Here is a 144,179-nt window from a genome sequence, read left to right on the forward strand (position 1 = left end):
AAGGAAGACTCAAATGCAGCTGAACCTTCTCTGGCACAGCTCTCCATGTCTCCTGTGCAGGACTCCTCCTAAGCCTGTAATTCCTGGGAGCTGGGACACTTTGCCATATGTGGTCTTTAACCCTGGTGGCTGTTCTGCTGTTCCCCGTGGTTCACCTGTGCTATGACAAGCTAAGGAAGTCTCCTGGCATGCAGGTAGCTGTTAAGAAGAGCATGCACAAAGTCTCAAGAGTCTATGAAAGAAAGACACCAGGAATCTCATTTTTTTTGCCAAACCACCCCAGCTGTTCACTGCTATCATGCCATTTCTGGCAACTCTGGCTATCGATAGGACTGTCAATGCTGGGAGCAGATCAAACATGCTGACCAGAAATACTTTCAGGTGGAAGCTGCTAACTGGGCTGCCTTCCTTCTCTAACACCAAAGATTCGCAGACAACCCAGAAAAGATGTAAAAAGGACAAAAAAACAAGAGTATGGAAAGCCACGTCTATGTGGATTGTAAAAGATCATGTGAACCTTTAGAAATAAGCAATGTCTCACCCACTCTTTTTTTTTTTTTTTTTTTTTTTTTTTTGGTTTATAGATCCTGAATCCTGTGTCATGCTGCCCTGCCTCCTCTCAGCAAGCCTGTTGTCCCTGGCATGTTTCCCACCTCATGTAGTACCTTTGGCTCCCTCACCACCACTTCCCTTACAGATACCTCCTGGTAGCCTGGACCCTTCCATAATGCAGGGGTTCATTCCCTAAGCCCCTCCATCGGACTCTCGGCTTTGTCTCATTTCTCCAGCATTCCTGCTGTTTCCCCTCCCGGCATGGGAAGATGACGCACACGCGTTTGTCATGCAGCAGGAATGTCAGTCAGCCTGTGAAGGTAGCCGAGAGGGCAAACTTGGCATTTTTTCCCCTGCAACCGGCTGACCCTTCCCCTCACTGATTTGTCATGCTTTCTTCTGACTCTGAAAAATCCCGCTGGAGTATCACAGTGACTCTATACACCAGTCTGAGATGCCTCTTCCTGGCCTTGCAGAATCTTCTCCGATTTTTGTCTTTATTGGCATGCCTGGAAAATGATCCAGTAACCTAAGCTTAAAATTAAAGCCTTGGTAAGTTATCATCCAAACCCTACGATATGGGCAGCCAACTTTGCTGTATGCTTTAAAATAAATATAAAAAAAACATGGTACAGAGTGCAGTAATGTTTACAGATGTCTTTTTACTAAATTTACACCTACAGTTTTTGCGCAGCTGATCTTGCAAACGACAAGCACAGGCATACTAAAAATAAGCTGGAAACTGCACAGAGGAACAAGGATGGAAAAGGTTTTGTTGTTGTTAAGGACTGCATGAAAGAGGGGAGGCGATGAATGCACTGTCTTTCATTGCCTCAGCAGGACAAGAGCTGTGAAGGGGCCTAAGCGTGCTTAGTGCAACAGAAGAGAAAGCGAGAGAGCTGCAGATGACATCCTCCCCAGTACGCAAAAGAGGAACAGAGACTATGAGAAGATGCAACAAAGCAGGGAAAAGGAAACATGGAGACAGTCGGAGAGTCCCTGGAGCAGCGGAGGAGTGGAGAGGAGTGAGACTGGGAACTCTGAATCCTCTGTGCAGCTGCCCTGGTCACAGCTCTGCCTCTCTTCTGCCTAGGGTGGACAGCAGGAAGCTGGGTTATGCTCCCACAACTTCGAGCTGCAAATGCACCTGCCTGGGGAGAGACTGCAGCTAGACCAGGCAGGGAACACATGGGACCATGCCGCATGGATAAATGGGAGTTTTACCCAGCTCAAACTGTTAGGACAGGAGACAAGGTATGGGCATGTAGAGTGGTTAGATGTACTCCTGACTATATACCATATGTGTGTGCCTTACTCTGAAGAATGTAGCATTCCTAAAGCATGCTATAATGTGGGAGTCAGAGCAGCTATTATCCCTCATCCTTTCAAACGGGCAGACCTTTTCAGCAAAGTCCCTCCCTCAGCAAGAGGGGCCAGGAGGACATGAAAAACTAAAGGTCCAGGGCAGCTGGAGTGAAGAAAGGGAAACCAAAGAGAGAAAAGGGATCCCCCCAGTGAACCACATGTGGTGGAGGCAGAAGGGGGCAAGGGATGGGCAGCGGGGAGAAAGGGAGATAAAGTTATGATGAATGGCGTGGGAGATGCAATTGTGTTGCTGAAGATTGGAAAAGAAAAGGGCAAATGCAAAAAGAAGCCAGCAGAACTAGAGGAGGGAGAGAACGTGCGAGAAGAATTGAGTGATGGAAAACCTTGGAAGGGAAAGGAGTATTGGGGTTTGCAGCCCTAGCTGTAAGAAAGCTTGATCTCCAGCTCTATGGCTTGCACTTGCATCCAGTGGTTGAAACTTGCTTAGAAGTACAAACCCACGTCTCCCAAGTAGTGATCATTTCTTCTGGGCAATAAAGAAGCTCAGAAGTTGGTAATGCTCACGCTGAGGAATTTGGCACTGGCAGTATTCGTTATCGGGTGCATTTACAAAGGTCCCCATCACCAACAGTACCTGAGCACACAAGGAAGTTGACAGAGTCAGGGCAGCCAGGTACAAACCTCCCCGCAGCATGTCATGTTCATTGCTAACAATTCTGCAGCTCATTTGAGACAGCCTCTACCAACATTACTGTACATTATAGATTTAAAAGAAACTTTTCGACACATACATTTAATTTGTGTTCATAACAGGAGATGATGATTTGAAAATATTTGTGAAGAATTACCTAGATCTATGCCAGATTTATATATATATACAAATATATATATGTTATTTTTTTTACATCAAAAGCATTTATAAAGTAGGGGAGGCTGATGAAAAAAAAGCTGATTTTTAGATTGCAAATACTGTGGTATCATGACAGCTTTTAACTGAGAGTTGTAGCCTGTGTGTTAGCACTTTTATTACAAATCCTTGCTCAGCAGCCGAAGGAGCTAAACCAATTCTTAGGTTCTCTAAAAGATCTTTTTAATTCTCCGCTCTCCCTGTGGGAGACTGGAGGCCAGGTATTCTTTCCACTTGAAGAGTAGGTACCTAGAATTTTTGACAAGTAAAGTTCTTTGCAAGCAGGCAGATGTAGACTACAATCAAACACACTTGTTAGGAGTTATTTCATTAAATACAGAAATTAAAAGTAGTTGCTTTTTATCCTATGTCACTCAATTTCTCACACATGTTAAAACAGTTATTCTTGAAGAAAAGAGCTTTTTCTTAAAAAAAAAAAAAAAAAAAAACATATTTCCATGCTCACAATGGAGTAAAGAAACATATTACTGATAATATTACTGTAACAAAACCAAGTAACGTGTTTAAGTACACACCTACCAAAATTTAAAATATTCACTCAGTTTATGTATTGGTGGATGAAAAATAATTCTTCTAAAACTCAGTCTATAGCAATCTTTTCCTGTTTTTGTGCAGAGTGTTCTCAGATGTGCTCTGGATTTGGATAGTAAATGCAACAGGCAGCATGATTCTAACTGAAAAGGGAAACCTTCATCTACAAGATTTTAGCCAAAGAGAAGTCACACAATTGCAGGCAATGTCAAAGGAGAGTTGGAAGGACCTCCTAAGAAGCCTGTAGCTTACCTCAGCCAATGTTTCAGTGGTAGGATTCCTACAATGACTTCCAAAATATCCACCCTCCCTACAGAATTAGGAAGAAAAAAAAAAGAAAAAAAAAAGAAAAAAAAAAAAAAAAGAAGCAGAAAATAATCATTCTTAATCCTTAATATAAGCATTATTAAACATTTAAATTTCCCTTTTAAATATTTCTGTTTTTGCTTTTGTAGCCAGTGCATGTTTCCTAATTTTATCTCAGGAGACAGTTGTCTAAATCAATATTTACTGCAATGATTCAGTATAACCACTAAATCAGACATATCTCTAGAATCATAGCATCTTAATATTTTATTTTAAAAGACATCAATTCTAAGAACTGGGATACAAGAAATATAACCCTGAAATTGTCCGCCCTCATTTATGCGCACTGTACAAAGTTCACTGCCACAAATGAGCTTCTGTAAAGCAACACCATCACCTGATTTTTATCATCCCTTTTAATCACATTAGATTAACAGCAGCGTAGAAACCATTCACCACTTGTCATCTAATAATAAGAAGACGAAAAATACCACCAGTGGTATCCACATGATGTATTCCTTATGCCACCAGCTCTCCATTATCTAGGACAGCCTGGGCCTGAGATACACCATGGATGTGAAAACACAGGGGCAGTGCTGTTGCAGACCCAAGAGTCACTCTGGCATCTCTGTACCGCATTCCAATTTCTGCAAGAGCTTGTTAGCCAAGCCGGCTCCTCACAGATAAGATACAGAAATAAGACCATACCACTGACACAGTCTGCTCACGGCCTGGGTAATCTTCCCACAGGCTACAGAGCAGGAATGATCTGAGCAGTGAGACTCTCAGAAATTTAAATCTGAAGTCTTAGTGATCTTGAGAAGGTATCCTCCTTGTTGACTTGTTCTTTTCTTTTCTTTTCTTTTCTTTTCTTTTCTTTTCTTTTCTTTTCTTTTCTTTTCTTTTCTTTTCTTTTCTTTTCTTTTCTTTTCTTTTCTTTTCTTTTCTTTTTCCTTTCCTTTCCTTTCCTTTCCTTTCCTTTCCTTTCCTTTCCTTTCCTTTCCTTTCCTTTCCTTTCCTTTCCTTTCCTTTCCTTTCCTTTCCTTTCCTTTCCTTTCCTTTCCTTTCCTTTCCTTTCCTTTCCTTTCCTTTCCTTTCCTTTCCTTTCCTTTCCTTTCCTTTCCTTTCCTTTCCTTTCCTTTTCTTTTCTTTTTCTCCCTTCCTTCCTTCCTTCCTTCCTTCCTTCCTTCCTTCCTTCCTTCCTTCCTTCCTTCCTTCCTTCCTTCCTTCCTTCCTTCCTTCCTTCCTTCCTTCCTTCCTTCCTTCCTTTGCCACCAATCACTCATGGTACCAGCAGGAACAAGATAGCTTCATCACCTCTTTGGTCAAGGGGTTTTGGTGGGTTTCAGATATATCTTAGAGAGGCAGAGAACAGAGCAATTGCATGTATCTAATATCCTAGACGAAACAAAACAAAACAAAAAACAGAAGACCCCAACCATCTGGAAGTGTCCCATCTCACAAAATAAAAATTCTTAGTGATAATAACTCAGGATTTTCTTTCTTTTAGCTTTTCCTGTGTTAGTGAGAGTTGAGGAGGTTTTAGATCAAATTACTCCTTTTTTTTTTGTGTGTGTGTTTGTTTGTTGTTCAGTTCCTTCCTATTGCCCTACATTTTGAGCTTTTACTTTCTAAAACCTCAGAACGTGGTTTTGCCATCTGGAAGTTCCTCACATTAGTGCTTCCATTAATAAAAAGGAAAAACCTGATGTATTTCCTCTTCTGTTTTTGGAGTGAATCCTCCAGGACAGAACACCCTCTTGCTGGTTGCATTAGCAATATCTACCCTTTGCATTTGTCATTTGTTGTAACCTTTTCTCCTTCATTATCTCATTTCCTATTAGAAATGAACACTTTTTAAATGTTAGATACTGCTTCTATCAGTGTGTGTTACCACTGGCAAAAATACAACAGGAGTGCAGCTGGTGGAATTGTGCTATTCTGGAGACACATTTAGAGTTTTTAAATCAAACCGTTTGTTTTTCTTTCATCCTTATGCAGAAATAGCTCCTTAATATAATAGGCATTATTTTGAAGAGACACTCAAGCACTAGGTGAGGATTTCCCTTTTGTTATACACTCCTGACTGTCACGTACCGTTTTGCCTTGAAATCTATGTAGGGAGAAAAAAAAAAAGTCATTAAGAACTTGTATCCTGTACAGGAGAAGATTTTACTCAGAGATGTCCATCCTAGTCTTCGGGCCATTCTCCAGTCCTACCAAGCATGGAATCAGAAGCTCCTCATAGCCCAAGGCATACCAATTAGATCTAGGCTGCATCTAATCAGATAATGTAAAACTCAACACTTGAAAAGGAGAAGAAATAGCATCTTCAGCAAAATCACTGGTGTCCCTGGATCCTGTCCCTATGTGTCCAGGAATGTAAAATACTTCATCCAGTGCATGATAGCAAGCAAAGAAAACAAAAAAGAAAACCCTTGGGTTTCAGAAAGAATTCATTAAAAATACCTGCAGAGGGAGAAACACCTCCATGCTGGTTGGGGAACGTTTCTCACAAAATAGTCCTTCTGTCCTAATCCTTCCATCCTGTTCTTCAGGAGGAGCCTCCTAAAGATGAGCCTGGGAACTATGGACTCACTTATAACTCTGCCCAGTCCCAGAAACCAGAGACCTAACATGAAGATATTTCAGACATTTTGTAATCTCTCTTCCCCACAGTTAACCTCTCCATTTCCTACAGGGAGTAAAATACAAGTCTCTCTTTTTCCCTCAGGAGGTAGAAAACCTGAAATTTCTCTGTCTCATGCATTTTCCTCTCTCCATCAGTTTGCCCCATACTTCCCAGGTACCAGTCACCTTTATTTTTAAGCAATGATGTAAGTGGTACATAATCAGCTAAACTCTGAGCAATCATTCCCGACTCACATTAATCTTTGACATTATTTGCTTTTATTTCAGTTCTGAAGAATGGCTTTGTATATCAAAGTTTGTCTAAATTTCTCCGCTATGACAGTTGGCATTAAAAAAAAAAATCCTCTTCCTACAAGCCTCATAGCCACAGAAAAATAGTCTATCATTTTTATCTGATCTTTCTTAATCAATATATCAATGCTAGAAAAGACACAGTACACTTTATAATTATTTTTATTTTATAATTAAGCATGCACAGTATGTAATCACTTAACAATACACTATGTACACATGTATGACAGGGAAGGACTTAGCCTGTGCATTATCCTTTCACATTTTCTCATGTGTGAGCAGCTCTGTAGTTGTAACCCTTCATTATGCAGTTGTAAATATTTATCTTTGTTTCATACTCCTACGAAAATTGACACAACTCATGTTTTGATTATGATAGATTTGTTAACTAAAATTTACCTCTGTTAAACACATCATCCATTTTTACTGTACAAAATAACAGAATTGACAGATTAGATGGTCATCTTACAGTGCTGGTGATATCTACGAAGTCAAAGTTTTCTGTGTACACAGAAGGAATAGTAGGTCAAAGCTACTTAGTATGGTGAGAATATGGGAGGGAATTTTCTGACTGCAATAAATGCTTTCTGACAATCTGCAAGGGTGATTATACACTTTTGTATTTGTTTTAAATAATATTTCCATGTTTATATGCAGGAATTTCTTAAGTGAATACATAGTGCTTACTTATGTAAAAATAATACTTTTTTTCTTTTCTATCTTAAAAAACAGTTGGTTTTAAAATTTTGTGTTCACAGAAGCTGAGTAACACACTGAATGTTTCCTAATTTTTTGCCTCTTAACCCAACAGTAGATTGCAGTTGGAGAAACTTCCTTATGTGTTATATACCAAGAGAAAAAAATGCGCTGCTGCACTTCAGCTCTGTGGGAAATAGTTAAATAGATAACTGTAATATTTACTAAGATTAAGCTTTTATAAAAACTAAAACTTCTACCTTGTATTTTTCTTCAATGAGAAAGAGAAATATGGGATTTAGAAAAAATAACGGGGTTTTCTAGCATGTTCAAAATATAGCATGCTGTGCTCTGCTGCATGAAATTGGAAATGAGAGAATTGCATGAAAATGCATGAAATGAGAGAATCCAAACAATATTCATTGAAAGTAGGCAACTTACTCTCCCTTTATATTTTTTTTATCCAGCCAAAGTGAGAGTGAATATCGCCAATCACAAATTTAGATGGTCTTTCATAAACTCTCAAAAGAAAGATGAGAAAGGCAACAAGACATTTTCTGTTCTCTGCTGCTGCTGCTTTCTCTGTATAATATGAAGACAAGATGCAGTCTCTGCATGTGTTCCAAGACAACGTCAAGTGTTACAACAGTAATCCTCAGTGTCTGAGGTACCATTTTTGTTATTGACTGGGAGATTATAGGGTTAGAAAACAATATTGTTTACAGAAAATTAAGAAATAAAGTTTAAGATAAGTTTATTATTATTATTATTTATTTATTTATTTTCAATTTGGAATGGTTTTGAATGAATTAGGTATTTCTCCCAGGTAATAAGATGTGCTAATGCGACTTAAAATACTTGATACTGAATTTTGCCATTGAGGAAATGGCTTTCATGGTCGACCTTTGACAGCTGTTAAAAGTAAGTGAACAAAAAAGCATCAGCCACACATAGGAGAAAAAAAAAAAAAAAAAAAAAGGAAAATTTTGGTGATTTCTTCACATGTATGAGACTGAGCTAGCATGTCACATAGTAATTCATGTAAGCACCATTGACATCTAAATTTAGCACCCTTAAGACAACTACAAGAGGCTACATCTGAAAAATGTTTGCAATGTGATGAACCCCACATTCCCTAAGTCCAGTTTACATTTTGTAAATTAATTTTAAAACAATTATTTTATATATATATATATATACGCAGTTTCCAAGAACAACTTGGACCCCAAACCTTCAAACTGCACATAAACAATGGTCATCTTGTAATTTCTACTGTCTGATACAATGAATTAGGCCTTTGAAGCAGTAAAACGAGGAATAATGCTTGACTGAAGTCAAACAGTGAGTATCTTCATGTGCAGGACAGATACTCTCTGAGAAGACCAGCCATTTCCTGAACAGCTGACCAAGATTCGAGTCATACAAATGTCCATGAACGCTCAGCGAAGGGCATGTATCGAACAGCTGTTTGCTGTTAGGATGAGTGTTCTCAAGTACTGTGTAGGTAATATTTGGACAGTGCGTCCCATTGTGTAGGATAAGCTAGAGAAACTGTTCTCTGGACATAATTCTTTCTGCTCAGACTCCCAGTATCACTTCTATTTTCTCACCCTATCTTTCTCCCCCATTAGCTGCGGTGGCACCTCGTCTGTGTCTGGTGGAACAGATAAGTGGTTGTCATCAACCCCACTACATGAATTACTCATTATATCTGCTCTCTGAATCCTTCAGAAGCCCTGGACAGTACATTTCTCTTCCTGTGGACTGAGCTGTTTGTAATACACTTGCTGTCCAATTGCTGACTAAGGGAAAAGTGAATGCCAGGCTTCCTCCGGGCCCGACCACAGGCACTTGCTTGCTGGCGCACTCCTTGGTCAGCCTGCTTACAGCTGCAAAACTCAGTTTTGTCCAGACATCCGACTTTCTGAGAACCCCAATTTCACAGCACCGAATGCTCGCAGAGACTGAAAGCTACGCTTATGCTCTCCCTGCAGTCAGTGGAGGGCAATGGTTGTGTGGGGTGGTGCTGGGGGGATGTCCACCTTTCCCCATAGACTGCTGCAGGATGCCAGGCGGCACCAGGGGATGGGGTGCCTGATTTGTACGTGGTTACAACTGGGTGAGATGTACTCAGCTGAAACGACTATTGTTCAACATGTTACGAGCCTAATTCTCCTTTGAAACATAGAGAGACTTACGAGGGGTTTAGCCCATTACGTAGGGGTTAGATCTGTGCTAAACTGCAATCAGCTGCAGTCTTTCGGCCATATGTTTTTGATGCTTCTAACATTCCTTGAAAAGAGGTTCAAGGAAAACTTTGAAGTCTACTATTCCTCAGTGAAATAAATACTGCTAATGGCATTAACCCATGCACATCAGTCAGACTCTCCACCTGAGAATGATAAGGAATTAGTCTGTCATAATGATGTATAGTCACAAATTAAAATCCCTAAGAACTGCTGGTACTTTATCATTCACCTACTACAAATCTTATTTAGAGGAGGAGAAAAAAAGCAACAACAAAACAACAACACAAAACATCGGTGATTTAAGACTTTTCTGTTATTTCAGAAAATAAAGAAGTAACTACTTTGTCTCCAGGGAGTTAAAACTACAAATCTGGGGGCTTGTTTTAATTTGGTTTTGTTTTTTCAGTTACAGATTTTTAGAAAACAAACAAGCAGCCAAGCAAACAACAACAACAACAACAACAAACAAAAAAACAGAAGTACAGAAGTACCCCTAAAGGTGTATTACTACATGTGCATGTAAAAGTATAAACACAGGAGTAGACAAACAAATAAAGATTATGATCTGAAATCTGACTCTCATTTTACCTTCGGAAATAACCAACAGTGAGTTTAAAAGCAGAAGAAATGCAGAATTCCAGCAGTTAAGATTTCCAAAGGAAAATTAACTTGTTGGTATCAGATTTGTCCATTTGGTCTCAATTTGTAATTGTGAGCAGTGCAAGAGAGAGACGTAATGACAAATCAATTGGAATTTTAAAGTGTGTTAATACTCAAAAAGGCAATATGCAGAAATAAACTATTCTTTACAACATAAACTCTGGCTTTTCACGTGAGGTTATTTCCATACATATACATACCTTCCCAAAATAGAATGTTAAAAAAAAAAAAAAAAAAAAGGAAAAGAATTATTGCTCTGAGAAAAAACAGACTGCCTGTGGATGATAAAGGATCTACTTATGTTTTGTTTCAATAGGCCAACTGATACGTCTAGTAAAAACAGACAAGCTTTGATGCATACAAGGCTGTTTTCAGATCTAATAAAAGATACTGCCCCTCCTCGCAGGTTTTGGCTTGCTTATAGCCTTATACCATTTTGGCTACAAGGCCAGTGTTATTGCTCAAACAACACGATCGCTGCCACTCACCTCCCAGGTAAAACAACACTACGGAAGTCCTAGTCAGAGCCCCTTCATATTTATCACACATTTTAAACGTATGTAAGCTCTCAGAAATGCTATAGGGCTACATGAAATACAATATGGCATAAAGCTAATCTGCATTGTGTTCTGAAACGACCTGTCACAGTGAGATAGTGGAATACCAATACAGTTGCAGTCACCAAAACTCTTTAAAAATCAGCAATGTAAACTGAAATTTCCTTACTTTTATTGTTTCATGGAAAGACAAATAATGCTGTTTTAGAGAAGCTTTTGATGATGGGAATTATTTTTGTGGCTAACTGACAAAAAGATAGGGACAGAGGAGAAAAAACTTCTGACAAAGAAGAAAAGAGTGGAGGGACAAACATGTAACTAAAGGTTCCAAAACCCTATCACTCTGCACGCTGGACTGTTAAATTCCTCTTTAGACTGAAACAACAACAACAAAACTTTAATTCCAGGAACGGAAAAGAAAACTGATTTTACAACATTACGAACTTCCTTAATGTACATATTTGGGGGTTTAAACTTTTCTGACAAACTATTTCATAAAGCTCGGATAGAACTGTTGATCGAAGATGTGAGACAATGGGGCCGTGCTTTGGTTTGAATAATGTTAGTGTGTTTGTTTCAGATTTTGTGGTTTACTCTTGAATAAGCTTTTTCTATTGTTTCTTTCTCACTGATAAAGGTCACACCTCTGCCTTGTTTTTCCCTTCCAAAACTGCAGTAGCAAGCTTTGTCCTATCAGACTGGCCTGTTTTGAAACTTTTAATGGTTTCTTAATGACACTGGGTTCACATGATCCGGTTGTTTCTCTGTACCCCTGCCTATCAGTTCCCCTTGAGCCTTTCGGCCAGTCCCAATAAACTTTGAACGAGGGACAAAAGCTTTCAAGGAGAAGTTAATTCCTACAAATTTTAGGAAGATGGTTAGCAAGGGAAGGGAGAAACACAAAAGAAGCATGCACTAGTGGAAAGGCAAGTAGGATTTAGCTATTATACACCCTGCTTGCTATGAGCCAATTAAGCTACCAAGTAGCCCAGCATATTTAACATGAAGCAGACACTTTTAGCATGGTAGGGATGTAATTCAAGGCTGGAAGGAGCTCAGGGCTGGAAGGGTGTAAGACGCCCTTGCAGGAGAACAAACTTCCTTAGTTCTGCTCCTCATGTGGCAACCCTTGTGCTTAGAAACTCTGTGTAAGTGAAAATGAGCCTGATGTGCAAGGGATGTCATTTTGCGGACAGCAGTCCCCCTCGAGTTCATGCTGGTGCAATGACAAACACTGTGCAGAGACGCATTCAGAAAAAGTGAGGAAGTTGCAGTAGTTCAGGAATCTCCGAAATTCCTAGCGGTTTGTAGACAGTGTTCTCGTCTAGAAAACTTAGGAGTGACATTGACAAGCTTTAAGAACCATTCCTGTCTTCCCTCACTCTACTCATCAGGCTGGAAGGAAGTCAGACTTTGTTCAAGGTTCATGTGGATGAAGAGGACCATATGGTTGTCAAATCAATTTGCTGAACTCTGTCCAAATCCTATGAGACTGATACTTTTCACATGGACACCACATGGTTTATCCGAGGACAGTTCGGCTAGGAACCAGCTAGGCAGGAACAATCAAGTACACTGAATTGCTTCCTCTCCAAAACATGGACAAGATGAAGTTTGGGGTCTGCAAATCAAAGTTTTCACAGCCAGTCTCTGTGATATCTTCTCAGAGTCTCTGTTTATGCCATTCATTTAACCCTTATTTGAACAACTAAACAATTAACAGAAAAATATTGTGGCGTGTTTTTCTTATTATAAGAACGATTCATAATCAGGGACCATTCTTCCTTCAACTGAAGGGACCAAGGCTCCCTACTGAATCTTTTTCTTATCAAATTTCTATGATTTTTACCTAAGTGTGCATTCTTTTCTAACTGTAAGTATGGAGCAGAAGCTGTGTTTAACAGCTTCAGCAGTGACATTATGGGCTCCCTGCAACATGACTGTTAACATCTCATGCAACCATAAATCAAAAGCAGAAAGATGGAAAGTTATGAGTATGAAAAGAAGTCATGTATTGATGCGAGGAACAGCAGTTACAGCAGCCATCTCAGTAGAAAATGAAAGAAAATGTCCATACTTGATCTTTATTCGTAAAAGAAAAGAGATACAGCTTCACTCCAGAATGGTTTTTACAACTTCTTGATATATCACTCCTATTGGATTTTATTTTATTTTTCTAATTTTGAGTGTTAATCTGTATGTGCACTGTCTGATACCTCAGGGTGACCCTCCAGACCCCAAGTTTATTAAACACAGAGCAGTATGGAGGGCACAGATTCCAGAGGAGGCCTGGAATATGTAAACAATAGCTAAATTTCTAAATTTACTGCTTTTCGAGTCCAGCTTTTTTCCATACTGAAAAGCCTAAATATATAGTGTCTAGATACATTAATTATATGTTAAACACTTTAAACTCATCCTAAATTTTATTATTAGGATAACTTTATCAGTGTTTGCTTGCCAACATATTGGCTACAGAAGGCAAAGTTCTCACTAAGGTGCACGGCATTTTCCTGTCCAACACACCGATCACCTCCCGCTGTTGGCTGGGAAATGCAAATGGGCCCAGGCCCTGAGGGCATCATGGGCCCCTTGGCAGCCCCACAGCCCTACTTGCGACCCCATTTCATCCCATCCCAGCCAGTGTGTGGGGCTGCCCCCCAGCTGCCCTGCCGGTGGTGCACAACACTGAGCACCTAGAGCGTGAGTGTGAAAACATCAAACACCGCCTGCCCTTACTGTGCTGCACGCGGGCTCCGCTGTTTTACCCAAGCTGAAAATATCCCTTAATTGTCTACGTAGTGTTCTCTTCACCTCTGTGATATGATAATGTTTTTGCACGGGAAATGGTACTTGTGAAAAATAGAAGTTCTTTTCTGAAAGGGGAGATATCCTACAATTCTCTGTCCTACCAAACGACACACATCCACACGTCATTAGTGCCAAAATGCTATATAAAATATATGTTGCATAAACCAAAGACTTGGGCAAGCACGAGCTATTATTTTCCTTACTGGTGCTTTCATGCAGGCTTAAATAAGTCAATGAAAAAATTATGTAAACCAACAGCGCTACTCATGTGCTTAAGTGATTTGTTGGATTGGGCCCAAAAATACCGAAAATGTTGCAAAGATTGATCCTTGATGCGATCCCCTAAAACAGATCTTAATGTCCAGGCAGTGACTTGTTTGGTTTTCAAGCGGCATTTTATTTCCTTGTCTGCTGCACTGCCTACTTTGTTTTCTGAACGTCAGTGGATATTACATAGTACAGTGCCTAGGGGGCTGAACCGGAAGAAAAAAAATGATCTTTTATTGGTCCGTGGTAACAATCTGCTTTCTCTTATAGGTTTTTATTCTTTTATGCTCCTGGGTTGCAAAGCTCCTTAGCATTACTCTGGGTGAGCAACTTTACTTCCATATATTTAGATCCTGAATTTTATTTTTGGCGCAGTATTAAGAAATGGGGATAAAGGCACCTATTAAGAGAGACATTTTCTAAATTCTGACTCATTCCTTCTCTGTTTCCTTCTACATTTCTTTTGGTTTAGTCAATGATGAACACAATCAGCCTGCCTGCGACCGGTTTCACTTTTTATTTGATAAGGCTGATTGCAATGCCTGAGCTGGAAAGCCTGCAGGGAAATGCTTCAATTCCCCACGTTCACCCACTGAACTAAAAATGTTGCAAAAGCATTTCTAACCATACCAAAGGTTGTGTACACAGGGAAAGTAACCAGAGTGACTACTGAGGGATGCATTTTTCTGGCATAGTTCTCTGCGTGGACACCTCTTTGAGAACAATCAGTGAGTTTTGCACGTGCCTACTGACTTCTGCCTTCATGCCATGGATTCTCTAATCAGCAATTTCCTCTAACGTGTAGCTTTTTGTTTCCATATCTGCTGCAGAGATAAAATTGTGACATGGATTTGCAGTTCCAGGAGGAAAAGAAAAAAATAAAAAAGAGAGAGAGAGAAAAAGTGAGATTTTTTTCCAGAGGCCAAACAGTGTCATACAAGCCGAGCCAAGGCGATCCCCTCAGAGAGCCCTGGGAGCCAACATGAGCAGGGACAGGCACAAGTTTTGGTTCAGGAGAACGGAGAGGGTTCCCCAGCCAGAGGTCTGGTGCAGGCTTTGCTTGTTTAGCAACCACAAAGTGCCATTGCTGTCCCAATATCTTCTTTTATTTGGTGCCATAAATAGCTGTCTACTTCAGCCTATCGTGACCTTTGATTAGCACGGCTACAAGCAACTGCTGCTCTGTCAAAGCACTTTAGAACGTACTTTTAAAACAGGAAGGAGGTCAAATATAAAAGTTAAGAGAATAAACATGGCATAATGCATGTCTTATTTTTCTGCACACAAACACAACATTTCTCTTATATCTCATTACAGGACAGTAATGCTGTTCTGCAAACTGTACATAAAGTAGAATCTAAAATAAGAAAAATACCACCAAAGGTCCCAGAAAGCTGAAAAGGAATCAATTCTTAAGTTTGTTCCAGACCTAAGGTTTCAATTAAATTAAACAAAGCTTCTACTCTTCCTCTTGGCTGAAAAAACAAACAAACAAACAAAAACTTCTTTACAAGAGGGAATACTTGCTACAAGTTGCACCAGTATTGTTTCTAGAAGTGTTGTTCATCTCCCTCCCCCTTTTTGTTGACTTTTATGCGAACCGACAGTCAATTTCTTGGTGGACAATTGCCCACATTATAAAGCCCCACTGATGTGTCACTATTTGGCTCTGCCAAAAAAGCCATAATAGTGAGAAGGCACATAATATTTGGCATGCCATTAAAAAACGGGGTCTAACTAACAATAAAAAGAAAGGAACATCAATAAACAGAGCGGTTTATTTTTTAAGGACCAAGAACCGTCAAACGATATACAACCAAAATTGTCTGAGGTGCGCTCGTGCCCCTGTAAGTCATCAGAAAGAGTCAAGGGCTCCAGGGAGAGAGAACTGAGGCAAGAAAGTTATATGCATTATGGCTGCAGGAACTTTAAACGCTTCCTAGGAGGATAAACTGGATAAATTGGAAATAGGAGGGAAAGCCTAACCGGTAAGGCACAAAAAAGGAGCGAGGAGGCCAGGCTAACGCAACCATAGGCATGAAAATTAGTGAGATAAAAGGGCTGCTGTTTCCATGATTAAACGTATTTCTGAAACGAACGGGCGTACACAGACTTTCACCACGGTTATGGCTTTATTATTGGTGAGGAAAGACGTGCTGCAGGCTCCCTCCCCGAATAATCCCCGTGACCAACAAGCAGCCTGACTGAGCGTAACTTTATTGGAACGGGGAGTAACGGCAGGCACCACCGCCTGCTTCCGAGTCACACTTTTTTTTTTTTTTTTTTTTTTAACGTGAAAACAGAGAAGGGCCAAAAGATGACGAAAAAGGACAAAAACAAGGCGTGAGGCGCCGCTTGAGGTGAGGCGAGACCGTGTGGGACGGAGCGCGTCGCCGCGAGGCTGCCCGGCGGCCATTTCCTCACGCCCCGCTGCCGGGCGGGGGGCGGCCCCTGAGGCGGAGCGGGAGGCGGGGGCGCGGCCGCGTGACGTCACTCGGCGGCCGGCCCGGCGGGTCACAATGGAGCCCGCGCGGGCCCAACCGGCGTGAAACGGCGGCGCGCGTGACACGCCCCCAACAACCCCCCCCCCCAAAAAAAAATAAATAAAATAATAAATAAAAATCACAAAAAAAAACACAAAATCGGTGTCTCTGCCTCGCGTGTGCGTGTGTAAAAGTGTGTGAGGAGCGCGTGTGAGGGCCGCCGCTCACCGGGGCCGCCATCTTGTGCAGGGCCCCGCGAGACTGAGGAGCCGCCGCCGCCTCCCTCCCTCCTTCCCCCCCCTGCCCCCGTCCCTCCCTCCCCATCTCCTCCTCGGAGCCGTCAGCGCCCGGCGCTCCCCTCCGCCGCCGCCGCCGCCTTCCTTCCTGCCCGCCCCCGCCCAGCCCAGCCGAGCCCCGGGCCCCCGAGGCGAGCGGCGCGGCGCGGCTGCCTCCTCCTCCTCCTCCTCCTCCTCCTCCTCCTCCTCCTCCTCCTCCTCCTCCTGCTGCTGCTGCTCCATCCCCCCCCGTGGCCGCGGTGCCCGGACGGGGCGGAGCGGAGCGCGCAGGCCCCGGCCGAGCCCCGTCGGCAGCCGGAGCGCAGCGCAGGGCGGCCGGGCAGCAGCTGGTGACGCAGGAAAAACGCCCGAGCCCAGCCGAGCCGCGGGGACGGAGCGCAGCCGGGAGCCGCAGCGGCTTGGCCCCCTTCCTCCTCCTCCTCCTCCTCCTTCCTTCTCTTTCTCCTCGCCTTTCTCTCCCGGCGGAGCGGAGCCGCCCCCCTCGTCGCCCGAGCCGGCAGCGCGGGGCCTGCCATGAGCCCCGGCGGCCGCCGGGGATGAGGCAGGCGCCGGCCGCGCTCCGCCAGCAGCAGCAGCAGCAGCGGGCGGCGGGGCTCCGGGCTGTGGCAGCGGCAGCCGCGGGACGAGCAGGGGACGACGCCGTGCGGGGGTGAGTGGCGGCGGCCAGACCGGGGCCGGGACCGGGGCTGGGACCGGGGCCGGGTGGGGCCGGGAGGGCGACGCGTGTGGGGAGCTCCCCGGGGACGGGGTGCAGCGAGGAGGAGGAGGAGGAAGGAGGGAGGAAGGAGGAGGAGGGGGCGATGCCGGGCGGCAGGCCCCGCGCCGCCGGTGTTTTGGAGGGCAAGGGAAAATGGCTGACGGCTGCTCAGCCTCGGCCTCAGCCTCCAACGGCGGCGCCCCCCGCCCCGTTCCTCCTCCTCCTCCTCCTCCTCCTCCTCCTTTTTTCCCCCCCCTCCTCCCTCTCTCTCCTCCTCACCGGCCGAGCCCCCCAGAGGCAGCCGCTGGAGGGCCGGGGGCTGCCCGGCCGCCCCGCTGGGCAGCCCCCGGGTCTGGCTGGGCTCCGCAGCGAACGCCATTACTGAGGTGGAGTGATTGGAGCCGCCTAGGCCCGGGCGACGCCTGGAGAGCAGGCCCTGCCGAGCCGCCCGGGCTCTGCCCTCAATGAAAAACCCCACCAGCAGCACCAGCTCCTCGCTCACACCCGCTGTAAACATTATTAACGCGGAGGCCACTCCTCTAGCCTCGGCTTCCAGCTTAGCCCGGTGTCGATGCACGACAAAAAAATACCCCCTCCGTGGCTGTCCAAAATAAAGGGGCTCCCTCGGGTTATTCTGGGGGACGCCAGCCTCTCCCCACCAAGTCCGAGGGGCCACAACCGTTCGCTGTTATTGTCCTCGAGGAAAGCGAGGGTTTTGCCGGTAGGATGGATCGCCGGTGTCTGCCTGTGTTGGTAATCGCCCCGCTAACGTGTGCCGACCCGCTTCGTGCACCGTTGTTTGGCTGCCGAGGGAACAGTCTCCCAAAATCGTTCGTTTCAGTCTGGTTTTCTTTGTAAAAGAGTCGAGGTGGACTTCAAGATGCCATATTTGATTTTCAGCTTGCTCCTTCAGAAGTTCGCTAGAGTGTTTTGGAGACGTGCGGCGATACGCAACGTGCACAACTGTGCAGGAGGAAAAAAAAAATCTTTTGAAAAATAATTCTTCTAATTAAATATTCAAGGGACTCCCAGGCTCAGCTGCCCTCATGTTGTCTGTACAACCTGCTTTACATTCACAGCTCTGCAGTTGTATTCGTATTGGACGTTTGTATCGGCCCAAAGACCTCTCTGAAGTCACAGGATCAAAGCTAGCACAAGGCCCACTTTTGCTGACCTAGTTACAGAACTGGGGCCTGTTTTTTTGTTGTTTTTTTTGTTGTTTTTTTTTTGAAAAGCTTTTGAATTTAGATATTAAGATGGTTTCTTCAGTATACAAGTAGCAATACTTGTTATGACAGCTGGACCAGGTAATCTGCATTTTCCAGCAGGCTTCTCAAATGCCCAACAAATGGATGTTGAAGTCGTTATGTTTAGGAAGGGCCCAGTGATGGATTTTTGGACATTTGACCTGTATCAATTATGGAATTCAAGTGACAGTAAGGAGTATTAGGGGTGACTGAAATCTGTAGCCAGCTAACTTTTTCTTGATCTTTTAAGGTTCTACTTTGAGAAATTGCCTGGACTCGCCAACATAAATGCTCCTGTTCAAGTAACACACTTATTTCAGCAAAATCTAAGTCGTGTATGAGTGGGGGTTCATTTGTTTTTCTTTTCTTTTTTTTTTTTTTTTTTTTTTTTTTTTAAAAAAAAAGCAATGCCTTTGATTCTGAGTCGAAGTAACATTGTTTTCTGGAACCAACAGAGTACAATAGCTAATATCAAGAATTTTGGAGAAGCACGTCGAGTACATGCATTGATTGTTCTGTTGCAATACCCTGGACCACAGGGATGCCTAATGATAGATTTGAACAAAAACGTAAACATAATCATAAAGCTGCGGTGGAAGAAACTCACAGATCAGCATGATTGTTTTGGAGGGGGGAAATACAGCTAAAAATAAACATGTAAGATTGTAGCATAGTCACTTTCCTCTCTTCAGTATCTTCCATACCTTTCTTCTTGCCCTTCGTGTAGATTATCTTCATGGTATTTCTTTTGGGTAGTCCCTGTTTTAATCTTTCCAGGCTGCTGTTTCATGTCTTGCAGAATTTGCCCTTGTGGTGATACTTCTGCCCATTGAATTGACAGGAAGACTACATCTGGAGGTGGTAATCAATGAGGATAGCGGTCCCAAAGCTGTTTACTATTTCTATATCTGTAGAACACCATCACCCTTATGTAAACATTTTCTTTCCCACATTGTGGTGCATTTGTATTCAGAAGTAGGCCAGTGCAACTTCTCTCTGTTCAAATGCACACTTTAAGGTTTATCTGTTTTGTGTAGCGTGCTGGAATTCTTACGAGTGAGACTCGGGACAAATGAAAACATTGGATTGGTGCACAGATATTTAAGAAAGTAAAGGTACCTTTCTTCCAAGACAAATTTAGACGTCTTTCAATTTAAAATTGAAATTGGGACTTTGCAGCATGAATACAACTTTGAATAAAAATAAGGAGTTCAGTTACTTGTTAGTTGGAACAACTTATTTTTAAATGGCCATAAAGTTACATTTCTGTCAGGTATGTAATGGTATTTTTATTTTTTTTTAAGTTCCTTTGGGAAATATTTCTGGTCTTCCCTCTCCAGTTTAGAAGTAAGTTTTGAACTTGCTTCAGGTATTTGACAAGTGAGTGCTATTGTGTTTGGTAGGATGTTGTAGGTTTCGTTTTGTTTCAGAGACGCTCTTTTATATATCCTAATAGATCTAAAGACACTGGATATATTTTGAAAACATCCTGAGCAGGTTATCCCTATCTGTAAGGTAATTGAATCAAAGCTGTCCCTTACTGTTTTTCGTTAAAGCAAGGTTAAAACAGCACAGAAACCCAAACCCCCACCCCCAGCACAAACTATTACATTTACCTTAATTCATTTCCTTGTCAGCACAAACATTGCTTAATCAAACCAGTAGTCTTGCTTACCCAGCACTTGCGGAGACCAGTGTTAGGTGGTCATCTGAAGATACAGGAAACCTCACCGGGCTTCTGATCACTTGGGAAGTTGTACGTGTGAAGGCTTTTGTGCCCTTTAGAAAATTATTTCCTGGACGTTAGTGTTTGTATTCATTTGAACATGTGGGCATGGTTTCTCTTGGTCAGGAATCCATATTTTTCTTACACTATTGGTGCATCTCTGCTTGAAGCTCTGTGTAGGTCCATCCGTTTTTATTATCCACATTATCTTCATTTAAAAATGGAGTTCAGCATCTTATTCAGAACACTTGAGGGTATGTTACGGGAACGTAACTTGATGATATCCCCTTTTTGCTGTAGTACCTTGCCTTTTGCAAAACTGGCAGTGCTGTGTGCATTGCTGTGGACTTCCCTTATTTCATACATAACATTTGTGGTATATACATACGCAACATCATCTCTTTTTTTTTTTTTTCTTTCTAACTAAACTTTCTTATGCGTGCTTTCACCCTGACACAAACTAATGAGAAAAAAGATAAAAATTAAGCTACAGTGTTGTACCTGCCCTGTCCCACCAGTGTAGAACATTCATCACGGTTGTTATTCTGCTCTGTTTTGAACACTTCAGTGGTTGCTTTTCTGCAATATCCAGTAGTGGCAAATGTCCATTGGTTAGCAGGCTGGTTGGGTAGTTAGTTATGTTTAGGAAGGGGAATTTGGTAAACCTTTGCATTGCAGAATGGTAGTTACAAGAAGTGCTTTTTTTCATAGAGCAGCAGGGGATGGGAAGAGGGTCTTTTCATAAACCTATGCTTGCATGCAACAAGACTCAAGTTTTTGTACAAATGACCTGGGAAGTTTGAGCTACTTTGAGTTATAAAAATGCAGTAACATCTTTCATATATTAAATCTCGTTTTTGTTCTCTTATTCCTGGAGGGCCATCTTGAAGTTCTTACGCTGTTATAAGGAATTACAGTTTGATAATGAGTCGAGCTGTCATTTTAAAACTCTTCTTTTATATTGGATGTCTCAAAGTTCTGCTGTGTTCAAGGCTGGAGCTTGACTTGGGAATAGGCTTAACAAAGATTCCCTCTGCACCTCCTGACAAGACTGTTTTGACTGAGGTCCTCTTGTTTAGAGTCGTGGAGAGATAGTGGCAGAAAGCCCTTCCATTGTGACTTTACTCCTGCAGAGTGTCAAATGTTGCGTTTCCTAGACATGCCAGTGTCCCTTGGGCCCCACTCTGCGTGTCCAGCACTTTCTGTGCAGTAGGTCTTGTTTGGTATAAATCGTTAAAAACATAATTATCGGTGAGTTGACAGGAGAGCTGTTAGTAGCTTTCCCCACAACAGAAGAGGGGAGGAAGGTAAATAAGATGTTAAAGTAGACAGTTGTGACTTAGTGTAATTTTTTTTTGATAGAGAGAGAGCTTAACAGCACAGACAGTTCCTTTTGCATTTTCTGTTGTGAACTTTCTGGTATTTTCTCTTTATATGAGCCCATTAGTCTCGTTTTATTTGAGAGTTGAAGTCAGTCGGCTTGGTATCAAAGCTTTTTGGCTACCAGCTGTCTTCGATGTGTTTTCAAATAAAAATTGGAATGCTGGGAATTAAATATACGTGTGTGTGTTTGTGCCTTGCTTGCTGCAGGAAACATCACCGCGCCGTGGTTTGCTTTAAGGATAAGTTATTATTAATTGTGAGACTGATTAATTGCTTTGTTTTACTTCTTCGTTATTACACCTCTAAAAGAGATCTGTGAGATATCTTTCATTTTAAAATCTAGTCATGTTTTCAATGCTAGTATTTCTAACTTTTTTCATGCAGTTAAAATGTAAACTGCTTACCAGTAATGCATAGCTATCAGGAATGTTGCAGTGGAATACTTTTGTTTGTGGCATCCTTGGTCTGTTTACAAAACAGTCAGTAAGCCTGTTTTGTGATTTCGTTTTCCTAACACGTGTAACTGCCAGGAGAAAAATGTGGGCTTCTTGCATGTAAAAAAGAAAAAATAATAAATTAAATTTAACCTTACTTGACATCTTAGCAAATAATATTGTCTGGTAGCTAGCATTTAGCCATGAATTTACTCATAGGAGGGGAATTCCACATTACATCACTTCTTAAAGATGTACGTCTATGAATGGAGAGCTCTCAACTTTTTTTTTCTAAAATTTTTTTAAGCTGATACTCAAAAATATGTTGAAGGCAAGACACAAACATACGACTCCTTAATATTTGCTCGACTTCTCTTACTCTCTGCTGTATCCTCTAAAATACTTCCTGGATAAAAACTCTGCTATAAACTAACAAGTTTTTGTTGTTTGTTTTGTTTGTTTTTAAAGATGGACACTTCAAGATAATGAAAAGTCTATGGTGGCAATTTCATGGCCAACTTTTCATTAGGCTTCGATGTAAATATCCCAAACTTAAATACTAGAAAATATTCCCTAGAAGAGGCTTTCTTTTACGGAAGTAACACTTTGTAACAGCTGAATGCCAACACGGAAAGGCATGGAAACGTACATTATTAATTCTGTAGGCCTCAATCCTTAAGACACTTAGATGCTGCTCAATTTTTTGCCTAACTTCAATGGGATTAGACGTGGGATGAGGTAAAGGTGTTATTTTGTGGAAGAGTGGTCTTAGCTATAGCACTCTGAAATGACAAAGGAGTGTTAAGATGTGTTCCCTAAAGAGCAAAGTCGTGGTGTGTGTGCCAGGTAGGATCCCTCAGATCAGGAGGAGGGGTAGGATCCCAGCCAGCCGGGCTTTTTTGGTTGGAGGGGAACACCTTTGCCAGCACTGTGGTGTAGGACAGTAGTGACAGATGTGTATTGGTTGTGAGTGGAAGTTTGCTTTTTGCCCACTTTCGCTAGAAATGAACATTTATGGTGAAGGGGGGAAGTCTGTCATTTTTCTAACTCAATACGAGAGTGAACGCTATTGTCAAAATGTTCTGGCATCTCAGCAGATGAGCCTTTTGTCTTTTGGTGTTTAATTTTTCTGCTGTTGTAGCAATGAAATACTTCAATTTTTAATACATTTCAGCAGAACAAGACCGTGAATTTGAATCTTAAATAAGGAGCGTGGATCTGCTTGGCCTATTATTAGGTGACTAAAGCGATGAGAGACCACAATTCCAATCAGCTAAAAGAGCTTAAACTACAGTTTTATTTGCTAGAAGGCTTCGTATATTTCTAATTTAGAAATAGAATGTTAATTGGTTGCTGATTGCTGACCTTTCTGTTTTGTGCATGTTCCTGAATCCTCTGACTGTGACGATCTCCACAATATTTCTGTTTATTTATTTTACAAATTATGACACAAACTCCCTGCAGCTTGAAGGTGAAAACTCCGGTGATTTATTCGATAGTTTCAGGCTCCACTTTTGCACAGCCCTCCATATGCCCGCACCCGTCTTCCAGACAGTGCTTTATTAATCACAGTGGGACCTTAAACTCCCAGGTGTTTTCCCTTGCTGCGTGTAGCTGTTTATACAGACGTACACACGTATACCATCAGATATTTCTGAGGTGATGCACAGGCTTCTTTCTCCAGGTAAGGTGGGAGCGTCAGATTTCTTCAGTGCTTTAGAGCTCTCTTTGAGTTTCTTCATGATAGTTCTGGTACTTAGAGAGGAAGATAACCTCCAGATTGTCTGAAAGCGCTCTCTGTTTTTATTCCTACTGCAGTTTAGCCAGATTGCTGTGGTTGACAGTTTGTAACGTGTCTAGTGAAGATGTAACTCGAAACATGGATTCCCCTTATGGCATTTGAGAAGCCGTTAATTCCTTTACCTTTCCTCCCTAGTCTAGGATTGGGAAAACACCTAGATTTCTTTTCATACAATTAAAAGGTCAGAAGTAAAAATGAAAAGCTTCGTTTTCCTCAGTGGCAGTAGATGCAGGAAGGCCAGCAAAGTGGGAAGGAAACCTTGCTGTGGTAAGGAAAGTTACTATGACTCGTGTTTTCAGCCATGGGGAAAAATGTGCTCGGTATCAACCTCTGCTTAGCAGGTATGCCACTGAAGTTTTTTAGTTATCTGCCCATCCCAAGATTTTTGACTGGATGAAGTAGATTTTGGTAATGCACCCTGTCATGATTTTTCCTTTTTCATCATATTTTCCCGATAATGCAACATTTAGAGAACTGGTAGCAGCTTCTGGATACAGTGCCTGGAAGCAGCTGAATAGCACTAGCGGATGGCCAACCTGTTAGTTTGGTTTTGTTGCTGGCAAGCAGTAGCCAAAATCAGTTTGATTTGCAGATTTGTCTGTACTTCTGAAAGATGTCTTTGAAACTGTGCTGCTGTAGAAAATTCAGTGTAAATAAGGCTGATGTCTTCAGGTTTCTGAAGACTTTTTGCGGTAGTTGGGCACAAAGGAAGGAGATAGAAGATGAGGTAAAACACATCTAAAATTGAAATTGTACTCAGTACCTGTTGTGCTGTTTGTGTAAATGCTAGGTGTTTGCTTACGTGTGTGTATCACTGGGGAAGACTGAGATGTTGCAGAAGTTGTGTACATTATTGAGTCCAGCAGCAAGTAGCTAACAGCTGGGAGCAGAGAAGTAAAGTCTCTGCTGTCAGAGTTGCTTCAAACTTCTAAGTATGTTCTTACACTGCCCTACACGTAAAACAATTTGAGGGTTTTAATGTTGATAAGCCCACGTGGTTCCTCATGAGCCTGAAAATACAATATAGAGTAGTCATTCACGCTTACAATGAAAACTGTCTCTTCTATTTTCTGTTGTTCTAAGTTTAATTTTTTGCTTTAAGTATGATTATCATATATTTTTTAATTTCTAAATGACAGTTGTACAGTAGGATTCTTTATGGTCTCTTATCTACTTAAGCTTCTCTAGTGTATTTGCTACATGTAATTTTTCTTCTCAGAACTTCTGCACTTGAAGTAGGAAAGAAAGCCTTACCAACCACCTTAAACAGTTCAGTTGCAAGTTTTTCCATCGATCTGAAGGAATTATGAAGAACTTATTTTGGGGGCACATTTCTGTAGACTGGTACAGTAGATATAAAAAAGGACTTAAGTGTTTGTTTCACAACCTCTGAAAATTTTTCTTTTAAGGTATCTTAAACATCATGAAAAAGAGTTTTAATAAGAAATGGACTTTTTTTTAACTTTGTTTACATTTTTGGAGTTTGGTCTTATTCACCTGCATGGTCTAGTGTTGCTTAACTGCTCCGTGGTGAGATTTTATTTATCTTGTAAAACTCCTAGCTATGCCTTTACCTTTTTCTTTTCCTTCCTGAATATCTTCTGTTTAGCCCATTGTATGCTTCTCATGCCATTTTTTTCCTTGGCAATGTTACTTGTGAATTTGGAGTGCCTAACTATTTAAATGCCCATCTTTCTTTGGAGTTTTTTTTATCTTTCTCCCTGTCATGCCTGCATACTGCTTGGTAGCTAATACTTTATTTTCCTCAGATTGGTAGGGCTGGGTGCATACTTTGGGCAGACTTCCTTGCTTGGAAGTAAGTGTCTTATTTACAGACGACAACAACTTGTCACAGGTATATATAGCTGGTGGCTGCTTTGTCACTGCTAAGCTTGTAAGTATGAGGTACTGTATTTTTGGCCAGATACTTGATAAATGCAAGTGAAAAGTTTAATTTCTCCCACGGCCTACTCCCATATTAAGACTTAAATAGAATTCAGATAGGAGTATTACTCTTTTTTTGACCCATCTATTGTGTGTATTGTTTCATCAGGGCTTGTGGTTTGTAGTACTTCGGTAAAATCCAAAGCTTGATTTAAAAAGCTTCCATCGTGCCTTTTCGGTTGAGTTATCAGGTGGCTCAGGGAAGTCTCTTGAAAATTGTGTGCTATGTAAAGCAAATGAAGCAGAGAGCCTTGCAAAAGTGCAAAGGTCATGAATGATGTAAGCATTTTATGATTTAAGGGTGAAATTTTCACTTAGCTGCAGGTGAACTAAGAAGATTTCTCTAAGTGAAGGTGGAAAATTCAGCAACCCAAGAATTACATTTTTCATTAACTGCTGTTTCCCCCGCTTAATTATGAACTCTTCTTCCCATTGAATCCCTGACTCCATCAGTTTGGAAGATTGATTGAATGGTGTTGTCATTCAGTACTTTATCTTTTGACTTAATTCTGCAAATGCATGTCTTACATCGGTCTAACTCCCATACTGATTAGATTTATTAATCTATTAATAACCTTTAGAGGAGCTTTTCATTCTCAACCTTTAAATTTCCCAAACATTACTGTATTACTTCTCACCTCACCCTGTAAATTAAAAGGCTTGTGTTGTCTTCTGTTTTATTGATGAGGAATTATAACAGTGCTTCAAAAGTGCCTCCTATTGTAATGTTTCTGCAGATTTTTCTTAGACGTTCTTTCGTTACAGACACAGCTTATGTTGGCTTAAGTTGCTGTTCTGCTTCTTCGCTCTTCGTCAGTTTTGCCCATGTGGCTCAATACCCAGAAAAATGGGAAGAAGATGAAGAGATTAATCTGAAAAAAACAGTTCCTCCAGCAAGGTGTATGAACAAGACAGGCAGAATTCGGTTCTCAGGAGTTCTGTATAGCTGCCTTAAAACTTTGAGGCTTTTCTTTGGCTCTGAAGTTCTGTTTCTTTTCCTGTGAACACCATTTCTGCAAAAAATAAGGTATGGGCAATTGTTCTTTCTTGTCCCTCAGTTGATAACCGTCCGTGCAGGGGACTTGCTGATGGAAGCAAACTATTCTGAATAAAATTAAATTACGATGGAAACTAGTGCACTCTGAAAATCCCGAATTGTGGAGGAGAAAAATGACACGTTGAGCCTTTGACCAGTTTAGAGAGCATTTGTCTGTCTGTCTGTCTGTCTGTATCTCGCACACAGGGTTGTTAGATGGAAATTCCTTTCGCTGAAAGGTGCTGAGACTTTGGCTGTCATGGTGGGTACAGCTGCTGTGCTCAGTTACTCACACTCTCAACTCCAATTCCAGTTTTTTTAACCTGTCTGCAGACAATAATTAGATTATGCAGTCTTGTTTACAGGTTTGCAACTGGCCATTTTCTTTGTCAACAGAAATAAAACTTTTGCCTGCTTCTGAGTGATACATCTTGTACCTTCCCTCCTGCTTTGTCACAGTTTTATGAGGTAGTGGTGAGGCTATTCAAAGTGTTGCTGCTAAATCAATTTTCCTGACTGCGTGTCGTTTGCTATTGTTCATTCCAGTGGTGTTTCCATAATGTCCAGGGCAAAGAGGATTTTTTGCCTTTACCTTCGTAATCTTCTCACCCTTTGCCCTATTTGCTCCGGCTAGTTAATGTGACTTTCATGACTGAACTTGTGCTATTTATGAATTGACATTCCTGGCATTTGTTGTGTACTAATCAGCTTTCTCTCTGCGCTTTTTCCTGTGTACTCATTATGCTTGAGAAGAGTATCGGTCTTCGTGATGCTTCTGCATTGTCAAGACCCAGCTCTTGCCCTGGTGTTTGTGAGCTTTGGTTGCTATCGTCACTAAATAGTTACCCATGTAGGGTTTCCTTTCTCCTCCTCTCTCAGATCTATTTCATGATGGATTTGCACCCATGCTAAAAGAATCGGTTCTATCTGTGGATATATATATGTATATATTCTGCCTGCTTCTTGTGCCATTGTTAGTGCTCACATGGCGTGTGATCCAGACGAAATCTAAAATAATTTTCATTCCTTTCCCCCAGTTACCTTTCAGCCAGAAGGGTTTCTTGATGTGGCTGACTATGCGATGATGCAAGGGCTAATGCTAGCAGTGAGGAGGTGGCTGGGATGCAAGCAAACAACATGGCTCTCCTGCTCTTCTCCTGACAGTTGAGACTTACCTGATTTCAAGCAGACTGTGAGACCGTACCTGCAGCTAAGGCTTGTCCACGTGCCGAAATACAGTGAAATTCCTGTTGGAAAATCTACCAGGGTATAACACTGTTATTGGGGAATAAGCTGGCCTTTTCTCACTGAGAGTCCAACAATACACGCTGAGGAGTTTCACTTATGCACTGTGACGGTACAGCTCTGTCACTGTCACGTTGTGCCACTGTGGGAAGTGAACAGTTGGATGCTCTTGTTCTCTCCTGGCCCGTTCATGGATCCAGCTGAAAACTGGTGTCTTTATTAGTCTGGTTTGTGTACTGGAGGGAGGTGGTGCTCGTTAGCAAAGGGGCTTATGTGACTTAGTGTTTAACCATTTTCTGTGCAGGGAGAGGAGTAGTTGTGTGGGTTTGTTTTGGTTTTGTGTGTTTGGGAGGGGGGTTGGTTTGTGTTTTGTTTGGGTTTTGGTGTGTTGTTTTTTTTAGTAGAATAAGTTTTTGGGTTTTAGTCTTAACTGCAATGGAATTTTAAAAAAAAAAAAAAAAAAAAAAAAAAACAGCTCAGTCCTTGGGATATAGTAGTACTAGTAGATGGTTATCTTCTGCATTTCCCAAGAAGGGAGGTTATGGCATGCTTTCTGATAGGTTTTACAGCTACAGGAATATTAAGTTTCTGGGACAGAGGAGCCACTGGGCTGTGGGTATGAAAATAACTCTCCTGTTTTCAGCCCTATGCTATCTTCATATGCTTTCGGGGGGCTTTCTTACTTGTCTGTATCCGGCTTTCTCTGCTGCTACCCTTTTGGCATTTAAATCCAACAACCACCTTCGTTGTACTGGCAGAAGGAGCACGAAGACAAAACTGTTGCTCCTGCTGCCACTTCTTATTTCCCTTCAGAGAGGCCAGGATTTTAAAGGGGATTTGTTATACAAGTCCTCTGGAGCAGATAGATCATTTTCAGTGTTTCCTGGAGCATTCAGCCTGCTTGGGCAGATGGCTTGTATGAGTTTAATTGGAATAGAGCATGTTTCAGGCAGGCAGGCTTCAAAAAAAATTCTCTCTGCAAAATCTCCAGGCTGAGGTAGGCAGTTGGCACGTTGAAAACTAGTTGGAAGTTTGGCTAAGCTTGTTGAGCAATTAGGAGCAAGCAGCATATAACCAAAAGATCAATTTTAATGCTGGTAACACTTTCATCTGAATCTGAGGTATTTTAATTTATTCTTGATGATGCTGATGGTAATGTCTGAGTGCCTGTGCTTAGTTTGTGCTTTCTAATTTAGTATTACATGAAAAGCAGAGTTAGAAAATGCAGTGAAATGAAGGCTGGTACAATACTGGGAATTCTCCAAGTGTTTGAACACAGGGATTTTTAAATGTCTACGTATTTCATAAAGTTAAATTTGTCATGATTCAAGAGTATAAAATGCTTCCAGCTTAACATCTGGCTTAGGTGCTGTACCATGCTTTAACTCTTTGCATTAAACCAAGCAGTAGGTTTTCTGAATTCTGTTGTTTAAGGGAGAGCTTGTATAAGGTATTGATAATGGCACGGGACGTTATGAATATAGACTTTGAATAATTCTCTTTAATGCAATGTTTAAAGTAGTTTGGTGAAGCCCTTGAGTTCTGCATAGAACATGAAACACAAAGGGAGTCAGAAGGGTCTAGTCTGATTTGGCAGGCTAACTTCAAACTTCACTTTTCTAACAGAATCCTTACCGTGTAATTTATGCTGTTGAGTTGCTTGGGAGTCTTAAGTGCGCTATACTATAAATACTTTCATGTTCTAAAGCCGTAGTTGAAATGAACCTGAAAGATGCCATTAAGCTTCCCTTCCACTGCTTGAGGAAGAATGAAGGTCGGAGAGGCCGTGCAGCGTCTACCCATAGCCTGGTAGGACACAGAAACCACAGCAGAAATAAGAGCAGCCATGATGTATTAATGTCCTTCTGGCAGAAACCAAGCACAGGGATGGCAGAGAGCATGGGGAATCGTAACGTGAACATTTGTACAGCTCTGCGTTGAGCAGGATCTCCCAAGGGTGGAATGCTGGAGTGCTGCTACCTTTTTCATTCTATCCCGCAGCAAGAAGTTGTGAAATGTATGAAACTGCTCTGGTATAGCAGATCAAAGGGAGTACTTTCGATTTAAACTCTTTTTTTTTTTTTTTTTTTCCATCAACTTTTCTTCTATTTTTGTCTGCAGTTGCAGATGTGTGAATTACCTCTCTTTCCTTGGAGGAGGAGCTTCTTGGTTTCAGCTTCATTCCCCTTGCTTACAAAAAGCCGCTAAAAACCCTAGGATTTCTTTGTGGGCCCTGCAGCAAAGGAAGAACACAGTTTTCAAGGAAGTTCTGAAGGTCACTGGAGCTGGAGGGTAAAGGGCCTTAACAGTTATTAAGGGCTTGAGCCCAGTTCCATAATAATTTTATATTATTTTGTGGACACTTCTTGGAATTCACAAAACGCATGCTGTTCTCTGGTTAACAGTAGGACCTGATTTAGAAGGAAACTATAGAACTTAATGCAACCTGAAATAACAAGAAAAGCTGCCTCCAGAAGTTGCAGAACTAAAGTTATGGATAACGATATAATGTTCAAAGAAAACAAGATCAAGTTAGGCTTAAGCTACTCAAGTTAGGCTTAAGCTACTGAAAAATGTAGTGCTGACATTCATCTCTCAAAGGCAAAACAAAAGTGAGACTGGCAGTTCTTTCACAAACAGAAACTTTGGCCGCCTGTTTCTTGAGCACTTGCTTTAATGCTTTAAGAATGGAAATTCCTCCACGCAGAAGAATGCAAAGGCAACAAACCGTTTTCTTTTTAGTTGAGTTGCTTAGGAGGAGGTTACATGTTAACAAAAGCAATTTTTCTTTGTTTTAACATTACCTTGTAGTTTATTGCTGAGTACTTGCTTAAGAAAAAACACCACCTCCCCCAATAAAACCAACCAGCCATCTAGATTTTGGGGGTAAAAATAAAAAAAAAAAATAAGGCTTTACCGCACCTTTTCTTGCGTGATTTGACTCCTTTTAAGAGCTTTGTTCTGAGGTGCTTTTTTGGTTTTGTTTTTCAACAATGAAGGCTTACCGATATTCTTTCCTGTTTATAGCTGGTAGTAATTTTTTTACACCCCGTTATTACTCATTTTGTTTCAAGCATACTAAGCCTGGCCATTCATCCCTGTTTAACTGGTATTTTGCTAAAATTTCCAATGTAAAATCATGACAGTGTCACAGTACTTAGTTCCTCCTGTGTCAGAAGCTACAATTCCTGACCCCTTCCAGTGTGTTATCCCTGGGAGAGTGGCACTGGATGGAGTTACCCAGTGCTCTGGGCAGGCATTCTGTATCCTCCTTTCTCACCTGGTATGAAGAACAGCGTTACTGAATTTATTATTCTTCATCATTTACAGTTTCAGAGTTATGTTTAAAGATGGTTTCTGCATCTGGGCATTAGTTTTCAATTGAAAATGTATCTTAAAGCTGGGAGGGGTATCAGCTGGTCTTCTTAGCTTTGTGTACTTTTTCAAACATCCAAGAAATGTTTGAGTGCATAACTAGCCGAACTTTTGCAAAACACCCATTTCAGGTGTTGGTTCTGTTCTTGCAGTCTGCTGCTTGAAATCTCTTAGCATGAAATAATACCTGACTGTATTTATAGCTTGGGGTTTCCACACTGTAAAGGACTTATGTTGTGTGGAAAGCTACGCCTTTCCTCCAAAGTTGTAGGGTGGCAGCAGGTCCTCTCTGTTCTTTATGACTTTGTTTACGTGCCTGATTGGCAATGAGTTTTTTCTTTGAAAAGAAAACGTCAGTAATAAATGCAGCTCATATAGGACTTGCCTGCTGAATTCTCAGTTCTTTTTCTCCTCTGATAGGTTCAAAAGTTGAGCGAGAGAGTAGAAATGACAGCCTGAAAAGGACATCTTTATTCCCTTACTGTAAGGGGGTGAGATAAACAGCGGTTCAAAACCCCAGAACAAGTAGGCTGTCTCAGAAGTGGCTGCTGTGTCCTGTGGCCAGTCTTGTAATCGCTTCAGATATTTAATTCAGCATGTGACGCTTTCTTCTCACCGGGCAACTAATTCATGTGGAGGGTATCTGTGTTGTTACTTGTTTTTTTTTCTAGATGTAAAAGGCTGCAATTCACAAGTTTCTTACCAGTTCTGCAACCAAAATGATACGCTTCTTTTAAAAAGATAACGATCCAGAGATTTATACTTGCTAAAAACATGCAATTGTGGTGTTCATATTTGGTTGCTTTTCTAGAATAAGTATTCTTCTAGTCATGTTTCCCAATGTACACAAAAATTTTTATACCCTTTCTTTTTTTTCCTAGTCAAATGACCTGTCACTTGGCTATGTTAGTGCACATTTTATTGTGCCAGGCTTATCAGATGATAATGAGAACTCATCACAGGGTAATCTGTGTATATCACCCTGTTAGTTTGTATACCATATGTAGAATTTATGACAGATTTTATAGCTTTTTTTCCGAGTTATCAGTAATAATGAGTAATACAGGATTGAGAATGGATAACCTGTAAGGTTTGGCTACGAGCATTTGTCCATGTTTGTTAAAGCCCTGTTAGTAGCTTCACATTTAATCACTGGATATAGGTTTTTCATTTTATTTAGGAAAAGCTGTTTTGTTTACTGTAAACATATTCAAAAAAGCATATAAAAATGCAGGTAACTTTTAACACCTTTCACGTTCATGATAAGATATTAGCCTGATCTTTCTTACTAGACTGTAGGAAGTTGCATTAGTGGCAACAGGTTCATGTCCAGAGATGGTAATTTGATTTCCTCTCTCTATTCCCCCCACTTCTCCCCCTCTTCCGTTCTGTGCTATTTTGGACGATATCCTGTTTTCAAAGATCTAGTAGAAGTCACATCTATAGATTTCTTAGGGTTCTTGATTATCTCATACTAAACGTATAAATACTAAATACTCAGATCAGCTTCACACAAGAGTTTTTGTAAGATGTTTTAATGTATTACATGAAAAATATTGGAAACAGTTTTTCGTCTTGTGTTCAATCTCAGAACAAAATGCATCAGATTCAGAGCAGAAATATTACTTAATATGGCAGAAAAGCTTGAATTGTTTAATGATTTCTATAATGATTGCCAGAACATTTTAAATATATTTCTTAATTATGTATGATGATAATATGCTGGGAAATCCATAAGTGCGGATAAGGATTAAAAATTAAAATAAATTTGTGGACTGTACACTAAATGAATTGGTTGGGGAGGGGGAGTGATTTAGGAACACCTCATTCTATTTTGATAGTATTTTGTAATATATTTACCTAAAAACTAATCGTATTTAGAAGTGCAGCAAAAATGAGGTGTTATTTACTGCCTGCATTGGTATACAAAGCTTTGTATTCCACTGAAAGTTTTAAAGACTCAATATGCCAAAAAATTACCTCTGTTACCATTGCTGTCCAGGTATTGTTTCCTGATCCGCTGCTAGATGTTGTCCCAATGAAGAACAAGAACAAAACTTCCAGTGCCATTACAGACTTACATAGTTTGTGTTTGCTCTTAAAAAAGTGTATTAATTGGCAAGAATTGGAGGCTGTGTCGTGCGCATGCTCATGCAGGGAAGACACGAAGATGAGTACTGCTGTGTAAACATACATGTCTGGTCTGCTGTCTCTTTCAGACTCCGTAATGCATCCCATTCCCCAAACCTTTAATTCGCCTTTTGTAGTGTGCTTGGGCAGCTCATAGGAGGTCACTGATACCTCAGTGTTAGGAATTTTTAAAATTTCCTCTGTTCCCTAGTGCATTGCTGTAGGAATTCATGCCTTGCTGAGAAAAGCTTTCATTTTTAAGTGGAATTAAGTCTTTATTTTTTGCTACCCATAATAATGAGAATGTATTTTGATGTTTCACATTGACTATTGAGCATCCAGTAATAATGCTCTTTGTAGCAAAAAGGCAGAGCAGTCAAGTAGAATGTGAAATAACGTTAAAAGTTAATTACACCTTTTCAAAATCAAGCAAAATGAAATCTTTTCAAAAAGTCTAGTAGCGTAGCATCTTGTAATTATTAACATTTGGATTAATTTTTTAAGGAGCAAACGGGGTTCTTAAGGTATTGGGGACTATAAACTTCACTATATCACTTTGAGAGTTGTAACTACCACATCCATTTTAAAACTGGATAAACAATGTGAAGTACTTAATATGGCCATGACTGAGCAACAAATATAATAAGGAACTGAGAGCATTTTATCCATCCTTGTTGCAAACATTAGACACATTCTTTACTTCCTTGCTCCAGCAGTAAGTAGACATAATATAGTGTCTCTGTAGATGGGAGAGTATCAATTGCAAATGTGTATATTCCTTTTAATAAATCCAGAGCACTGTCTAAATATAAACATGAAACCACGATTTGTCCTTGCTTACAGTGTTCCACTGCGGCCTGTAAGGGACTAAGATTGCAGTTGGATCCACGATATCAACTCGATCCTAATTGGCTCTATTGCCAGGAATACATTTTTGGAATGCAGAAGGGCAGCTTCCTAAGTAAATAAACTGTAGCATAATTGGAAAAAAAAAAAAGTACAGCATTGTGTTGCTCAGCTGGGAAAGATTGAATCTGACTCTGAAGCAAACGTACGTAGTAGAATTCTTAGAACTGGTTTTTAATTATTTTTTTAGTTTTGAGGTTGTTTCCTGTTGAAGCTTGTTCTTTTAATATAAAGGTGGAAGGAAATCTTACCCACTTCTTTTGCATATTCATTGTGAATTCAAGGTCTGTGTAGTAAATGGAAGTCATAGCTCAAAACATTTAAACAGTTTTTAAAACAGATGGTAGCATTTTCCAGATAGAAATGACTCCGGGTTACTAAGTGTGGTATTCTTAGGCTGTAGTGCATGCATTTACTGGTGTTTTGTTTTATTTACATGACTTCTTGATGTGCTTGCAAAGTCTGGTTTGTTTTTACTATTGTGACCAAAATCATCCTCTCCCAGCGTAAAACACACGTCATCTCGCTACTTACCAGTGGCTTGAATGTAGTTTCTTGATCACCTGGAAGCATTTAAGTACTTAAGAAACAGAATTGCAGGGTCTGTAAATTGTACATCCCTCCTTCATCCGTCATTCAGCTGCAGTAAGTGTCGCTGAGGACACAGTTTGATAGCAGTTGAGCCAGGGGAGCTTGCACAGAGAGCTCCTGTGAACAAAGGAACAGTCTGCTCAGTGAGAGGCCGTCCCACTCCAGGCTCTGTCTAGGGCAGAGTCCTGACCATGTACATGCAGAAGAGCACAGCAAGGCCGTGGCTGAAGGGAGCCTGGTTAGTTGCCATAAAATTTGCTGGGTTTGTGTGTACGGCATTGACTGTGTTATTTCTTGATGCTGTGTCTTTGGCATTCTACTTGATCTACCGTCACATTAGCAAAACACTTTTTCTTCTTCAGAATGGGAACTAAAATTGACTTTTCTGTTCAGTAGCCAGAGGAATGATGTGCATGATCTGAACACTTGACCTCTTGCTGATACGCTCTCTGGGGAAAAAGCATCCTGTACCTTAAGTACCCACTGGTATACTGGGACTGAACCTCATTGATTCTTGCCTTTAAGTTAGACAATCCTTCTGATGTTCTAAAGGATATCCTTGTTTGTCTGTGCGTGTGGTGGTTTTTGTTGTTGTTTTTTCTTTCTTCAAGTCCTTTGGGAAGTTACTCCATGTGGAGACAAGATGTCAGTTTTACTGTCCTGATGTGCAGGGCCAAACTGAGTTCTCAGCCTTCACTTGAACACAGTTTGCTTTGATTAAAATTTCTTGGGCTTTAACCTTGGCATTTAAATGAGATCAAGACTCATGGGGCAACTTCAGCCATGGGAATGTGAGAAGAGGCTTTACTTCTGATCACCTGATGAGCCTGTCCATGTGAACCACAAGCTGAGGCTTCTTGTTGTAGCTGGAAGAGTGAAACGTAGCTGGATTCTGCTCTTCATCACTATGTCTCGAGTCCATTTACAGAGGAAACCCGAACAGCAAATGGGATGGAAAACTTCTCAAAAGGTGAAATAATCCACATTGTTTTTGCAGTAACAGAGCTATCAAAAAATTTTGCTTTTCGCATTGTCAGTACTAGTAGGCCCAGTTGTGTTTAAGTGACTGAAAAATCCTGATTTCTATATCCCTGTTCTTGAATTACACAACACAATCAGTATCACAGTTCTCATAACACGTGAATTAGATGCTTTCATTTCTCTCACATTATTGAACTTCATTTTCTCCGGATCTTGATTCACATTAAGGCTTCAGTCTTTGAATGTCCCTAGAACTTCAAATTTTCCACGAGACTCCTGCATAAAGTCCAGAGTTACCTAAAGCACAGGTGGAAGACAGTAGGATCAGGCTGTCACATCTCTATTTGTGTAACGCAAATTGTGTTTGTTGATCAAGCAGCATGACGCATCATTGCTTAAAACCAGCATTTTCTGCAGCATTCCTGTGCAGTCTCTTCAGCACAGAATGCTGCATAGCTGGTACTGGACAAGCTGAATGCATTGAGGCAACTCCTCCTTTGAGAATGCGTTTAGGCAACTCCTTTTTTGAGACTATACTTAACGCAGTTGAGAGCTGTGGTCCCTTTGCTTTCCCCTTGACCTGGCAGCAGAAGGTGATGCTTTGTTACGGAAGCTCGTTCTCTGTGCTTTTACAGTTTGCTCAATTCATCTGAATGGTACATGTAGGAGCTCCGGGCAAGCGAAGCTGCATACCAAGAAGTAGATATAGGTTAGTTTACACCTGTCTCAACGGTATTTTATTATTATTTTGACATAATGTATTGTTACCTGCTATAGTTGTCTAAGTTCCATAATGCACTTCTTTACTGGGAGAATGAATGAATTGTCTTTGTAATATAAATTATTTAAAATAAATAACAGTTTCTCCAATCGCTGCTAATGGGGTATATTTTAAACACCATTGTGTGTTAGGTACCTCTTGCTCTACAGAATAGTAGCTTACTGATGACTTTGTATGAATCATGAATACGTTTCAATTTTAGTGCCTGTCAGTGTTAATGAGCAAGTTGCTGGGACCACCGGTTTTATTTGCCGATGATATAAATCATTTCCTCCTTCCTGAAAGATACGAGGCACAGAGAAGGAGGATAATGATAAGTCTGTGGGGGTGTGTATAGAATGTAACTGCTGAATTAGGTCAGTGTTACACTGCTGGGAACCTGTTTCTAGACGAGAAGGTGTTCTGATAGAAACGGAGGAATAGGGCAGAAGGTCAGGTTCCAAAGTCTAGAATTTTTAACCGAGAAGCACGTCACGACCCGTGTGATGAGTCGGTATTTATGAGGACTTGAAGAAGGCAGTTCCCAGAACCCTCTGTGAAGTGAGGCTGCGATACCTTTCAATCGAACATTTGTACTGCAGCAGTTACAGTTTTTGTACCTACGATTCAAAAGCTCGTCTTCTGTGAGATCCTGGTAAGACAGGAATATAGCTGTAAATGTTGGGAAAAACTCGTTGTATTCATTGTAAATTCTTAGCACGGTTGTGTGATTTTTAGAAAGCTCTAGTCTTACCTGTCAGGTAGGTTAGTATCCTGGGGTACATTGTTACCACACATCCAATGGGTTTAGTACTGGGGCACATATCCTTGCTCATATATCTACTCAGATCCATTTAAATAAAAGGTAGGGCTTCAGTAACGCACACGAATGATGAGCTGTCTTTTGAGGTCTGCTGCTATCATCTGTCCCCGTGTACTTCCTTCTTTCTGGGATTTGAGAGTACATGTAGCTCACCTGGGAGGAAGGCTCTGTGTTATGGGGTATTTTGGTGACATCTGAGGGAGTGAGCAGCTGAGGCATAGGTGTGCAACCACACTGAGCTATTTCTCATTCCTCAGCACAGAGACCCTGACACGGGCAGAGCACTGCCTGCAGTGGCCACATGGGCAGCATGTGGAGTCGAAGCTGCGGTCGTCTTTTCCCAGTGTGACTGATGTGGCAGGGCCCCAGCAGAAGCAGAACTTTACCTGGAATTTAATGGCAGATCAGCATGATGTAAAGAAATGGGAAGAAGCACGGCGAATCAGGATTTGCTCAGCTGGCAGTCAAAACTGAATGTCAAGGGGATTTATTTGTCTTCATAGCCTCGTGCATTGCTTGATTAACAATGGAATAGTTAGCGGGGCAGGTAATAGGTGTTTGTCTCCATCCTGCCACTGTATCAAGACATCCATTCAAAGCCTTTGGATGAGGATGGTAATTTCTTTAAACCACTGCTTGGTAGGTTGAATCCTAAATCAACTCTAGTAGAAATGCGACAAAAATTAGCACAAAGTCTCCACAGGATTCAGCTGAATACAGGCAGTTAGAATTGCTTCTGTTGGGCTACCTGTGTGCTCAAAATGGGATGGCACTGCATCAGTTTCCGTGTGAATATGGACAGGTTAATTATAACTAGGTGGAAAGGTTAATCTCGGGCTGAGCCAAACTATATCACAGAATCACAGATTCACAGAATTTCTAGGTTGGAAGAGACCCCCAAGATCATCGAGTCCAACCTCTGACCTAACGCTAGCAGTCCCCACTAAACCATATCCCTAAGCTCTACATCTAAACGTCTTTTGAAGACTTCCAGGGATGGTGACTCCACCACTTCCCTGGGCAGCCTGTTCCAGTGTCCAACAACCCTTTCGGTAAAGAAGTTCTTCCTAACATCCAACCTAAAACTCCCCTGGCTCAACTTAAGCCCGTTCCCCCTCGTCCTGTCACCAGGCACGTGGGAGAACAGACCAACCCCCACCTCGCCACAGCCTCCCTTGAGGTACCTATAGAGAGCGATAAGGTCACCCCTGAGCCTCCTCTTCTCCAGGCTGAACAAGCCCAGCTCCCTCAGCCGCTCCTCGTAGGACTATGTGTTAGTGAGTTTTAATTCTTAACATTTGCAAGTGAATAATCTGAATTAAAGAAATGATGGGAATTCAGAATTTCATGGTTAATTGGTTTGACGGAATTATAATTAATAAAACATAATGCCGAGATGAAAGCAGTACTGTGTTCTGTGAGGGTGTGCGGTTCGATGCCTTCTCTATATCATAAATGGCTAAATTGGTGCCTGAAGTGGTAAATGACTCCCTTTTACATGTACTACTGCTTAAAATACCTAAATCGATAATGATTTGTGCTTACAAAAGCATGTTTTCTTTTGTAATTAGAAGGAAAAATTAAAATACGTGGATACTGTAAGAAGCAATCAGACTGCTTATTGGAGGTGCAGTGGTTTCAGTTAGCTGCCGTAGAGCTTGAAGTTACTTCTGTATTTCTGAGTATATCCCAGAGATAATGGGGAGAAGAGGAGAGGGAAGTGAACAGTCCTTGCAGTTGTCCTTATCTTAAGTATTCTGACATGGCCAAACCAGGTGAACTTCTCCCAAAATAAGCTTCTGTGGAGAATGGGAATATAGTATGAGTAGTATACATAGACTGTCATGATTAGTGTCTTCAGCAAAAAGTCACTATGTAGAAGGAAGAAGACGCACCAGAAAGTCATTTCTGTAAATGTTCTGTATTTGCTGGTGTCTACAGAATTCTGGGTATTTTTACTACACAGATCTTGTTTTAACCTGTGAATTTGCAAGATTGTGAATAAGTTGGTCAATGCAATTACTCGTTTTCTTCTGTCTCCTGGTTAAATTACATCACATGCCTTGGGCAGAAATTAATTTACACGAACGCTTTGCCCAGACTTTTCAACAAAGCACAGAGGCAAAATCTGAGTGTAAGTCCATGCTAGTTGCAAGGTCATTGTAACGGGAGAGCTGCAGTTTTGTCCTGGCTTAGCACTCGGATGAGCATTCTGTGGTTTTGCAGTGTTTCCAGTTCAGGTAATTACAGAAGCTGAAAAATAATCAGTGTTTGTTTTTTTTTTCCCATACTCTGCAGTGGTTCACTTGAGGATGAGTTGAGCAAAAGAATTCGAATCAGAAGGAGATGAGACGGAAGCAGCTCGCATGGCACGCAAGGCGTAGGGGAATCCCAGGTGTCAGAGGTCGCTTCCTTCTGCATTTTAGGGGCAGCCTAGACCAGGATTTCCACCCTTTCCTCCCGGCCTCTTCGCTGCCTCAGTCAATGTGCCAGCACAAGTTTTTATGCGGCCAAATTGCAGACCAGACCTGTTGAGGAAGGAGAGAGGTGTTTATTGTGGTCATAGAGTTGGCTTAGGGCTGTTGAAAAACACAATGTAAGTTGGCAGAAGTTTGATTTCATTGGCTTATGCAGGCACTTAAAAGCCTCAGTCAGGTAATGCAGAGGAACTGAGTGCATTGAACTGTGGTACAGCCTGTATTCACATGGTCGGAAACTTAGTCATGCTGGTATTTTCTACCTAGCAAGCTTTCTGAACTTCATCGGAAGAAAAATACTCAGATGAGGGCACTTAAAAAAAAAAAAAAAAAAAAAAAAAAAAGAACACCAATTAAAGCAAGTTAGTTTTTAAAGTTGCATTTTAAAAGTCAGTTTCATTCTGAAGAAAACTTGAGTTGGTGATGCCTTTTGCTCTAGATTTAGCAGGCTTAGTAAACTCTATGAATGTAAGCCCTGAAGGGTGGGGATGGATTACAATTGACTGTATTCCAAGGACACAGTTTTGTTCAGATGCAAGCATTAGTTTAGTGGCAATGTTAGAGTTCTCTAAATTTGTTGGTGATAATAAGATCAGGGGCCGGGTAGAGGAGGAGGGGTATATTTGGTCAAAATTTGCACTGTATTTGTAACCGGCCTTGCAAATTTGCACAATTTAGGAAAGGATTTTGAAGTGTATTAGAGAAAGACAGCGACAGCGTTGAAAAGGAACTGGTGTGAGATGTTGTAATGAAACAATTAGTAATATGCGTAGTGTTTCAGCAGAAACTTTAACTTGTTAACCTGAGTAGAATAAAACAGTTGAGTTGGAAGAGGCCTTCTAAGATCTTCAAGTCCAACTGGCTGACTGCTTCAGGGCTGACCCAAAGTTAAAACTTACCATCAAGGGCCTTACCCAAATGCCTCAAATGGGGGCAGGCATGGGGCATCAACCACCTCACCAGGCAGGCCTGTTGCAATGTTTGATCACCCTAACAGGAAAGAAATCTTTACCGATGTCCACTCTGAACGTCCCCTGGGGTGGATTTGTGCTGTTCTTGCATGTCCTCTTGTTGGTTACCAGTGAGAAGAGACCGGTGCCTCTCTCTTCACTTTCCCTCCTCAGGAGGCTACAGGGAGCAATGAGGTCTCTCTTGGCCTCCTCTTCTCCAGACTGGACAACCCAGGTGTTCTCAGCCTCTCCTCACAGGACGTGCCTTCCAGCCTTTAACAACTTTGTTGCCCTCCTTTGGATGCTATCAAGGACCTTAACATCCTTTTTGTCACAGTGGAGTCCAGAACTGCTCATGATACCCAAAGTGAGGCTGCACCAACACTAGAGATGGAGAATCTCTATTCCTGGCCTCTTTTGACCAGCTGCCTATGCTGTGTTTAGTGCACCCCAAAACTTGGTTTGCCCTCTTGACTTGCCAGGGTGCACTGCTGGCTCATGTTGAAGCTCTTTTCTGAATATCTGCAGCCAAGCTTCAATACCTGACAGAAGGGTGCAAAGAGGACGGAGCCAGGCCCTTTTCAGTGGTGCCCAGCACCAGGACAAGAGGCAGCAGGCACAACGTGGAGCCCAGGAGGCTCCCTCTGAGCAGCAGGCAGCACTTCTGTGCTGTGCGGGTGAGGAGCCCTGGCACAGGCTGCCCAGAGAGCTGTGGGGGCTCCTCCTTGGGGATCTCCAAAGCCCACCTGGGCACGGCCCTGGGCAGCCTGCTCTGGGGGGCCCTGCTTGGGCAGGTGGCCTCCAGGGGTCCCTGCAAGCCTCAGCCGTGCTGTGATGCTGTGAATCAGGAGCTTAGCAGCGCCAAATCACTCTTCCTGAAAGCTTAGAGAATTCTTTCTACCACCCTACTTTTTTTTTTTTTTTTTTTTTTTCCCCAAACGTTGAGTACTCTTGTTGGTTTATGTAGCACTTGGAAGTCTGAGTTGGTCTGGAACATAACATGGTTATGTAGTGCCCTGTGATAGAGTACGTAGTTGTTTGTGTAACTTAGTACTGCTATTTTTGATAAATTATTATAGAGTAAAATAAATAAATAATAAAACTTTTTTTACTTAAATGATAAATAGTGAAGTTTAAATATGTAACAATTATTGAACTGTTGGTATATTGTTATTACAACATCAGTAACTAAATCTGATATCCCCACTTCCATCTAATCACCTAAAATACTTGGTGGGGGTGAGATGAGCTTTGTAGTGGGCTTGAGAAGTCGACAGATCCAGGTTTCCATAGGCACGTGCTGGAGCTGGAACAAGGGAATACAGGTCAGATGCCCAGAATGAATACTGGTGTGCTTACAGAAGGTTGGCTGCAGACTGTGTTAGTCTGAACTGAAGTAGAAACAACCTCCCTTAGCTCCCCTCAGACAGCTGCAGTTGGACACAGTCGGGAAGAGAATATTGGAAAAGCTAACAGATGTGCTGGTTTACGCTTAGTCAGGTCATGAGGTATGCTTCTTTGTGGGCCTAGATCAGCGCCTTGAATCCCATTTGAAAATCTACTGTAGCAGTTTAAGCACCATTGTGTCAGAGTAAACAGCTGCATGTGTTTGGCTGTGTGTCAGTTTCTCGGTGGTGTAACGGTAATTACCAGGATAATTTTTGCTTAGAGTGTTAAAATCATGTTAAATATTTCAACTGTTACCTTTTGATGTCAGTTGCACTCAGTAAAAAGAAATACTAAGTCTAAAATAAAAGATCCTTTATAGCAGTATATACTTTTTTTGCTGTGCTCTTTTCCAGGTGTAGATTACTTTTCTTTTATGTATGTGGCAATGTAGCATATTGTCTTTTCTTTTTTTCAGGTTATGCAATGGTCTCTGCAAGATGGCATGTTCTTGAGTTGGAGCTTTTTAAGGCAAGCATATGCTGGTACTTCAACTTTACTAAGTGGACTATAATTTCTTCTCTCACAACAACTACTTAAGCAGACAAAATTGCAAAGATCTGCCCTGTGTCGAGTATGACAGCCACGACTCGTGGCTCTCCGGTAGGAGGCAATGATAGCCAGGGCCAGGCTCCTGATGGACAGTCCCAGCCTCCCCTCCAGCAGAATCAGGTATGTTACTGACTATCAAGTTATCTAGCAATAAAGGAGTCGTTTCTTTACAGATGGCATTTATGACTTATTTGAACTGTGAGTTTGTATAGTCCTCGAGATGTCTAGTGAAGTTAGCTATTCTTTTTTTCTTTCTGGAAGTACAAAAGGAATTTCAGGGATGGAGGCAGTGCCATTGGCAAATTAGGTACTGTTAGGGAGCATGCAAAAAATGCTGCCTTTTCAGGCAGTGGCGTAGCTTTTTCAAGCATATTTATTTTGAAAAATAAGTGTTCTTGGAATTATATTGGAAGATTGCTTAGAACTGCATTGTTGTTGTGTCTGCCACAGACTGGTAAAGCTACTCTGTGACTTCAGTTCTGCAAAAGCACTTTTGGGGTAAAAGAGCTTATGGGCATAGCTATCTCTTTATTATCAGCTTCATCTAAGTCTGTGTTCATTGCTCTTGACTACCTGAACCCCATAGTGTGTTGTTTGTTTTTTTTTTTTAACGTGATATCCTGCTTTCAAAAGAAAATTAAAAACTTTCAGATACACTACATGATAATGTGATGATGCTTTTCTGTCAGGCAAAAAAAAAAAAAAAAAAAGGAAAAGATGCATTTAAACATTGTGACCAAGCCTGGTTAAAAGAAAAGCCACACTTTTTCATTTAATGCAGTATGAAGGTGATGGTTTTTTAATATCGTAGGATTTAATGTTTGTTATTTCTTGAGAATGAATTGTTCCTTGGTATGTATGTGGTGGGCCAACAGGTAAGCTCCCACCCATTTACTTGCTCTCTCCATCTATGTGGAATGGGAGAGAGGATTGGAAGGAGAAAGTGAAGAAATTTGCAGGTTGTGATGAAGACATTTTTAATAAGTGAAGGGGCGGAGGAGTAGGAAGTGATGCAAAAGCCGTCACACACCACCAGTCAATGGATGCCCAGCTAGTCCCCAGCCTGGTGCTCCCCTGGGGAAAAAACTGCCCTCAGTCTTATTGCCAAACATGACACTAGGGTATGGAATATCTCTTTGGTCAGCTGTCCCAGCTGTGTCCCCTCCCAGCCTCTTGTTCAGCCATAAGCTACCCACTGTGGGGACAGAGTGAGAAATGGAGAAGGCCTTGACACTCTAAGCAGTGTTCAGCAGCATCTAAAACATTGGCGTGTTATCAGTACTGTTGTGGTCACACATCCAAAACCCAGCACCATACGGTCTGCTGTGAAGAAAATTAACTCCATGCCAGCCAAATCCAGTATAATGTGTTTAAAAAAAAAAATCTTGAGGTTTTGGTCTTTTTGGTCCTCGTTTGTCTTGGTTTTGGTCTTTTTGGTCCTCGTTTGTCTTCTGATCTTGCTCTTCTGATCTGAACCTTTATTTTCAATTTCAAATTCCAAACAATCCATACTGTTTCTGTACACAAATAAATGTGCATCTACAAAACACACTGTAGTTCGCACAGCCCATCAAAATGGGCTTAACTAATTGTGTGCTTGGAGGTTGGTTAGTAGTCAGCTGCAGTAGTATTCATTTTAAACGTTTTCAGAAAATATTTTCATGATCCTTCTGTGCTGTTGCTGAAGGTTTTCTACCTGAATTATTCATATTTTCTTCAGAAGATATGTAAAAACAGAGCATCCAGGTAGTCTGTTTTCATCTTCTCGATAGGTGACTGAAAGAAAGTCTCAAAAAAAATTCCTCTCTGGGAAAGTACATAAATTCTTAAACCATTAAGATAAAACAATAAACATGCTGTATGCTTTCTATTATTTTTTGTTAATAGATCTAAAATCAAATTATTTTATTACACTGTGTGATAATAGGCATATAGTTCAAGTGATTCTTTGAAATATAATGTGAAGGAAGAAGGCAAAATAAGTGGCACAGGAGTACACGCAGTTCTTAAAAGTATTTTCTACATCAATTTTAGACATCTTCACCTGATTCTTCCAATGAGAACTCCCCAGCTACCCCGCCTGATGAGCAGGGACAAGGAGATGCTCCACCCCAGCTTGAAGATGAGGAGCCTGCATTTCCACACACAGACCTGGCAAAGTTGGATGACATGATCAACAGGTACTTTCATACTCCATGCTTTTTTTTTTTTTTTCCAGTGTGTGCAGATTACTTGTGCAACTGTCTTGACAGCAGAAGTAGGATTTGTGCACTTTTGTTTCACTGGATTTCTTGAATTTCCTTATTGTATTGGATTAGAGTTGTAAAGAGAGGCTCAAATTATTATCTTTTTGAAAAGTGGAGTCTTTATCAGGGCTTTTAAAAATGCTTATTTTTACTCTATATTAAAAGTTTTACAAAGGATTGTGGATTCCTGATTTTTAAGAAGAACAATTGAGTTATGTGGATTTGTTTTATTTTGCTTTTGAATATAGGCCTCGATGGGTTGTTCCTGTATTGCCGAAAGGGGAATTAGAAGTTCTTCTAGAAGCTGCTATTGACCTGAGTAAAAAAGGTAAGCTGAAAAAACAATGAATGGATTTGGACCACTCCAAATCTTTGCTTGAGTTCGTTTGAGTTCCTGGTGGAGGCTTAAAAGTTCTTAATTATTACCATTACAGCCCTGATGTGAGTGGCATGCAGAACCCTCATAAAGCAGAAACTTTAATATAAAAAAAAAAAAAAAAGACATCAATGTAGGTAGAAATTAGGTACTCTATGCAGTATGATTAGCAAGGTTGAAGAAGCTCACAGCAATAAAAATCTTGTCATTCCTGTCCTACCTGTTCTCTGTATTCAGTTAGATATCAGACCTACTGGGTTTGGTCTTCATAACAGATACTAACACTTATAGAATTATTTTTTTTTGTTTCCAAAACCAAGTTGCTCATCTAGCTTTCCAAATATCTTGCTATGCATTTTTGTTCAACTTCGGCATATAGATGCTTTTGAGACTATTAGAGGAAAAGTTAGAGCATCAAACAGCATGACTTAGTGGTAATTCTGCCATACTGCTTGCTGTAGCTAACTTACTTGGAACTAGGATAGTTCCCTGTCAGGATTGAGTATATGTTTGCTAAATTGACAAATTTGACCCATGTTGTGGAAAGTTGTGTTTCTTGAAGGTTGTTCTGGACAATATTTGTAGCTCCAGTGTTTATGTAATACCTCAAGTCAGATAAAAATACTGTTCTCAGCTATCTATACTTACCAGCCAGTTGTGTTTTATATATAGTGACATACAAAGTGCCTGTTCCTTACTGTGACATAGCTAGACCAGGATGACTTCATTTCTATGATGATAAAGGTTATTCTTAGGCAGTTTCAAGAATAAAAAGCTGGCTGTGGTCATTAAATTCTTGGTTATCCTAATGTATTTTCTATGTATTTTTTTGCTTTGGAGCTCTAGAGAAACAAAAGATAGGCTGCACCCAGGTGATCCAAAATAGGTTAATTATACGCTGTTGCTAACACTGATTTATCAGCTGGAGTTGCATTTGGAATTGGCTTTCATTGCATGTAGTGAGATCTGGCAGGAATTTTAAGGAGAGTGTAGAATTTTTTTTTTTACGAGATCACACCTGTTCAGGAACAAAAGAAATGGCAACTTACAGAAAGAAAATGCAGCCTTTACCAGTGCCTTAATTTTTTTTCTGCTTGTTATTTATGAGAGATGTATGTACTGCCAGCTGTTAGGTCATGAAAACAAAACAAAACAACAACAAAACAAAAAAACATGTCAGCGCAATGCAATGAAGTAATATGAGCAGAATGAGATTCTTGGCTACTCTTAACATCATTGTACTTCACAAAAGCATCATACATGGCTGAAAGTTCCCAGTCATCTGTTTCTTTCCTCTTGAAGCTCTGAAAAACAGTGAAAGTCTAAGCATGTACTTGCTACAGTATGATTTTATTAAATCAGTGTCTAGTTCTGAAAAGTGCTGCTGCATTGCTATTTAATTAATGTTCCTCTTGCCCTCTAAATTCCTTTGTGTGGTCATTCCATGAAAGCTGTTAGAAATAGTTGCTTTTTAACTGTTATAGTGTTAGTTACATTATAGATTTATTTTTTTCCCGTGATACTTGAAGTTGTGCAGTGGCTAAGATGGCACTTACTTCTTTTTAAAACAAGTTTCAGTTCTCAAGGCATATGGTAGGTTGCTCACTTGCTGTAACAGACACTGCTTTTCTAATTCAGAACTTGGCTGACGCTGTCTGTTTCAAGAAGTAATAAAAACGATTTTTATGTAAATTTCTTAACTGGAAAATGTGTTCTGCTACCTCAGTAAGATCAGGAACTGGACATCTTGCTACCTATCTATGGACGTGTTTTTTTTAACCGGAGGTGTTGTATTTCAAGACAAGAACTGAAAGCAGAAATTGAAAATTAACCAACTGTTAAACTGCATACATTTTTATTATGATCTGTAACTCATTAGAGCCCACTGATTTTATTTTGTTTAATCAAGCACCTTTACCTTTTTGTAGTGGTTAGAGTTCCTAAGTAGCTTTTCTTCCTGATGTTGCCAGTGGCCATGGGCATTGGCTTTCTGGAGTGACTCTGGAGTAATTTCTTTCATTGTGACCCTGTCTTTATGGTGATGTTTGCATCCTCTTGAAATTGCTTCAGGAACTAAAATTGAAAGGAACTTATCAGAATTGAAAGTACTTATTAAGAACAAAATTGCATCATTGTTCTGTTCAAGTGCAAGGAGCAAATTTGACAGAGTAGTATGAATCCTGTCTAGACTGTGACTTGCATTATTCCTGGCAAATGCTTGCTTTTATGGAAGATTATCTCTTTATGTGTAGACATCAATGAATTATTCTTCATTAAGCAAGCCATAAGACTATCAAGTGATAGTCTGGAGTTTCTATTTGAAAAACAGCATTGAACAGCCATACTGATGTTTATTTTCACATAATTCTGGAATGCTTACAAAGTGTTTTGAATAATGGGCCTTGCTCCAGAAATAAATGTCATAATGATTTGGATGCTATAAATTTATAAGGGAAAAAATGGTTCTTGTTAGTTTTTTTTATAGGCTAGAATATTCTTCATTCTTTCTTTTAAAATCTCATCGGCTCTCTACTGCTGTCTTTGTTGTGGATTTTGTTATTTGTAATATTTACATTCTGTTTTTAACATGCTGCCAAAACATCTCTGCACAACACACACAAGCAAGGTGCAATGCAATTTAACAATTTGTAGCTTATTGAAACTGAAACGAGATTTCACCACATAACTTAAGCCTTCAATTTCTATCCCAAATCTTTGGCTTTGTTGAATTGCAAAGACTTACAGAGGGTGAAAAAGTAGAGGGGCAGGCCCTAGAACCTATGAAGGGGAAAAAAAAAAAAAAAGAAGGCTTTTTCTAAAGATCATCTTTCTGGATGTCCACTTGCAATTCTGTTGGACCACCCTTGAGTGAACTTAACTAAGTACTTAAATACTTCAGAACATAAATACTTGTGATAATTAAGAGTTCTTCAAGGTGCTAGAATCCGAGTGCCATGTGTAGCCACTGCCTCCATGGGCAAGTGCGTGTTCCTCAGGGCTTATCAGCTCCAGGTCATCTTCTGTTCTGCAGGGCCTGAGCCAGCCCTTGCCAAGCCACTGAAAAGATCCTTTGCTGTACTGCCCAAGGCTTCAGGTTTAGGGGGGACTTTGCAGGCCTAGTGCCATAACAAGGCATGGAGCCAGCTCAGGTTTTGGGGGTTTCCAGCTGTGAAGTTATGAAATCCGGAGTCCTAGAGAGGAGCTGTTTGATTCTGCTTGGGGCTTTGGTGCTCCACCTTTTCCTTTTCCAATCCCCCTAATTGCAGCTTGCATTTACTGTATGTTGCACATCGCCTTTTTAATTCATGTTTACTTTTTTTCTCATTGCACAACCCTTCTCTGAATACACAGCTCAGAGCTGCATGCATGCAATTCTGTCTTGTTTTCTTCCTCATCATTCTCTGCCTTCAGAATTTGGAAAATGAGCGAGAAAGGGCTGCTTGTGGTCTTACCTAAGAGTTACTGATATTGAATCTGATTCAAGCAGTAGATACCAGGTGACTAATAGAACTGCTGCTTCTCTTCTCACTGCCCTTGGATTGCTCTTCCTTCCTCTCCCACCCTGCTGTCTTCCTGTACCTTGCTTTTGTTGATTCTCCTGTCCTTGTAGATACCCAGTCTTGGTTCCTTCCATGAGTAGCGTATATTATTTCAGCAGCACAGAGCATTGTGGAAGAAGGTAGAAGGTCATTTTATATCCAGGAGTTAGTTACACAGGTACCTTTCAAGGTTCTCCAGCTTTCCTTTCTTCCCAAGTTCAGTGAAACACAGAAAGGACAATGCATTTTGAAACATAATCTGTTTTGGTGTTCCTAAACTTCATTTGAAAAGTCTTGCTGACTGAAGCTGTCCCACCATTGTGGGAGGAGGTGGTGCTGGAAGTACTTGAAAGTTTTAGAGATTTTAGTGCAATGTACTGGTATTCAGAGGAACATCAAAATCACTTGAGGGCATGCTTTAATTTATGTTTGAGAACTAAGTTCATTGTTAAATTTGAAAGGAGCATTTCCTCTAGGTCAAGTTGAGTGGGTTTGGATGCCTTCTCTTGTCCTCTTCTTTGTATGTAGGCTGAAGTTGTCATCTTTACGCTCTTGGGGAGTTAACTTAAAGTCCTTTGTTTACTACCAATGTAGAAGTTTGAGGCAGAGTCCATGTTATAATGTGCAGGTGTCAGACTGAGCTAGATGGGAAGCTAATGTGGAATTTTTGATAGTTGGCTACACAGTGTATATCGTGCACCTCTAGTAGTGGTAGAAGAGAGAATGCTGGTGTAGTTCTCAAGGTGTAACAGTGACTTTCCAAAGATTCTTGCTTTACTAGAGCTGCACCCACTGTAAACATAGACTGCCAAGCCTTGTTGTGAGAGTTTGGAAAGGCTTTATGGTGTGTAATAATACCATGGTGGACAGATGTTATGTGATCACTTTTGAAAGGAACCTTTATTGTACTGTTGTTTGCGAGTATGAAGAACTTCAATTTGATAAAAATAAAGAAAATACTGTACTGATTTTTGCTACTATACCTTTAGTTTCACAAGCATGGCAAAAAACTATCATGTTTTTCAAAATAATTGAAAAATAAGCTAGAGGAGTGCAGTTGTTCAGGTGTCTTTACTAGAACATTAATTCACCATTTATTTTGTCCATTCAATCTTACCTAAGTTTGGCTTCATACAAAGTATCTCTTAAAAAATAACTCTGAAACATTGGACACCAAACCTTTGATGTCTAAGTCACTACTTTCAGTATTTAAAAGTTTGTGTAACAACTAATGAAATTACATATGTAATAGTTGTGGCTGGTTTTCTTTTTTTTTCTTTCTTTTAAAATAGGCCTTGATGTCAAAAGTGAAGCATGCCAGCGATTTTTTCGAGATGGGTTAACAATATCTTTCACAAAAATCCTTACTGATGAGGCAGTGAGCGGCTGGAAGTTTGAAATCCATGTAAGTGGTTTTGTTTGTTCTGTTTCTGAAAAACATAATAATTTAAGTGAGAATGGAGACTGCATTTGTGACTGAGGAGACTGAATGTCAGAAATCATCACAACTGGGAAATGGAAATGTTCTCATATACGTGGCTCTTGGGAGGAAAAATCACCCTTGTTGCATCATTATTTCATCTTTATTGCCTCTGGTGTCTTTGGAAGGGAATAAAACACAAGATGATATGGACAGGAACTGAACTTTGAATGTTCAGTATGGCAGTTCTTGTTCGCAAGACTGTCTTTGGTCAGATGTATAGAGAAGAGACCTGCTTATTTTTATGTGCATAGTATGAAAACTTCATTTTATTTTTTTTTAGTAAAAGCTTTCATCAGTCTTTAAATTCTGAACGTTTGTAGCAGCTACTTGAATGTGAAAAGCTGCCTCTTGGACAGCTGGTCAGGTGCCAAATGAGAAACTGTAAAGATCTTGATAAGCAAATTGAAATCTGTGAGAGGGATGGGTGGAAGAAAGAAAAGTCAGTAGTTCAGTGTTGATTTGTGAGTGTTTCAAATAACCAAAAATATTTGGGTCTTTTTCCCAAATTATCTTTTTAGCTGAAAACAGATATAAGTTTTTTTTTGTTTTTTTTTTAAACCCTTTATTGGAGGAAGTACAAAGTTGTAAGTACAGCATTGTAAAACTCTTATGCAACTCTGCATGCTAGGTGCAAATGGTTCAGAGTTTATAGTTCATGTTGGAGTAGTCACCTGCCATATTGTTTGTTTTTTCTTAATAGAGATGTATTATTAACAACACCCATCGACTAGTTGAACTCTGTGTGGCCAAGCTGTCCCAGGATTGGTTTCCCCTTCTTGAACTTCTTGCCATGGCCTTAAATCCTCACTGCAAATTCCATCTATACAATGGTACACGTCCCTCTGAAACAGTTCCTGCAGGAGTACAGCTTGCTGAAGATGAACTTTATGCCCGTCCTCCTGACCCACGATCACCAAAGGTATCAGCTTTTTCAGCCCTGAATATTGAAATGCTTATTTTATTACCTACTGTTACCTAGCTACCCAGTAGCCATAGAGAAGTGTTTGGGAGTAGGGGGGTGTACTTGATTTTTGTATATCAGTAAAATGTTGTGCTGCTTTTCACTCTTCGATCAATCATGATTTAATACATGCTTGCTCTTCTGACTCTTTCAGTCTTTGGTCCACAATGAAACCGAGTTGTGTTTCTGTGGTAAACTGGCACAAGTCTATTGGAATGCTATTCCTACTGTGTTAATGTGATTGCTTGTATTTGCCAGGTGATGGATTTAACTTCTCATTCAATGAGATTTTGTTGGTGACACATCTTAAGGAGGGGATTATGTGATAACATAGGAATTTTCCCTCCCTTTTCTTAGAGTTCCAGAAGATGGGAGCTAGGGATTTTTTTTTTTCCAACTGGCAGTTCAGATCAGTAATTTATTTCAGTTCTCGGGTCTGAATTTTTCAGTATTGTTTGCCCACTGGTATTGGTATAAATTCAGGAGATACATGAATTAAATTTTTGTTGCTTTCTTCTTTTTTTTTTTTCTTTTTAGTAGAACTGGTAGCTATTGATATGTGAGAACAGAAGATAAAGAACTCTGTGTCCTTGGACTTCCTTGCATTGCTAGCCTTGTTTGTAAGAATGTTATTTTGTGTTCTTGCTGCATTTTTATGCAGCATTATCACATCCAGGACCAGAAAAGAGTATCAGAATCATCCTGTTTTCTGTAGAAATTTAGCAGCCAAGCCTGAAGTACAGGCATTTAAATTCTTATATATTTGTTAAATTTCCCTGAATATATAACATACAGTATGTTTGCCATGATAATGGGAAAAATAGAGTTGTCTATTTCTAAGCATTTCCATAAAACTGAATATTTAAACAATATAGGCTCATTCCCTGATAATTGTTACCTTCTAACAGTTTATTCTGTAAATAGTTTTTTTAAGTAATTTTGTTACCGATAGGTACTTAAAAGTACTTCTAGATGGTTATTTGTAAAAGTCAGATAATAACTGATTATTATATTTCAGGGTTGGCTAGTAGATCTTATCAACAAGTTTGGCACATTAAATGGATTTCAGATCTTGCATGATCGCTTCATGAGTGGATCAGCATTGAATGTTCAGATAATTGCAGCTCTCATTAAGTAAGTTTTTTAAAGAGTATGTTACATAGTTCAAGTTTTCCAAATATGTTTAATAGAATAATGAATTAGTACGAAACTGAGTCTTTTGAAGCACTCCCATTGCCACACCTCTTAACTAGTTGCCTTTAACTTTGATGTTTCGCATGCTTGTAAAGAGACTTAAGTTTCTAGAATAAATTGCTCCTTACTATCTTAATATTATACAACTATTGATTATGGCATTTGATCACTTTTTTCTTTGTTTTTAGGCCATTTGGACAATGTTATGAATTTCTAACATTACATACAGTGAAGAAATACTTCCTTCCAATTATAGAAATGGTTCCACAATTTTTAGAAAATTTAACAGATGATGAACTGAAAAAAGAAGCAAAGAATGAAGCCAAAAACGATGCTCTGTCAATGATAATCAAATCTCTAAAGAACTTAGCTTCAAGAGTTCCAGGACAAGAAGAAACTGTAAAAAACTTAGAAATATTTAGGTTAAAAATGATACTTAGGTAAGATGCTACTCCTAATATGATATGATCCCATTAATATTTATTTCACACTTCTTACGTTTAATTTCTCTTACAGGTTGTTACAAATTTCTTCTTTCAATGGTAAAATGAACGCACTAAATGAAGTTAACAAAGTAATAACCAGTGTGTCATATTATACCCATCGGCATGGTAATCCTGAAGAGGAAGAATGGCTCACAGCTGAAAGAATGGCAGTAAGTTCTCCTCTTCATCATAATTCACTGAATAGGTTCTCTTCCTTCTTATCGCTTAAACTGTAGAAGGAGCAGTATACGATGGATCTTGTACAGTACTTGTTTTCATATGTCATGTTGTAAACAGTAGGTATTGCATCATAGTAATAAGTCATTTTAATATCTTTCTGTGAAAAATGCTGTATTTGTTTCAAAGCTTCTGTTAAGAAATATTTTCAGTGCTGCTAAAAACGTGCTCTAAAAAGGGATCCTCGAATAGCATGTTTTTTATATAGGGTTTAAAAAGGAAAAAAAAATAGATGAAACAGGTGTTATTTATTTGAAACTTCAGTGACACTGTACCTAAAAATTGAACGTTCATTTAAATAAGAGTGTAGTCCACTTTTTATGCTTCGAATTATTTTCTTCTACTCAGAATTCTGAATGATTACACTCCTTTCCACCTTTCAGAAGCTGAAGTGTGTGGAAAAGTAAAATGTTCATCTGTATTCTTTTGTACAGAAAGTTCTAGACATAACATTTTGTGATTTTATTTAACATTCACAAACTTTGGATACTGTTCTATGCTTGAAAGCATATGTGACTAACAAATAACATGAGCATGTATGAAGTTAGAACAGTTTTGCTCTTTTCATCTTTGCAGAAGAACTTATTTTTGTTATTTTTGCACTATTCTGTCTCAGCATTGTAAATAGCTAATGGTTTATAATCTGCAGAAGGACTGCTGGCAGAATGGAATCATTGCTAAATTTGACCTTTTCAAGCAACAGGGAGAAATAGCTCTTTTCTTATGCACTCTTTATAGTTTGGCATCTCAGACAAGACCTCTGTTTTTAAATGAAAGTATCTAGGTTTATATATTTTGCAAGACTAGATTGAACATTTTAAGTCTATAATGAAGGACACTGCATTGGACAGTTTGCTGTGTATGTTTTTCTTTTTTGATGCTCAAAGTGCACACAGCTTTGTTTCAGTTGGAACAAAAAAATAAGTGTATGAAGCTATTTTCAGTCAATGACACCACTGAAAAAAATTGTATCTACTCAAATAGTTTGAATATTTGCCTCTAATTCAATTAGAAGCATTAAAAAAAATGCAAGTGGAAATACATAAATAATCTAAGCTTTTTACACATCAGTCTTTGCTTATGCCCTTCTTGTGTGCTATAGTATAGGGCATAAAAAAGCTAAAAGCGTCTTAAAATGGTTTTGATATTTAATGATTTTGAATCGGAAAAGTTTTGTTCCTTGAATAGAAGACGTAACTATTCTTCCTATTGGCTTTTTGTTTGAATTTGTCTGAACTTTTTTTATGCTTAGAGTTCATGATTTTAATATGCCAGGAAAAAATATCTTCCTTAAGGTATCACAATGTTGGGCACGTTGGATTACTTAAAACACTGATATTTTTAAAAGAGGAAATTAGAGATAAATACCTTCCTCTTGTTCTTAATCTTTCTAGCTTCTCACCATCAGAATATTGTATATAAAAACAATCCTTAACAGTCTGATTTATTATTATTTTTTAATTTGCTTAAATACTGATAGCACTTCAGTAATTTGAGATGGCATTACTTTCTTTTTATATTCAGGAATGGATCCAGCAGAATAATATTTTATCAATTGTGTTGAGAGATAGTCTTCATCAACCTCAGTATGTAGAGAAGTTAGAGAAGATTCTTCGTTTTGTCATCAAAGAGAAAGCCCTCACTTTGCAGGATCTTGACAACATTTGGGCTGCACAGGTAAAGAATTAAGCTGCTAGTCTGCTTCTGAGCAAGAAGGAGCTTATTCTATGTCATGTACTGAGAAGAGGAAGACTTGTGCTTCTTATGATTGGTAACAGACAAAGCTGAAGAAAAATCTGAAATCGAGTGATGGTCTTTTTCAGGATTCTGTATCTGAGAATTGTCTTCTCAAATGTGGTCAGTAAAAGAGATCAAGTATCTATGTATACAAAGTCTTAAAGAACAGCATCCTCTGGCAATCTGCTTTTAAGGGCTTAAGGGTCCACAAGAGCTGGTTACTTCTCAAGAACCACCTTATAAAATCACAGGAGCAAGCAATTCTGGTGTATCATAAGTCAAGTAAGCCGGGTGGGAGACCATCTTGGCTGAGTAGGGAACTCCTTTTGGAACTCAAGCAGTGAAAGAAAGCATGTGGTCTCTCTAAGGTCACGCAGGAAGATTACAGAGCTGCAGTTTGCATTTACAGAAGAAAACACAAAGGCCAAAGCTCAACTAGAGTTAAAGCTGTGCAGTGAGGTTTCAGATAACAAGCAAAGCTTTTTAGAAGTATGTTAATAGCAAGAGGAGGTCTAAAGAAAATAGTGGAACATTACTGGATGATGCTGGTCACTCTCCAGGTGGGGCTGCACCTACACAGTGTTCTATGTAGTTCTGGGCTCAACAACTTAAAAACTTAAGTGTTAAGATACTTGACTGTGTCCAGGGGAGGACAACAAAACTGGTAAAAGGGCTGGAGGGCGTGTCCTGTGAGGAGAGGCTGAGGACACTGGGTTCGATAAGCTTGGAGAAGAGGAGGTTTTGGGGTAACCTCATTGCTCTCCACAACATTGTGATGAGAGGAAATGAAGAGGGAGGTGCTCATCTTTTCTCTTTGGTATCTAAGTGACAGTTTGCATGGCTATGGGGCAAAGGTACATCAGGGGAGGTTCAGACTAGACATTAGGAAAACCTTTCTTACAGTGAGAGTGGTCAAACATTGGAACCTGCTACCTAGTGAGGTGGTTGATGCCCCATGCCTGTCCGTGTTTGAGGCATTTGGATAAGGCCCTTAATGATATGTTTTAACTTTGGGTCAGCCCTGAAATACTCTGACAGTAGGACTCGGTCTTTGTAGGTCTGCTTCAGCTAAAACTAATTTATTCTATGATTCAACTTTATTCTGTGATCCAACATTATTGTTGGTAAGTCTTCAGGAAACACCAAAGTTGAGCAAAGTCTGAATTATTGAAAAAAAAAAAAAAAAAGATTATGATGTAATGTTTTAAAATACAGTAAAAATATAGATTGTTATTCTCTAAATTTGCTACAGTTGTTTCACGTGTTTGTTTTTGTTGTTTGTTTTTTTTTTACTCACTTTTTTTTTTTTTTCCTGAGCAAGGAGCTATTAATGAGGCTTACAATAATGACTGTTCTGGAAATTGTTTAACAGCAAATGCTTTCATTTGTAATTTTTTGAATATTCACTTGATTACTTAAATGATCAGTGAAAATTGGCTTTCTAGTCTTGGGCTGCATGAGTTAGATCCCATAAAGGGCAGTTGAAGAGACATAATGATTATTAAATATTGAGTATACAGAAAATACACAGAAAATGAAGGGTAGTTTTAGGATAGAAATAAGCGTGAGAGCACATATCCTTGTTCATAAATAATTGGTAGTAAAACTGTTAACGTAATTGTACAAGCCCTTTAATCAGGTCAGGTGTGGGAAGGCTAAATCCTGTTTTCAAGATAGAGGGCTAACACAGCAATTGGGTACTACTATACCCCCTGTTAATACGTGTTTACAGTCTTCTGAACTGTAACAGTTTGACTTAAACAGATTATAGGTGTCCATATTCAGGCACCCCCTGTCCAGGTTTGTTTAAAGCACTTGGGACTGCAGGCAGTGTAGTGGCAGCTTGACTTGACATCTCTGATGTTTCAACTTCATAATCTCTAGACTTCAGTTCCAGCACGATAGTAACTACATAGGCTGAAACTTGAGACTTTTTTTTTTTCCTACTTATCCTCAAATATCATGTAAAAAAAAATACATCTTGTAACTCAAAGCAATCACGGATCACTTGAATTAAGGTGGTCATACTGTTTGGTTTCCAGATTGTCTGTGTAAGAAATCTGGGCAGTGGGGAAAGATTTAGAGAAGTAATTATGCTGCTTGTAGGCTTGTGTTAGCTATATTAGAGCCTCACCTTCTATAGGAAAAAGTAACCAAAATTTGGGCGGAGGGAATCTTAGACAGTTAAGTATATTACTCAGAGGCCCTGAAAACAGGAACTTGTGTATAAGTTAAAGCTATACTTCTGATGTTCCAGAAATGTATGAACAAGTGGTGCAATCCTTAAAAGACAGGGATAGCCCACCGCAACAGTTAGAAAATAAGTATAGGAATAAATCTTCCATGCTTTCAAATCTGCTTTACTCTGCTCACTTTTTTTCTTGCTTTCAGTTAGATTGTTGCCACGGTGCACTTGCAGGTTTGTTCTGTGTTTTTGCATTTCTTTTTTTTTCCATTGAAAATTGGATTCAGTAGGCCTTACTCGGGTAGATGTTTTCACTGTGGCTTTAGCCATGAAATTAAAACAGACTTAAAAAAAAAAAAAAAAAAAAAAAAAAAAAAAAAGGGGGGGGGGGAGGGTTGGGGTTAAGAATAGCCAAGTCTGCTAATATAGATATTTTTTTTTTCCATGTTCACTACTTCGCATGTTTAGTAGTTTTTAGTAGTTCTTATTAAATGATTGCCTCTAAGAGCAGCTGGAGCATGAAATTCGGTAGCGGGAGTTGATTTACTGTGTAGCTTTATATAACAGGCAGGCTATTTTAGCTCTGACTCAGTGCAGTACTGATGTGGTTTTGCTTTCAGACTGGAGCCATTATGTTTTTGCCTGGGTTTAGAGGGTGAGCATGCACAAATTTACAGTTAATGATACAGTAGTGCCCTGAGAATCTCAATATACAACTGGAATAAAAATAAGTAGTCCATGAGAAGTAATAAAAATATGCTACTTTTGGCCTTAGAAGGCAACATAAGCTTTAAGTTTTACCAGTCTTACGAAGACAGTGTTTACAAAATACAAATATGTTTGATTCAAGGAATAATGTTGAAGTCTCTAAAGGCAAGAATTAAGTTGCAACCTGTTGAGTTACAGGAGTTCATCCAGATGGACAAGAAACAAAATCGCAAAGATTAGTGTTGAGATTTTATTACTTACATTCTAGAGCATTTAACTGGAACTCTAAATGGGCTTCCCTGTTTCCATACAGTAAGCTCACAGTTCACACACCAGGTTTTGTATCTCCTCTTGCTGTGTTGTGCAGCTCAGTACATGCTTCTCCTTTCATATGTTACACTAGAGATGTTTTTTCTGTCCTGTACGCTCTCAGTTTTTCTTTCTATCCAGAAAATGGACTGCTAAGACAATAAAAATAGGAGATGTTTTGCAAAATTGAGTGGTATAATTGGTTTAGTAATTCTTTCTCTCATAATCTGACTGATAACATGAAAATGAATGTTGCTACTTGTTTTTTTGTTTTGTTTTGTTTTGTTTTTTAGTAAATTTAGGGCCCACAATTAAGAATTCTACAGTACATAAGCGGCTGTTTTTGTTGTTTTTAAGTGAACTACTGATGCGAGCTTTTAGAAGGAAATTATTTCCAAAACTGCTCAAGCATGTATTTTTAATATTGTAAAAGATTAATTACATCAGAGATTTTTTTTTCTGTCTTGCATATTTTATTCTACACTTGGAGGAAATTTTTCTATAGTAGAGCAGCTACTGATACATATAGTCCAAAACTGTTGTTTTTCATGATTGTAGATTTAAGATGTGCTATCCTGCTGGGAATTATAGGAAGGAAATGTTCTTCTCACCCAGAGTCAAAATTCAGTTAGCTGTTTTTTCTGTATTGTCTTGCTTCTTAAATGTCAAAATTGTGATATAGGCCAACCTCATATAAAATATTATCTAGTATATAACTCGACTTCGCCATTAGTTGTTCGGTTGATAGATTTTATAAGGTTATAAGCTGCTGTTGGCTAACAAGTTGTTCATGAATCTGCTAGCACAAAAGAAATATTTTAGCCTAAGAAATCATGTGGAAATATGTGGAAATACTGAAAATGCAGCTTAAATGAAATTCAGTGAAATTTAATCGAAAGTAGATTTTGACTCCTTTCCTTTTAAAAAAAAAAAAAAAAAGGAGAAAATACCGATTTGTAAATTTAAATGCTGGTGTAGACTTCATTTTACCATCCCAGATTTAAAAAATAAATATTGTGACTGCAGTAGTCATAATTCTAAATAAATACTTGTGTACATGCACAATGCACACACTTTTTGAATAGTTACACATACAAGGCAAACTTAAATAATATGATTTCCCAGTGAAATAGATACCAGTTTGACGCTGCTCCCACAACATCAGCTATTATTGCTGAGCACTTCAGACAGCCTTCTTGTAAAACCAATAGAGGATGTCGTACTACTTGAGTTAATATTGATTGTTACAAACGTTGGTCAATTCTTTTTGTCTTCTTGACAGGCAGGAAAACATGAAGCCATTGTAAAGAATGTACATGACCTCCTGGCAAAATTAGCTTGGGATTTCTCTCCTGAACAGCTTGATCATCTGTTCGATTGTTTTAAGGTAATTATGCATGTTTTGACTATACTCAGGAAACGGATTGTGAAGTTGGCTACAGATTTGTGACTCTTTCAACATGTTCTTTATGTGGGCAGTTTTCTTGTGTTAAAAGGCTTTTCTGTATATAGCAACAATTTGTAATGTCTACTGTTGAAACTGCTAGATTGTGTTACACTTTATTGAGCATCCACTGTGAGATTTTGTTTACTTCTTGTCTAAAGCAAAGGTTCATTATGCTAGTTTAATTGATGACCACTTCTGGATAATGCACATACATGCTGAGGACTGTAGGATTGCTAAATGTCACTTCAATGCTATGCATATTGACCTTTTCAAATAAATTACTTACATTTAATACCGTATTGTGTTCATTCAAAATTATTAATTGTTGGTGGTTTGATAAATAATGTTTTTATCTTAGTGTTAGAGTACCTTTCATGAAATTTATCAGTTATTGCTACTTACCGTCTTCAAGTAGAGGAGGAAGTGAGGGACTCCTTTCCCCACTTCATCTTTATCATGTAATAATTTTTCCCTGGTTAACATACACATAGGAGGAAACAGTCTCAGGAAGATAAAGTAAAATGTTTATAAACATAGAATGACTCGATTGTAGCCATTACACAAAACAACTTGTTTCTGAAAGATTGTGTTATTCACTGGCTTTTTGTGTATGCTAACATTTACATTTTTAGCTTCTAGTAGTAGTCATATGGACTGTTCTCCTGTTGCACTTTCAGGAGGTGAGAAAATGCAAGCGAGCTTTGTAGACTCAGTTTTCTGTTTTTAGATAAATGCCTGACAGTAACATTTTGGCTTTCATGCAATTTGTGCTCCAATTAATGGGTGACTTCTGATTTAGTAAATACGAGCGGAATGCTCCATAATTTAGATATTGACATAAATGCTCAGAAGTTTTATGGGTAAGCCATCATGTCTGACTCAGAGATGGATATGAAGCAATGTTATATTGATAACTCACTCAGAAAAAAGGTTAACTTGATAGAGAGAGCATTTGTTTCTGTCAGATTCAGAGGCACCAGTAATACTGCATTTTTACTCATTTAGTGATTGTAAGTTAATTAGGAGTGTTTTAAGTATAAGCACAGGAGATTTGAGAAAGCATTTGTAAGAAACAGCTGAGTCCAGTATGTTTTGACTACTTGTGAACTGGTCAGTGTTGTTAACTTTTACAAGCATATCTGTGGTGTTTATATAAAGATTCTTAATTTCTAAGTCTCAAAGTTAAATACGTTTTAACTGTAAATGCTAGAACTGTTCAGTTTTGACTTAGGTATTTCTGTAACGTGGTATTTTTAATGAAAAAATGTGAATACTATTTATATTTTTACATCATTTTTAATTGTTCATGTTACAGCATATGAGATTAAAAAAGCGTAACTTTGATATTGAATAAAATCTTTCTTTAGGCAAGTTGGACAAATGCAAGCAAGAAACAGCGTGAGAAGCTACTTGAGTTAATCCGTCGTCTTGCAGAGGATGACAAGGATGGTGTGATGGCGCACAAAGTGCTGAACCTTTTATGGAATTTGGCTCATAGTGACGATGTACCAGTTGATATCATGGACCAGGCTCTTAGTGCCCATATTAAAATCTTAGATTACAGCTGTTCACAGGTGTGTAATCTGGTATGATTCTGTTCTGAAATCAGGCACTAAAAGTCCTCCCCATTCCCCCTCCGTCCCTCTGCCCCCCACCCCCAAAAAAAAAATGTAAGGGTGTTGGTAATACAGCAAAAGTCATCCAGAATATTTAATTCATCATGCTTAAAAATGAATCTATTATACAACTTTACAGCCATTGGCAGGTTTTGTTTTGTAGTTGAGAAACTGCTCCTCATGGTTTCTTGATATTTTATAGCAGTTTAGTCTAACCAATTAGTAGAAGTATTTGAAAGGAGAAAAGGCAAATTAATTTAAGATGGATGATCCTATCTAACTGTAGTTTCTCTTGAATATGTACTGAATTCTTCAGTGGTTGTTGCAGGAATAGTTCGTATCACACTGATGGCTTCTGCTAGGATGCAGTGCTGTTCAGATAATCTTAAGAATGAATGCTTGAGAACTAAGCTGGTCTAGTAGTTGTGTGGCTTTGTATGTTCTGTTCTGTTGTGGAAGCAAATAAAGTAGGGGAATGATTATTGTTTCTGAAATATACTTGATTGTGAACACTTGTTCTTTAAGGATCGAGATACACAAAAGATCCAGTGGATAGATCGTTTTATAGAAGAGCTTCGCACAAATGACAAATGGGTCATTCCTGCACTGAAACAAATTAGAGAAATTTGCAGTTTGTTTGGTGAAGCACCACAGAATATGAGGTAAGAATGGTATGCAAATACCGTGCTGTCTCTTATAAGTTGGGAGAATTGGAACAAAGCTTCTTTTTGCTTTTTTCTTTTTTTAATTTTAAGTGAGAGGCAGGGAGACCTTAGTTAAATCATTACATGTGTTTGAAGATGTTCTTTTGTGTTTTAATGTGTATAGACCACATCTAAAAATTAAAATACATAGTGTTTTGTAAGAGAGCATTGACATGAACTCTTCTTCTGAAACATGCTTTTACTTGTTTTTAGAAGAATAGTAGTCTGATTTGCAGATATTTGCAGAGAATCTGGATTTGTTTTCTGTTACCTATGGGCTTCAGTGCTTAACAGTGAAATTAGATTACGAAGTATAAATAAAATATATTGTGTATAATTAAAAATATATATATGAAAAGCCAAAAAAGGACTTGTTCAATGAAACCAAGTTTCTAGATTTTAAGTATTTACTCACTACAGAAATTGCCAAAAAAATTTTGTATCTGCATGAGAAATTTTACAAACTTTAGGAAACTGTTGTTTATTTATCAGTGCTATATAATTGCTTTGTTTTCATTCCTGTAAGCAAGTAAACTATTCAAATCGACATTGCTGTTAAAGTCTGCTTACAAGATCTAGGCAGGGAAAGTTGAAGAAAACAAACCTTCAGTTTGCCCAACACTACCTTCTTACTGATACTGGTTGAAGTAGCTGTGATGTTGCATTTCTGGCTCTTAGAGGCTTCTTTATTAATTTAGTTTGCAACATATTTCTCAGTTTTCATGACACTTTAATCCATTACAATTTTTCATTAATGATTGCTTGTGGTTTTTGCAGCAAGGTCACAAAGATACTAATTTTATTAGCACACGTGTCTGTTTTCTGTGTATTAGTTCTTAACTTTTACAGGCTCTAAGATCTAGGGGAATGTAGCTACCTGGTTACTTGTGGTACTTGTTCCAGTTGGACACTTCTTAGCATAGTGCCTGAACAAAAAAGTTTTGCTTTCAATTCTTGAAGCAGAGCTCATTCAAGGCACTGATTGGGTTTCTGCTCTGAACTAATCTTGGAAGGAACCTAGTTTTTGTGTTTTGTTTTGTTTTGTTTTGTTTTTTTAGACTACAGAAATTTAATTTTGTTGTAAGGTAAGCATATGTACAGTTGGATGGCTTGAATCTCTCCCTACTTCTGGTCAGATCGTCTCTTCCATTTGTCAAACTTCATTGATATCTTCATTGCAGTATGTGGTAATACGTCAGTTTTATGCAGAATTTGAAAACACATGAAGTAGGAAAGAAAACTTTGGATTAAAGGTTTTAAACAGGGAACTCTCATATGAAGAAGCATTTATTAGGAAGATGCATTTGAGGGAGTTCTTTAATCAGAAATTATTGTACAGGTGACGGGGACACCATAGTGAGTTAAAACATGATTTTGAAGTAATTAGTGACTTTCCAGTCCTCCAAGTTCCAGATAATTTGTAATATTGATACAGTTGGGAAACTGTAATGCATGCATCTCACACACATCAACTTAAAACCTAAATCTCTAATGTCCTCCTAGAATTTGGGTTGAAGATAGGTTGAAACAGTTGGTCATTGCGACAGTTGTCTTAAAATATCTCACAGAGCTTTCTGTGTGTGACATCAGTTCCATAATCCATATACTACTCTTTTGGGTGTTTAAATTCATTTGCAATTAAAAGTTTAGTCCAGAAGGAGTAAGGCTGTTGATGGTTGGCAAACATAAGTATAAATTACCTTCTGTCATTGGCACTGTAGAGATTCTTTTGGGGAGGAGGATCTAATTGTTGACAGGTATTTCTGAAGTTGAGCAAAGTGACAAATAGGTTATAAACGTTGCCAAAGCAACTATAACTTCCTGACCACAGGGAAACACTGTATGTTTTGGGAGTTTAGCTTAACTAGAATTGCAGTGGCATTAGAAAGTAGTTCTTGGATAGGTGCAAGGATACCAGTTAATGTTAAGAAATAGTCAGCTTCGTTACTCAGTGATTCTTAGGGTACAGAAAATTACCCATTTTTCTGTGTTGAAAAGGAGAATGTCTCCAGTAGACCACTCTCAAGTGCTTAGGCTTGACCTGTGTCTACCCTAGCAGTACAAGGTTGGTCTCCAAAATTACTTGCCTAGAAGAATTAACTGAACATTGATAGGACCTTCTGTAACAGTTTGAATTTTGTAACTGCTTTAAGACAATGATGAACTTAGTCTCAAGTAACTTTTTTTTTTTTAACCTAAAAGAAGAATTTGCTGGTTTATGTCTCTGGACCTTTAATGTCTGTTTTTAATGGTAGATAGCATTTACTGGCTTAATAGAAAATCTCTCGACTTTGAAAGCTGAGTCATATGCAGTATTATGCGAGGCAAGTTATATGGGATAAATCTTACTTTAAAAAAAAAAATCCATTTAAATTAAGTTGGTTGGGTCTTTGGCTTTGTCACTGTGAATATTTTTTGTAGAAAATAAAGACAGTCTAATTACTGTATGTTCTTCTTAGCATTTCCAAAGTACTTTGGCATTCATTTCAAAATGATACCTTTTCTTCCTATACGTTGGCTTTTGCTATCCATTTAGCAGAAGAGTAATGGAAAGACAGCAGTTTTGCCCTTAACATCCATTTTTCATGTTTCTCAGTTTATTGGTAAAGCAGTATATTATAATGGAAACATCATCAAATAGCCCAACCTTAGAGGCTTATGGAATGATTTTGTAGTTTTCTGTGGAATTCGCTTTAACTGTAGAAAGCAAACTTGAAAAGTCTTGTCAAATTAGTTTTTTTTTCTGTGCATTTGTACAGTCATCTTGCCTTTGACTCCATCCTAGCAGATGATTAAAATAACAGCTCACATGTTGCTCACACATACGATGCAACAACTCCTAGCTCATAAGTCGAGTTCTTACAAGTACCGACTTTTTGAACTGGTTGCTAACCCAGGTGAATCCAGATGTCCAAATTTTCTGTTTGTGCATGTGATTGAGGGGTGTGAGGGGCAAAATGTGAAGTGTATCTTGGAAGATCTACTTAGTCTTCTGCAGATGAAGCTTTCCCTTGGCTATATTTGGAGAGATGGATACAAATAGCTAATATTATGAGCGTATGAACCAAGCTATCGGCATCTAAATTCAACAAAATACACCTTGCTTATGCTCATTCCCTTAAGTGTTTCACCACCTGTCTTTCTGAAATTGTCAAAGTTCTTCGTTAATGTTACCTTTTGTCAATACATCTTTCTCTCTAGAGCTAGTGTCTCAGGTAGCCACTAAAACAGACATACAATCTTTTGCTGCTTTTACTGCTAGTTTATACTTAGATGGGGGGCTGACAGAGTTGGAATGAAGTGTACTTGGAAAGTTGCTTATGGTGAAAACAAAAGACATTCTTTCTGTATATATGAAGTCCTGTATGTTTTCTGCCTTCATGCTTCTATGTATTTCGTTTTCTGTACTGCAGACTTCTGCTTTTTTTAACACAATTCGTGCTTTAAATGCCTCTTCCAAGCTGTTCTGGAAAACTCTGCATATTATGAAACAATCTTTTGAAGATGTCTCTGCTTAGCAGGCCATATTCTGTTGGTAGCAGATAACAAAATTACTGGATATCTGGGAAGAAAGTTGATGGCTTCTGTCTTTTAAACCCAACTTGACAGTGATCTTTGTTCTGATGAAGCAATTGAGCTGTTGTCATTACATCTACAGTGCAGCCTGGTTATCAGCTGCAAGATCATTAGCAGCTGATTATGGAACTAGGATTTCTTGCCTCCCCTACTGTTCTCATACTGCGTGGTGATATTGCCAAGTGTTGTAGCTCATGTGGTACCGAGACCAGGTTCCCCAGGAAGGATGAGAGTTCCTACCAGCAATCTAGTCAGCTAGCTCTGGAGTGTACTCTGAGAGTTGGAGGAAAGGAGAACAGTTCTGAAATCTCAAATATTTCTTCTGGGCAGGCTATTGGGAACAGCAGTACAACAAATAGCTCCTTTTTCCCCCCTTTCTCTTAGAAGAGCCATGCAAATTTGCATTGGCTACGCAGCCAAGATGTGAGTGCCGTGATATAGAGGAGTTGAAGCATTTTAAGGTTACTCTGCAGGGGCGATGAGTAGTCCCACGTTCTAGAATTTGATAGTGCTCATGGCATGTGGGTGTTGTACTCAAGCTGTGTATTTGCTCTTGCAGTTTACTTTTGCAAACTAAATACGACTAATATCCTTGAAGAGTAGCATTTTGGTCAGATTTTTTATAGTAGACATAAATTATTATTTATTTGTGGTGTTTCTTTTGAACTTTCTTTTTTTGTTGTTTTTTTTTTTTTTTCTTACACTATACGTTGCATGTAACTGACTTTTTGTCTGTACCAACTTTTTTAGATATTGTCAGGGAAGGAAAAAAGCAATGTAGAGTTGTGCAGCGTTTTGAAGTACTGACAAATATAAGACTGTGAGCTTTCATTCTGAAAATGAACAGTTTTAGTTTGTTTAAATATTAAATTAAGAAAATAATATCGGATGTGGAGGAAACTGTGGTTATGCATATTGTAGCTGTACTACAGCTGAGAGTCTCCGTCTTTACTGTGCGGTTTGCAGGAAGGTATTTCTATTCCTGACTTGCTGCAGATATTCTGCCTCCGGTCTATTTAACTGCTCAGATTGCTTCGATACCTTTCATATGTACTACAACTGTATAATCCTCATTATGTAACTGCTTTTAATAACTGGTAAAAACCATTGATGCATCAGAAGAAAAATAAAAGCATTGTCAGAGACCTAGTATGCTTTTTATTTTAGATATTGTAGCAAAGTTTAGAACTTGCATTGAAGACATTAGTTTTTTGAATTAGCTTATGGACTGTTAGGTGCAAGACTTCTCTGGTTTTTTCTTACAACACTTATATTTTAATTTCAGTCAAACTCAACGAAGTCCCCATGTGTTTTACCGACATGACTTAATCAATCAACTTCAGCACAATCATGCCCTAGTTACATTGGTTGCAGAAAATCTCTCTGCCTATATGGAAAGCATGAGGCAGTATGCTAAAGGTAAGTTATTAAATAAAAATTGGCCTCATAAATACTGTGTAAAAACTCCAGTTGAAAATAGAGTTGAAAGCCAATTCTCCTAATGAAATAACTGTTATTGCTTGTTCACTCAATTTTAGAGCATTTGTGGGTTTGATAGCATTTGTGGTGTCATACTGGTCAAGAAAAGCTTAAAATGCAAATGGTTTGTTGGTTCATGATTGAAAACATGGTGGTCTACAGCACAACATGGGGAAGTGACTGCACAGGTTTATCTGTGAGTTGATAAGCATCATCTTGCCCTACTTAGATTAGGGTGGTGGTTTTTGTGAAAAGCCATAATAATAATCTTGAATATACTCCCACTCCTAGTTTTGAATTTTTGTAGGGTCCTTTGAGAAGTTTAATAAATTCTGTTTGAAGCCATTGTTTGGAAGTTGTCACAGAGAAGGACTTAAGACCACAGTGGTACCATTTTATTTTATTTTTTTTTACCATGCAATTCTGTTTCTGTTTATCTGCTTTCTTACTGTGTTTGGTACCAACAATACTTGGGCAGCATATTGTGTTAGTATTTATATACTTCAGTTTAAACTCAGCCCTGCACTGATGAGTTTGCATTCTTATTCTTGAAGGAAGCTAGCTTTCTAGCTACTGAAGTAGGAGTAGGGGAATGAAGGAGAATGTTGGACAATAACTGTCCCTGTAACGCTGGACCAACAGTACTCTTATGTATTGAACTAAGCCAGCAAAACTGAGAGGAGGAAATTTACCCCCACGTGTGTACCTTGTTGACTGCAACCAAGGACCATTCTACCCTATTCATACACATGCATACCCTACATAGCACCCTACCAACCTGTTAGTTACATCTCAAAAATGGCACTATAACGTGTAGGAATTCAGTTCTGACTGTTTGGAGAGAACAGGATATGTGCATTTTGGAAAGTCTGTCTGTGTGGGGTTGTGTCTTCCTATGCATAGGTAAGTTGCCTACAAACCTTTAATTCTGTAATTCTTTTAATTTTGGAGTGCTTGATACAGATACCTAAAATTTTCTTTGAAATCTTGTTTTAAGAGTGGTGCAATGTGAAAATGATAGTTTCATCCTGGTGTAGGTTAATGAGTACTACATTTAAGCTTAATCTGCATACCATAGCTATATTTTTTTGTATTCAGAGGTACATGGGAGGGTTTACCCTAATCTAAGTGTTTTCATTAATGATAACACTGTACTAATTAATATTTAAATGGTACTAAATGGTTTGTTGTGTTCTCAAGCAGTAGTGTCTTAAGTTTAGTTTTGTCTGGGAAGGTACAAGAGTGCGTGTGCCTTACTTCATGTAACTTCTATAAGCTATCGGAGTGCTGTTTAACTTTGCAAAAGTGATGCAAAAACACAATTCCATTTATAGTGAGCTTTGCATCTTAACTCTTTGGATAGCTCTCTTTTTCTTGGACTTCGGCCAGTGATGAAAATCTGGGGTTTGGCCTCAGGGTTTTAAAGGAAACACAATCAGCAACTTTCTAATGCATTTGTGTTTGTCCAAAAATACCCTACACATGCTATTCATATATAAACTGTTATTCATTGATTTCAATTAATTTTTAACTCAGAAGCCAAAAAGTCATTTTTGACAATATTTACCTATCAAATTGTCAATGACTTTAGCACAAAAATTAGGCTAATGTCTTGAATATTTTTTTTTCTTAAGCAAAAAACTTCATCCCATTCCCATATTCCTCCCAGCTCCCCCCCCCCCCCCCAAACATGCACAATGACTCAATAAAGCAGTAATATAAACATTTTTGGCACAGTAGAAATTAAAAATTTGCAAAGAGGATAACTTCAATCTACTCAGAAATCAATTAAATTGTGCTTTCTTGAAATGAAGCTGCTGCAAATTTTCTTCCCATTTATATCAGAGTGCAAAAACAAAGGAGCAATAGTGCAGCTTTTTTTTTCTTCCTTGGTACTTTGTTTGCTCTTTATTATGTATTACACCATCTACTAATCTTCTAGTTACTATACTAAGACAGTAATACATAATTCCTACCTATACAACTTAGTTCAGGTTTTGTAGAATAAGTAGAGCAGAATACAGAGAAAACAGCATCAAATTTTCACTCGTCCCAATATTTCCACCCCTTCCTGGAGGAGGGGAGAAGATAATGGGAGGGGAGAAGATAACGGGAGGGATGGGAATGAATGAAAGGAGAAGGAAGTTTGTCGTGATTGTACAGACAGATGGTAAGAACCGGACAGCTGTAGAATCAAACTGAGGTGGTGAAAGTGAATGGGACAGAGGAAGAAGATTGAAGGCTAAAACCCAAACAGCCCAGGACAGAGAAATGCCATAGGAAAAAAAAAAAGTCCTGTTGCCAACTCCAAAATCACTGTGTATTTTGTGAAATTTTTGTATTAGTTTTGAACTTGCAGTATTTTTATTTTATGAAGGAAAAGGCTGCTATAACTATATTGTGTGAAGAAGACAACAGATGTTTCTATTCTGTTATTCATCACATGTCATGGGATAGTGGAATTGAGTACACCCTCAGAAAGTTCTTGGATAACACCAAGCTGAGTGGTGCAGTTGGTAAGATAGAAGAAGGGATGCCATCCAGAGGGACATGGATAGGCTTTAGAAGTGGGCTTATGTGAACCTCATGGACTTCAACAAGGCCAAGTGCAAGGACCTGCACCTGGGACAGGGCAACCCCCTGCTCTCCATACAGACTGGGGGATGAATGGTTTGAGAGCGGCCCTGCAGAGGATACCTGGGGATACTCAGAGATGAAAAATTAGATGTGAGCCAGCAGTGCCCACTTGCAACCCAGAAATACAACCATATCCTGGGTTGCATTAAAAGAAGCGTGGTCAGCAGGCCGAGGGAGGTGATTCTTCGATTGAGGGAGGAGTATAGGTAGCAATCAGGTGTAATGGTTTTAAACTGAAAGAGATTTAGATTAGCTATAAGGAAGAAATTCTTCACTGTGAGGGTGGTGAGGTTCTGGAACACATTGTCCAGAGCAGCTCTGGATGCCCCATCCCTGGAAGTGTTCAAGGCCAGGTTGAATGGGGCTTTGGGCAGCCTGCTCTAGTAAGAGGTGGTCTTGCCTGTGGTGTGGGGTTGGACTAGGTCATCTTTAAAGGTCCCTTTCAACCCAAAACCATTCTGTGTTTCAGTGATTCTATGGTTTTCTATCATATCCCCTTCTATATTTATTTTGTTTGCCTTTTTAAGGTTAAAGAAGAATCTAATCCATGTATCAGAATTCTCCTGATTATTGGCACTCTACTTTCTATTGAACTCACTTCCACCCTATTCTTCAGAGTCCTCTGTGAGATTAGGTGACTGTTATTGCATCATAATCTTGAAAGAAGGTGTTCTTTTTAAAGTAACTATATTTTTTTATGTGTCTGTCCTTACTCCATCTCCTTTTAATGTAGGTATTTTCAGTTCTTCCTTTGCACTGGTTAATAATGTCTTTGTGTGTATTTTAACAATACTGTTCAGATCTTGAGTTGACATAAATGGTAGAGTATCCTGAATTGTAAGTACCTTTAATTTTTTTTCCTTAACTTTGCAAACACCAGAATTGACATACAGTGTAATTTATTGAGTACAGTAGGTTAGATGTTCTTAATTTTACAGTTCTCTTAGGTTCTTGATTGTTTCTTGATTTCTTTTGCTGTTCAGCTCTTACCATCTTTGCAGATCATCTTTCAGCCCATTAAGTTCTAGACATAGTGTAGAAGCCTAAGGTGTAAAGCTTGCCACTTGTATTTTTTTTCCTCCTTTCTGCTGCTTTTTTGTTCAGTGATAAGTTGTATCTTAGCTCATAGTTCCATCTTTTTGCCTATTGATCAAAGATCTTTTCAAATCTTGAGTGGATTGATAGCCAGTTCTCTTTCATCTTCTGTTTCCTAATGAAATTTAAAAGTCCAAATCTCTTAATGTAATCATTTAGAGAAATTTTGCCATATAATCTCTTATATGTGTTTATCACTAATTATACATTAACTTTCAACTGTTTTTTGATCTGTAGTTTCTCTGGTCATTCATTTGTTCTTCTGCATAGAAAAAAAACCTTGAAGATCACGGTTGGGCTTGCTGTGAGATGCACTGCTAGAAAGTGAATAGGAGAGATATAGAAACAAGCTGAGACAGCGAATAGATTGAATTTTTGTAGTTCAGCATTTTCCAGAAATCTTAAGTACACTCAGATTGGCTTCGGACAGCTGACTGATCTTTAATACTTGAATTCTTCTATCACTGCCATTCTTGATACTTGTGTCTGTGAATTAACATATATTCCCCCCCACCCCCCCTCAAAAAAAAAAAAAAAAAAAAAAAAAAAAAAAAAAACAGACAGTTGGCCTCCACCCCCAAATAAAAATAAAATAACCACCAAAAAGCTACCCAACATTTGAAGGTGACTAGTTATATTTTCTCTGCAATTTACTGATCTGCCTTCATTGTTTCCTCTGTTGGTCCCACAGCATATTATTCAAGTTCCCTACATCTAATACTTAAGTACTGTTTGGTTTGCTAGTTTTATATACTTTCTTTAGGAATCTCTTTGTAATTGCCCCTTTATGCTGACTTCATTAAGATTAAGATTTAAATTTCTGAAGGATTTCTGGTGGCTATGTCTCCACTTTCCTAGACATTATCAATTAACTGCTAGTCTTCTGATTTGCCTTTTATAAAATATTTTAAACTAACATCCTTTTTGTACGTAGAGTGCAGTATTTACAACAATTTTTTTCCCCTTAATTTTGAAACACTTGGTGCACTTCAGTTGTTAGGCTTGTATCAAGAAAGGAAATAAATACAATAGGAAATACTGATTTATTTTTCAGTTCTGAAGATCAATTTTATCACGAGTGGATGCTATCATGATACAGTCTCCCACAAGTGGGTCATCTTAGCTAAACATAATCTATATAACTCTTGCAAATAAGTAATACAGTAATAATTAGTTTATAACGGAGCTGTAATGCAACATGTCACGATGAAATACTTCCTACTAGTACATGTCAAGTACCAGAGTCCTGCTTATAATAGAAATACATAACAAAGAAGTGTTTCCTGTTGTGAAGAATTCCAAAACACACAAAGGTGCAATGATGGCTAATTTATTGCTAGCAATTGTTAACTTAATTGCTGAACAAATGGAATATTTTTCTGAATTTGAATTAATTTAATGGTTTTGAAAATCATTCCTCTGAAGAGGGGGGTTACTTTTGTATACAGTCATGTTTTAACAAATCCAGATGAGGATCCTCAAGCTCTGGAAATAAAACTAGTTCTCGATGTAGCTGTTCTCTTCTGTTTTCACGAGGAATTAAAGATCATTACATAAACAAGTTATTTGAGAGACACCTAGATTGTATCTCTTGGGGGGGTTAGAAATCACAATGTGTTTGTGTGAAACAAACAACTGTTTGATAAACAGTATTATGCATAGATTTGACAAATTGCAGATAAGAGTTTGATTGATTGCCTTATTTTTATATTGCACAACATTTTCTGTTTCAAGCTTGTCAGTATTACAGGAATTTGTTTTTGTACTTGCAAGCTTGCAGTAAGTAAGCTTGTCATATACTTTATTCCTCTGTATGTTATCATGTATATAGCTACTTAGAAAGGTGTTGAGGACCTGGAGCTGTGGGTTCCTCTGGGGAGAAGAAACCCTAGAAATGTAAAAACAAGTTATGGAGAAAGATGTTCTGTAATGAAATTAGAGCATCCTTAGGGAAAAACAAAAACAAAAACAAAAAAACCCATAGGATAATCTGAGTGATACGCTTGATATGCTTTTATTTTAACTGACTTACTCCCAAAGAAAATGTGTTTAACTGAGGAAGAAGTAATTTGAATAAGTAGAATGAAGTTTCTTCATTATTCTGTAGTAGTTTCATTATACTGAATGATGAGCGCATGTATCTGTACATAAGTATTCGTGGATGTGATAAGAGCCCTCAGCAATCTTTGCCTATACCCATTTTAATTTAGAATGTAGTATTAACTGTTAGGAGGCTGCTGAAAATGATTTTCATAATCCTTCCTGAAAATTTATTGTCCCTTGGTATTAATTATGTTTTGGCCATCAGGTTTTCAAATCCATCCTGTCCTTTAGAGTCAGCATGTCTTCTCAGCGTGTATTGTCTAATAAAACTTCTTATATTTGCAGAGCATGGTGAATATGATCCACAAACTGTAAGACCAGGAAGCAGATACAGTCATGTGCAAGAAGTACAAGAACGACTTAATTTCTTAAGGTTAGTTTTGACTTGATCATTTTTTTTGACTTCTGTAGGAATAGCTTAAATACTTGAAAGAAAAAAAAGTCACACTAGATGTTTTTCTTAACTTTAAGCTGTTGTATTAACTTCTTTCAAAACTCGGATGCAAAAATGCACCAATTGAGTGGGTTTTGTCTTGTTTTTGGTTTTCCAGAAAGTTTCTGTGCTAGTATAGGAATAATCAGTTGAAGTTCATTAGCATCTGTGTAATCCGTAACTCTCATTCTGCCCTAAGATATCTATGGGCATTTTCTGTCTGTGTGCAGAACCCTATTGACTTGAATACAATGTGCACGAGGTTACAGCTACATGCATATTAGGATAACGTAGCTGAAATTGTGGAATGCTCCAAGTGAAGATATGCCCACATGTACTTACTTGAAGTACCGTGTCAAATCTCAGTCCATGTTCATAAATAGATATGTACTGGTGTCATACACTGATACTAGGTTGTCAGCCTTAGAAAGCATTGGAAAAGATTCACACGCAAAAAAAAAAAAAAGGATGACTTTTTAATACTAGCTGTTTGAATAAAATAAAAAAGCAAAAGATCTCTGCTCACAACAGAGCTTCAGTATATTGATGCTATTCAGGTGCAGACTCAAAGCTTTTTCTTGCTTGGTTTTAACTTCGTTAAGACTAGTAAAAATATTTTTAAGAACTTTCATTATCCTTTGTTTTTCTTGAAACACTCTTAGTGTTAACATTCATAATGGAAGTTTTTAATAGTTCTTTAATAATAATTTACCACAAATCAAAAACTTTCAACTAGATTTTTTTTTCTTTTTAGTTTTGACTTATGCTTCTAGTTCTATTCTATAGAATTGATCCCTTATTTTGTGGTTTTGCTAAAGTGTAATTGTGAATGACTGCAGAAGTGATTTAATCTCTTACATTGTGACCTGACTTCAAAATGAATTGTTTGCCTTAGGAGGTGTGCATTTATATGTATTATTTATACAGTGCTTGGTATTTTAGTGTAAAACATTTTTTGCCTAATTTTATTCCTTTCTTGTTTGAAATATAATGTTCTGATGGCTACAAACTTTTACCAGGAAGTCATGGGGCTAACTATGAGAGGACTGATGATGTAAATATAGTTTTCAGGACTGTACTTAGATGATTGTGTGTGTTTGTGGGTGTGTGTATATGTACGTATATAAAATGCATATTCAACTTTTTGCTTGTATTTCTTGCTGAATTGTAACTGTGGATGTCAACTAGACAGTGTTGTTAATTGTCTCTTTGTTTTGCTCAAGATTTTTATTGAAGGATGGTCAGCTGTGGCTCTGTGCCCCTCAGGCGAAGCAAATATGGAAGTGTTTAGCTGAAAATGCGGTTTATCTTTGTGATCGCGAAGCCTGTTTTAAATGGTATTCCAAACTAATGGGGGATGAACCAGACTTAGACCCTGACATTAATAAGGACTTCTTTGAAAATAATGTGCTTCAGCTGGATCCTTCCCTATTAACAGAAAATGGAATGAAATGTTTTGAACGTTTCTTCAAAGCTGTGAACTGTCGAGAAGGGAAGCTAGTAGCAAAGAGACGAGCCTATATGATGGATGATCTGGAATTAATAGGATTAGACTACCTTTGGAGGGTAAGTTAATGGGAGGAAATAGCTGAAAAGTTAACCATTAATTCCTTCTCAATTTTTTTTTTTTTAATATTTTAAGAATATGTAATTTATTACTTATAGACTAGAATTACAAAAAGCATCCTTTTCCATTTAAGTATATAGGTATTGACTCTGCTGTCTTTCCAGCAGGTAAGTTAGTAGCTTTGCAGAGTATTCTGTGGATTTGAGAATTTAATGGGAATTTATTTGAAACATCAAGTATATTTATGTGTGCATATGAGATCAAAAATTTGTCTGTATTGTTTAGAAAGAATCATTCATGGTCTGTAGGTCTCTCTTCCTGTGTACACACACAATTCATTTTATGGACTCCATAAGACTTCATAAGCTTACTCATGTTATTCCTTCCAGTATGGTAAACTGGAGTGATTCCAGATGAGACCAAGTGATGACTGGTTTGATTCCTCTTGTATCCACAGCCTTTTGCCTAAACATAGTTACAGCTTTTCGATGGAAGCATTATAACTTTTTTATAAAAGTGCTCTGAAGCTTGCCAAATCCAGTAGTGAAAAACATCAGTATCCAATTTAATATTTAGTTTTTCAGTCTTTCTAGTTTTGAAGAGCCGCATAGAATCCACAGTAGTACGCTGTGGGATGGTTGTTGTGACTGTGTTTTAGACAACACGCTGTGTGTAAAGCAGGAGTCTTCAGTAGTTTTGGTTGTGGCTTGTTGAAGGGTTAGGTGTTTTAACCATCATGGTTAACAGTTAAAACTAAAGTAGATTGGGATTTTTATACAAGTAAATTTTCACACAGTGGTTGAGTACAAAGTGCCCACATAATGCTAGACACAATGCTAGCGTATGTTAGTTGTGGGAATCAACCTAATTGGATCTGCCCTGCCGTTTGGCAGCATGACAACTCATGACACATCAGCCCAGTATCCTGCAGAGGTTGCCTGTAGGGGCTGCTTTCAGTGTCCATGAAGATGTGGTAGATATTAATGGAAATCTGGATTATCAGAAAACTAACTCATTCCCCTATACCTCTCCCACCCAGCCCTGGTCATTTGAAATACTTGAAAATTCTGGTTTTAGATCTTTAATACGGATTGTTTAAGCATCTTAAGGTACATGTTTTATAATGCTGTTCTTAATTCCATAGTTCAAATGCCCAGATATCCTAAAGGAATACTAATACAGAGTTTGCAAGTTTGGTATGTCTGGCTCATTTAAGAATAGTGTTCAAGAATGCGTTCAAGAATACAGTCAAATATATGTTACTTGAAGACAGACTAGAATGCTAATATTTTAACAAGTTGTCTTATTCTCTTACATAAAAATGGAAATGTAATGTGAAGGTGAATATACAAATACTACTTCCATTGCGTTTATGAAACATCAGCTATTTTTTCTAGCTATAAACTCCCTTTAAATACTTAATTTTTAATTTTGACTCTTACACAATTAACTAGTATAATTTGTATCAGTTGTATGTAACTAAGCATTTTTGCTACTTCCACCTTATAAATTAGACTTAATATTGTGCCAAGATATTTGTACTTAGTTGTTTATAAATTTTATGCCATAAAGTTATAACATGCTCTAATACATTTTTTTTGTTTGTTTTTTAATTACACAAGGTTGTGATTCAGGGAAATGATGACATCGCAAACAGAGCAATAGATCTTCTTAAAGAGATCTATACTAATCTTGGTCCAAGGTTACAAGTTAATCAGGTAAAAATAACAAATTATAATGGGATAGAAAAACAGTAGTAAAATTCAGTTCAGTGTTACTATAATCCTTGAAAGCATTGAAATTGGGGGTGGTTTCCTTGTTTTAAAGAGTATACTTTTGAGTCCAGCTGTCAGATGTGGAATTAAGAGAATTTTCTGATACGTATGGGCTGAGCTGTGATAATTTTTTTTGCATTAAATTGATCTGTTGTATTTGTGCTTTCTACTTGCAGAACAGCTCATATCATATACTTAAGAAAACTGTCTATTGAACTTCTAGTTGTAGTACTTGCACCACTGTGGCTGGCTCTGTTGAGTGTTGTCACAAGCTAATGTAATAGTTTTTGTCCTGTCCGTTAAAAAGGATCACAGTGTTCTGCATAATCGTCAGGCTGAACTCTAGCAAATCAGATATTTTCTCCCTACGTTAATTTTTGCAGGGAGATGCATTTCAGTGAACAGAGAGAGAACATGAGTTTCTGAAAGGTCAGGGGAAGTAAACTGTTGGGATTTCTCAAATCTGGGGGCGGAATATTGTCCTCCAGACAATCTCCAGTTGATATCTTGCCAGTTTTATTTTTTAAGATTCTCGTTTTCTTAGTTATTCAAAAAAAAAAAAAAATTATAGACTTCCAAACTGCCAGTTTGGTAGCTAGATCACAGCTGCAGTAGGGGGTACACTTACAGCCATGCAAGCTACATCTTACTGTAGTGGCTGGACTTAGTAAGCATGCATAGATCTGTTTTGCAAGTGGTTACATCTGACACTTCCAGGAAGCGTTAGATTTGCTTAACATACGTGCAAGTATTGGGCTTCAGTGTGCTGGTAGTTCCTCTGATTCTGAGTTACTATCAAGAAAAGTGGCTAATGGATTGGGTTTCTTGCCACAGAATCATAGAACAGCTCAGGTTGGAAGGAACCTTAAAAGAGCACCTGGTTCCACCCCCTGCCATGGGCAGGGACACCTCTCACCAGACCAGGCTGCCCAAAGCCCCATCCAGCCTGGCCTTGAGCCCCTCCAGGGATGGGGCACCCACAGCTCCTCTGGGCAGCCTGTGCCAGTGCCTCACCACCCTCACCATGAACAATTTCTTCCTTCTATCTAATCTAATCTCTTTCAGTGTAAAGCCATTACCCCTTGTCCTATCACTACACCCCTGTCAAAGAGTCCCTCCCCAGCTTTCCTGTAGACCCCCTTTAGGTACTGGAAGGATACTATAAGTCTCCCCAGAGCCGTCTCTTCTCTGGACTGAACAACCTCAGCTCCCTCAGCCTGTCTTCTTAGGAGAGGTTCTCCAGACTTTTTATCATCCTTGTGGTCCTCATAGCTATAACTTAATATAGTCTGCAGTGGAAGCATTTTCTTATACCTGGAGATTTCAGACCTTTTATGATGATACTATAGGTTGTATGCAAGTCTAGGTCAGGCACAAGGTGATGCTAAGAATCTGGCAGAAGGAAAAGATGTGCTGCAGCTGCCACTATACTTACTGTAGCTTAAAGTCCATTTATGCAGAAAAATAGGCTATTTGGAACTAGGCTGTGAGATATATAAAAAAAAATAAATAAAAATTTGGTTTTCTCTAGCTCTGTGTTCACTCTTAGTGTAAAGAAAGTTAGCCTGTCCTAGACTCTCATCTCAGGATTCTTCAGTGAAGTCTGAGTTACTGAATAAGAGGAAGTCCAATTTAGTATTCCCTGTGCAAACTTCCATTTTTCCTATTGAAGTGCAGGTTTGCTCTTTACAGTTACAGCTACTGATGACCTGTGCAAGGTTTTTGAAGTACACACTAAATTAGAGCTCATTTGCTATGCGAGCTTATTCTAACACGGAATGAAACTGCTTTATGGAGCAACTTAGCGGGTTTTTATTTCTACCATTTGATTATCCAGCTGAATGATGTTATTTAGCATTTGTTGTAAATACGCCATTTTTTTTAAATGTAAATAGGTAGTGATTCATGAAGACTTCATTCAGTCCTGTTTCGATCGTCTCAAAGCCTCCTATGATACATTATGTGTGTTGGATGGAGATAAAGACAGTATTAATTGTGCAAGACAAGAAGCAATACGAATGGTCAGAGTGTTGACTGTTTTAAGAGAGTATATAAATGAATGTGACAGTGATTACCATGAAGAGAGAACTATCCTACCTATGTCCAGGTATGTGGGAAAATGCACTATTATGACTTTGATAGTTCTGTTAACTAAAGTATTATTAACATCCTTGATTTTCTATTGTGAAAGGTTTCTGTTCATAGGTTGTATTTACGGAATTTCAAAATTCTGTTTCCTCTGTATCTCTCTTATCCCTGTATTCTCTATCTGTAGTTTTAAATTTATTTTTTTTTTTTTTTTGTTGAAGGAACAGGTATTCTGTTGTACATGGAAAGGTACAAGAGACCTGAGAATAACCTTGTTTCTGGTGTTTTCCTCTAGAACAGGCACAGCATACCTTGTGGCTAGGTTGTTTTGGATGTATTTCATTTTTTTCAAACAGTTACTTAAAAGTAACTGGGGCAAACCCTCTTTGTTTTTCATAGTCCTTCCTTACTAAAAACCAGTTGCCAGTGTGTGTCTTATTCCTCAGGAGTTGTTTAGAGATGCTGATCTTACTTGGCAAGCTTAAATGTAGTACTATCTCTAAATGAAATATTCTTTACGTTCCCTATAAAAAGGGAAAGAGGAGAAACGATACTTCAAAGTGCATTTATTTTCTGTATACCTTCACTCTTCTGTTTGTAATGTTAAGCCTTGGGTAAAAACTTGAACTCTAGTTGCTCCTTCTTTAACTCTTTCTTCAGTACAAGTTAAAAGGAAGCACTTAAATCCAATGTTGTGTAGATTTTTTCATAAAGAAAATAATTACCAGAGAAGAAAATTCATCAGACAGGAAAGCAGAAAAGAAGAAAACTAACTGTTGCAGTGTTAGTAGCTGCTGCACATAGGAAGAAATTCTCAAAAAGAAATAAGGAATATACTGAGTATGGATTTATGATAGCGTATCATAATATATAAATAAGGAATATACTGAATATATGGATTTATGATGCAGTTAATGTATTTTTTAGTAATGACAGGGGTTACTGCCCCCCTTTTTATATTAAATGCCCTCTTTGTCAAGAAATCTGAAGAAATTCTGTTTCTTCATGGTGTGGTAGTAATTGTAGTGCTCCTACAGGATTTTTATTGTATATATTGATTGCAAGTGCATCTTGTTTACGTGGGCGCTTAGTTTTTTAGACTTTTTCACAGGTCTTGTTAGCAAGAAGCTTTTATGAAGGATTTTTACCTTCTTTCGTTTTATGGGATTAGTTTGTTGGGATTATCTAGATGCATCTTTTGTAGGAGGTGCCCTGCCAGTGGGCAAAGTGTAGTTGCTGCTAGTGTGAAAGTGTTTCATCCTCTTTTTTTTTTTTTTTTTTTTTTTACTTCTGTTCTAATTTTCAATTTTAAAAGTGGAATTCTAATATAAAACTTTTAACAGCCTTTGACAGAAGGCATTGGTGACCTGATGGCTTTTTCTCATCATAGTATATTTTAAAACTGTTATGTTACTAAAAGAGCAAAGCATAGTTGCCTGTTTGATTGAGCTTTATTTCCTTTTGATCAGAAAATTACAAGCAAGAGAAATGATCTAAAACTTTATAAAAGACTTCTTACAGTTCTGTTAGTGTTTATAACCTGACTGTAAAGTTGACTGTTTTAAGGCAGTTGTGCAGCTCTTGAAACTTACTGTATATGTTAAGTTTGCATGATTGCTGGTGCCTTCACAAAATAATGTTATGCTGGAGTATATCACCATATATAAAGATTTGATGAAATACAAAATAACAGCAGGAAAAATCAATGTATTTCATGAGGGCAAAAGAAACTTTATCTGTTTTTTTTTATTTTCAGAGCTTTCCGTGGTAAACATATCACACTGGTAGTTCGTTTTCCAAATCAAGGCCGACAGGTGGAAGATTTGGATATTTGGTCTCACACAAATGACACAATTGGCCAAGTACGACGTTGTATTCTCAATCGTATTAAAGCCAACAGTGCACACACAAAAGTAGAACTGTTCATTGGCGGTGAGCTGGTGGATCCTGCAGATGATAGAAAATTAATTGGCCAATTGAATCTCAAAGATAAAACGGTAAGTGTTGCACGTTGATTATTTATTTTGCTTGTCTTTTGTAAATGCTTAAAAATGCCATGTATGGAGATCACTTACTCTTTTGAAGCAGATCCATTCCTCCTGGTAGTATGCCACTAACATTCTGTCAGATGTTTATTTAGTAAAGAGCCTTCATTTTTGTGTAATCTTAATAAAGCTGTGATTGTGTTTTGCAGCTAATTACAGCTAAGCTCACACAGATAAATTCTAATATGCCTTCAAGTCCTGATAGTTCTTCTGACTCTTCAACTGGTTCTCCGGGCAACCATGGCAATCACTACAGTGATGGTCCAAACCCAGAAGTTGAAAGCTGTTTGCCTGGAGTGGTAAGCATGTACTGACGTGATAGTTTAAAAACATTTCTTCCCCTATACTTTGTCCTTAACTAATTATTTTTTGTGTTTTTCTGTTTAATTTGCTTGTTTCAAGATCATGTCACTGCATCCTCGATACATTTCTTTCCTTTGGCAAGTTGCAGACTTGGGCAGTAGCCTAAATATGCCACCTCTTAGAGATGGAGCACGTGTTCTTATGAAGCTCATGCCACCAGGTAAAACTGCATTTCACCCTGTTTTGTCTTGGTGACTATATTTCTCACTTGTTACATAAAAAATGTAATCAGGGAAATGTTTTCTGCTTCCTGCTAATTTATTGGTATTGTAATTCATGGCTGTTATGCTAATTAGGGTTGTAAGTGTACTTGCCAAATCAGTTACTTCTTGCCTGTCATGTGAATGTACATAGTTTGTAATTGAAGCTGGGATTCAGTCCCACAGTGCCATGAAAATAAAGAGAAGCATTCTATTTTAAAATGATTTTGTGGCACTACTTTAGTAGGATAGCGTTTGTACTGACAGAAATCAACAATGCACAACACTTTATAGTCTGATGTCTGTCAGTCACATTGGTAACTGTGAATGGTATTTGGTTGTTCTAAAGTAGCAGTATTACAAAATGTTTATAAATTGTGTTTTTATTGCAGATAACACTACGGTTGAGAAACTAAGAGCTATTTGTTTAGATCATGCAAAACTTGGGGAAAGCAGCCTTAGTCCATCCCTTGACTCTCTATTCTTTGGTCCTTCTGCCTCACAAGTGCTATATCTAACAGAGGTTTGTGGTGCTTTGCCTTTTCTTTGAAAAATAAAAATCTTCAACTTTTTTTTTTTTTTTTTTGACAATCTTTCCTGTAACATTATGGAAATCTAAGATCATACACTGTTTAGTAATGAACAATACCTAATAGTTTACTGGAGTAAACTGGTGCATGGCCAGTACTGTAAAAGCATTGCTTAATAAGTATATCAGGATAGTCTCATGTTTAATCATCCACATTTGAGCTAGTGCACCCCCTGTTAACTCTTTGTGTTTTGTTCTGTAGGTAGTTTATGCCTTGTTAATGCCTGCCAGTGCACCTCTGGGAGAAGATGCCAGTGACTTCCAATACAACTTCTTGAAAAGTGGTGGTTTGCCTCTTGTACTGAGCATGCTGACTAGAAATAACTTCCTGCCAAATGCAGATATGGAAACTCGGAGGGGTGCTTACCTTAATGCTCTAAAAATAGCCAAGTTACTGCTAACAGCAATTGGATATGGCCACGTTCGAGCTGTGGCAGAAGCTTGTCAGCCAGTTGTGGAAGGCACAAGTACAATTTCACCGGTAATATGAATCTTCCTTGATGCAAATAGCAACATATTGTGAATTTATATTGTCTGACATGACATCTGTCTATACTCCCTGTTGACAATCTCTTAAAGCAAGTTGCATGTCAAGAACTCACAGTACTGTCAGATAAAGTTGTGTGAGAAATCTTTTTTTAAAAAAAAAAAAAAAAAAAAAAGAGAGAGAGGGAGAGAACAAATCCTGTTTCTTTCTGACTGTAGAAAGTCAGGTGTGAGTTCTACCAGGCTTTATATGTGCTTTTCAAAAGTTGGCATGATTGTCAGTGCAGCTAACTTCCAGTTTTGAGGTACATCTATCCCATAGATGTGACCTCGGATTCTTTTGGTCTGCTGAGTCTTTTGAAGGGCTCGTGGCTTCCTTTTCAGATCACCTCCATTACCGGTCTAAAGTAATAGATTTTGTGCTTGTTCAACATGTTAGTTTTTCTACATCTGAATAAATATGGTGTAGGTCAATATTTATTTGTGTTCTCTCATAGTAGGCCTCTGGCATAGAGCCCAAAGCTTAAAATTTGCTGCAGTCCTTCTTGGACAGTTGCTTTCATGTATTCCACCTTTTTATTTCTTTAAAGTTCTTTCCTGAGTAGTTGCTTCCAAGCAACTTTTCCTTCCAAGATCTTAGCTACTATTAGTAAACCCTCCCAAGTAACTTCATACTTTCATATCTTCTTTCTTTTTTTTTCCCCCATGTAACAATAAAATACTTTCTTACAGGTAAACCAGGCTACGCATGACCAGGCAGTGGTGCTACAAAATGCCCTACAAAACATTCCTAACCCAACTTCAGAATGCATGCTAAGAAATGTAGCAATACGTCTTGCACAGCAAATATCTGATGAGGTCAGTTAATTCCTTTGCGTATCTTTCCTTTTTTTTTTTTTTTCCAGAAGTACCATTTTTTTTATTAAGTGTATAGCTTTGTAATAAATGGAATTTCCTCCTTCAATGTCATAAAATGTTTTAGGTAATGTTTTTATACGGTTAATAAGCTGTTAACTAATTAAAAGTATTTCATGAATTATTTCCATATTGAATTATGAAATTTAGAATCTAATAGCATGAAGAGACTTAAGTGAGCTAGGTCTCACACAAGCTCTTTAATGGGATGATAAATTAGGACTTTAGAAACTCAATGCAGTAGATTTAAAGAAGCTAGTGGCACTGAGGTTTGTTTTCAAAAATATTTTTGTGATGTTTTCTTCTATGTTTTGGGTTCTAATAGTCTCTTCTTGAAACACAAAAATCAGGAGGAAATTTTAAATATTAAGCATGGTTTTAAATACTAGAAGATAAGTCTAAAAATCCTTACCAGTGTAGCTTTATATATTGAAACCACTTTAATAATGGAAGTGGAAAAACAAGTTGTGGAGATGGGTAAGGTTAAACAGTGTGCTTTGCAAATATAGTACTCTATTTGTATGGTACTTCATGGTGTGACCAACCATACTTGGATTTCGTGTTGAGTAATATTAGTGAAAATATTAGTTAATTCTGCTGAGTTCTGAAGGTGAAGCTGTAATCAGATCTTCTGCAGCTTACTCTGTCAACTTGATTTGAGATTTCTCTGTTTCCAGTGTGGAAGCAGTGAATGTAATTGTTAGATACGGTACAGAATCTGCAAACCTATCTCCAGAGCATTTCTGAGATATCTAAATAAAAGCAGTCTTATTAGCACAGTCATCTTAATGCTGAAAAGTAGACAGTAACTCTTTTATGAACAAAGAGAATTGTCTGAAAAAGCACAATGTACTAGACTGCAAGACTGAACCATCTGTCTTCCATTAGTGGTGGTATTGCATATATAGGTGATTTTATATGTAAAATCAGCCAGTTGAACTCTGATTTAATTAACTTTCTTCCACAGAAGAAGATCTTTTTGAGATGAGGTATGAATAAGGGCCTTTTAAATGATCCTCCATTTAAAATGGTCCATTTTGGAGGACTTCTAATTAAAACATAATTGCATTTTTTTCTTTCAACAGGCACATCAAAGCAACAAAATCTGAGTATCTTCTACAAGTGGCTAATCAGTGTTGCTGTTTTTGTCTCTAATTTTCTGAAATTATTAAAACCACTGTAGATCTAGATCTTACATATGTTCTAATTTGCCTTTTCTTTTGCTTTTTTGATGGTCAAAGACTCTTCCCTCCTGACATCACAATTAATAAAATAGAAAATAAAATCTGCCATGGTTTCTGTAGGCCAGGCAGAGGACTACAGCAGAGAGAGAAATCTCTCACTTTTTTTTTTTTTTTTTTTTTTTTTAAAAAAAAAAAAAAAAGGTTTTGGCAGTTCATGATTTTTTAAACTATGATGATGTTAAATTAGAAAATGTTCTTTGTCAAATTTTTCTTGTATTGCTGCTACTGTAGTTTCTTTGCTTGTGACAGGTGAAATACCTATTTTCTTCTAGCTACTGTTAATGTTTAAAAGCAAGAATTCACACTGCTCAGGTCTTCTGATGAGGGTGGCTTATTTGTTAAGCTTTTAGAGTCTCATTATTAAATCTGACCATTAGAAAAATGAAATTTGAAATTTTTGAAAACTGCCTACCATTTGTTTTTAAAGATTTCCCAATCTTTTGACAGTTCTACTTTCAATATGGACTTGAGTTGATGCAAACTATAAATAATGGCAGTAGTATTTTGGGATTAATTGTGTTGAAATGTGCTGTGACTTAAGTACATCAGTAGAAACTACTGGATGTTAACTCAGACCACATCTAAAATACCAGAGTAATTTTACATTTATAAAATGTGTGATCTGTGTTCTTATTCATTTTAAACCCTGTATAATTTGAATTCAGAAGAATCGCTTTATATATTAATGAGGTACTTGGTAGGCTTTAGTTTGTCTACCTGTCAGCTAGTGTGGTAATTAATATCACAGCAAGGGACGAATTCTGAAGTAACTTGAACTTGTTACATTACGTTACAGGCCTATTGCCTTCCAGATGCATGCTTGTTTTTGTTTTCAACTCAAGGAATTTTTAGCATTGAAGTAAAAAAGCAAAAAATGAAATGTTCCACTCATCGCTGAAGTATCCAATAGCCTGTTCTCAAAATTTAGACTTAAATTGGTAGCTTCTGCTAGTTAGTTATTTATCAAAAATATTCATTTGTAGCATTATGATTTAAGATTGTGATACATTTAAAATACATGCTACATTACATCAACAAAAAATAAAATATTAACTAAATCAAGTACAAATGTTCTTCATATTTAAGGAAGAAATCAGAATGTTATAGAAAGTTTAAAATTAAAAAAATTATAAAGTTCATTATTTAGAGAAAGTAGAATCCATGGTAACATTATCTGCAACTGCTTTTTTATGTTACTTATGTTTTTGTTTACTTTGGGTTATTTCTGTTTGTTGCTTATTTTTGGTGTGTGTTTTTTTTCAGGCTTCAAAATACATACCTGATATCTGTGTTATTAGAGCAGTACAAAAAATTGTCTGGGCATCAGGTTGTGGGTCAGTTCAGCTGGTGTTCAGCTCTAATGAGGAAATCAGTAAAATTTATGAAAAGGTAAGACTGTTTTCATTGTGGCTTGATTCTGGTGATGGTTCAAAAATGCATCTGCTGTGTAAATTGCTGTGACATGTTTCCAGTACACTTATGTTCTATACCTAAATAAGCAACACTCATTTTTCTAGACTTCAAATTAGAAAGGTCTGTTGTACAAAAGTTGATTTAAAGAATATATGCAGTCTGTAACAAGAAACAAGAACTAATTCATCTGAAATTGACACTGGAGCACTGGTAAAACTATGTAAATACTAATTACATCTTTTTTTCATTTCATTATGTAGATAGGTAAACCATGGTTTCACACCTGGTTTACATAAATAGTTTGGAGTTGGGATATTTCATGATGTTATCACATGCTGTGTTTAACCAACGTTGCTTATAGTTATGAGAAATAGTAAACTATTTTGAGAGTCATTTAATTTTTTGTTCCTGTTCCCTCAACATCTTGTTTGTCTTATAATATCAATTTTACTGCTCATTAATAGTTTCCTGAGAGTAAAAGGGAAAGAAATGTATAAGGAGATCTAATTTTTGGTGTTACTAGTGGTTGTGTTTAGATGATCTGTTAGAGTACGTGAGCAAAATGCAACACCTTTCAATTTAGCTTATGTAGTGGTATGATAGCATCTGCTTCTGTTGTTACTAGAATGACCATGAAACTAGTTGCCCTCCACACACACTTTTTATTTTGAGGTGATAACTTGCATTTAAAAAGTGGTATGATTAATATGACAGTCCAGATGTGCTCTTCTGTCTGAACATTTGATGTGTATACTAAGAGCAGTAGAGTAGCAGAGAAAATATACCTGACCAAAAGTAAATAAAATTACTTAAACACTTCTTATCCTCCCAACATGCTGACTTACATTACAACTCTTGGTACAGTTGCGAGTATACCTTAAAGTGTAGATTTAAATATTGTAAAGTTTATTTCCTACTTGGGTCAGTGATCAAGTTGCTCGAGGGTAATGCAGAAGGATATTGTCTTATTAAGGCTTAATAATACTCTGGTAAGCCATGACTGCTCCTCCTTCACTAGCAGTGTTGTAGCAGTTGCTTCTGTTAACATTTTGGACATTCTTGTGTCAGATGTGCCTTATTTACTGTGTGATCTTAGAATCAGGTGATGAGGCATTAGAGTAATAGATTAGGTTTCCCTTGATTTTTTTATTATTGTTTTTTTCCTGTGAAAAATTTCCAGTTAAATTTTGTAAAAATATTTTCCAGCAATTGAAGTATTAAATGAAATTTAACTGTGCATAGGTCTCAGGAAAGGCTTTTCAGAGTTTCCTAATACCATTGCTATTGGTCATACTTCAAAGTTGTTGGTTTTTTTTTATTATTATTGGTTTTTTTTTTTTTTTTTTATCAATTCTTGATGCTTATATGGAAATAAAAAAATAAAAGAGAAATGCTTTCTGTTTCTTAAGTCAACCACTAAACTAGATTTATTTATTTTTTTTAACCCTTAAATCATAAGAGCACTTTAAGTCTAGGGGGGAGAGATTTATAATTAAATGCTAGTTCACAAGAAAAAGCGGGCTGAACTTTGAGGAATCATGAATAAGCAGCGCGTCAGTCTGGTTATGTCAACTGTAACTTCTGAAGAATGTTCTCGAGCAATTTAAGAGCATTCTGAACTTCACTGGTGAATTCAGTTCAACTCTAAAGTCAAGATAATTTATTTTGAGAGCATAGATTTTACAGAATTTCTTCTGACTACTGCCTCAGAAAATACGTAATGGCAGTCCTCTTATTAGTGAATTGAGAAGGACTGCATGCAACTTTCTGTCTGTCAGACTGCCATTTCATTATTTAGCTTAGAGAAGGCCCATAACTTTCTGAAGTACTACTCCAAGTATGCTGTTTCTACAGACAGACAGCTCCTGTTGTCAGAATATAGAGCAGTACTTTGAGTACAAAATTCACTGTACCTTGCTACTCGATTCCTGCACCCATACAGAAATAATTCCTTTTCTAAACAAGGCATCGGTGCTAAGCAGGCACAGTTCCGAACCTGTTGAAGCATTCTGCTTTTACCTTTGTGTCTTGAGACATCTCAGAATTGCAACATCCTCCCACTGTAGTGGTAGGGACCTTGCCGATATTCTGATTGCACAACTAAAACCAGTGTTTCTGGCTGGTCTGAGACATACTTGTCTTCTGCTGCTACTGCTTATGTTTAGTCCTGTCTTTTGTATTGTTATCCTTTCTTTCTGCCTACTTAATCCTTCAACGTATAAAACATACATTTACTTTGTTCCTCTGGTTAACGTTGCTAACCTGTAGCCATGTTTACCGATGAATTAGGATGGAAACCTACTCACATTTATTTTCTTCAGAACTTCTTCAAGCTAATTAATTTTGACTTAAGTGGAGAAGGGGGCTTTCTTCTATTCATAAAGCAGTTATTGGTTACTAGCCCACAAATCAACTCATTGAAAGATTAATCTATGCACAGAAGCTTTGTTATGAAACAGCTGAACCAGGTTTCAGTTTCTTCAAAATAGTGAAGTGCTGAATTAATTCTAGCAATGCTAAGAAGCTGTTGGTAAAGTTAATTGCGAGATTCAGAGCTTTGTAAAACTGAACTTCTTGATGACTTACACAGCAGTACAGCTTTTATCTGTTTTAATAGTAACTACATTCAAAGCTTTCAACTCCAGATTCTAAGTAGTGCAGAAAAGCATCTTATTTAAAAATTAAATAAACAATGAATTGCTGCAACTTCTGCCTACAAACTTCCTATTTAACTTCTGAGTTAAAGGAGGATTCAAACACAAACTTGAGAATCTAAGTACTGGAAGTTCAGGACATCCTGAATAGTGCTTTGAATCACATCTGAGTAAAGTGCATAAAATACATGGCATTAATAATCCCTTAGTAAACAAGTTCGTGGTTTGGGTTTGTATTGGGAAGCTGGTTGGATTTCTCCAGATTTTTTGCCATCCTACATTGTGCTCTCATGTTTATTTTCACAGACAAATGCAGGAAATGAACCAGACATGGAAGATGAACAAGTTTGCTGTGAAGCGTTGGAGGTGATGACCCTATGTTTTGCTTTGATTCCAACAGCACTGGATGCACTCAGTAAAGAAAAAGCATGGCAGACATTCATCATTGATTTGCTATTGCACTGCCACAGCAAGTAAGTTTGGATGGTCGTCTTTGTTCACAAGTATCATTTTCCAATTCAAAATGAATAGGTAGCCGAAACACAGAGAAGTGACTTTAATAATTTTTCCTAAGTTACTGTTTAGGAATATAAATCTGTAAGTTGGGTACCTATCATAAAGTGATAATGTACAAACGAGGGCAACAAAGAGCTGGAAAGCATGGCCTATGAGGAGAGGCTGAGGACGTTTGGTTTTTCTAGTCTGGAGAAAAGGAGGCTGAGAGGTGACCTTGTTGCTCTCTGCAACTTCCTGAGGAGGGGAAAAGAGGGAGGTGCTGGTCTCTTCTCGCTGGTAGCCGATGACAGGATGCTCAGGAACAGCACAAAGCTGCATCAAGGGAGGATCAAAGTGGACGTTGGGATAAAATTCTTTACTGTTAGGGTGGTCAAACACTGGAACAGGCTTCCTAGAGAGGTGGTTGATGCCCCAAACCTGTAGGTGTTCAAGAGACATTTAGATAAGGACCAAAGTTTTAACTTTGGGTTAGCCCTGAAGTGGTCAGGCAGTTGGACTCCATGATTTTTGTAGGTCCGTTCAAACTGAACTGCTCTCTTTTATAAGTCCTATCTTCCATGTACTCTTACGGAGAATATTGTCAAGCCTGACAATGTTCTGCTTGTAGCTTTTGAATAATTAATTTTTATTTTGAATAAAATATTAGGTGCTTTACAGTTTTTCAGAAATTGTGAACACTCACTACATCAGAACACAGAAGTGGCTTAGATGCAATAGAACTTTCCAATAATTACTTTCTTTCCATTATGTACAGTCCTGGTAGTTTGAGGAGGTGGAGGAAGTTTAAATTTAATCCTTTGGTTTTCTCGCATCAGAGCGGTAACACTTGTGACTCATCACATGACTTGCAAACATTTATATAAAGCTGTCACATCGGAGCTGTCATGTGGCACGGTGGCAGCATCGTTGTGGAACCAGTCAAGTTGTAGGTCCCTCAATACATTTTTCATGGAGTCAGGTTGTGGTACTCACAGGTGACTGGCGTCAGAATTTCAGCACATGTAGGTGAAACTGTGGAGTGTTATAAAGCCCTGTGGGATTTTCACTATCAGCACATTTTATTACAACCTGTGATGCAGGATGTTGTATTTTTGTCTGTGAGAAACTTTATGAAAACATCAGCTCAGCAATCAGATCCCATAAAGAGTTACCAATCATTAAGAACAAAACTGACCCCCACCATCCCATGGTCCTTCTGCAACTCAGAGCAATGCAGTAGAACTTGCAAAGATCAGAGAATGGTGACAAGGAAGATCAAAGCTCTGAAATAACTTCCATCTGAGGAACAGCTGAATAGCTTGGGGCACTTTGTATTGGAGAAAAGATAAATGGTGGGAGGAGAATACCACAGAGACCTTTAAAATCAGAAGTAGCAAAGAGAATAAATAGGGAACAGTGTTTCTTTCCCTTTCATAGTTGTAAAAACTTGAGTGTAACATTTAAGCAATGTAAACCTTCAGAAATGGTTTGAGGGGTTCTTTCATGAATTTGTCCAGTGGGGGCTATAAAATCCTACTTCTGGTATTTTTGCTGAATCACAAGCTGCTAGAAGCTGAGAGAACATTCTGGGGAAGTATTACTGCTTGCTTTCCGAAGTGTGTACCAGAGACACTGTCTTAGCCTAGGTACTACTTCGCTCTGACCTCATGGTCATTCTTGCATGTCTTTGAAGCACAATTAACCATACGTAGAAAAGCTCTGGAAGAAATAGGATTCTTCTGTGCGCTTTCCACAGTGACCCGAAGGGCAGAAAACAGTGACAGGCACACCAAAAAGACACTAAAATTTAGTTTCTTACACCTTGCGACACTTTCATAGAGCAAAATATTGATTATTTTTTTCTCTTCCCATGCAAGCAGTTACGTTTATAGGTTTTACAAGACATGATACTAAGGCAATCTTAAAATTTTGAATTCTTAAAACTTATAATAGGTTTTATCTTTTTTTTTAATCCCTTCCCCACTGCAATATAACTGGTTAGAATGAAAGTTTATTTTGATGCTAACCATTTGAATTTTCAGGGGTCTTTTCTTTAATCTTCTGATGATAAATTTTGATCTCATTATAGATGCTTAGCAAACTACTGTAGTGAAAGGTAAAAGTACTTTTAGGAGGATTGTTTTGTTTTGTCTTTTAGGCACATCTTAGGCTTGATTAGATAGAAACGTAAGTCAACACTTATTTAGGGTTGCAAACTGCTTTTTAAGCTATCCAGTATTTGCTGGTAGATGTGCAGGTTTAGTGGTTAGTTGGTGATAGTTTCTTTTACTTTGAAACATTTGACTTGTGGAACAGATTTTGTAATAGTAACTCATGTCTAAAATATTACTTGGAGAAACAAAATGAATAGCCAATGAATAATTAAAGTATTCTTTTTTTTTCTTCTTTTCTAACACGCAGTTTTAGGAAAATGGCATTAAGCAGTGTGACAGATGAGCACGCTTTTTTTTTTGACTGTTCTTTTTAGATAGATTGTATTCAATCTTTTTTATTAAATGATTTTCAGAACTGTTCGTCAGATGGCACAGGAGCAATTCTTTTTAATGGCTACGAGGTGTTGCATGGGACAGAGACCTCTCCTTTTCTTCATTACCCTGCTGTTTACTGTTCTAGGGGTAAGTTGCCAGAGGTAAAGGCTTAAGTACAATGTATTTCTCTGTAAAAGTAGTAAGACAAAATACGTGCAAAAGAATGTAAATTGCTATTAACAAGTCATTAAAATACAAACTCCTTTTGACCTGTAGATAAGCAGCAAAATCAGTTTCAGTTTGATGGAGGGGGGTGTTCATTTTCTGATAAGAGTTTCAACAATAAACTTCATATATTCAGTCTTCAGTGAATGTTAACCTTCAAGCAAAAATCATTAGCAGATTAGATACGTACAGATACTGCCTTATTTTACTGGGCCTGCTAGGGATTTTAAATTCTGCATGCTTGTGGCACTCTTCAATGTTTGCTCATTTCCCTGTTTCTTCCCAGTGAAGTATAGAAGGAGGTGCTAAACGGTCCAGAAACAAATAAATTGTTAGCAGCTAAACACAATTGTAAACTCCTAAAAGGTTAAAAATTGTCTTTTTTTTTTTTTCTTTCATATCATATACATATCATATTTTTTCTTTACTATCAGTTTTACAGAAAATGTTAGTGTTGCACTATAAACAGAAGCATGTATGAATTACAAATCATTCATTTTTGGTTTACGTAGAGTACTGCAAGAGAAAGAGCTAAGCATTCTGGAGACTACTTCACGCTCTTAAGGCATCTTCTGAACTATGCTTACAACAGTAATATTAATGTACCTAATGCTGAAGTTCTTCTCAATAATGAAATTGACTGGCTGAAAAGGATTAGGGTAAGTTTTAGGATCAATTTATGTCTAATAATCAGCTTTTTTATGCTTTGCTGTGAAGTATAGTTTTAAGCTTTACTTAGATGTATTTTACAGTATCCTAACTTTCTCTTAAATGGCAGGATGAAGTAAAAAGAACAGGGGAAACAGGTGTTGAAGAAACTATCTTAGAGGGTCACCTTGGAGTAACAAAAGAGTTGCTAGCATTCCAGACACCTGAGAAGAAATACCATATTGGTTGTGAAAAAGGAGGTGCTAATCTCATTAAAGTAAGCTTTTTGACCTGTGTCGTTTCTTGATTGTTACTTCTAAATCAGTAAGAGAAGCTTTGTTTCTTGTGACCTATAAACACAGAAGGTCCCAATTTAACTGTTTGATGAGGGTTTCTTATTGGAGTTCAGTGTTTTCTTATTAATGAAATATATATTTCATTCTTAAGAGTACTTGAGATTCTCTTTCTTCAGAATCATTGTGTGAGACATTGTAAACTTCTTCCAAGACTCAGCAAACATCACAACAGGATAGCGAGATAGATGCAGGATAGACCTGTATAGGACTACTCTCTTTCATTACCTCTGTATTTTTTTTTCCACATGTTCTTAACTAGCGCTGTTAATGTTTTGGCAGATTTGAACAAATGCACGACATCTGACCACCTCTTCTATCAGATGTTTTCTTTATATATCTGACATAATACAGCAGCAATGTTTTTTCCGGCAGTAATGGATAAAGAGCTTTAATACTGATTTGGGGGAAAAAAAAAAAATGACCAATCAAGAATAATACAGGTTTATTCTTAACTTGGGGAAGGAGGTTCCAGTGAACCACTTCAGAGTAGAGTTATTCTGTTCTAAATGTAAAAGCTCACTAGGTTATCGGTCTCAATTTTAACTCTTATTTTTAAGTACTTTTAAGTACTCCAGTTCTCAGTCATTTATATAACAACTTCTGATCTGTTACAAAGTAGTGTGTATTTTTATGTTAATAAGTGATTTATTTTCTTCTGTCTTTTTCAGGAGTTGATAGATGATTTCATCTTTCCAGCATCCAATGTTTATTTACAATACATGAGAAATGGAGAATTGCCTGCTGAGCAGGCCATACCAGTCTGTAGTTCACCAGCTACTATTAATGCTGGCTTTGAGCTACTAGTTGCACTAGCAGTTGGATGTGTCCGAAATCTCAAACAGATAGTAGACACCTTGACTGAAATGTATTACATAGGTACAGCAATCACTAGTATGTAATATTTTAAACTATTTTCTATTTTTTATATATATAAAATGTATAAGTTTTATTTGTATTATCGACTGAACTAGATTTTTTTTATGTTGTGGTTTGTAGCTGCTTTTAATGTTGCAAAATCAGGCCATCAAAAGTTAGAAAAGTTTGTTAGTGTAACCTATATTTACTCTTCTTTATTCATTAATGTACTGACTGCATTACATGATTGTGTATCTGTTACAGCCCCTGTCTCTTAGGAAGAGACTCTTCCTACTCTGATCTCTGCCTATCCCCCTTTGTTCCTACCAGTTCCCAAGAACCTCATTCTGTCCGTCTGCTACATACGTCTAATTGTTTCAGGCTCTGCCTAACCAACCCCAGCACCTCATCAGATACTTTCCGCCTCGTTTTTATGCCAGTGTCTTGGTTGCTCACCTAATTTGTTATCTTTGTACACAGATATAGCTGCACTGTTCTGTTCTGCTTTTTAGTACCATACTAATTCCCTGCTTGTCATAGTCCTTTCTCTAAAATTTTTGTCTCATTTTTGGCTTTGCCTCAGCACAGCTCTACACTTAAAGAACTTTTTCCGTCTTAGTGGAGAAAGATAATAGCAAAAGTAGTATGTACAAAAATATAGGCAAGTTAGTGTTTTAAAAGCTTACAGTCATGAAAAATGGGTGAATTTTCACAGGGATAGCAAAAAGTTTGTGGTTAACACATTTTTTATCAGTAAAAAATATATGAAAGATTTTCTTAAACAAACAAACAAACAAGACAATATTTTGTGCAACCCTGTATAGGATAACTAAATTATTTTGGCTGTAATATTAACAGGGGAAAAACAGGCTGATATTTCACAGAATTTTAAAACTTGCAGAGTTTAGCAAAACTATAAGCAACGAGAAATAGCATCCCATAGTGGGAATTGTCCGCTGCCTCTCACAGTAGCATTGCTGCTTGCCAAGTTGGTGGTATCAGTGAGTCTCTTGAATAGTTAGTTGCCTGTGAAGTTTTTCAGTCTCTTGTTGTTTGGTTCCATTTCAAATGAACGAATGAAAAGGGCGGCTATATGTTTTTCCCCCCTTACCCTATCCATTTTTACTCACCTTTTTCTATTGGGAAACAGTGTATTCCTTATCACAGAACAGTTAGACAAAGAAATCTCTTACAAGTCATATAGATAACATTATTTAAAACTGTTTTCCATCCAAAAGCAAGGCATAAGTGAAATATTGTAACATTTAACAATATTATAGATATATGAAAGACCTGTAAGTTGGTTATATATTCTAGATTAATTTCTTTCTTCTAACAAGTCTGTAATGCTTCAACTAAGAAATTTGCTAATGTAGAGGGGAAGACTTATGTTTGGTACGTAGACTGTTTTTTTGCCTAGCCACTGTTTTAGTTGCAGAGCAGAAGAAAGTGGTGTAGCCTTAAGATTAAAGAGAGTTCTGTAATGTATGAAAAGTGTGTTAATTTTAGCAATTAATGTTCTAGTGAAATATTTGTTTTGTTAAATGGCAGCATGATTCAGACTAACAGTGATTTTTTGCAACTGTCCTCTGTACTGCAACTGATAGTCTAATATTTCTATAACAAAGTAATTTTTCTAATCGCGTTCTGCTATTTTTCCTTAGCTTGTGAAGCGCTTACGGAATGGGAATATCTACCACCTGTAGGGCCTCGACCACCAAAGGGATTTGTAGGATTAAAAAACGCTGGTGCCACTTGTTACATGAATTCTGTCATTCAGCAGCTGTACATGATTCCAGCCATCAGAAATGGGATTCTTGCAATTGAGGGCACAGGCAGTGATGTAGATGATGATATGTCTGGGGATGAAAAGCAGGACAATGAGGTAAATTTAATTACATACAACTTGCTAACATCTTTCATCAAAAATACTTTTTATTTTAAAAGCTTGTAATAAACCTAAGTGACTGCTTTCCTTTGCTAGCAGTGGGGACAATAGCATGATATTTCTTATTTGAATAGGCTTGCTGTCAGAGAGACAGTTGAAGAGATCCAAGTAGCAAGGTTTGCAGAATTCCTTCTCATAGATGAGTACTTGAAAGCACCATACACTCTTTCTGTCACTAGTGCTTCACTAATGCATACAAACACATTGTTTACTTATTCGTGTGGGTATGTGAAACACTTTAGATGGTTAAAAAATAAAAAATAAAAAAGGGATATAACCAGCTATAAAATAGCTACATATCAAAGTTAATTGCACAGACTTTTTTTTCTGCTTTTCAGAGCAACGTTGACCCACGAGATGATGTGTTTGGCTATCCACATCAATATGAAGACAAACCAGCACTGAGTAAAACAGAAGATAGAAAAGAGTATAATATTGGAGTTCTGAGGCATCTCCAAGTAATTTTTGGACACCTAGCAGCTTCCAGGCTACAGTACTATGTACCAAGAGGGTTTTGGAAACAATTTAGGTAAATAGAAAATTCATTATTGATGTCTGTTTGCTGGAACACTGAAAGAACACAAAACAAATTGTAGTAGAAGAAATGTTAACAGTGTAAATTAGTAGAATTTCTGCAACTTTGTATCTGTTACCCTACCTTTTCACTATTCTGTAGAAGTCTGTTAAAAAGCCAAAATTTACAGCAAGGTAATTTTAATTCTATCAGTTCTTGAGCTTGATATTTAATCTTTAAGTATGAAGTTTGTACACAAAAGCTGTTTTCTGCTTGGCAGTGAATGAGTGTCAGGAACAGAGTGACAGTTGATAATACTACCTCACAAACCAGTAGTTTTACTCAGTCAGGAGGAAGGATTAGTAGCTTAAGTGATTCTTTGTAAATAAATTGTTGAGGAACAGAATAAAAAGTGACAAGAATATGCTTTTGCTTTCAGACTTTGGGGTGAACCTGTAAATCTGCGTGAACAACATGATGCTTTAGAATTTTTTAATTCCTTGGTGGACAGTTTAGATGAAGCTTTAAAAGCTTTGGGCCATCCAGCAATGTTAAGTAAAGTTTTAGGAGGGTCCTTCGCCGATCAGAAGATTTGTCAAGGATGCCCACATCGGTAAGTGTTTTCGGATTCCTTCTTATAGAAAAATAACTTATGTTTTTATATGAAAACTATAATGAAGATGCTGTAAAGCAGACAACCTTATAAAAGCGAGTGGAGAATCAAGATGTTTGTTTTTTTCTAAAGCTCCTAGAAATTACCTTGTTTTTCCACAGCCTTAAAATTGGTCTTGAAATGATTTGAAATACTGAATTATTACTGCTTCTACTTAACCAGTTTGTATGTGAAGCGTTGTGTATTGATTAGGGGAAGAAAAGATACAGCTTTTTCATATTAAAAGTGAAAACACCTCAGGGACCAAATGCAATGTATAAAATTCTGTGACATGGCCAGCAGCTGTTGCTCTTTTCTATCTTCTGTAGTGTGCAGATAGAGCTGACCCAAGTATGAATGTTTTTTTCCAATGAGTAAACTGCATTTGTACTGTGTGTAAGCTTTAGTTAAGCAGAGTGATGTTTCCCTTCTGATTGCTGTTGCATTTTTTTTAATAAGAGTTGAATACAGAATACTGGAATTTCAGCTTCGTGTAGAGCATGTATTAAAAACACGGAGCAGACTGAATATCTCTAGCTTGCTGTCTTGTTGATGATGGTGATCAATGACAAACGATCAGGCATTGTAGGTATTGTAATGTTTTACTCTAGACGTTTTCTTCTGTATCCTCCAGAGATAGATGATCAGAATCATATGCAAAATTCAAGACAGTCTGATGGATTTGTTGTTTCAACAGTTGGCTTCTTTATTATTGAGTTAAATTTGGCATTGCTAACAATTGGCCTTCTTACTGTTCAGTACCTTTTTCAGATCATTTGTGACTTTTACACAAGATAAATCTCTATATGCATTACTATTGCAAATTCTCTTCATTGTGAAAATTGACCATTTAGCCTTGTCCTTCAATTAGCAAATAAAAAACAGGGAAGAACACTGATACAAACTGATTTTGTTGTGATAATCTTTCAACTTCAGTTGAGTTTGTGTGTGAATTAAAAGAACTTCTAAATGGAATTGTGAAAGTTTCATGGTTTAAAATATATGACTAGAAATAAGTTGAATATTGTGAGATAAAAATGAAAATGTGGATTTCATTTTATGTGTAATGACTAATAAATAGAAGATAAAGATGTGAAGCAGCCTGAGTTACCATTCGTTCCTGATGTTATGTACTATCTCTGTTATGTACTACCTTTCTTTTTGGAACTCTACTAAATTTGCACAACTGTACTTCTTAATAAAAATGTAGCCTGATTGTAGTTTTGGAAGGAGAAAACTGATGATTAGTTTAACTAGTAGAGTATGGCAGATTAACAGGTTTTCTTTTTTTATTGTGAGTTATTTAACAGTGAATGAATATTATTGTTTTGTTCGGTCGAAGTGTTTTTAAATATTAATTTGTTCACTGTTATAAAAACTTTTGTATGCTTGATTGTTTGTCAAAGAAACAGGCCCTGTGGAGTTATGTTTGAATAGACGTGACCTTTTTAATTTTTCATTGCTTGTTTCTCTGTTTAAAAAACAAACAAATCCATGCTTGTCCAAGATGCCTTAACTGGTTGTCTCTCAGGCATTTCTGGTTCATTGGTTTTGAGTTTGTTAAAAGGTTGTATCAGAACACAGCAAAAAGTTAGACATAAGTATTCAAAGTGGTGTTTATGAAGACAGCTATTTAGTTTTGTTCAGTTAGAAAAATTAAAAGGCATGTTTAAAATTTTTTTCAAACTGTTGTGTTCAGGTATGATACGATGTTTGTGCTTATTAGTGTAATTCCTGCCAGCAAAGTTCAGCAATTGAAACAAGTATTGCTAGATTTGTATTATAGTACTCTACTTTGCTCTCTGTACTTCTCTTCTACTGGCTCAAGGATGCTGAGAGTCTGTCATGATACTTCAGCTGCTTTAAAAACAAGATGTGCTACAAGATTCAACTTCCACAATCTTTTCGTCAAACTTAGAGACGAGCAAGCAATTGCAGTCTTCATATAGTAGCTACTGTTAGTGCAGATGGAAAAATACAATGTGCAGATACAATAATGTAATTGTAGGAAGACTGCAATTAAAAAAGAGTTCGGGTCTTTTTTACTGTTTAACTCCTTTTGCCAGAGGTTGACATCAAATGCTGAATAACCTATTTGCAGTAGGGTACTATGTAGCAGCATCAACGTAAGTTAAATATGTTTTCTCTTATTGAGAATATGCCTTATTAATAAGTTGAATATGGATCTGAATATGAATAAGTTGAATATGCCTTTCTCTTATATTTGCCTATTCATTGGTAGGTATGAATGTGAGGAATCCTTCACAACTCTGAATGTAGATATAAGAAATCACCAAAACCTTCTTGATTCTTTGGAACAGTATGTCAAAGGAGATTTACTGGAAGGTGCAAATGCATATCATTGTGAAAAATGCAACAAAAAGGTAATGATTCCTTATATATTAAACTTGTATACAAATGTATGGCTACAGCTGTACTAGGTTCAGTCATGGTTTGTGTTTAGGAAAAAGTTACCAAATTTAGTTGTTGATAAAAGCATATGGATGGGAACTAAAGAGCTGATAACTGCCAATGTTTTGTGTTTTTTTTTTTTAGGTTGATACAGTCAAACGCTTGTTGATTAAGAAGTTGCCTCCTGTTCTTGCGATCCAGTTGAAACGATTTGATTATGACTGGGAAAGGGAATGTGCAATCAAGTTCAACGACTATTTTGAATTTCCAAGAGAGCTGGACATGGAGCCTTACACAGTGGCAGGTGTAGCTAAATTGGAAGGGGATGATGTAAATCCTGAAAATCAAATAATACAAAACGAACAGTCAGAAAATGAACACTGTGGGAGCACAAAATACAGGCTTGTTGGTGTACTTGTACACAGTGGCCAGGCCAGTGGTGGACATTATTATTCTTACATTATCCAGAGGAATGGTGGAGATGGTGAGAAAAATCGGTGGTACAAATTTGATGATGGAGATGTGACAGAGTGTAAAATGGATGATGATGAAGAAATGAAAAATCAGTGTTTTGGTGGAGAATACATGGGAGAAGTATTTGATCACATGATGAAGCGTATGTCCTACCGACGCCAGAAGAGGTGGTGGAATGCTTATATCCTTTTTTATGAACGTATGGACACGATAGACAAAGACAATGAACTAATAAAATACATTTCGGAACTTGCTATCACCACTAAACCCCATCAGATTAAAATGCCATCAGCCATTGAACGAAGTGTCCGGAAGCAGAACGTGCAGTTCATGCACAATCGTATGCAGTACAGCCTAGAATATTTCCAGTTCATAAAGAAGTTGCTCACGTGTAACAGTGTCTACTTAAATCCTCCTCCAGGTTAGTACTTGAGTGCCATACTTACGGGTTAATTTCTTGCAAGGAGAGCTTTGATTACGTTGTCAAGAATTTGTCTAGCCAATGAAAATTTTACACATTCTGCTTTGAATACCTTCTGGATTTCTGCAATTAGACATCTGTTGCCGAGTTGGTCATCAGTGATAGCACGTGGGAATATTGAGCAAAAAATACTTCAATAACCTGGCAACCATTGGTCAGTTTATGTACTAAGTTACATTAAAATACTTAAGTTTTTGAGGGGTTCTGCTGAAGACAGTTCTTACAGGTGAGATGCTGAAAGATTTCTAAACATCAATAACATGTAACAGAAGGTTTACGTATGCCTGTCTTAAAGCTTACGTTTTCAAATGACACCTTATAGAAGCTAAGGCAGTTTTGATGTTTCCTATTAAAATTTGAACACCCGTGCCAGACAAAATGTTAATCTGGAATCTGTTAAATTATTAAAACTAAATCACTTTTACTTTGTCTACATGTGAGCATTTTGTTTTTTCTTTAGGACAAGATCATCTGTTGCCTGAAGCAGAAGAAATAACTATGATTAGTATTCAGCTTGCTGCTAGATTTCTCTTCACCACAGGATTTCATACAAAGAAAATAGTCCGTGGCCCTGCTAGTGATTGGTATCTTATCTTTTTAACAACAATTACAGTTTCGGAAGTTCAGTGTCGGTTAAAAGATCCTAGTTGTATACACATGACAACAGAAGGTGTTAGTGGTCCGTCCTGTCTTCCACCCCTCCCCCAAATCTGTGGCCAAGCTGCACATGAAAAAGGGGGAAAGTACTGGGAAGAAAATGAGCCTTAAAATAAGCTGCTGAGCTGAACAGCATTTTTTTTTTAATAGAGCTTAAATCTGCTTTTTCGTCTGTGACAATAGAGTCTGCATTTTTAGAGCAAAATAATAGGTTGTGTATTTTGACTTCAATTCAGAATGGTTTGTTCATAGTTCAGTTAGTTTTAAACAAAGCTCTTTTCAACCCGAAGTTATGCAGCTAATATTTGTGTCCTGTTTCTGAAAGTCTGTTACTTTCATACTCTGCTAAAAGAGTCTAAAGTTTCAGAGTGCTTATAGATACTGCTAAGGGGCCTGTGATTCAAATCTGTGTGGGGTATAACAAACTGCAATAGCCTTACAGCACCACAGCATTTTCACCACTGTCGTTCGTTAAACTGTTACTGGGTTCAGTAGAGAAGAGAGCAGGTTACTTCTGACAGAGCTAGGGAGAAAATCTAGTATTCATGATCAATAGTTTCCCAGAAACAAGTAAGTAGTTCTGTAATACATGGCAAATGTGTGCCTCACTTTCTTCTCCAACATTCTCCAACAGCAACCTTCAGAGCAGTTGTTACCCCTGTTATTTTAAGAGATCAAGAGGTGTTCATATATTTCTGCAGAGGACAGAAGTCACACAAGACCTCTCCAAGACAGATATTTTACTCTTCTTTTTTTAATGATCTGTAAAAGAATATAAATTCCTGATAGGAATAATATGCTTGGTTGCAGGTCTTATACACAGCTTGTAAAGTCCACCTCAAGCATTCTCTGTCATTTACTCCTCCCCCATTTCCAATACAGAGGGAATGAGGACTGCCTGTTTACAGCTGTGTTGAGTAGTGGTTTGGAGGTTAAGGAACATAATCCTTTGTTCATTCTTATGGATGGTAGAAGTGAAATGCTACACTTTAATACCTTTTTTATTGATTTTTTTTTGTATGTGTGTGACTGTAAAAAAAAAATATATATATTGCTATAAGAGCTACAGTTTATCTGATTGTAAACATTTTGTGAGCAAAAATGTTTGGAGGTCACCTTTAATGTGTATTTTCAAGTTCTGCAAAAAGAATACATCTTTCAATTTATTAGTGTCGCAATCATTAAGTTGTATCGTTTATTTTCAGGTATGATGCATTATGCATCCTTCTCCGTCACAGCAAGAATGTACGCTTTTGGTTTGCACATAATGTCCTTTTTAATGTTTCAAACCGCTTCTCTGAGTATCTCCTGGAATGCCCTAGTGCTGAAGTTAGGGGTGCGTTTGCAAAACTTATAGTATTTATTGCACATTTTTCGTTGCAAGATGGACCATGTCCTTCACCTTTTGCCTCTCCTGGACCTTCCAGTCAGGTATTTAATTTTCTAATGAAAAGCTTCTGAAACTTGTTCTTATTTCTTCATTATAAGTGTTTAATATAAGCTAATTCTGGAATAGATGCATTAGTGTTTACAGGAAAACTGTTCTACGTACCGTTAGGCAACTCGACCAGTTCATGAGAGGTGCTGTCAGGGGGGTTCAGTTTCACCTCGTTTGTAAATCTCTGTCAGGACTAAGTAGCAAGAACTTTGAGTTTAGTTGGAAGTATGAAACTACAAAATAAAAGGAATGGCTTGTAGCTAGGTAATGAAAAGGAAAGTGAACCCTTGTTTTCCATTTAGAATTTTAAAAAGTAGGAGTTACCTAGAGTACTTTCCTTGCATTCTGCAACACTGAAATAATCAAAAGTTTTAACTTTGCATAGGAGTAGAAAGTGAATTGCCTAGTCTTATATGCCCAGAACTGCCAAACAAAACACAAAAAAGCCGAAATCTTAATGTTGTAGTTGGCATAACAATGTTTTTGTTTGCACTGTATTGAAATCGAACTGTATTAAAATCTAAGGGAAAAAAACAACTTTTATGAACCTTTGCTATGTCAAATTTTTAAGGTTTTTAATGTCTACAGTAAGACAATTATTTCATTTGTATTATTCCATTTTTTTTTCAGAGTATTTTCACTACTGAATCCAACAAAAGAGTTAGTTTTATGTTAAGGTTACATATATTTTGATAGTGGGTTGTTTGGGATTTTTTGTTTTGTTCTGCAGAAGGCATTTGAGATAAACCTGTAGGTGTGATTTGGTTGTTTATTTTATTCTGTGAAGTTCACAGTGGAACTGCATGTGCTTTTTACAGTTAAAAACTTACATACTTGTATAATTCCTCAGACTTGTATGATACTTAGTGATGCAAGTCTTATTCATTGTATATCTACCTTACTAGTATATTAGCGTATTGCTGTGCTCAGGACTTTTTGTGTGAGGTTCAGAAGACAAGCTGCTAGTGTTTTAAGTCCCTTCTGTTTGGCAGCAGAAAGCAAGAATTAAAAGTATAAACTAAACAAAGATTTTACAGGTTCTGCTGCTAATAATCAAACTTTTTTTTTATAGGCTTATGATAACTTAAGTTTAAGTGATCACTTACTGAGAGCGGTACTAAATCTTCTTAGAAGGGAAGTATCTGAACATGGACGTCACTTGCAGCAGTATTTCAATCTGTTTGTGATGTATGCCAATCTAGGTAAGCAAATCACACACACTTTTTCTGATGTGCTGTAGTAAACTGTTTTTTATTAACTTTTCGGTTTCCCAGGTAATTGCATGAGGATCCAGTTTCTCAGCTTTGGGTAGATTGTTATCATGAGGTGTCTCATAAATTCTCTGTAGAGAATCTGTGCTCTTCCAGTTTAGGATTTGGAGCTTTTGTCTTCCTGCCAGCTTTGGAAGACTAACACAAGAAGCCTGGGGCTATGTGAGCGTGTCCTTCCAAAGACTGTGGGGGTGAAAATATGTGGCAAGAAAGATTATGCTTCATTCAGGTTTCTTTGCAGGGAGGTCACAAGATCCAAGAAGCATGTGGGACTGTCTTAACTTTTGAAACTGAAGAAGTTGAGAGAGGTGAAAGTTCAGGAAAGAGAGGGATGATTTTTCCATAAAGAAAATGGAGTAGTGCAGATAGTCATGCTTTATCTATGTGCTCCAGTTGTGCCCCATTGATACTAATTTCTTTAGTTAACCAAGAAACTTGACAGCTACAAATGCAAAACTCTAGCTCTGCAACTGTCTTCCCTTTAAAACCTCTTCATGGGACTGAGGAAATAGCTTAATCTGTGCTTGTTCTTAGACATCGCTTGCCAGAATGCTTTCAACATAGACATCATATGAGGTAAAAGAATGCAAAAATCAGGAAATTCCACTCTGAGTTTATCAAGTATTGCAGTTCATCCAAAATAAACACAAGCAAGAAAAGCCAGTGTTTTTGCAACATAGGAAGGCTTAAGTAAAGTTTTCCCAGGCTTGGGAAAGTGTTTCTGTTCTTAAATGCTAGTATCCTACATTTTCTAATGAAAGCTTAAATTAGAAATTGAGTATGATTGCATATTAATATATGTTTGATAAGCATATTTGAATGCAAGGCTAGTAGGACGACCTGTATTTGCAGATGCTACATTGAAGACCCATTACAAACAAGGTGAAATACAACTGACATGAGATGATTATCAATTTTGTAGTGATGAATGTGAAATACTGGCTGTGACCCTTACAGCATCAGTCATTTCTGCTGTGGGTCTTAATTATATCCAGCACTACAGAAAAAGTAGTAGGCATGGATTTAGAAGTACAAAAAACTTGTAATAAATTCTGGATTGTGTAGGTTCTTTGCGTATAAAGTCACTATCCCATATGCTAAGAATAGGATGAAATAATATCCAAAGTAATTATTCAAAACAAAGATAATTTTTGCTTTTAAACTGAGATCGGTGTTACTCACATTCAAATGAATGGCTGTATCATTTTCATATAGCATTACCAGCACACTGAAAAATAATGCTAACCTGTTTCTCAGGTGAGTTAAAACATTGCTGCTTTATGTATTTGTTCTCAGGAAGAGCAATTAAGAGGATTAAAATGTTAGTCAAATGAATTAAGGATTGTTTCTGCACTCCAAGATGGGTGAGGGTAGCCACGGGTTCAGACCTAGTGAATTGTCACCAACCTCTACATTTTACTCTTCCAAGTTATGAGGGTCTTCTATCAGGGGCTGTTTTTCTTTCTCATGTGATAAGTCACAAAGCGTCTTTCTCTACAGCAAGTTCTACCCAAGATATGGTATTATTTATAGTGATAGTCTAATAGACCCTCCCTCTTACTCTGACACAAGATATTCTCATCCTTTTGTGTCAAGTAGCATGAAGTGAGAAAATCTGTTCCCCTGGAAAGCCTACAAAATTTTGTAATACGTATTGAACAGCTCTGCCATTGCTGGTTATCACCTCATGCAGGCTATAAATCTGAGGTTGTGTTGGATTCCTTTGTGGCTGAAGTGTTAAGTAAGTGTATCAATCCAAACGGTTATTTCAGTATTCCCACATAGGATTGCCACAAACATACGCACAGAGTTTTGGAAGTTCTTTAAAATTGTCTACCCGCACAAAAGGAATTTAATATTTTAAGATAACCCTAGGTAATCGTGTTAATTTAATTTCATCTATAATGTACAATATTTTGATGTAGTTTGTCTATCAAAGCATTCTCAGTCAAGCAGTGTTCCATCATTACCCCCAGAATGGACTTACTGTCACTATAGAATAAAAAGAGATGCCATTCTGCTGTAACTTTTTTCTGAGTTTTCCATGTCATTCAGCGCATTTTGTGTTATTTGGTGTGTTTGAAGGCTCTGACTAGGAAAGCACTCAGAATGCAGATGAAAAAGCATAACCTGATTTTATTTCTGGGGCTGGTTGTTATCCTAATCTACTCTGCAAAGACAAACAAAGAAATACTAAACAGTTGTGCTTGTCTTACTACTGTTAACTGAAAGCATCTGTGTGGATGTGGAGTGCTCATTCAGCAAAATATACAATCCATTCTGCCTGCAACACCCCAAGTTGTGTGAGAGAGTTCCATTCGTAACTACAAAACGATCTAATATAACCAAAAAATACTGTAAAACAGCTCTAATAACATGGTATCTGGATTCCTTCATCCTATTAGAACGATGGTAGGTAAGGCTCGGTTGTATTTCAGATTAAGAAAAAACTTTGCAAATGTATGAGAAAGCATGACTTTTAACCAAACTGAGAAATAGAATATAAGATTGAAAGGGGCATATCTTGTTTAATGGTAAGTATGTGCAAGGTACTTTTGCAGTGACACCAACTGATTGATTGAATTAGTTGAATTGTTGGTTGGCTTGGCAGGTTTTTTCATTTTGTTTTTTCTCTCCTTGAATTGATTTTTGTCGCTCTTATTTACACTTACCACAAAGTATGCCACAGTTGGAAGTGTCTTAAATTTGTAACTGATGTATCTAGCTTGTGATGGACAAATCATGGAATATAATATGGAGGGTGTTCATCCTCTTCTGAACCCCACTATAAACACTTATTTTAAAAAATGACTATTTTTTGTCCCAAAAGACTTCTCTGAAACTTTGCTATTAACACAAATGCTAGTTACTGAAGCGTTAATGAACGCTATTAAGAAATTGTAGTCATCTACTGCTCTTCTTCATTGTGATTTTTTTCATCTGAACATAATTTCTTGTGCGTCTTACGGATTTTCTTTTTTTCAGAAAGCATAATGATGATAATAAAAAACAGCAACTGCGAAGTTATCAATTGTGTAGTTATTTTTCTGAAAAAATACATTGTCGGTGCTAAAAATAGGATTTTTTCTTAATTTTTTTTTTTTTCCCCTGTAAAGGTGTAGCAGAGAAGACACAACTTCTGAAACTAAATGTTCCTGCAACCTTCATGCTTGTGGCTCTGGATGAAGGTCCAGGCCCTCCAATTAAATACCAGTATGCTGAACTGGGGAAGCTATACACTGTTGTGTCACAACTGATCCGTTGTTGCAATGTGTCATCGCGGATGCAGTCTTCTATCAATGGTATGGTAAATTTTCCACTTTCCCGAACTATTAATTGAGTATATCAATAAATGTCTTTTGTACATATTTTGTTGACTGTGTATGAAATGGATCAGCTGGAAAAATATTTGACTTCTGTGTATAGCAATCCCTTTGTTTAAAGGCAGAAATGTTTGTTTTAGACAAAACTGATTTTATATGCTGACAAACTGAAAAACAGATGAAACAAACCTTGGCTTACTACTTCAAGATATGGGAAAACATCTAAATAGTGAAGTAGTTTTTTGCTGATGCAAGATATTAATGATTTAGTTTAATAGTTTAAACTCATTGCAAAGACTTGCAAAAGGTATTTTGATTCTGAGTAGAAAATAATAAATGACTTTCATGTTACCAGGAAAAAGTAATCTGTACAGGAAAAAATTGTACCATGTTCTGAAGTACCTAATAGCGGTTATTGGTAAAGAGATAATGCTTTGGATAGCTCTTGAAAATATCTACTTGGTGCTCATTTGCAGAAAGACAAACGGAAGCCACCACTTTCATTTATAATAGATGAAGAATCAGTTAGAAATTAATCTACCACAGTATAAATCATTAATATCCCCACTAGTTGAAGAGAATACACAGTTACTTTTGAGAAATGGTGACAGAATATTCGGCTATGTGAATTTTATAGCCTGTATATGTACGTGTTCTATATTAAGCATAGTTTAGAAAACCTAATTAGGAGCCTGTAGAGAAGCTATTTAACAGTAAAGTCATTACAGCTCAATGTGTCAGGCTGTAAAGTCAATAGGCTAGAATGTGCTACAGTAAGATTAATGAACTGAAAAATTTACTGTGCTATAATAAGCTGCAGAATCATTTGGTGACTTTGATTTGGTTTTGTTTCCAGTGTATTATTTGAGGATAAGACAAAAAGATACTCTACCTGTGAAAATAAGTCATATATTCACTGTATTCTTAATGTTCTACTTAAAAAATAAATAAAAAAAAAAGTTGTGTATGAACATTACTATGCTTATTATTACTGTTTTCAGAGTAAATTTATGCTTTAGCATTGTAAGATGGGAAAGTTCTTCCTTGGACTTCTAAGCATCCTCCTATAATAATTGTAAACACAACACTATTAAATCAAGAAACATTAGGAGCAAATCAACAGTCTCTCTACACAAAATAAAGCTTACTAAATAAGCTATATTAATTTTGATTCTTTCATTAGTCCTCTTAATCTACACTACTCAAACTGGAGTGTTATATTATAGACATTCCCATTGCCTGGTGAAATAAGTAGATGTAATGTGTCTTAAATTTTGATAGGCTTGGGCTGTGTTACACAAGGTTAGAAGCAGATTCTGGAGATAAGAGGATTCTACCATCGAGGAAACTCCCAATAATTCCTCCTGTTGCATATGAATGTGTTTCCAGCTGTTCTGCACTGATTGTCACTGCATAATCTTTTCTGCGAGGGAGTAGTAGTTTTCTTGGGCAGCACAAGTTGAGCTGCACAGTCAGAAAATTGAGTTATTTCATACCATAGTATTTTTCAAAGCAAACTGACTGCTAAGTGTATTTTTCCTGTATTATATTGATTAGTTACAATAACTTATATTTTGTTGTCTCTGCACATTGAAAGTGTTCTGGTACCTTTTCATCTGGAATAACTGCTTGTTCCAGGTAATCCTCCGCTTGCCAACCCTTACGGTGATCCTAATTTATCTCAACCTATAATGGCACTTCAGCAGAACGTAGCAGACATTTTGTTTGTGAGAACCAGTTATGTGAAGAAAATCATTGAAGATTGCAGCAATTCTGAAGAGACCATCAAGTTGCTTCGTTTCTGCTGTTGGGAGAATCCTCAGTTCTCTTCCACTGTCCTCAGTGAACTTCTCTGGCAGGTAAAAATAAATGTTAGAAGGAAGATGGGCATATGAATGTGTATGATGCAAGATCTGTATGTATAGGAATGTAATACAATTAAATACTGAGTTCCATAGGGTAGTATCTTCTGTCACTATTTTTTACTCTTGGGTATACACCATAATGGAGTATTAAAATAAATCCTTTTATACATTTAGGAAAGCAATTAACCATTTTTGAGTTAGGAACACAGTGTTAAGTCCCTCAGGGCTACATATTAGTTCCTCAGGGATCTGCATTAGGACTGGTGCTGTTTAATATTTTGGTACTGCTTAGTGTTTTCATTTGTGATGTGGACAGTGAGATTGAGTGCACCCACAGCAAGTTTGTGGATGACACCAAGCTGAGTGGTGCAGTTGGCACTTCAGAGGGGAAAGGATGTCAGAGGGATCTGGACAGGCTTGAGAGGTGGGCGTATGTGAACCTCATGAAGTTCAGCAAAGCCATGTTCAAGGTCCTGGGTCAGGACAATCCCAAACATCAGTACAGGCTGGGAGAAGAATGGATTGAGAGCAGCTCTGTGGAGAAGCACTTTGCCGAGTACTGGTGGATAAAAAGCTCACCATGAGCCAGCAGTGCATGCCTGTAGCCCAGAAGGCCAACTGCATCCTGGGCTGCATCAAAAAGAACATGGCCAGCAGGTCAAGGGAAGGTGATGCTCCCCCTCTGCTCCACTCGTGAAACCCCTGCTGGAGTGCTGAATCTGGGTCTGAGTCTCCCAGTATAGGAGGGAGACATGGACCTGTTTGGAGCAGGTCCACAGAAATGATCAGAGGACTGGAGCACCTTTCTGTGAAGAGAAGCTGAGAGAGTTGGGGTTGTTCGGCTTAAGGAGAAGGCTCGGGGGAAGACCTTACAGCAGGCTTCCAGTACTTAAATGGTATCTGCAAGAATGATGGGGGAGGGACTTATTATCAGGGCCTGCAGTGTGCGGACATGGTGTAATGACTTTAAACTAGAAGAGGGGAGATTTGTGTTAGATACTAGAAAGAAATTCTTCACAGTAAGGATGGTGAGGTGCTGGAACAGGTCACCCAGAGCAGCTGTGTGGGTGCCCCATCCCTGGAAGTACTAAAGGCCAGGCTGAATGGGGCTTTGGGCAGCCTGGTCCGGTGGAAGGTGTCCCTGCCCATGGCAGGGGAGTTAGAACTAGATCATTTTAAAGATCCTTTCCAAATCAAACCATTCTGTGATTCTAAGTAAGTAGGCTGGGGTGGTCTCTGTATTGTAAGTACATTTAATTCGGCTTTTCTCTCGTTATCGATACAATGTCTTCTTTCAGTAGAATCAAAATTTAGCATCTTAAGATCTCCCTTGTATTTATTTTGAGTATGTATGTAAGAACCTTTTTTTTTTTTTTTTTTACAAGTCTGCAAAATACGTGTGGCTTCAGGCTCAGGAAAGAATCATTATTTGGGGCTGTTTTGTTTTTCCTTTGTAATCTCTGTAGGGTTAATCACACTCTTCCACTCCAAATAAGGTTTGTTTTTGACTTGTATCAGCTAGTCTTAAATCAGTGCATTTTTTCTATGTAAACAGAAAGTTTTCTGTGTCCTTCTGTTTGGCACTTGAAAAAAATCATAATAAAATCACTACTAATATTTTACTTAGCCATATATTTTGTGTTTTAGTATGGACTTGAACGTAGTGTCTAGAAGTAACAATATTAGTGGAAAGTACTGTTTTGTAATTTTGTGTTTCTAAAAGTATTTTTCAAGGTAGCTTCTCTGGCATCTCATGATTGGTCCAGATGCTTCAGATCAATTCTGTTAAAAACTAATGATAAAACACCTGTCCTTTACAAAATCTGCTATGTATTAAAGAAAAAAAAAACACCTACCAGCATTTAAACTAATAACAAAGTATGCATTGTATCTTGAAATATTCCTTAAGTAACAGTAAACTTCACATGAATTGTTCTTGTATTGACCATGTAATCTACACGCTTCAAAGAATGCTTTCTTGTGTTCTCTGCATTTTTACTTTTTAAGGTTGCATATTCATACACATATGAGCTTCGACCTTACTTGGATCTGCTTCTGCAAATCCTATTAATTGAGGATTCTTGGCAAACTCACAGGTTTGTAGTTACCTGTCTTTTTATGATTCATTATTATGTTTGATACAGACTGTTTTCCCAGTGTTTCTGTTGCTAATCCTTTTAAGAGGTTTGTTTTAAATTTATATAAATCAAAGTAGAGGGATAAAGCATTTTTTTTCCATTTTATCTCAAATATTGAGACAACTTGAATCTAGATTTTAACCTGTATCTTTCTTACTATTGAGAAATTTGCTACTCAGTCCTGTAAGTGCAAGGTTGTTCACACTCAGAAGACGCTTACTAATGTGCCAGTTAAGCTAAACACATTGGTATTTACTGTTAGTTGTTTAGATTGATCCGTGGAAACTTGTCGTCTAAGAGGGTTCAATGATGTTCTGGTCTTACTGCTAACAAGCACAACAATCACAGGAGTGATACTGAGACATGGATGAAGTGTGAACCTGGGAGAAAAGCAGATTTCATAGGCAAAGTATTTTCTACAGCCATATTTCAATAGAATTTTAACTAAAATATGAAGTATTCACCCAGTTTCAAACCTAGTTTTCGTATGTCTAGAGAATAAAGTTTTTGAAAACTTTGAAAAGTGGGATTACTACAAATAATGACTATCCAAGAGAATGCATGTAAGTCAGTTACTTAGAAGTTTTATACAGTAATAGTAGTAGTAGGTGAGGTAACACAAAGCAAAAGCTACTTGTCAATATTTTGAAATATCTCTGTTTCATAATTAGTGAACTTAGATAATACTGGAATTACTAAATTGTTTGCAACCATGTCCCCTATGGCATTTAAAATATTTTAAGTAAGAACACACTTCAAAAAACGACAGTAACAGCAAGGGTATTGGAGTGAACTCATATATACTTGTAGAAGTAGACTACCCTCTTAGGACTATACTCAATTCATTAGTTGCCTAGCCTTGCTTCAAAAACTATTCAGAGAGAAGATGGGGATCTGGCTTAGCACACTCCAAAACCTCAAGACTAGGCTGGAGAGACTTTTTAAATTTTCTTTGTAGGAATTACTGCTTAGGTAAGGGATGAGAATACCTTTTATAAGAGGACTTTTCAAGCTTGCATGTATATGTATAAGTAATGCATATGTACTATAGTTTGTTTTCTTCCTGCTAAGCAAATACTTCCATGAGAAGTCCTAAGTCTTCTTATATTTTAAGAGGTGTGAAGTAAAAAAAATATATATATTCTAGGGTAGAAATGCAGGTGAGAAGTGTTTGTTTAGGATAGTGCTATGTTAGAAATAATGGAGTATGGAGGAGGTTTAATGTTGCAGTATGACTTGCTGTACTTGAAGATGTACGTCACTGTTATTCTTGAGACTGCAATCTGTAATATAGTGTTCATTGAAATTGTGCTAGGCCTCAGCAGAGGAGTATAAAGTTGCCAACTGCAGTCACCCTCTGATTTTTTGCTGCCACTTCTGGCAGTAGCTTGGAGCGTTGGTCTCTGTCCTGTTCTTAGTTTTGCTCTGATAATCATAGTTTAATAAATAGTGTAACTACTCCATAGTTAAATAGTGTGACTGTCCATAGCAAATAGTAATCTCTTCCAACTTACAGAAAAATAAGAATCATCTGGTCTTAAACAGCGCACATCCTGTAGTTGCTCCATTACTGAGATGCCTGCTGCTGTTCTTTGGTATTAGAACCTCTCATAGATTTCTCTTGATTTGAGAAGTTAATGTTACAAGACACTCTCCTTGTCGCAACCTCTTTACAGGTAGTTGAAGAGAGCAATGAGGTCTCCCCTCGGTCTCTGTCAGACTAAACAACCCCAGTTTCCTCAGCTGCTCCTCATGAGTCTTGTTTTCTAGTCCCATCACCAGCTTCGTTGCTCTTCTCTGCACACAAGCAATGCAATCTCTTTCTCGTAGTGAGGCCTAGGATGTCTGCTACCTGGGGACTATTTGCTGATTATTGACAAAGATGAAACAAAAATAGGTCTGCTACTTTTCCTACAATGAATGCATCTCTTAGAGATGTTGACAGTGTAGGTTCTGTGTCTCCCTCCAATGGTTTTTCAAAGCCAAAAGCGTGTGAATTTGGAAACCCTGCAAGAAGTGAGGATGGTAATTAATTCCCCTACCCGTTGTTCAAGAGCAGAAGGCACTTCTACCAGAGTCAGAACATTTAGAATGAGTGATTGATCCCTTTTATAATTGCATGGTAAGTGAAGGCTGAATTCTAACTCCTGCTTTTTGTGTTTTTGTTGTTGTTGTTTGTTTGTTTGTCTTTTTTTGTAGGATTCACAATGCACTTAAGGGTATCCCAGATGACAGGGATGGGCTGTTTGACACCATTCAGCGCTCTAAGAACCATTATCAGAAAAGAGCTTACCAGTGTATAAAATGCATGGTAGCCCTCTTCAGCAACTGTCCTGTAGCCTACCAGATTCTTCAGGTAAAAACTTGTTCTGTCTGTTGCTGCTTTTTCTCCAGTTCTGTGTAAGAATGAAATAAAATTAATTCAATTTTCATTGACTTGATGAAATTTTGACTTGCAAGTGAAACTCATGCAGACCTTCTAATATCGTAAGGTCAGTATTTTGTACTGAGCAGTTTGATTAAACTTGCATTCATGTGATGCAGCTGCAAACTGCTCAGACTTCATTTCAAATTTGAAGTTTCTTTGTGCAAAAAAGAGTATTTGAGGGAGTCTTATAAGCAGTATATTGGTGGTCTAGTGATGTCGGTGGTCTGTTCTCTTGAGCTGATATATAGAAAGAGAAATATTTTGAAATAAAATAATTCTGAAGTATTAACTTTTCATCTGCAGAGCAATGGGGATTTGAAGAGAAAGTGGACCTGGGCAGTAGAATGGCTTGGAGATGAGCTTGAGCGTAGACCATACACTGGCAATCCCCAATACACCTATAATAATTGGTCGCCACCAATACAAAGCAATGAAACATCAAACGGCTACTTCCTAGAGAGATCACACAGTGCTAGAATGACTCTTGCAAAAGCTTGTGAACTCTGCCCAGAGGAGGTAAAGAACTAATTTGACATCTGTTAAAAACTTTGAGTAAAATATTTCTGTAAATAAATGATCAAAAAGGAGTTACACTTTTGTTGGCTTTAGTTACATACTCCTGTGTTGTTTTTTTTTTTTTTTTACTTCTTGTACTGTTTTTATGCACATCTGTCATGTAAAGAATTAGCAATCTAGAATTTAAATTGACCATTTAAAGTAGATTATGAATGAATACAAAGTCTATTTTTTTCCAATAATATGTTAATAGTGGGAATTTTTATACAACTAAGTATTATATGTAATAAATACAGTTTTTATACAATACAACAGGACTTGATGCTCTTAAAGGTCTTTTCCAACCTAAATGATTCTGTGATTCTGTAAGTTATTGGTGACACTGGGGACAGGGGGCATGTCTTTTCTTTGAGCGTACCTGGAATGATCATTTGCACATAGGATTAGTTCTGGATAGAATAATCATAGTGCGTTTTACCTAAGTAGATGATATGTTTCTTTCAAACTTTAGGAACCAGATGATCCTGATGCCCCAGATGAACATGAGTCTTCTCCACCTGAAGATGCCCCGTTGTATCCCCATTCACCTGGTTCCCAGTATCAACAGGTAAAAGCTGGAGAGTTTGACCCTTTATTTAGAGTCCCAGGATAGCTTTTTTTAGTTGACATTCATGATAAGTCAGATTATAGGCATTTAGCCAGAAGCGTGGTACTATGAAATGTCACCTTTAGAGAAATAAAGATTCAGCTCCATTTTTCCAGGGATGGGTTTGTCATCAGTTTCATGTGAGAATTTTTGTGTTACCAGATCAGAGATTAATCATCCATAGAAACAGCAGGGGGACAGACATCATCCCAGGCTCATGCATACTAAATCTGATTCTGTCTTATTTTCATGTTGATATTTTGTGAGTTTTCTTTTTATTTATTTATTTATTTAAAATCAGGTCCCAACACCTAATTTTCAGTTTGAGTAATTGGAAGTCTTTCATAAAAAAAAAAAAAAGTGTTTTTGTGATGTGCAACTTGATATAAACACTTATCTCCAAATACTTACCAAGTACATAAAAAATCTAAATCTGTTTTAGGCTAAGTGGCTGCTTTGTCAATCTACCAGTGGAAAGCCAGATCTGAAAGAAATCTTAAAAAGATTTTTTTTAACTGATTTGACTCAATTAGTAAATCCCCTCCTTAGATGCCATTTTTTCTTTGTTCCAATTAATTTTATATATTCTGAATCTGCTAATTTAATTTCCTCTCCTGCCCAAACCTATCTTCCCTCCATCTTGCTTTCCTTACTTGGTGTTCTCAGCAGAGCAGTTGGTAAGTCATGCAGATTTTCCCACTCCTTTCTGAGCTCCTGAGTTCAGACACATACTGTAACCTCACCATTATCTGTGTGATGTGTTCACTTTCTTGCCATAGACAGCATTTCTCACTAACACGCACAATCCTCATGTTCCCAATTTCTCCACAGTTGTTTAAATTCTGTAAAGCTATAGGTACATATTTTCATTTGCCAGATGTGCGTATGACTTCTAAAATTGGGACAGAGCATCTGGAGAGAACAGCTGGTCTAGATTTCATTCAGTCCTGTAGCATTGAAGTTTGCCCTCTTAAAGATCCAAGTATGCTACACAGACACAGATATGTTTGTCTTAGGAAAAACATTCATGCAAGTTGAATGTGTGAGTCAGATGTGCACAGGTTAATGCCCAGACCACATAAGCAGCCTCTTCCAGCCTCCTCCTTTTCTGCTTTTGCTTTGCATGTAAATGTTTTTTACTCCAAAACTGAAATTACTATTTAACTAATCCTTGTATCTTTACAAGTTGAAAGCCTGTTTACGTTCTGTGTAAGTTAAAGGTAAGTGAAGGATGTGATTCAGAGGGATGAAGGAACTGATGTATGTCCGTACAGATACTACTACAGAAGTTCAGTGTGCTTGATAGTACGTCTCAGTAGTTTGAATATAGAGGTGAAAACCGAGTAACTGGTTAGGAAACAATCCGCAGGTTTAAAGTCTTTTTAAAATGTTTATGCTTTATTACAGAATAACCATGTGCATGGACAGCCATATACAGGCCCGGCAGCACATCATATGAACAACCCTCAGCGAACTGGCCAACGAGCACAAGAAAATTTTGAAGGCAGTGAAGAAGTTTCCCCGCCTCAGACAAAAGATTAGTGAAATGCACATAATCAATTAACTTGCTCCATCAAGACTGTGCACCCAGGCCTTACAGTCCAACCTTTCTCTGTGTCTGGCTAATATTTAAAACTAGAAAAACTATTCCTAATCAACATGGAGTGGAGAGTCTATTCACTGTCTTATCTGCAGAAAATTGCTGTCAATATATAACCCGCCTGCAGTGGAAAGTGTATAGTGTTTTGTAATAAATGGCCTGATGCTAATGTGTAAATGGCAAAGGTGTATATAGTATATTAATGTTTGACTGTTAATTCTTAAGCAAGAAACATTTTTTTTGTCTTGATGAGACTCACAGATCTACAAAAAAAAAATCTTGATATATCTGCTGCGCTCTGCAACCAGTGTTGCCTGCCTCATGGCAGTTGGATCAACTCCTTTATGAAAAAGCCTATCCATGTCAACCACAAAAATAGTTTCATGTTAATTCTTTGCCACTGGAGTCGATTTTACTATGAGCAACGTAATGGCTGGTAACCTTTTAATTATTTGGTTGATGTGGAAAATTGGTGATGTAACATTGTTTCTAGATCTTTTTTCATTGCCTTTTTCATTCTGGTATTAGGTTAATCACTTTGAAGCTATAGTTATGCTGTAACATTTAGCATGGCTTCACACCAAGTTAGTGTAGCCAACGAGGGGGAAAAAAAGTGACAGCAGTTGTCCCAATGTGACAACTGTATCGCTCAGAACTTTTTCTTCTTACACCTAGACTATAAAATGGGGAGGGAAGACGTGACAAACAAGTGGTTTTCAGTTTCACATGTGTTCCTCACATCTGATGTTTGACAGTTCTGTCTCTGGGTGGGATAAAGAACACTTAGTTTTCAGTAATAGGAATTTAAAAGATTTAAAAACAAATATGCAAAAATTTGCTATGCCAGGATGCCTGGAGCATAATAGACTGTATTTGGTGTGCTTGTTTTGTTTCTTTGGTAGAGCTTATTAGATAAACTTCTAACACTTTCCTTCTACTGCATCCCAGTGAAGTGGAAGTCAACAAAATCACACAGTACTTGTGAGTGCCACTGCACCAAGTTAACTTGCTGGTTTTCTGCTCGTTCACAGTTCTACTTGAAAGCAAGAATTGTCTTAGCTCTTTATCCATATACAGGAAATCTTAACATTAGAAGCAGGGTTTAATTATAAAAGAAACTACTGGTTAGTCAACTGCAATTCTGAGGTATCTCTATTCCAGAATAAACATTTGTTTAAAGACTTCAAGAAACGCATCAGTAAATACTGTATTTAAATGAAAATTGGTAACTTGAATGTGTGTAATTTTTTTTGGAACCTGTCTAAAAACCAAATACCCCTGCAAAACAGATACAGCCCACCCTATACTATTTAAATATTTTGCTGTTTTATTTTATAGAAATTATTTTGCTGAATTCACAAATAGAATTTGATTTAAGAAGAATGTTTTGTCCTGTGGTGTGTGTGTTTGTTTTTTTGTTTTTCTTTTTTGGTTGGTTCTTTTTTTTGTTTTTTTTTTTTTTTTTGTTTTTGTTTTTTAATGGACTGCACAGAAAGATGAATTCTGTGCAGTGGCACTATGCTGAATTCTGGAACAACAGTGACATTGAGATTTCTGTGCACAAAAAAAAAAAAAAAAAGAAAGAAATTGGCCCTTAAGAATAAAAGTAATCAGGACAATTACACTGTAAAAGTTTCTTAATGTGATTTATCTTGTACTTTTTGTATGTTTTTATATATACATATATATATTTAATGAGCACAAGCTTGATGGTGTTTTTTACAAATGAGTTGATAGAAACAAAGCTGCTTATCAAATTAAAGATATGTAGTTTTGAAACGAACAAAGGAAAATTCAGTCGCAAGTGCATCCTTATGCATTTAGTGTAAGGAAGGGCCACAGGTTTTAGAACATGCTATGTAGCGATGATCACTTTTATGCTTCCATGTTTTCTCTAGTGCTCGAGTTAATTCAGATTTTTTCACAGTTTTTTAGTAATACCATTTTACCTGGACTCAGTAAATCTGGGTAAAGTTTTCCCATTTATGTTTGGGAACGCTTGTTGAAGGTTTTAACTCAAACAATTGCTAGCCTGAGTACACGAGTTGAAATAGTTCATATTTCTTTGGACCAGTAATTGTTAAACAAGCTATCTCAGAGGTGGTGATGATGTATTTTTTACTCTCTAGGTAAAATATATAATGTGCTAGTTCAGCCTTGCCAAATGTGTTCACTTTTAATAGTGCAATGATTGTAGAGACATGTTAAAACCTGTGACATTTTAAGGCTGTGATTTTTTTTCAGTCATACACACCCCTGCCCCTGAATTGAGGGTGACTGCAGTGGCAATTACTTTTCAGGTGGAAAATTGAGAATATTGTGCTTTTTTTTTTGTGACTTTGAAGGAGGATAGTCTGTGTTGTTTGTTGCAGCTGCTACTTCTGAACAGCTACAGCTAAAGGTGCAATGTTTCTTTTCACTCTGCGCAGAATTTTAAATTGTATTTAACAAATACTGTACAAACAAAAAGTTTCATGTACGTGTTAAACTGTCGCAGCATTTTGGCAGTGGTCATTTTCAGGCGATACACAGTACCTCGTTGTTGATGGCACACTTGAAAACAGTAGTCCTCAAAGTGCCTACGGATTTAATTCCCCCATCGCTGATTTCAGTCCTGTTTTCTGTTTAGAACAATTATTAGGGAATCTTTGGTCTTCCATTAAAAAAAAAAAAGCCAATAAATAGTAGAGCAATTACTCATGTTCCTGACAATGTAAAATGCATAGAAACTGAACTTTCATAAGTGGTTTTATATGGTGGTTAATGTGTAGTTTGACCTAGGGGGAGATCCATAATCTTACCAAACAGAATTTCTCCCTCTGCACGCTTTGGATTGTGGTTGTGTAGTGATGAGGTTTTAATGCTCCCTCCTTTGAGTGTTTAAACAAAACCAGGACAGCCATATGCAAAAGGAGCTTTGTTACTGCTTGTGGATCAGTAAAGGTACAAATCTTCAGTCACGGAAGGGGTTGCCCACAACTCTGTTGCCCCGTTGATAAAAATGATATTGCCCAGGGCTCGGTGAAAGCTTATTTGACACGCACAGCTTCATCTGGTGGTGCGAGCAGGAAGAGGTGCAGCTTGACTTGGAATTTTTTTGGGTATTTTCCCCGCTATAACTACCAGCTCTGAAAATTCGAGTCAGCTCTTTTTAAAACCAGTATATCTTGCTGAAATTGAGCCAGAAATAGATGAATTTCCACAATGCCATTTCATATTAATTTTCAGAACTTTGGGACATGAGAAAATTGTCTTGAGGTAATTGTTATTACTATGCCTTGCCAACCACTTTGTTGTGCCTCGCTTGTGTGTTTTGGCTTGTATTTCATGAAAAAGCATTCGAGGTTCGAAAACTTTCTACATATTTCGTCAGTTTTCCAGGAGAGAATAAGAAGAACCATTCTGCCACAACTAAATGGGCAGAAATCGGCTGCTGTAGCAATTCACTTCATTCTTGGTTTCAATAAATTTTTGTCTACCTCCCGAGTCTTTTGCCAGAAATGAATAGATGACAGATAATAATGAATCATAGGTGATTAACTGTGTAAGGCAAAACGGCTCGTTGTGTTCGCTGGCATGTATTGCAGTTAGTATCCACTGCAGTGAGGCTTTTGGTGGTGGTTTACATTGAAACAAATGAAAGTTAGGGATAAGCTGTACAAATCACAGAAAGGAGTGATACTAGGACGTTTGCAGAGTAAGCATTTAAATATATTTAGTTAAACTTCTAGTCCACACTTGCAAATCCACGATGAAAGCAAAGTCACTCCTGTGCTGAAAGACGCGTACCTTATTTTGGGGGAGGCTGAGACCCTGGCACTGACTTCGCTTTTCCTCAGACGCTGCGGGAGTTTCCTGCCACCCGTGGTCCTGCTCCAGCACGGTGCAGTGCCTTGAGTGAGGACAGCAGTAATTTTGGCTCCATCTTCTCACCTTCTGGGCTTTGCATCGCGTTCATGCCATCGTTTTTCTTACAGCAGTGAGGTCTTGGGAATAAAGTTTAAACCTGCCGGCTACCTAGAGTGAAACAAAACAGGTTTTCTGGGGGACAAGCAGTAAATATTTTGTAAATACTGCGTGCTGCCAAATGGTACTGTAATAAACAACGCAAGGGGAAAGAAATCCAGCTGTATCCTCCTGCATGATTGCTGTTCCTCTTGCAAGTAGTCCCTCAAGCAAGATGACAGCAAGCAGAGCTCTTGAAAGCTCAGTGCATCTCTGACATGCTGGAATCGGGACGCTATTGCAGTAAAGATTGCTCTGCAGCAGCAGCACAAACAGCGTGTCCCATATATGTCCTTGACACTGTTTGGGGGTGTTCATTACGCCCTCCTTACCTTGTTCTTTGGGGATCATCATGTTAATGTGTTAATTTCTATTGAGACCAGCCCTCTGTTGCAGAGTAAGGTCCTGCGCTACTAGAAGGGCTTCGACCCAGTCTGAGCACTGTCACTTTTTACGCTATGTATCTTCTTAAGGTTCCTACTATAAATGTTCTTTTATTTCTAAGATATAAAAAGCGTTGTGGACTTACCATTTTAAAACGTCAAAGAGCCTCTTTACCCCTTTTTTTTTAAAAAAAAAAAAAAAAAAAAAAAAAAACAATAGGAAATGTTCAGTCCTGCCCTCCGAGCATCTGTTGCAGCCAGCAGTTCGGAGGAGTGTTGGCATGGATGCCAGCACGTAAATTCAGAGAGCCTTGTCCTGTAATCAGATTTCCCAGTGCAAGTCGGGGTGACTCTTGGATCTAAGGGTTTCAGTGGGATTTGTATGAGTCCCATTAATGTTGGCATCATAGAGTTGATGTGCGGCAGGGGTCAACCCCCTTCGCATTGGTATGGGACAAAATCTTGCTCCTTTATTTACATTTACCTGCAGACGAGCACAGGAGAACCTGTTGCTGGAGGAGCAAGATGCTCCTGTCAGTAAGGGCTAACTTTTTGTTAGATTTTAGAGACCCAACTCCCTATTTTTTAGCCTTTGAATTCCTTAAAGCCGCTTTTTGAGAATGAAGCTGACCTACAGGCCATTTCCTTTGATTGATTTGATATAGCCTTAATTGCATCAGCACAACTCTAAAAGGACAAGTGTCATTCTTAAATGGTTGAAATAGTGGGCAAATGTCTTCTAGTTCCACTAAGGAGGTAGTCATGAATAATGAAAGCAAGATTTTAAAAAAAAGATTTTATGAATTCATCCAAAATCTAGCCATGGATAAATACTCAGTGCAGAAAGATAAGATCGTTCACTCCTGATCTGTGTGCAATTTATAATGTCTGATAATGTTATTTTTTATTAACTTACCACTTGCTGTTCCAATAACTTTGTTTGAACAGCCCCCAGCTGTCACCTGCAGTTTGCAGCTTCCTGCTGCGTGTGCAGTTACACCCCTTCAGTCCTCATCGGAGCAAAATCTTCAAATGTCTGTGTCCCCACCCCCCCCCAGCCCCATACATCCCAACTCTCTAAACCTCATTTCTGTTGCCTTTGTTACGATGTGCTGTTTGTTTTTATAAAAATCACCAAGATGAATGAGTGCTTTACAAGTGTGGTTTCACCCGAGCCATTAAGAGCAGTTAGGTTCCTCTTCTGTAACGATACCTCTGTGGAGGCAGCTTTTAAAGGTGTTGGCCTTTTTTTGTAGCTTTATTCATTAAAGTGCTGCTCAGTTCTTGTCCATCGCTTCCAAATTCCTGTCCATCATTTCTTACAGCTCTTTGTAACCAAGTTTCTCACTCTGGCTTGCCAGGATCGCTTCCCAGTTAATATTTTTCTACTAGAATCGAATCCCCTTCCTCACCGTGATGGTTTTCACTTCTGTTTCTACCTCCATCTGCTGTCAGTTGTTACAGAAGAACGACGTTCACCAGGCTGCCTGGCTCCCCGAATCGGAGCCTCTTGCAGTGCAGTAGCAGTCAGAGCCAGATGGGCTTTGTCATCTCTTAAATCTCTCCTACACTTACCTGGGATATAACAGTTTCATGCTACCGATGGTCATCTTGAATTCAAATAGCTCGTAGCTTGCTGTTCTGGGGAGGTTTTGCTTGCTTGGTTTTGTTCTGCTTCATTTTCTGTCTTGAACAGTTGGTTTCTGCAGGAGGATAGAAACGTTAGGTAGGTCTAGCTAGGATCTGTAAAAAGACGGCTGATTGAAAACTTGGACACTTCTTAGTATCCCTGACTGTATTTAAATACCTGGTAAGTGCTTTAGAGTCCTCCGAGTCTTCTGTAAGTAAATTGAAAAAGCTGAGAAACATCAGGACCGAGTCTTCAAACCGAGATAGAGTTTATGGCTCTCACATTGCACTTAACCTTCCTGCCGGGTGACCGAGGGCAGGTGGAAGAGCAGGAACACAATCTTTTCATGGGAGGCAGGGCACTCAGGCTATGTCAAATCCCTCGGGGTCTGGAAGTGCTGGCTGCGCTTCGCCTGGACTCACCCCACTGGTGGCAGCAGAGGCTGAGCCCTCCTGGTGCCAGCTCCTGCGAGCCACGGGGTTCGCCAGGCTGTGAAATCAGTCCCTAGGCCCTTTACGCACAAGAAGATGGTAAGTAGCATACAAGGCCTTTCCTGTTACTTTTTTTTTTTTTTTTTTTTCCTCTGAGACGACTTGAATCCTTTGAGTAAACACAGACCAGTGGTAGTGGACAGAGCGAGAGTCTCCGGGAGCTTTTTCTATTCCTACTTTCTACCTCTTGACGTTTATCGCTGATAACGCCGCTGCGAGGGGCTCGAAGAGCGAGCACGGCAGCGGGGCCTTCGGTGCCAGGCCAGTGCAGGCGCAGAAACACCCGCTCAGGCAGGGGCAGCGCCTGCCTCCTGCCCGCCAGGACAGCTAAAACCATCTGCAGCACGGTTGCAGCGGCAGGGAGGCAGGTTCGTGTTGAAATGAAGGCGTTGGCATCTTCCCAGTGGCACCACGGGGACTCGTGAACGCTTCCACCCAGTCTCATGCTGCCTCCTCACCCACCTGAAGCAGCATGATGTCCTTGGCAACTAATAGTGTTTAAATAGTGCAGTTATAGGGAGGTGTACCAGTTTCTAGCGATTTTGATGTGGTGTTGAATGCTAGGAAGGCAGGGTATTCGTAAGGCAGGCAGCCGCTACTCCACACATTGGCCCGAGTGCTCATTTAGCTACAGCCCTGTTGGTAACTGCTCCCCTGGTTGTGTGTAAGCCTGAAAAGCTGCAAGAGAGCCGTGTAACCCTTCTGCTGCCAGTCTGTGAGGAGCCTGGCACCGGCTTCCCGAACACTTCTGCCATCTGAACCAAAAACCTGCTGTTGGAACGTAGCCTTACTATAGAGCTGTGGAAGAAAACTCCGGTCGTGTCTCTTCTCTCGGTCTTCAGAGCAGTCAAAATTATTTTAATGTAGGTTTTAGATCATGTATATAAATCTGATTGGAGTACCAACAGCAAAGCGTGAATAAAATGTGGACTTAAGAATGGGCAAGATGAGAAGTTTTGTGTTGAATTTATTGAAATAGTACAAAATGATGAAGGTGGTGATGGAAGGGACTCGCTGCGATGAAGATGGGAAACAAAGCTTGGGTCTCCTCAACTCAGCAAAGGAGCCAGGTTCTCTGTTGCCTTTGAACCTATCGTGGCATCAAAAGACTGACGTGGTCGCTGCAGTCACCGGAGCATTTTGCTGCATGAAAACACTCCTGGGTGTTACCAGGTCCTCGTGGCTGCTGAGGAGCTGAGGTAGGCTGCTGAGAAGCTGGTGTGGTCATTGTGCTCCCTGATGTGCTGCAGGGGCTGTCACAAAAAATGAGCTTGCAGTGGTTGTAACGGAGAGCTGATGGAAACTTCTGCTCTGCCCTGCTTGCTAGTGGCACTCGCTTTGAAGACGTGTGAACAAAAACACAAACCAGTGGCCAATTGCTGAGAATATGTAGTATTAATATTAAATTAAAAAGAAAAAAATACATCTGTGTGGAAGCAGGTAAACCACCCAAGTTTATCACAGCTCTCCATGCCTTTGCTGCGACCCACTGCAGTGGATGTGCATGTGAATTCCCCGTGCGTTGGCATGGCAGTGAAAAGAAGGATGCGAGAGTTTTGCGTGGATCCCAACAGATCGTTACCACCGGGGGGGGGGTTTGTTCTCAACTGGGAAAAGAGCTTTTGATGCAGACAGCAGAAAAAGTGGTGACTCCCATAAAGGTTTGTCTGTTCTCGTGTTTCTCTCTGAGAATTCATTAACGCCACAGGACAAAAAAGCCAGTTGTTAATTTGACCTATATAGAAACTGTAAAATATATAATGGTTTATTGATCACCTAGCTCCCTGAAACCTTCCAGAATTTGGGTTCCTGTGGTTTTTACATTAGCTGAAAATACAGCCCAAAGCATTTCTCTTGTTTCTGATACTCGCTTACCTAGTAATTTTAACACCACAAAGTCAGCGTTATACTTTCTGTTGCTGAAGTTTGCTTTCCCAAAACTCTCTGGATGGAGTTTTTCTCAGCTTCTTCTACCTTGTGCAGTTTTCTTGCATCTCCTCGGTGTTCTCTCTTTCCCCGGCACCGGTGTGCTGTGGATCCTCCAGAAACGCACCGACCCCTGTGGTTTATTGAAGGCAGGCGGTTAATTCGCGGGCATCCTGGTGGCACAGGGGGGTAGATGCTGGTGTAGAAAGCCCTGGAGGGTTGAGCCTGCCGTGTGTGTGTCAGCACAATGTGTGCTCTCTGCCGAGGTGTTGGTGAAGTGGTGCTTCAGAGAGGGGGCATAATGTTAACGAGGTGCTGTATCGTGGTACTTGATGCTTAGGGCTTAGAGTTTTACAGTAGAGCCTCAGAAAAACATTGAGGCAATGCTGTTTGGTCTTTCAGGAGGTGGAAATGAGAAGCACATCGAAAAAAAGATGGTTAGTGCTTCACTGCTGTGTTTTTTTGTTTTGTTTTGTTTGTTTGTTTTACAAAGCCATGTACTGGAAATAAGAACTGAAATTCTTGCAAGAACGCTTAAAATCTTTTAACAGTGTTTACTTCAATTCAAGACTTCTTCCAAAATAAGATGTCTTTGTTGCCCTGCTGATCATTACTAGAGGTTATTTCCTTTTCCCCCATCCCCTTTTATTTATTATTTTTTTTAATTTTAATAATCAGGGCTGTAGTTTTTGATGTTTGACTATATGTATAGTAGTTCATGTTCTCTGTGCTGCGCTGGGGCTGGGAATTGAGACATTTGTCCACAAAGCAAGTATCGTGGATATAAGCTAAATGAGCTGATCAGATGTGTGATCTGTCATGCCGATAGTAACGGCTGGTTTGAGCAAGAGGCTGCTGAATATACATGTAATGTACGCTTAAAATATAATTACTAGGCGTGAATATAAAAGCACGTGGTGAGTTATGGGGATTGGAGAAGCACAAGAAAATGCAAGGATGCTGTGTGTTTTCTATTGAACAAGGTTGGTGTTTATTTTGCTAATTTACATTCCAAAGTGTTTTTTTTTTTTGTATTAAAGCTTCTTCAATAAAGCCAGGAGCAAAGACGTCGTCCGTTTCGCCAGCAGGCTAGCGCTTCTCTCTCTGCTGCCCGTGGCCAGGAACTTCCCGGCACAGAGGGGGCTTTGGAGCTGAGGGGGGGGGGACCATGCTGCTGGAGGCCAGCCAGGGCACACATGGAGGGGAAGGAGGGTAGATGGGGATGCGTGAGGCTTCGCTGTGTCCCTGCATTTTAGATGGTTTTAAACTAAAAGAGGGGAGATTTTAGGCTAGACAGAAGGAGGAAATTCTTCACTGATGATGGTGAGGCTGGTGGGAGGTAAATTGCACATTTCTGGACCTAAATCTCGAGTGATTTCCCCTCTGAAAGAACTAAGGGCTGAGACTGCTCTTTCGTATTCTGGTCTGTCAGATCTCTGGCAGCCTGTGTGCAGGTACCCACTGCTTCCCCAAAAAGCTGCTCTGTTCGTGCCTCTCCGTTGTATGCCAAGGGGTTTGGCTCAAAGCCCTGGGAGCTGAGGGTTCCCAGTATGACCTCTGCACAATCAGCATGCCCATGGCACCGCCCTGCTGCTGTGGGGGCTTCCTGCAGCCTGGCACTTGTGCCTGTTACAAACTGTGTGTGCATGCACTCAGGCTTCCCACAGCTTTTTCCAACCACTTCATCACATAAAATTTCACCTGAGCTCCTCTGCTCTTCTAGGTCAGTTTGAGAACCCCTGTCCTATGCTTCTGAAATGTTTGCTGCCTCAAGAACCACTTTATTACTTGTTTTTATGCTTTATTACTTGTTTATCCCGTTTAGCACAATTGGGGAATAAGTTCTGAAACAGCTTCCCGAGGACTTCTCCCAACCCTGACTTTTGTTTCCAGGCATCTCGCCAAAGCAGTCTGTGCGTCCTCAGGCCCATAAGATACAAACTGCAAAGAAGTTTGCTGCACATTGGAGGCTTATAAATATTATTGAAGCCCGATTTTGCTATGTGCAGAGCAGTTGTTCCTGTTTGGAGAGAGAATGGGCTCAACTCGAGGGTGCGGCTGGAAGCCGTGGCTGCTGAGGGTCCTTTAGGTGCTTGTAACACAGTTGGTGCTGGCAGTTTTTGCACCAACACCCTTAATGAACTGCTCTCCTGCAAACAAGCTCCTGCTGCATTTGAAGCACCGTGAAATCGCAACTTTGCAAGAGCCAAGTTGGCCATTTGATCACTAAATCCTGCTCTTTCAGGACCACAGGAAATACAGCTACCTTATCGCCATCCATACCCTGCCCTGTCGCACATTACCCCTCTTTTATCAGCACTTTACCAGCAGATAACTTGGACTTCACACAAGCTCTGTTTTAAAAATTTATTCTTTGAACTCCACGCTGGGTCTTTAGTTCTCCTTTTCCTGCACAGTCTTTGTTCCACGCAGCCTACCCGTGCGGCGGGCAGCAATGAGACCAACTTTGCGCCCAGCAGGAGCATCTCTCCTGATGGTTGAAGGCTTGCCGATGTGCTGATGGTTGCCACCACCGAAGGGATGTTCTACAGGCTGTGGAAAAGGAAATCCAGTCGTTAATATAAGGAACAACGTGACGTTTAGCAGAAATGAACTGAAGTGAACAAGAAATTTAACTGCTTCGGTTTTGATGCAATGCAGAAGCTACCAAGTGCTGATAATTATCTTATGCCCAACTCCCCCCCACACCGAACAAATCCTTCAGAAGCAGTAAGAAGGTGAAGGGAAAACTGACTGGAAGTCGACTTACGTTCATGGCCACACCACGGACACGCGGCCAGCAGTTCCTCTTTGCCTTGTATTTATGGTAGGCACGGCCAGCCTTCAGGATAGGCTTGTCGATACGACCTCCACCAGCAACGATTCCTGGAATACACCGCAGAAATGGTAACACGCGAATACAAGCAGGATATGTAAGAAATGCTTAAGAACAACTCTGAATTCCTAATAATATTCAGTTCTAAGAATAAGCTTCAGAAGAGCAGCCTCAAATAATCCCAGCTGTATTTTCAGATGAATGCTTTCCAGCCAAGCCAGACAAAATCAATACATAACAGCAGCCACACGTTCAGTGGTCTCCAATCTTTAATTACCGTGTTTCAATCCATACGCACAGCACCGAGTTTAACACTCTTTCTGAAGCATTTCCAGTTTTATTGCTCTAACTTCTTGGCTAACACCAACCACGGCTTTTCAACTAAAGGTGTGAACTGGAAGAGCTCAGTGGACTCGCAAGTCCTTTGAGGTTTAACTGTCTGTTATTTCAGCATTTATTTAGTCGATTTTATTGGAGTAACAGACCACAGACAACGCATTTTGATGCCTTCTAGGTCCAGGAAACCTCTGCTTCCTAACAGTGGTATTTCTACTCACTGTCAGGCTTTGCAAGATATGGCACCTACAGCAGCTTAAGCACACTCAGCACTACCCCTGCAGGCTATCAGTGCACCAACAATACCACAGCTGTTGTGAACGTGGCCCCGCCTGGCAGCTCACAGAAAAGATGAGCTCCTAGTTGTCGCTGCTTACCAACAACAGCTCTGTTTGCAGAAGAAATCACTTTCTTGGAGCCGGAGGGCAGCTTCACCCTGGTTTTCTTCGTTTCGGGGTTGTGAGAGATAACAGTAGCGTAGTTGCCGGAAGCGCGGGCCAGCTTGCCGCGGTCGCCGGGCTTCTCCTCCAGGCAGCAGACGATGGTGCCCTCGGGCATGGTGCCGACGGGCAGGACGTTGCCGATGTTCAGCTGAGCTGCAGGGAGCAAACACAGAGCAGCCACAGCTTCACTCGGGCTGCCGGGCAGCACGCAGACCACAGCTCTGTTTCACGTGGGGCCCTGTGCCATAAACGCTTCCGCAGCAACAGGCAGCGGCACGTCCCAGTAGCAGAGTTAAAGCCCAAGTTTCAACATTCAGCATTTTAAGAAAAAAAAAAAAAAAAAAAGGAAAAAAGCTACATGAGGAGACTTCAATCTCCAAAGGAAGATGTTGGGTTAAAGCAACTGGAAACTACTGCTTTGTAAAGGCTCGCAGCTGCACTTAACCACCCTGAATTTTCTGTACAGAACTGACATCTGCTTTCTGCTTCTTGAAACCTCTCACGCGACGCGATTTCAGCCTTAACTCACCCTTCTTGCCGCAGTACACGAACTGCCCGGTATGAATCCCCTCGGCAGCAATGAACAGCTCGGTTCTTTTCTTAAACCTGTACGGGTCACGGAATGCGATCTTGGCAAGGGGAGCGCCTCGGCCGGGATCATGAATGATGTCCTGTTGGAACACAGATGCACGGCGTAGATAAGTTGAAAAGAAATTCACATTGTAAGAACGCCAAACCCAAATAAATCCTTATCGTGAAATAATGTCTCTGGCCAGGTGTGCTGCTTCGAAGTGACCAGATCCAAACCGTTTTTTTTCCTGACGTTCTGCAGTTATCAGACCTAGCCATGAAATGACGTTTAACTGCCCAACATCACCACAAAGTTGCCCAAACACTCACATTTGTCAGTGGAAACAAAGCTGGACAAAAGCGATGATTTCTGTAAGTCTTTTCTTAGCATAAAAACGTTTCTATGCTGCTAGCTGATATTAAGCATACTGAATTATCTAAGCCCCCAGAGGAGGAAGCAGAGATTTATTGTTTCTTCTTCACTCATCAACGTGTCAGATTTGTCCCTCTAGAACAGAACTTTGTTCATTCAGATCCCATCACACAACCATGCACAGGCCACAGAGAAGTGCTGAAACCCCTCAGATGTGTAGATTATTTAGGAAAGCCTCAATTTCCATGAGTGGCAATTATTGACGTGTTTCCTGCCCTTTTTAATCTTGTTGGGCAAAACCTTCACGTGTTTAAGTTTCAATCAAAGCTACCTACCTACTTCTTTCATCAAACTCAATTACTGTAAGTGTTAAATCTGCTCTTCCTGCACTCTCAAGATAAGCGTGTTCTAAAAGGATGAAGAAATGATGAAGTTCTGGGGGCATCTAGCTAGGTACACACTGCTTGGGGTCTCAGTCACTGACAACCAGAAAACAGCAACAGCGCCCTGCCTGACACACTGGGGCACTGCCCACATGGCAGCACGGCCTTGCTTCGATTGGTTGTGCTTATAATTATAACTTTTGTTAAGATGCAACCTACTATCAGAGCAACTCCCTTCCCTCTCAGGGTTTGTGCATTACAGAGAACTCAGAGTGTTGCAGAAGGACGCTCAAATGTCTGCATCAGCAAAGCTCTAACAGAAAACCGTGCTGCTGCCTACATGTCATCCACTTTCCTGCTGATATACAACCACAGATTTCTCATTTAATGTTTTAAAGAACAGACTTAACAGAACATCAGAAGGGTATACAACAAGGAGCCAGCTTTAAGCACGATCCCTCACACACGCGAAGTTTGGGGGGGGCCGCAGCCCCCTTTAGCCGCCCCCCGGCCGTACCTTGACGATGCCCTTGATGTAGCCGTGCCTCTCGGCGAAGTCGACGGCGCGGAGCTTGGCCGGGCCCTTCCTGTGCTTGACGTGGGCGCGGAACACGGACCCGGCGCCTTTCCTCTGGCCTCGGATGACGCGGCCCATGGCGCCCTGCGGGCACAGGCGGCGGCACGGGGCCGCCCGTTAGCGCCCGGCAGCACCCGGCAGCTCCCCCCCCTCCCCCCCCACCGTGTCCCCCCCTCAGCCCTCCCGCCGCCATCACCGCCCGGCTAGGCCGCAGCGCGCCCCGCCGCCCTCCGCGGCGCAGCCCGGCCCGGCCGCGCGGGGAGATGGACGCGGCAGGGCGCGGGCAGGGCCGGGGAGGGCGGCCGAGGGCCCGATGGCGCCGTCCGGGGCCGGATGGCGATGGATGGGGGCGGATGATGGCGGCCGCGCTCCTACCTGCGCTGCGGCCTCGCTGGGAAAGGAGGAGGCGCTGACGTCACCGCGGCGCCAAGGCTCTTCCGGCGCGCGGCGGTGACGTCACTGCCTGGCAACCGGGCGGGCCCGGCTGCGGGCGGGCGGGGGGGGCTGATGTTATTTATTTTATTTTGTTTTGTTTTGTTTTGTTTTATTATGTTTTATATTTTATTTTGTTTTATTATTTTTTATGTTTTATTTTATTTATTTTTATTTTTTTCCTTATTTTTTCTTTTTCTATTTTTTCTTTTATTTTATTTCATCTTTATTTTATCTATTTTTTCTTTTTTTCTTTTTCATTTTATTTTTATTTTTTCTTTTTCTTTTATTTTTATTTTCTCTTTTTCTTTAACTATTTATTCTTTTTTTAAAAGATTTCTGTACTGTCCTGTTCACGCTAAGAAGCGACTTAAAATAAAAAAATAAAAAATCCAGCCACTTCACGCTGCCTGTGTCTGATTTTTATCAATACCGTTTAGAGTGTAACTGGGAGATAACACAAAGCACGACGATTGCTTTAGCGCTCCTAATCAGTTTGTGCCGTGCCCTGGAAGGTGCAATGGAAAGTGCCTTCATGCCTTTAACACCCCACTATGTCTTCAGCATCACAAGCCCTTCTCCTTCCCAAAGAGGTCGCTACAGCTGACCCAATTCACCTTTTCACTACTAATGGTCTATCTGATTGCTATTTTGCATGAGATTGGCTCATGGCAAATCTGCAGCATAGGCCCCACGTAAGCAATCACTTTAAACTGAACCTAAGCATCCAATTTCTTAACAGCTAACCTTCAAGGTGCCAGCTGCTCAGCCCAAGCCCCGTTTGAGAGATTACAGCTTGAGATACTACCACAAACTGCTGCTGATTTTGGTTTACATTGATGCACAGAGTGACTAACTTGAGATTTTGATTTATGGCTCCTGTTGGCCTTAGATGTGGGGGCAGCTTTTGCAACTAAATCTGACAAAAGTCCAAGCCTTAAGGAACTAACCACATTTCCAAATAATGCCCATAAATCCAGGAGATTATATTGGTCACTCCCCTTTCACGTTCTGTGTAGCAAATTAATTAAGGACTCAGTAATCAATTACACAAGAAGAGACATAGTTGTGTAATGATTTAGTACACTCATTAATTTTATTATCCTGCACCAACTAAACCCTGTATTCATTTTATTATTATTTAATTCACGGTGCAGTCTTGCACTGCTATCACCAGGAAGGTGCAATCTTTCAATTATACCATGGGCTTGGTCAGACACCTAGCAGCTAAGGCAGTGCTGCAACACAGACAGTGAGTCTGAAACCAGAACAGTCCCTTGTTCCTCCCCACCAGCTTTTTGAATACTCTGAATATTTTTAGAGATGTCCATACCACGAGAGCTCTGAGCTCACCATCTCAAGGGATGCAGTTTTAGCCCTTCCTCCTGGTAATGCTGAACTGTTACTACTTATGTGTATCACTGCAGCACCTCAGGCTGTGTTGCCACGTGTTGTTTTTTTCTGGGTCAGGGCATGCTGCATGCCCAGAGATGGTTGCAGTCCCAGTATCACTCAAACCAGCTCTTAGCATTTTTCTGTCAGAGAAAAATGAAAGGAGGCTGGGAACAGTATACATCTGGACCTCACCTCTGCATGAGCTCATGTTTTCCTTAGGGTGCACAGCTGGATGCAAAACTGAAAGCCTCCCCCAATTTCTAGCCTCAACAGAGTTTGGAGATTCCAGGGAAGGAATGTAAATAGATGTCAGAACTGCACCAGTGATGATGTAATTTCATAGTTGATTTCTCCTGCTGTAAGAGATATCTTTGACCAAACACTTTGATTATCAAGGAGTGAGAGGATTGTATTACCTGACCCAGCCAAGTATGGGCTGAACTCACAGTAAAGTTAAATATTTTAGTTAACTTGCATTACCTTCAAATACGCACAGATCTGAAGAAATGCAAGGAAGTAGTTTACACCTATTTGCAATCCAAAACACTGTCCAAACAGGGTTTGTCTCAACAGGGTCACTATGCGTGATACCGTTTGAATCTTGGTGCTGAAGGAAAAGAAGTCCTGGGCACTACCAATGATTACTGTGCTGCTCAATTTTTAGGACAAGGAGGCGGTGGAGATGCCATGGTTTGAAGCGAGGCTGTTTCCCTCCTCACAAAACCCCGTTCCCCGGGCTGACGTTGTCTCCCCATAACCCATCCATTGAGGATTTTGCTGCATGAGGAGGAGGTGACAGTGGCAGAGGCTCAGTGGGACAAGCCCACGCCAGACAGCACAGCATGAGACATGGGGCTTCTCAAAGTGTGGAGAAACATCACCTGCCCGTGTGTGTGCCACCTGGCTTTGTCCACCAGCAGCACTGCTGTGCTGTCACCATTCCCTGCTGCAGCCTTGAGGCCTGAGATTTTGGGCTTTGGGACATCAGCTCTGGTGCATTGGCTGAAGATCTTACTGCCTTTACTGGAGTTACAGCTGTGTGGGAAGAGGAGCAGAGGCCAGGCCAGCATGCTGGATTTCCCTGGAGAAGGCCTCTTTTTCCACCAGAGTTCTCTGTTGGAATTTGAGGAACTTGAGAGCTCTCAGAGGCCTGGCAGCAAGCAGAAAGCTGTCCACATAACCTGGGCACGTCCAGCACATCTGCACAGATCAGCTCGGCTATGCAAAGGCCAGAGGTCTAAGGCTTTCCAGAAGCCTTGGCCTCTGTGTGCATGCATCATTCCTCTTAGACATGCACATGGAAAGCTGGATCGAATCTGACAGCGCTAGGGAGCATAGGCTACATGTCCAGACCCCAGCTGCTGTGCATCACAGCCTGATATTTTGGCAGCAACTTCCTTCTTTGGCTGCTTAAGCTACAAGATCAAGTTGAGGTGCCTGAGGCATGGCCCCCCATCCTTGCTACCAGGGCAGCAGAGGTGAAGCACACACGCTGGGGAAGGCCAAGTTGTCTGTCTCCTCAGCTGCTTCCCCTGGCCTGTGTCTATCAGAGCCCCTCCTCATGCATCTCCCTGTGGTTGGCCAATTTGCCAGTATAACATAAAATGGAAAAAAAAAATAAACTATGGGCTCCATTGTGGGAGGTTTTTGGCAGAGTCATGGGTATGCTGTTGCAAATTCAGCACACTACTTGCACGGTGGGAACAAGTCAAGGGTGTGCTGTCTTAATTAATCCTTTTGTGACACTCACCGGCTAATTTGCTAAAGGTTAATCTCACTGTAAATAGCAAAAGGGGTGGTGTTCTGTTTGTTAGGGATGACAACCAGGGAGAAATTTTGATGAGACTGCTGTTTGGAGAGGGGGAAGAAGAAGCAAGGATTCTGCAGGACCCCACCGGGAAAAGGGAACTGAGAAGAAGGGAAGCCCCTAACTCTATCCACGCATCTCTCTCAAGTGACGGGCAAAAACATAAAGCATAGCCGTAAGACTCTCAGGAGCATTTCCTCTTTGGGAGTGGAATGCCACGATGAAAATAATCCTGATCTCCTTCAGGTGGGCACATTCCTCTGTTTATGGTCTGGCTGACCTCTGCAGGGCTTTGCATGGGATTAGGAACCGACACGCAGAGTCCAGCCAGGCTGCAGCGTCACAGTTCCAGTCTGCAAAAATAACGTCTATGCTGATCTTGGAGAGCACGCTCAGGGCAATCCTGTTACTGCCAGCTGCTGCTCCCGGAGCAGGATACAAGGGGTGCAAACCACCTGCTGCCACTGAGGCAAAGGGAAGACCACAGACAGAAAGGTGGAAGTAATTGCAGACAGTTAAAGTTACTTCCTGCTGCTTATCCTGAAAAATTTCCCAGCCCTGGGCCAGCAGTATCCTGTGTTTAACAGTGAAGAAGCTCTGTGTGAGGATCCCCTCCCAGCAGCCTTCCACACCACCCGTAGTGACCCTGTGAGACACGGGTCACTTGGCTGTGTTCAACTTGCCTGGCTTTTTAGAGACAAAAATGCCTCTGGAGAGACACCACAGGCCTCTGTTCCAGTGACTGCTCCCAAAACAAATACCTTTGCTCTTTTCAGAGGAACTTCTCCTGAAAGGACCAGCTTCTGTTTGCTGTCTTGTAATAAATATTTCTCCTCAGCTGTACCCAGCTCCCTTCTCCCCAGCCTGCCTCATTCCTAAACCCTGGAAAGAGCTCCAAGAAAATTACTTGATCTTTTCCTTCTGTGCTTACACAAAGCAGATGAGGTCTCTGGCCTCATGGCCACCACTTAATCATGATTAAATTGCAGCTCCTCTATAAACCTCAGTAGAAATACCACTGGGTGATCTGGAAGGCAACTTTACCCTTCACGGGGATTCCTGCCTTTTCAGATCATAACTCACAGGGTAAAAACATACGTAGAAAAGTCTTTACCAACTACCTAATATGTACACACAGCCAGTGCTCTCTTTTGAGTCATCGCTTTTGTGTGTTAGCACTAGGGAGCGAACTGGCATCCCTCACGGTTTGGTGACACTTCAGGCATTTGCTGGGCTTACAAATGTGTGGCGTCAGCCGTGGGAGGCCAGGGAGCCCAGACTCCAGCTGTGCGGGGCAGGTTTTGTCACAGAAGTGCGCAGGTGAGATTCTGATGAGAGATGCCAAGCTGGGGACCCTGCTTCCTTACACAAAAGGGACCTGGCTTCTCTGTAGTGGAACCTCTCCAGGAGGTTACGGCTTTGCCGGCATTTGATGTTATTCGCAATCTAATGATGGCTGGATTCCTTGCAAGAGGGGAGACCCAAAGGTGTGGAGTCTCAATCAAAACAAAGCCATTTACGCTTCCCATTTGAGGCTTACCTCTGCCTTATTAATTAGGTTCTGGTGACCTCTAGAGGCCTTCACACAAAAGCACCTGATTTCTGAGGATCAGAAATCTTCAGAATTTGTTGTTCTGGAACAGCAGGCACGACAAGACTTCCGTATTATTTTAGTTTCAAACCGAGATTAATTTTATTTTTAACTCTGAAGGTATTGGAGAATAATAACTTATGGTTATTCTTTTCACAGAGCATCCCGAGCATTTCATAGAATACCCCGAGTTGGAAGGAACCCACAAGGATCATCAAGTCCAACTCCTGGCTCCACAGAGGACCACCCAAAAATCAGACCATATGTCTGAGAGCCTTGTCCAAACACTTCCTGAATTCCAGCAGCCTTGGTTTTGGTCTCACATCTGGGTAAGCTTTCTTCTTAATGAGGTTAAATAATAGGGGCAGCTGATGGAGAAGAGGAGAAATCCGCTAAGCTAATTTTCTTTCCTCTTGAGCAGCTGAGATATGGGATTGAAGCGGTACCGAGGAACTAAGAGAATTGGAAGGAGAGGCAGAGGAGCACCGAGGCACTGCCCAGAGAGACATTGGGGAGTTAATTGACAGAGGCTTACAGCCATCGAGAAGCTTAGCAAGAAACGAATAGAAAAGCTGGAGGATGTGAAGCATATCTGGAGCACTGCACAGCTCAAAAAATTCTTCAGCAAGCTTGCAATCTAACAGTGATGTGTGGGAGACCTCCTAAAGATTTCTAATTTAAGAGTACCCGAGCTGTACTTCCAGGTTTATGTTAGCTACTTTTCCTACCCGCCTCCCCACCCCCCTCCCCAAATTGTTTTTCTCCTTTCATTTCCTAATGGACCTCCTACCAACACTTTAATGGCAGCATTTGTTTGGTGACAACATCCCTGGAGGCTACAGCCAGGGTAGTTTGTTCATCCAGCTCAGAAACCAAATACAATAGCGCAGGATTTTCTCTTGCTTGATAGATGTGACCCATAAAAGGGGGAAAATATATGTCCTGGAATTTTTTGTTTTCTCGTGGCATAGTGCTGTATGATGGATTTATCTTAATTCCACCCCCCACCCCCAATCTTTTGCCTTGTTCATGCTCTTTCTGCTGTGTAGGTAATAACGCTGCAGAGATTTCACACCTCAAACCAGAAAGGAATGCTGAGCTACTGAGGAGAATTTTAAAAATGGAGTAAAGGGGAAAGATTTAAAGAAACGATTTTAGAAAAAAATGTATTCAGACTGTGTGAAAGCTCTTCTGAGATTGAGCCCAAACTCCTGAGCAATATAGGGGCGAAAAGCTCAATTTGTTAAAGATTTGTGTTCTCCTGTATCTTCTGACTACAAAACTCATGTCACTTCTTTGGTCCCCAGCGAAGTCCTCTAGCAAATGAAGGGTGGGGGAAACCTTCATTTTTGATATTTGTGAGATAAAAAAAAAAAAGAAAAAGAAGCTCTAAAGCACCTAACATAACCTTTGTAAAGCACTAAGAATTAAAAATATGTATATTTGTAGTCACTCATAAATGCCAGATACAGTGCACATGCATTTTTATTTTACACAGATTTGTTGGTTGGATATTGTTGATCAACAGCACAACAGTGCTAACCTGGAAATGACAGGTACTTTTTGTGGTGGACATTTTCTGTGTTAAACCTTTTGATTTTTTCCAATTTCTTAATGAAAGAATGAGATAAAAAATATGGTTCCTGCCTTTTCTCCAGATACCACTTTTCCTTCCATTTTCAGAGATAAAGTAGGAGAAAGGGTAAAAGGAAAGATGGGAGAGAAAAAAGAAAAAAGAAATAGGAAAACAGAGAAGTGAAACTCCTCCTTCCTCCAAGTATTTTTTTTTTTTTTCATTCAATATGCCATTAGATTTAAGATTTCCAAATGGGAAAGAAAAAAAAATGTGATCAGCTCCAAACATAAAAACAATGCTTGAGGGCAGGTCTAAAGAGAGCAATAAATCAGAGCAGAAAATATTTCGCTCAGGGAACACATAATGATTAGAACATAAATAATCTTATTTTCTTCTATATACAACATAAAACAAACACAGCTGTGTGCACAGAGGCGCACGCACATGCTCGCACACAGACGTCTCGGCCCCCGTGTCCCCAGGGCGGTTCTCTGATGGCACAAGAGACGAAAGTCATGACAGAGGGGTCTGCCACATGGTGTCTGCTGAAAATCTCCGTAAAGAGGAGTGGCAGCGCAGAGAGAGCTCAGGGATGTTTGTTACCTGGAGGAAGCAAGCTCCTGGCTGCTGGCCAGCAGGAAACTGTGCACCGGTCCCTGCAATAAAACCCTGCTTCTGTGTTAGCAGTCACGACAGGGGCGAGATGCTTGCTTCTCAGTGTCTTCAGGGATGCTTTCAAAATGCAGGTCAGGTAGATGTGCAGTGGGCCATGCAGGTGCAATGCTGGGCAACTGCAGTCCAAGGTGAAAACAACTCAATTCAAAGCGTGTCTGAGGCATCCTGGTGGATCCTGGGTGAGATAAGGCTCTTTTACAGAGAGAAAAACAATTTCGTATACCTTCCAGCAGAACTTCCTGGCATTTGTGTGACAATTTCCTCCCTCTTCCCTGTCCCAGTGTATTTTTCCATGACAGGGATAAGCCAACGTAATCACTTCCATTTAACCCAGTTTAATCATCCATCACCTTCCTGCAACGGAGTTAATAGGTGCTTAATGATAATCAACAAGCAAAGAAGATGGCTTTATAAATGATCCTGGAAAATCTCTCCATAGTTCCTAACACACTCCATTCTTTTTCTTTTAATTTACTAATTAGAGTTGGTAGCTTCTGGGGCCTAAACCAAAATACATCTTGGGCTTGCTGAGATAAAAATACTGTCCAGCTGACATGATACTAATCACAGGAAAACTAATCTGGCACTTCTCTCCCCACAGAAACACACACAAGTGGTTAAACATTTAGAGATTTCATACAGCTTCTCTCCCTGGAGCACTGCATGCTGAGATATTGATCCAGATACCGTAGGCATTTATTTGCCTTCCTTCGAGATTTGTTTTTGGCTTATTATTCGGCATCTGTCAGCCGGCAATAGAATTAATTTAATTCTGCTTTGAGGATATTGGTGTTCATAAACAGAGTCTATGTTTTTGAGGGAGCAGCAGGAGCGAGGCTGCTCAGAGCATGAAGGCAAGCTCACTTGACCTGCTGCTGCTGAGCAGAGGGCCTTGGCATTGTCTGTGGGTAGGGTGCATTTGCTCAGCTCAGCATTGTTGTGACCATCAGGGGTGAGCTGGATTTGATGTTCACACAGATATTCTGTCAGGGAGACTTCCTCTCATGCCCCAGCCAGAGGTGAGCGTCAGGGAGCTGGCAGTCTTCCTATCTGGTACAGTTCCCAACTCCTTATTATCAGAAACTTATTTGTGGCAATGTTGTTGTTTTAGGCAGAGGCTCAAAGAGCAGATGCTTCTCTCACCACCCTAAGATCCCCAGACCTGTGAGACTGAAGGTGAGGAGAGGCATCAGGGGCAGCTGGAAGTCTCGTGCTGCCTGTGCATTCTTGCTGGGGGAACAGTTGCCAAGGAATGGGAGGCAGTGGAGGTGAACGGCTGGGCTCTGGTAGGTGTCGATCCTGGAAAATTACTATTTATAAATAACCAGACAAGACATTACTTCTCCAGAAGCACTGTTGGCAGAGAATGAGGTTGCTTGTGGTGCTTGACTGCCAGCTAGAATACGAGGAGAGTCTGCATTTAATCTTTTGAAACTTTCCGAATAAGAATTCTTTCAGTATGAACTGAAACCTCTGACCACCAGAAAACATATGGTAAGGTTATATGTCCCCGCTTCCTCCCTGTTGCCGCAATATGGCCTTCATACTTCTGTGACTGAATCATCAGGTTTCCAGTGCTAACACCCAGCCTCCAGCAGCGCTACTACACAGCAGGGAAACAGAACACACGTCGGACAAAACCTGACAAAGCAAAACTTGGATTTAGGTCAGGCACAGCAAACAGGAGTTACTTGTACACTATACCTGGCTCCTGTTCAAACACGGAGCCTGATGAATTCACACTAGCCCAGACATGTGGAATGGTATCTCCCTTTATGCTCTCCGTAGAGATTTCTTTCGAGACAGTACCTTCAGCTCCTCGTTTCTGTGCCCCCACAACTACCATTTTTGCAGGCTGCCTAGCTGCTGCCCACCCCCATGGCAAGCAGACAACTCGCATGCTCCTCTGATTAACACAAACTGCAGAATTCACGGCTGACACAGGGCATGCCTGAACCATCTAGATACACGTGTACCTCTCTTCTTACTGCAGCCAGGGCTCTGCCAGCATGCTGCTACTCACTCACCCGTTTACCATTCAATACTGCTACAACTGCTGCCACAGAATGTGGGAATAGAAATGTTGTTTTTGCAGAGTTACATTGTTTAGAAGGAGGGAATGTGGTACTGAGATATGCTTACAGTGATAAGAAAGTTTAGCAGGCGACCTTGTAAAATGCAGACAATCAGACTCCTTAGGACAATTAGGTGAAAATCACGGTGTCAAGTCAAGTCAGATAAGTAAAGAAACATTACCACTTCAAGCAGTAAAAATGTCAAAAGAAATTTGAAATTTAACAGGCCGGCAACTGAAGGCCATGCATTGTTTGTGAAGCATCAGATAGATTGTGAATCTGGATTACCCACTCAGTGGGGAAACAGGGGAGGGTCCTGCCATCAAAAGGTATATAAACTGTGTTTTGGAACTAGTAGATGCGCTCTCTCCTGCTTGTGGGGCGCCCGCCATTGCAATCGCGAATAAATTACTACTTCACTGAGATCCTCGCCTGAGCCTAAGTTATTGGCTATGGAGTGTTTCTCACAATTTGGGGGCTCGTCCGGGATCCAGTCACCTGCTGGGGAGCCCCACCGCCGCAGCAGCAGGAAGGCATGCCCCGCTGATTTCAGCGGTCCTGTGCATCGACGGTGGCGGTTCTGCGGAAAGCTGACAGAGGGCCCGAGACTGGTTAAAGAGGCAGGATCCGTGAAGTAGTGGGGAAAGGAAGAAGGTAGGCACTCCGGGTTTTTAAGAATCGATCCGGTAACTCTGTGCACAGACCAAGGTAAGAAATATTAAGTATTGCCTTGGGGGTCGGGTGATCTGGTGTATGGTAAGCCCTTGCACGGGGAAGTGCTGGCACTACACCAGGGGAATCTGGTGTACGGTAATCCTTGCACGGGGAAGTGCTTGGAAGTACACCAGGGAATCTGGTAAACTCAGGTGTGCGGTAACGCTGGCACGGGGAAGTGCTTGGCGGTACACCCCCATCTTTCAGTACGTTGGTGTGTGGTACACTGCAGAAGGGAAAATTCTGTAGCACATACTGGCGAGGGTTAGGAAAGATGGGAAGTACGAGTTCCAGGGAATCTGGTAAACTCATAGGTGTGCGGTAACGCTGGCACGGGGAAGTGCTTGGCGGTACACCCCCATTTTTCAGTACGTTGGTGTGTGGTACACTGCAGAAGGGAAATTTCTGTAGCACATACTGGTGAGGGTTAGGAAAAATGGGAAAATATGAGTTCCAGGGGACAGGGAGATATCCCTGGGGGAGTGCCTACTAATAGTTCTTCCTGAAAAATGATAAGAAATTGGAAACATAATCCCAAAATTAGAGGGATTGTAAAAGAAAAGTAATTAAAAAAAAAAAAAAAAAAAAGGTTAAACATTGCGTATCAGTCTGGACAAAAGAATCAATTAAGGAAACAGCAGTATTTTGGCCAAAATACGGGTCTGATGAAAATGCAGGCTTTAAATTTATGTGTAAACAATAAGATTCCTTTTTCAGAGAAGGAGTCAAGTTATGCTCCCTATAATCTTAATATTGAACTGGTGGCAGCAGCAGTCACTCCAGGAAGGGAGACAGGGACTGTAATTAACACTGTCCCTAAAGAAGGATCGTACTCTAGGCTCTGGCAAGAATTAGAACAAGGTAGAAGATATGTTGAGAATTTTGCCTTCCCTGATACTAACAGTACTAACACTAACTGTGTATCCTCTTAGGTGAACTACCCCCTCCTCCTTACCAGCAGAGAGGTTAGGACTTTTAAGAAGGAGAGGAATTCTTTATTCGAGGACCCCAACAGCCTAGTTGAACAATTAGACCAGTTCCTACGACCTTATTTATACTCTTGGGGGAGGGAATTATGTCTATAAGTATGTTGTTTACAGGGAAAGAAATGTGAATGATCAGGAGGAGAGCTGCTATACAAGAATGGGAAAGAGCTCATCCTCCAGGACCAGGGGTAATACCGGCAGGGCAGAAATACCCACTTGCCAATCCTGGCTGGAATAATAATAGTGTGCAACACAGAAATTATATGAGAGACTTAGTGTCAGAATGAGAAAGTACTTGGGGATGAGACCTGAGGACCCAGTATCCCAAGGGCTCTTGAAAGTTCATTGTGTGATTAAAGCCTTGCAAAATACGCAGAAAATGCTTCAGAAGGTGGGGGAATGTAGTGAACAGTCACTGGGGGACCCTCCTGTGGGAGGCCCTGGAGGTGTGTGTCTGGAGGGGAGAAATGAAGGGAAAAAAAAAAAAAAAAAAAAAAAAAGGATCGAAACTAATGGTATTGACAGTGCAGCGGGTAGTGAGGCAGAGGGTTGGAGAAAGATGAAGAAAATCTTCAGGGGGAGTCAGGGCCAGGATGGAAAGGAGAGGAAGAGAGATGAAGGAATGGCAGGCAAAGAAGGCTGCCTGTGTTGTGGCCCGAGTCCTAGCAGAGACAGGCTTTGATAAGATGTTTTAAGCGTGGCCAGGCTGGCCACTTCGAATGGGAATATCTGGAGTGGAAGAAGGAGGAAAGAAGGAATATGGGATGAAATATGCTATATTGATATGTTGTTTCAGTATCTTGGAGGGAAAAGGTATGGAATTAAGTTGGACCCTGACTGAGCCTTTGGTGCTGGTATTAGAAAAGTACAGGCTGGAAAAAGATAAAGGAAGTGTTAAAAGAGTTGCTGAAGGTGTTAAAGGTGTGGCATGTAATATTTAACAGAGCTGTTTGAAGTTGAATGAGCAGGGAAAGAGGATGTAGGCATTATCTAAGTAACAGTCTAGAAGTTATGGTATATTTGCATATTTGCTGTGGTGTTTGTTCAGTTTCCCAAGCATCGGGGAGGGGGGAACAGCCTGCTCCACCAGGGGCCTCTCCAGCGGCCGCAGGGGGGGCTTCGGCTCCAGCGCCTGGAGCGCCTCCTCCCCCTCCTTCTGCACTGACTTTGGTGTCTGCGGGGGGGTTTCTCGCTCTCCCAACTGCTGTTGAGCAGCAGGCTTTTGTTTGTTTCTTTGTTTGTTTGTTTTCGTGGATGTGTTCTCACAGAGGCACGGACTGTGTTGCTCATGGCTTGGCTCTGGGCAGCAGTGGGCCCCTTAGGGCCAGATGAAATTGTCCCTTATCTGCTACGGGGAGGCTTCCGGGTTTTTTTTTCTCACGGGGGCTGCCACTGCAGTTTCCCACCCCCCTGCTCACAGCCCCCGAACCTTGCCATCAAACCCAATACACTGGGGAACAGCTAGGTCATTACTGACCTGTAAAGTATCAGGGATTAAATTAACTAATGAAACCCTAAAAAGTGATGGGGGTAGAAGGGGCTGGGATAACAGTGCCACTTTTGGGGGATACCAAGCTGAGACTAGGGGATAAAATGATCACTGGGCAATTATTGTATGTATCCAAGGCAGAGACTAACTTGTTGGGAAGGGATTTGATGATTAAATTGGGCATTCAAATAGTAAATTGTTAGACTGGAATAACAGTGTTATTAATGGAGTGCTCTCTGGCCCTGAGAGCAAACATACATGTATATTCACCTCTGACTGGAAAGACCCTGAAATGGGGGCGGAAGCAACAATATAGGTGGACAATTTTACCTCAGGGGTTTACAGGGACACCTATCTATTTGGGTAAGATCTAAAAAAAAAAAAAAAAAAAGAAAAATAAAAAAAAGAGATTTTGGAGCAATTACAACCTCCCAAGGAGGTATTAATGTTAACACATATGTGGATCGTTTTCTATTGTCAGGACAGGAGAAAAGAGTTGTGAAGGAAGCTACTAACAAGCTATTCAACTTTCTGGGAAAGCAGGGCTTGGGAGTATTAATAAATAAATAAATAAATAAATTACAATATGGAGAAAGAGAAGTCAGGTATTTAAGGCATCTAATGTCTGAAGGAAAACAGAATAAATGCAGAGAGGATTCAGGGAATTGTTGAAAATTAAGAAAGAACTAAAAAGTTTTAAAAGAAAGATTTTTTTTAAGGAATCAGGAGCCATGAAGTCTGAAGGAAAATCGATACTCCCTGATGGGAGAGAAATGCTGAATAAAGTGATAATGAGGCAAATATTAACTGTTTTACATCAGAAGAGTCATTAGGAGGTGCAAGCAATGTGTGATGTTGTGCTAAGAAAGTATGTCTGTGTAGGAATATACACTTTAGGGAAGCAAATATGTAGAGGATGTACCATATGTCAAAAGGTAAATAAAAAGGTGTTCTGTAACCCATCTAGAGGGGGACGGGAGCCAGGGGTTTGACCTTTCCAAAGTATACAGGTAAACTTTACTGAGTTACTTGTTTGTCCTAATAGACCACGTGACTA

General features: G+C 39.3%; 2 protein-coding genes across 3 annotated transcripts; one reads left to right on the forward strand and one right to left on the reverse strand.

The window, feature by feature from the left end:
* Window positions 1-16,827: 16,827 nt before the first annotated feature.
* On the forward strand, window positions 16,828-116,679 carry USP9X (ubiquitin specific peptidase 9 X-linked). Of its 2 annotated transcripts, none has more exons than XM_082778699.1 (45): window positions 16,828-17,254; window positions 42,976-43,229; window positions 45,144-45,289; window positions 45,604-45,683; window positions 50,563-50,675; window positions 51,454-51,672; window positions 52,733-52,848; window positions 53,097-53,348; window positions 53,425-53,563; window positions 55,155-55,307; window positions 59,852-59,956; window positions 61,384-61,590; window positions 62,158-62,294; window positions 67,198-67,331; window positions 73,512-73,599; window positions 74,883-75,225; window positions 76,849-76,944; window positions 78,897-79,108; window positions 80,846-81,086; window positions 81,284-81,433; window positions 81,537-81,657; window positions 82,090-82,220; window positions 82,489-82,767; window positions 83,505-83,630; window positions 86,195-86,320; window positions 89,305-89,471; window positions 92,021-92,129; window positions 92,720-92,866; window positions 92,986-93,132; window positions 93,880-94,087; window positions 95,731-95,951; window positions 96,353-96,543; window positions 96,968-97,141; window positions 99,423-99,564; window positions 99,737-100,487; window positions 101,008-101,131; window positions 102,410-102,635; window positions 103,715-103,844; window positions 107,030-107,215; window positions 108,875-109,095; window positions 111,109-111,197; window positions 113,439-113,595; window positions 113,971-114,183; window positions 114,695-114,790; window positions 116,237-116,679. In XM_082778699.1, exons 2-45 carry the CDS (start codon window positions 43,134-43,136, stop codon window positions 116,369-116,371), a joined length of 7,644 nt encoding a protein of 2,547 aa, XP_082634825.1. In that variant the 5' UTR covers window positions 16,828-17,254; window positions 42,976-43,133; the 3' UTR covers window positions 116,372-116,679. The 2 variants fall into 2 exon arrangements, with proteins under 2 accessions (XP_082634825.1, XP_082634824.1); XM_082778698.1 differs by having other exon boundaries at window positions 16,829-17,254; window positions 93,880-94,102.
* A 10,538-nt stretch (window positions 116,680-127,217) lies between these two features.
* On the reverse strand, window positions 127,218-130,782 carry RPL8 (ribosomal protein L8). Its single transcript, XM_082778720.1, has 6 exons — window positions 130,758-130,782; window positions 130,323-130,466; window positions 129,009-129,150; window positions 128,414-128,632; window positions 127,635-127,750; window positions 127,218-127,417 (listed from the first exon to the last, which is right to left on the reverse strand). The coding sequence occupies exons 2-6, from the start codon at window positions 130,458-130,460 to the stop codon at window positions 127,259-127,261; spliced, it is 774 nt and encodes a 257-aa protein (XP_082634846.1). The 5' UTR covers window positions 130,461-130,466; window positions 130,758-130,782; the 3' UTR covers window positions 127,218-127,258.
* Between the last annotated feature and the right edge of the window lie 13,397 nt (window positions 130,783-144,179).

The sequence above is a fragment of the Aythya marila genome, assembly GCF_965140915.1.
Source record: "Aythya marila genome assembly, chromosome: 1".
Classification (NCBI taxonomy): Eukaryota; Metazoa; Chordata; class Aves; order Anseriformes; family Anatidae; genus Aythya; species Aythya marila.

What these genes read in the sequence shown, in the direction of transcription:
- USP9X (XM_082778698.1), top strand. Translation starts at nt 43,134, where the DNA reads ATGACAGCCACGACTCGTGGCTCTCCGGTAGGAGGCAATGATAGCCAG. An exon ending in ACAACATTTGGGCTGCACAG is followed by an intron (nt 55,308 to 59,851) that starts GTAAAGAATTAA and finishes TCTTCTTGACAG; the next exon opens with GCAGGAAAACATGAAGCCAT. An exon ending in TAGCCTACCAGATTCTTCAG is followed by an intron (nt 113,596 to 113,970) that starts GTAAAAACTTGT and finishes TTTCATCTGCAG; the next exon opens with AGCAATGGGGATTTGAAGAG.
- RPL8 (XM_082778720.1), bottom strand. Translation starts at nt 130,460, where the DNA reads ATGGGCCGCGTCATCCGAGGCCAGAGGAAAGGCGCCGGGTCCGTGTTC. An exon ending in ACATCAAGGGCATCGTCAAG is followed by an intron (nt 129,151 to 130,322) that starts GTACGGCCGGGG and finishes GTGTTCCAACAG; the next exon opens with GACATCATTCATGATCCCGG. An exon ending in CGTGTACTGCGGCAAGAAGG is followed by an intron (nt 128,633 to 129,008) that starts GTGAGTTAAGGC and finishes TGCTCCCTGCAG; the next exon opens with CTCAGCTGAACATCGGCAAC.